Source organism: Pogona vitticeps, chromosome 1 (assembly GCF_051106095.1).
Source record: "Pogona vitticeps strain Pit_001003342236 chromosome 1, PviZW2.1, whole genome shotgun sequence".
NCBI classification, from domain to species: domain Eukaryota; kingdom Metazoa; phylum Chordata; class Lepidosauria; order Squamata; family Agamidae; genus Pogona; species Pogona vitticeps.
This window is the reverse complement of record NC_135783.1, coordinates 259,153,582-259,259,989: the sequence shown is the minus strand read 5'-3', so window position 1 is coordinate 259,259,989 and position 106,408 is coordinate 259,153,582. Positions and strand designations below refer to the sequence as shown.

The window sequence follows — 106,408 nt, the reverse complement described above, 5'->3', positions numbered from 1 at the left end:
TGACTCACCAAATCTCCACTGATTGAAAGGGCCTCCTCAAGTTGTGACCTACTATGCAAAGCAACAAGATTTCAGCCTCTGTCTTTAGTGTTGCAGTAGTTTGCCTTTCTCTTCCCCCCCTCCCCTTTTACCAATATGCTGAGATAGGCTAACACAGCTACTTCTTTGGTGATGTTAAGGACTTGCAACTGGGGTCCAAGATCGTCCACTCCCAATTATTAGATACAAATGTGAAAGCTACACAATGAAGAAAACTGACAGAAAAAAACACAAGGTGTTTGAAAGGTGGTGTTGGAGAATCTAAAGGAGTTCTAATAGCAAGCCTGAACTTCCCCTAGAAGCTAAAATGGCCAACCAGAGGCTATCTTAGAGTGTGACTACAAAGCAGGACAAGATGGTTGGACAGTGTCACCGATGCTACCAGCATGAATTTGACCAAACTCCAGGAGGCAGTGGAAGACAGGAGGGCCTGGCGTGCACTGGTCCATGGGGTCATGAAGAGTCAGATACGACTTAACGACTAAACAAAGCAGGAATAATGCAATAGATCTGCTGTGAAGTAACATCTGAGAGGTCAGCTTCACTCAGGTAAGTTTGCTTCAGCCAACCACAGAGTCAGGTGGGAGAGAAAATTGACAATTTGCCTTGTTCACAGCTTGTTAAAGTAGCCCTGCAGTTGCCAACCAGATCTGCAGGAGGCATGGCTACATCACAACTACTTTAAGCTGCCTACTAGTACTGTAATGTCCTCCTCACTCTCTGCTGATTCTTTACTCTGTTCTTCCTTTTGGTCTCCAGTTGCCCTAGTGCACTAGCACTTGCTCTAAGCCCTTTTTAAAAAGTGGTATGGAGAGGTGTGTTTGGTTCAGGGGAACTGAAACCCCCCCCTTCCTTCCTCTCTCTAGACCTTGAACTAGGAAGCTACCAGTTTGAGCTGGTAGGCAGCTTCTGGTTGCTCATTCAGCCTTGTATTGGCTCAAGCAGTCACAGTACTTAAACTGATGTGAATGCATTCAACTGGGATAGAAAAGTAGAAGTCCCAGTGGTGGAGAAGAACGGTATTTTTTTGGGGGGGGAGGTCTAGACTGATTTGTATTTACCAGTACATTAGGTAGTCAACATAACAAACAAACAAAATACAAATCAGATCATCCCAATCCCCACAGCATTAACTGCACTATTGGTCAATGTAGCTGCGCTCACACCAAAGCATATTATAATAAAACAAGACTCAGTGAAGAAGACAAAAATGCTGGGTTGAGTTGAAGGCAGTAAGAAAATACAAAATATGAGATAGAGCCACACCCTTTAGTTTGCAAGAGCTGAACAGGACAATTAACAAAAGGACTTTTTCAAGGTAATTAAATCAAAGGGTTGCCATAATTCAGAAGTGACACAACAACAGTAGTATACTTATATGTATTATATATATATATATATATTGTGGCAACACAGCTATCTCTACTTTTGTTTTGCCATAATTTGAATTATTTAACAGAATACTGTACTGGTTGTTGTGGGTTTTTCGGGCTCTTTGGCCGTGGTCTGAAGGTTGTTTTTCCTAACGGTTCGCCAGTCTCTGTGGCCGGCATCTTCAGAGGACAGCACTCCCAAGCCAACTACACCAGAGCATAGAGTGCTGTCCTCTGAAGATGCCGGCCACAGAGACTGGCGAAACGTTAGGAAAAACAACCTTCAGAACACAGCCAAAGAGCCTGAAAAACCCACAACAACCATTAGATCCTGGCCGTGAAAGCCTTCACGAATACAAGAGAGAAAGGTTTGAGCTGGTAGTGCTACACCTCCTTAAACTTATAATGCTTGTCAGGGCAGAGGATAGTGCTAGTAATTTTTTCCCTATCCTTCCATCCTATTGTCACTATTGGGAGGGAGTATAATACAGTAATACAACTCAGATATTAGGGTTTTGGGGTTTTTTTGGTTATTTGTATTTCGAGGCCTCTAATAATCTGAGAGAAGCCCAAGAGTTATTGGATGAAATGTCAAACAAGGGCTCAGGATCCCTGGGTTCAAATCACCACTTGGCCATTGAAACTCACTGGGATATACAAATGGTAAATCATTCCTTAAATATCTCAATTACCTCAAAATCCTAATTAGGATCCCTGTAAATGAGAAGCAACTTGATGGCACATGACAGAAATAATCTGAGATCTTAAACTAGCTCTCATTTAGCATGTGTGTACATCCAGCACTGGTTCCAGTGCTCTTGGGGGACAGGTTGAGAGCATGAGGTGTAGGATGTCCAAATTGCCCTGATTTTACCACACTAGCAGTGGGGCAGCCATGATGATAGATAAGTCAGCCATTAAGCAAGGGCATCTGCAGGTGGACCGTCCTCTTCACGGTAAAGAAGCCAGCTCTGCAGTGCTCATACTAAACTAAACCGAACTCTACAACTCAACTGGCATGACCAAAATACTACAGTATATTATAGTGTATAGCATCTTGTAATTATTCACCTCTGAAAAGGGTATCCAGAAATATTAAGGAACAGATCTACTTTATTACCTAATTCTTTCAATTTTTAAAACAAATTTAATGCAATACTTGGTTACATATATAATACAAAATTAAAAGGAAGATTTTATTGCAATCATTCATGGGTATAAATATATATTCATATTGGTAAATCTTTAATAGTGTTAAGGCTTGCTGTGATGTAGAACTGATGAATCAAATGTTCAGTCTAAAACATATCAGTGCAATACATGAACCAGTGCATTGTTTTTCCCATCTTGTCATAAGGGATTGGTCTTACTCTATATTTAGATTAGGCATCCTTCAGTCTTGAGAGACTATGGTAACGTGCTCTGTACGGAGGACTTGGAACAGCGTCTAGTGTGGCTGAGAAGGCCAATTGGAGAGTGACACTCCCTTCCACACTGAAGACAAATACAATCTGTCCCCTGTCCAGTTCTACATTAACAAATGATAAAACACATTATTCGTTTATACTGGATTAAAATGATTGTATTTCTTTCTGAATAAACTTTAGATCTTTCATTTATTTTAATAGTTATTTTCTCTTCACGTATTTTGAAGCATGAGGAAAGAATTCTGATATTCAAGAAAGCTCACATTGATGAAGAGGCAGTTATTCCAAGGTGGTTATCTATACATATGCCTTAATATATTCTTACTGTCTTTCCATACACAGTACTGTACCCACATACTCAATTTATAAGTACTGACCAGGATCTAGTAATCCTTCTGTGGGAGCTGATAATACTTATGTATATGTGTGTGATTTCCCTAAGGATTCAGGAAGGCTTTTCAGAGACATGACGGACTATAGCAGGAGGTGGAGACAAACAGCCTTATGCATGCACAAAACACAATGTCATTTGGGTTCTGGCTATGATTTCTTGAACAAAACAACTAATCACGAGGTATATATGTACATTTTATATATCTTCTTTGGAAATACAGGTAACCATAGCTTTCTCCTATATATTCCCATCTCCCTAATGCCTGCTTGGAACAGTTACAGAAAGTGCCCCTAGAAATACTTTCAGCTAAGTTAAGGCAACACAGACTTTATGTCTGATACCACCCCAGAATCAAGCTTCAGTTAATTTGGTGCCATAGCATGTCCAAATCCTAATGATTGGCTGGTATAAGCTTTCAAAAAGCAATAACAAATTAGTACCAGCTGAATTATGAACTGTGATTTTAGATAATGTCTTGTTCTTAGTAATTTCCATCTTTGGAAATTAGAAATGTGTCATAAACATCCATGACCAGTTCTCTGCAGCAGTTACAGGTAGCAATGGCACATCTTTTACAATGGCACAATAACCCTGGTAGACAGAAAACTTCTCACTGGAACTCATTTTGATGGAGAGAGATTTTGAAAAGCCAATAAAGTCATGTAGTGAAAGACCCTGTATTTCTCAGGAGAAGAAATAGGCATACATTTCTTGTGGTACGGAAACTCCTTTTACAGGCAAGATAATAGTACAAAATTAGAGTACAAAATATAGCAAAAATGTACAACTGAATATAGGATATGAAACTAGAATGAATTTTTGTGCTGGTATCCTATCAAAATACACTACATTTTCATACTCCATTTAAATATTTCCATCCTATGTAATTATTTTTGTTGTAAGGGTTTCCTTCACAGAGAGGTTCTTGACTTTTGCTTACCATTAAATACACTGAAATGAAGATACAGCTTCCATGTTGTGTAGTATTTTTTCAGCAGGCAGGCCAGCAGCCAAGTAATAAAATATTTGATATATTGCAAAATATATTGAAAAAGGACACTGTTTTGTGGGCAGAAGCTATGCTCCACGGTAATCAAAGTTTCAACTGCTGTTGAAGATCATGAATTGAGGCAGCACTTGACTGTAGCTTTTCTGTTACTGCACTCTCAGCGGATAGACTGATCATTTCAGTCACTCCATTGATTCCAAGTACACAAGGCATACTCAAAAATACTTCACAATTTATATTGTAATGGCCCTAAAATGGGAAAACATCATATACATAAAACATATTATTGCATATACAAAAGTATTTGATATTTTCACTCATATGGGGCATAGACTCAGTCATCTTTTCCTTTGTGTCAAAACCTGAGGTACTTGAGGAGATAGTACTATGCATACTTGAGAGAAGAACTGAGAAAAATATATTCTGTGGCAGGGGTATTATGTTACCCAGAATTCTCAGGGCTGCTGGAATGGAGAAAGGATAAGGTTTCAACTGTGTTGGTGCCACAAAGCCAGTGAAATATCTGATTTAGGCTTTAGCAGGTAATTTCAGGGGCATACTATACCACCTCAAGATACAAGGACTCAGACAATGCAAGAGGTGTATGCAAATAGTAAGGCCTCAAGAGAATGGGAGAAACTCCAGTTCTTCATCCTTATATACCATTTGGGATGGTATGTAAGTTGAAATAACTAATAAATAAATAATAATGAAATGTATTTAAACCTCAGGAGCCAGTATTTGTAATCTTAATAGCTAGTCCATTTCTCTTTTCAGTAAAATCTTACTACTTTATGGATTAAATCTGTCGCATGAAAACATAAGTCTTTCAAGGAGTGGTGTTCTACAAAATAGTTGTCCAAAGGAATGTTCTACTTCATGTATTGTTTATATATTTATCTATATGCACCTTATGAGCCCTGGATGTTTTCTTCCACCTGTATAAAAATGTTGCAAAAGAGCATGGGAAATATAAATATTATATTTTTCCCTCTCAGTGCATTACAATTTCTCACTCAGTGAAACTTGGAAACAGATTATCTCAAATATCTATTGGTGATGATATTTTACCTCTAGGTATAAGACATTCTGAAGACGGCTGTTACAGGAATAAATTTACCTTTATATTTAAGTGTAACATGGTTGTATTGACTCTTTCTTTTTTCCTTCATAGCCCCTGAAGAAGGCCATAATTAATCTATTGGGCAAAAGACATTGGGCTGTTTTAATGGGTAAAACTAAATCTTTTTACATTTTGAAAGTCGCTCTCCTTGCATACTTGATTTAACTGGATTTTTCCAGTTCCTTGTGCTTTACTGTCATACTTACCTTTACCATAGTTGATATGGAATGCACTTTTCTTTTATCATTCAGTATACTGTCAGCCAGGTCAGCTACTGACAAGCCCACAGACCAGGATCTTTGACCTTTGCCTTTTAGAACTTCTAGGGCTCTACATAAAAACAAACAACAAAAGAACAATAAACAAATAAATTTAGCATTTAAAATGTGGTCTCCCTCAAACAACATGGCCCTTGGAAACAATCAAACACACCTTGATATACCTGAACTTATCAAAAAGTGTCTTTCAAATGTTCTACCTACAAAAAGGTAAGACTACTCTGTTATTCAGAACTAAATAAAAATGCATGTTTAGACTATCTACTTACCTTGGAGCAGGCATGACTAAAATCAGGGGGGCACACTTCTGAATTGGCATGTACAACATCATACTGTAGGTATTTTACCTGTTGGCCAACAGATGATCAGCATTATCATCTGTTAAATCTTCACTCTGATATTCTCCCGCTGAATTAGAGCTGCTACAAGCTGTCACTAAATGAAATGATAACAATAAATTATGCTTCAGACATTTAAAGTTTTATTTTAATAAGAACTTCTCTTCAGAGTATGTGCTTTTACATTAAATAACTTTATAAACAGTTGTAGGATTCTATAGATAAATGTTTCTATTTTTCCAATTCTTAAAAGTATATTCTGTGTTACAAAAAAATCCAGGAATTAGCTTTCTCCTTTCTGACTTCAGTTCACAACATTTTTCTCTTAAAATAAGAGTGCATCCTGTTGAGATGAACCAGTAACATAACAGATTTACATGAGGTCATAGTAGGTGGCTTTCCTGCTTCTAGACACAATAACAATAACAAACCAAATGTATTGTAAAGACAGTGCAGACCAGAACCGCAAAATAAGCAACAGAGTAATGTGGCACAGCAGATAGAATTTCATTATTCCCTTTAGGAATTTCATTATTCTCCTCTTAGCTATTTATCAAGCAAATTACAGAAGTTATACACAGTACCAGGAAATTCTGCCACTCCAGATATTGGCGGATGATAGGTCCTGTCTCCATAGCCAGTATAACTAATGGTTAGGGACCCGGATACTTGTATCCCAACATCATCTAGAGCAGTGGAGGCAAATCTTTTTCAGCTCAAGTGCCCAAAATGAGGGGGTGGGGAAGAAACCAGTGGCTGCCGTGCCGCCGAGAAGACCAGAACCAGAACAGGAAGTGGCAGTTTCAGGGGGAATCAAGGGGACGGATAGGAAATTAAAGGGGGAATCGTGGGGACAGACAGGAAGTTAAAGGACCCAGAACAGGAAGAGAAAGGGGGAATCCCAGCTGCAGCCACTTCAAAAGGTTTGTTTCCATAAGGATGGGTGGGTGAGCCACTCACTCGTGTGCCAGAAGGGCTTCGCGTGCCAGATGTGGCACGCGTGCCATAGGTTCGCCATCACTGATCTACAGAGTCACTCACACCTGGTTTATAGTAGGTCTGCATTTTAAATACTTCTATAAAGTGAGTAAAAGGTTTAAAGTGCTTTCTCAGAAAAGGCAGTAACGACCAAATTATGTTTTCACACATAATTCTGAGCAGATCTAAAATGCTGAGTTCTGAATCACATAAACAGTTAGAATTTTACCTTTATTTTCCCCTTGTTCACCAATAATCCAATTAACTTTGCCTTTGGTTTGGGCTTTCATTATGTTTGAAACAATATATTGGAATCTTGCAGAGTCTAGGTTACAGCCAATACCAATAACTCTGCTCCTAGGAAACCCACTCATCTTCCAGGACACGTATGTCATTATTTCCACTGTACAGTCAACAAACATCAAAAAGGCACAAAACATTTTCTTATTACTTCAATGCAACATGGATGTTCACAATCTACTAAAAATATTGACTTTACATTTTAGCAAGTATAAAAAACTGAAGCCCAGCAATTATATTCATTCAATGATAAGAATAAAATCTCCAACAAATAACGTTAAGGATTTGTCAGTAGGTTATTTTCAAAATATTTCTTACACCATTTTATGTTTCAAAAGGACTATATTCACTCATTCCATAGAACAGAGATAACAAAATCACATTTTGCTTTTGCTTATTATTATTTTACTGTTTTCATTGCAGCATTAAGAATGGCTTCCTCCTACAGTGAGAGAATTGGTGCAATATTCTACTCTATTCCATTCCATTCCACTCCACTTAAGCCGCCTTTGTTCTAGTAGAAGTATCAAAGGCAACTCACAAATGGATTAGAAATGCATGCAAAAAAAAATTAGATTTTTAAAAATCTGGAAAGACTAGTAGTAAACAGTTTGAAATCCACAGCATGTGGGTGCCCCTGCATTCATCTCTGAGCTTGGATGCCCAGGTTTCAGCCATGGCCAGGAGTACCTTTGTACAGTTAAAACTAGCTGTGCCAGTTTCTTGAGAAGTCCGATCTGCCACATGCCCTAGTAGTTACATCTTGGCTGGATTACTGTAACGCACTCTATGGGGGGGGGGGTGTCTTTGAGGTCTAAAATGTCACAGCCAAATTGCTAACTGTGACTGGTTACTGGGATCACATGACCCCCCCTCCCCTTGTTACAGCAGCTCCACTGGCTGCCAATTTGTTTCCGGGCACAATTCAAAGTGATGATTTTAATCTATATATCCCTAAACAGCTTGGCTCCAAGTGATCTGAAAGACTGCATCTCCCTCTATAAGCCTGTCCAGGAATTAAGATAATCAGGGGAGGCCTTTCTCTCAGTCCCACCACCTTCACAGGTGCATCTGATGGGAACACAGGAGAGGGCCTTCCCTGTTGCTGCTCCCAGACTTTGGGATTCCCTCCCACGGGAGGCCAGATTAGCCCCATCTTTGCTGTCCTTCTGCAAACAGATGAAGAAGACTTTTCTCTTCAGGCAAGCTTTTCCTTAGTGAGTCTGAGAGGGTTTTCTTTTGGAATGGATTGTTGTGCCCTGTGGTTTTTAAATGTGTTTTTAGTATTGATTTTATTGCCCATTTTTAATATAACACTTGTTTAATTCTTTTTAAATATTTGTATACTTACTGTTTTTAGCTTTTAAATGTCTTTTAATTGTTGTAAGCCGCCTTGGCTCCTTTTTAGGAGAAAGGTGAGGTAAAAATATTTTAAATAAAGAAAGAAATAAAACATATTTAAAACTGTGTGTAAAGCAGCCACTGAAACGGTCCTCTCTTGTGTCCTCACCAAAGATGCTTTTGAAGATAGGAGGACTCAGAGGAAAGTTGCCCACAACAGATCTAAAACTCAGGTTGGCTCAGATAAGTAGATAAGAATCATCAGATAGCTGAGACCCAAACTGTATAAGGTTTTATAGGTCATGCTTTGTGTTTGCCTTAGCTAATGTCAAATAGATGAATGTCAATGGATACACCTACTAATTTCTACTGGACTTTTCACTAGAGTGTTAAAGATCATGCAACTGATGTTTCACACAAACATTTGGAATCAGGAATGAACAGGGTTTTTTTTTTAATATCCAACCCTTGTCTAAAAGAAGATGTCAAAATACTAGGGCCAGACTCCTGTTGGGAGAGGGGAAAGGTGTGCACACACCTTTGGCAGAGTGGGCGTTCTGTTACCAATTTTGCCACCAGTGTGTGACCAGTTGTGCAACATACAGTACATCTTCCCAGAATGTGCAAAGTGCTTAAATGATTACTGTTGTACACACAGTTTTCGACAGAATTCTGGCTTAGATTTTTACATATGTCAAAATACACATAACCCATGGAAGTTTCAAATAGGGGACTTCATTTATTTCATAGTTTCATCTATTTTACATCCTACCTTTCTCCAAACATTGGGACCAAAGAGAACTTACAGTTTTAAAAAATACAGGATAAATATTAAACACCATTAAATCATTTTTAGTATTGAAAAACAGAACACAGTTTCAAGCCTTTTAAAAATCACTCAGATTACAAAACAATGCAGCACCTTCTTCAAAACTCTGTTCTTAGCAATCAGTTAGCTGCCAAAGACCTGCCTAAACAATATTTTGTGTTCTATGGGAAGGACATTAGAGAGATAGCCAACCCAGCCTCCTTAGGCAGAGAATTCCACAATCTGGAAGCAGATACCGAACAAGCCCTCCTTACCAAGGAAGTCTCTAAAGGTGGTGGAACCAAGAGAAAGGTCTCTTCTGCAGATCTTTGTAAGCAGGCAGGCTTATAAAGGGGGTATATAATCTTTCAAATAGTCTGGACTCTGGAACCAAGTATACAACTTTAAAGATCATAGCACTTTATTGTTCCTAGAGTCAGAAGAGTAAACAGTGAAGCTGTTGTAATGTGAGTTACAGTCTCTCTGTAACTGCCCCCATTTAGCAGTCCAAATTTTTTGATCTAATCTTTAGAATTGCAGTCTTGTAGTCGAGGATTGTGACAAAAGGGCACACATTATCATTTCCATTAACGATCATACACCTACTTAGTAAGGGAAAATTAATTACAAAAAAACATTATCTAGGGAACAATAAATTAAAAAGATAAAAATTGCCATACCTGGTTGCGAAGCTACAAGCAGTACACTGTTTTGACTGTAATGTGCTATTGATGGAATTATACCTCTGAACAGTTCTACATTGCTTTGTACAACATCTAGGTACGACTGAGCATTGCCTAAAGAATTAATGGTAAGCACCACCAATTTTGAGTTTGCAGTGGCAGAAAAATCTAGGAAACAAAGAAAGGATGTTATGTTATTTTGGCAAATATTGAGACTTCAATGGAAGCTTTGCTTTGCTTTAATAAGTGTCACAATGTATTGAACATGAATTTTATGTCTCTACTTTTTCTTTAACAGAAAAACGATGGCTTAGTCGTACAGCAGAAATAGTGGCCAGGATACAAAGGGCTGAGGGAGACATCAAATGTTCTCCTAACAAACTTCTAGTTCTGAAATGGAAGTCATTGCTCTTCTTCTGCTGTATCCCATAGAGAATTGCTGGAATTCTCTGAAGCAAAATTGTGGGGGGGGGGGGGGGGTTCATGACTGGCTAAAGGGGTGGGGAAGAAATCTATTCCACCGTGTCTGTTCTGATGGTCAACAGATATTGTTGAGTTTTATCACACATGTAATATATGGGTCATCTCAGCCTATTTAACAAGTCTTAGATCAGCCTAGGCTTGTAGAGCATTTATGCTTGTTAGATTCAATGTTCTATTCCTCAGCATTTCTCCGTGGTACATTTTTGGGAATTCTCCATCAAGAAAAATGTTGTATGTGCATGGCTGGGACTCCTGAATTTTTGTCTCATGTCCTTCTGTACTGTAAGTTCTATGAGCAAGAAAAGAATGATTTAATTTGTCCCCTCTTGCAAAAATTCCAAGGCTACTCTGATAAGTGGTTAGTTATCTATTGCTTGTCAAACAGAATATTTATAGTTACTAACTTTCTTCTTGCTGTAATAATAATAAGAGCCTATTCATTGGAAGATGCTTGACTACTTGTCACTGCTTTTTAAAAACTCTCTGTTACTTGTATCATGTGTTAGTCAGTTGACATGTACCTGAGCAGATCATATGACCGTAATAAATTTACTATTATTATACATATGTATTGCATTTAAAAAATAAAGTCAATTACAGAAGCAACATGTGTTCACTAAAGACCACTTCATACAAGAGTCCTGCATGGTAAAACCTTTGGGAATGGTGCTGCATGTTCTAATATTATACATATGTAAACATTATGTTTCCTTTGTCTGAATGTGCTTAGCTTTACAAATGTAAAGACTTACAGATAAAAATTTATCTGTAATGATTTACAGATGTGTGCAAGATATTATCATCTACATCTTCATTCAGTACAATCTCTACACACTTCTATGCTGAAGTATTAAGCATTTTGGTACCTGCAGAGCAGTCTTTCTAAGGAAGGACACACAATTCTACCTGAAATGTACCTAGAGAAGGAGTGGGCCAAGTGCAGCCCCACAACCCACATGAGACGTGCCAGTGTCCCTTGTGTGCCTGTCCTTCATGGACACACGGACTGACTCTCTCCCTCTCCCTCCACCACCACAAAAGAATTTTCCACTAACAACAGCCAGTCCCAGAAGCCTCCAGGGAAGAAATGGGCCATTAAACTTTATTTCTTCCCCATCTCCACTTTCTAGGTCCAAAATAGCCATATATGTATGTGCTTTTTTTTTTAAGGTGGTTTTCTGCCTAGGCTTGGGGAAATGTGAAAATGGCTCATGGAGGACCAGTATCTGCCCAGCCTGATCTAAAGCAGCCATTCTCAATGGGGGTCCCGTAGCCCCTTGGGTGGCCCTGGCACATTTGAAAGGGGTCATGGACTAGAAACAGTTTTTCACAAACTACCTTATAAGGTTTAGTTCTGTAACTTCAGGAATCCTGATCTGGCCTATATTTCTTTCATATTGTGTTTATGGCTGTGACCAAAAAAAAGCTTGAGAGTGGCTGATTTAAAAGATGCTTAATTAGCAAAAACCAATGTTAGCTATGAAAAAGCACAGGATAAAACAGTTGGTGCATGATCCCTCTGGCAAATTCAGAAGTGCAGTGAACTTCACTATACATCTACTTTAAAAACATTGGCATGCAAAGGGAACAGTTCTCACCAACAATTGTGAAAAATACTAGAACAAGTCAGTTAAATCATGCAATGAAAAACAAATGCACCAGAAACTAATGTGAAAGATTACCTCTGCTGACTTCTATCTTTGGTAGGGCAAAGATCTCTAGGTCCATTGTTCCTCCTTTTGCTGCACCTTCTGAACAATCCAAGACAATCACCTTGTCAGCAACATCCTGTACAGATATTGTTTTAAAAGGGGGAAGGGAATAAAGTAGAAGCTTGCATTATGTAAGGAAGTCCACAAGATACAGTACAACCAGAGTATTCACAGGACTACCAAAAGTCAAGTAGCTTCTGTCAAAATGTTACCTCTAATCAGAAATATTGACCAGAATTCTGGTGCCAATTGATGTTTCCATAATGGAAATCCAGTATGTTCTGGGCTTATTTCAGGTTACATTCTGGGACACATAACTGAGTACATGACTGAGCATGAATCTAGGAATACAACCAGCATCTTGTCAATAAGCCACAATTTGCTACCATGTGATTTCCAAGTAGTTTTCCAAGTGTTTTTGGTAGCATATTGAAGGAAAAGGGAGACTAACTTCAGTACGAGCCTATGGCAAAACACAGCTTGTTTAACTTAGGACAGCATATGTGGAAGTAAGGATGGACTGCAAAGATGTGCTGAGAGTTTATACAAATAAGCCCTATGTATATTTACTGAGAAAAGTCTGACTACATTTAAAGACAGTTACTTCCAAGTAAATCCCCTTCCACACAGTGAAAATTACACTATGTCTCAGTAAACATATGCAGGGTTCAAGCTTGGGAAACTTTCTTTTCTAGACTCCAGCTTCCAGAAGTCTCTCAACTACCGTATTTTCCGTGTGTAAAACAACACATTTTCCTAAAATAATTAGAGAAAAAAATGAGGGTTGTTTTATACATGGAATGCAGCAGCAGGAAGCGGAGACTGAGGCAAAGAAGCAGCCGGGCTCGGCCACCTCTCATGGCTGCCCATTGGCTCCTGCCACTGCCGCCCAATCGCCCCCTCCAGCGATCCTCTCCTTGTGATCGGGTGGCGGCAGCAGCAGTCAATGGGCAGCAGTGAGAAGCGACCGAGCCTGGCTGCTTCTTTGCCTCAGTCTCTGCCTCCTCCTGCTGCTGCCTCCACCGCTGTTTGCGGGTTCAGTGATTGTGCAGCCCTTTGATCCCTGCTTTTCCCTTCCTTTTGCTAAGCCCCATGGCTTAGCAAAAGGAAGAGAAAAGCAGGGATCAAATTTACAAATTTGGTGATAGAAAAGGGGAGGGTCGTCTTATACATCGGATTGTCTTATAAACGTAAAAATACAGTAATATAGCCACTGACAGCACTGACTAGGGATTCTGTATAGGACTGCAATTTAAAATCACGCTCAAGCATTTCTAATCTTAATTTAAATCTACGTTATGGAGGTAAAAAATTATACTGTCTGCACATGTTCTTATATACCATGTTTCCCCAGAAACAAGACAGGGTCTTATATTAATTTTTGCTCCAAAAAAACAAACATATTAGGACTTATTTTCAAGGCATGCTTAATTTTTTTCATGTACAATCTACGTTTATTCAAATACAGTCATGTCATCTTCTGGTTGCTGCACAGTGGTGGAGGGCAGGTTTAACTAGGACTTATTTTGGGGGTAGGGTTTATATTATCAGCATCCTGAAAAATCATAGTAGGGCTTATTTTCTATTAATTAATAATAATTGAATTCCATCAAGTTGATTCTGACATGGTGATCATTTTTCATGGTTTTCTAGGTAGAGAATACTCTGAAGTGGTTTACCATTTCCTTCATCTGGGGTTTCCTGGGACTGTGCATCTTGCCCAAGGCTACACAGGCTGGCTCTTCTCACAAAAGGCACAGTGGGGAATCCAACTCTCAACCACTACCTCATCAGTCTGATACCAGAACCACTCAGCTATCCAGCCAGCGATGTCTTTTTTGAATCAAGACTAAACTTATCCTTTTTTGCAACCTCTATAGAAGCAACCACAGCGGTCATTTCACATGATGTACAGCAGTGGTTCTTAACCTTTTTGAAAGAAACGCCCCCTTGAGCCATTGAGGTAGTTATCATCGCCCCCCCTCCCCGTGGTGATGATATCTATCTATCTATCTATCTATCTATCTATCTATTTATTTATTTATTTATTTATTTATTTATTTATTTATTTATTTATTTATTTATTTATTTATTTATTTATTTATTTATTTATTATTTAAGACACTTAAATCCAATGACACCTGAAAACAAAATTCAATTCCAAGAAAATGAAATGCCCCCAAAAAGTAACATTTAATGATTTAGTTGCAAGCGAATTTTAAGACAGAAAAAGAAATATAAAAAAGCATAAAAACAAACCACAATGCAGGAACTAAAAATTTCAAGACAAAAACTCTGAAACTAAATTAAGATTGGAGGAAAATATATATTCATGCACATTGTAAAAAGGTTGCAGCCATCTTCACAGGTTTGGCTTGCTCCAGTGCCCTCCTACCGCCCCCCTTCTGCTCCAGTGCCCCCCTGCCGCCCCTTTTCGTTCTACCGCCCCCCTGAAAAATGAAATCGCCCCCTGGGGGGCATTATCGCCCACGTTAAGAACCACTGATGTACAGTACCTACCTTCGCTGAAATAGCCAGTGCACAAGCAAGGCCTAGATCTCCTGCTCCAATCACTGTAACTTTATTAAACCTTCCATCATCTTTCTTCCCATTTCCCTTGGACTGTATATTGTTTTCACCTAAAATCATACAATAGTTTATATAATCTGCACAAATATAAACCATAGAGTTGCATAAAAACATTGGCTAGGTCTAATGAAACAAACACATTGGCATACTGTAAGGTTAGTTACAAGATGCAAGGGTTAAGCCCTTCTGAGCCTTGAAACTCAGTCAGGCTTGCCACTGAATTTTTATTTTTCAATTCCCAGACTTTCCAGGACTTTCCCTGACCAACATTTGTCAATTTCCCTGAACACCCTTCAAATGTAACCCGCAAGTTAAAAAATGCATAGGCCGTGTTGTATTAATGCAAGTCTTAATGAAATATTCCACTCTACAATGACACAAATCTCAACTGCAAAAATATCTGTCAAAGTATTATCAGCTTATTTTTATAAGCTACATGGGAACTACAAGAAGTGAGAAAGGAGACCCTTTTTGGTTGGAAGCCTTGATAGGGGGAAGCTATATGACAAAGACACACTGCCTAATCTAGTATGGTTTGCTGGACTTCTGTCTGCTTTAAAAGTAGAAACCATTTTATGTATTCACGAAGGCTTTCATGGCCGGGATCTAATGGTTGTTGTCGATTTTTTGGGCTCTTTGGTCGTGTTCTGAAGGTTGTTCTTCCTAACGTTTTGCCAGTCTCTGTGGCCGGCATCTTCAAAGGACAGACCAGAGCACAGAGTGCTGTCCTCTGAAGATGTCAGCCACAGAGACTGGCGAAACGTTAGGAAGAACAACCTTCAGAACACAGCCAAAGAGCCTGAAAACCGACAACAACCATTAGAAACCATTTATTTGGTTCTAATAGAATTCTCATGGCATTACCACAATACATTGTTAGAACAGAGACAAAAATGTTCAGTAGGTGTGGCACCTATTAGTAGTGCATTTTTATGCAGAAAGCAATCTTTGTTTGTTGATATCTGTCAATAAATTATTAGACATACAGTAGATTTATAAGAATACAAGCAGCATCCCTAGGAAAAAATATATTAGAGAGCACATTTACAGGCCCTGTTGAGCAATTAGCTTTGCTCCCACCAAGTTCACTAATCCTACTTACATACTGGTGCTAAATGGTCCCTAAAATATTTCAAATGTAGCCATACTTCCCTTACCTGTCGCCAACTCCTTACAGCAGTAGTTCTCAACCTTTTTTGTGTTGTGACCCCATTTTAGAATAGCCAAATAACTCGTGACCCTCCCGTCATATTTGCATAAAAAGGCATTTTAATGGGGTAAAATCATCCCTTCTCAGAATCAAGAGGTTTCTTTCTTCCCCAAATAACGTATGTTTCTCATATGCACACATATATGATAACTTTAATATCTCACTCCAAAATATGAATAAATTTAACAAGGGCTACAATGCATATAAGGAGACCAATGACACCCCCACCCCAGAAAACACTTTGCCAACCCTCTTGGAGGTCATGGCCTCAAGGTTGGGAAACATTGCCTTATAGATACTCTCCCATTCATTCAACAACATGTAATACAAAATGTAAGGCGTAGTTCAGTAGTTGAGCACATGCTTTTCATACAAAAGATATGAAATACAACGTATGAATTTAAGAACATGACCAAACAGCCTGGAAAACCCACAACAACCATCGGATCCCCGCCATGAAAGCCTTTGAGAATGCAAAGCATGGACAGAGCTCCTACTCCAGTCATCTGAAGATGTCGGCCACAGAGACTGGTGAAACGTCAGGAAGAACAACCTTCAGAACACGCCCAAAGAGCCTGAAAAACCCACAACAACCATCAAAGTATGAATCCTTTGCATTTCGAGGCAGGAGACAAAAACTATCTCCTGAAAGTAGGAGAGAGGCTGTCAGTCAGAGTTCACAATATTGAGCTTGGTGGACCAACAGTCTGACTCGGAAAGTCAGCAATAAACATAAAGAAAGTAATAAACATGCATTCCTAACATATGACTAGTTACAATTATGAACAGCAGATACCGAGTTCCAAAGAAGAGGCACACCTTCAGTGATTTTTGCAATATAGGAGAGTAACTCCAACTGTCTGGCTGCATCAGTGGATGATAATGAATACAGAGGCAGCTCCTCTTCAAATTTTGCAATCATTTCCTCCGTCAGGCCTATGATCGTCGATCTCGGCTGAAATACATACAGCAAGAATGAGAGATTTTAGATAGCAAGTGTTCTAGTAGGGTAGGCAGCCCTTCCTATATCTAAACTGATTGGAAACACAAGGCTTTCCTCACACAGCTATTATGGACTGCCAAAAAATATATAGAGAAAGAGCTTATCAATTTATTTATTTTTCTAAGTGCATCAGCCAGTTCTGAGCCCTCACTCCCACCTCCTTCTACTGCAACAAAAATTTAAAAAAAATTACAAAGCAGAACTCAGAATTGGGCCTGCACAAATAAGAACAGACTTGGCTTATAGGGATAATTGTCACTAATTCATATCCCCCCCCCAAAAGGACTTTGCCTGGAGACACTATTGGGAAAAATCCATTTTCCACCTGAATGAAACTGGTTGGCAGTAGACCAAAAATCCTGCAGGCTATCACTACACACACACACACACACACACACACACACACACACACACACACACACACACACACACACACACACACACACACACACACACACACACACACACACACACACTTAACCTTTTGCTATTTAGAAAAAAAGTCTTTTCTACAACATGTTTATACATAGAGGCTGACATTTTCAATTAAAAGTTGTGTTTATACAGTTAAGATATATGATATACTGTACATTACATAAACAATTTAAAAAGTCAGCTTGTTTTAGCAAAATAGTAAATATGTAATGGGCACATATCCCTTACATGGCTCCAGTGCTGCAGATATGGCAAGTAGATCCTTCCACGGGCATCTACATGTTTTCCTATAGAAACTCCCATGTTTGCAGTAGGTTTCAAGAAGCAAATTGGAGGAGTAAAAGGATGAGAATCTAAAATCCATAGGCAAACTGGAATATTGTAAGAATTACCTGTCAAAATATAACACATAAGCTACTGTCATCAATGTTTGGCTGATTATGTAAAGTTTAAAAATTGTACATTGGCATTGTATCAGGGCTGGGAAGACTGCAGATACTGACAAAATTCAATTTGTGGCTTTCCTAACATTTTCTTTATTTCAGCAACTAAGCTGTGCAGATGAAGAGCCTTGGCAACATTGCTCTTAAATATAAGTTGCTATATTTAACTATTTAAATAATGCATAAGCAACACTTTGATAAAATTATTTCCAAGGCAGTTCACAAATAAAACACACAATTTATTGCAAAACGATAGCAATGAAAATACCACATAAAATCTGCATAATAGATCTAGGATAATGAAAAGGTCTTTGACCAGCCTGGAAGGAAAGCAAAGGATAGTATTCCACAGGTGTGGGCTTAACAACTGAGAAGTCTCTTTTTATCATTGCTGCCTGTTTTGTGTCAGGTGGCAGGAGCCTGTGGAGGAGAGCCTTTGAAGGTTACCTAAGTGATCTAAACTTAAAGTTCTCTGTATTCTCAAAGGCTTTCACAGATGGTTGTTGTAAGTTTTTCAGACTGTTTGGCCATGTTCTGAAGACTAAAAGAACCGGAAAAATCAGCAGTAACTGAACAAGCCCTGAAACAAGCTGGACAGGAAATTCTATTTCAAAACACAGAAGTACTGGACAACACCAGCAATCATTATGTTAGGCTACACAGGGATCCCATTGAAATTCACAAATACCAGCAGAGCTTCAGCAAAAAAGAAGAAAGTCTAAAACTCAACAAAGCCTGGCTCTCAGCACTGAAACATACAGCCCGCAAAAGGTCAACCAAACAACTCTAACCAGACAAAAGGACTGGTGATCACTGCACACAAAAGACTAGCTAACAACACCCATCAATCACAGTGACAGATCATCTCCCCCTCTTATCAAAACAATTCAGTGGTGCCTTGACTTATTAACACCCCTACATACAAACATTTCAACTTATGAACAGCTCTGTTCACGAAATTTTGCTTCGACTTGCAAACTGAGCTTCGACTTACAAACAAAAGAAAAACGCATGGAAAGCAGGAAATGGACTTTGGACTGCCTGGTACTGTAATTTTAAAATGTAAAAATTGGTTTAAAAGGTGCTTGGTTTAGTTTAAAGCTGCTTGGTTTTAAAGGTGTTTGTTTAAAAGGTGTTCGTTCCCTCCCTTCTTTCCTGTCCCTTTTTTAACCTAAGTCATCTTAGGTTAAAAAAATTCTCCCCCTAGTGGTAGAGGATGGATCTACCGGTTTTGCATTAGTTCCTATGGGAAAGAATGCTTCGACTTAAAAACGGCGCCTCTACGTACAAACAAAAAACAGCCGGAATGGATTAATCCGTTTTCAATGCATTCCTCTAGGAAATGCTGATTCGACTTATGAACTTTTCGACTTATAAACATCTTCTGGGATGGATTAAGTTCGTAAATCGAGGCACCGCTGTACACACAACAAAAAACACCCTGATCACCATAATCACCCAATCTCCTGAAAAGAACAAAAAGCTGATCCCATAGCTACAAATTCTCAACTATCCAACACACTACACCAGAACACAGAGGTCTAACTCCTATCCTCTGAAGATGCCAGCCACAGAGACTGGTGAAATGTTAGGAAGAAAAACCTTCAGAACATGACCAAACAGCCCAAAAAACCTACAACAGCCATCTTAAGGCTCGCTTTTGACATAATAGCAGACCCAGGCAACTGAATGTTCTTGAGAACAGAGTGAAAACAGGATTACTAAGAAACTAGAGGGTTGTATATAAGAATGCTCAGGAAACCACCAATGTTTGCAGAAGTAGTAAAAAAAAAATCTAACAGGCCATCCAGTTTCCCCAAAGGAGGCCATGAACACTGTGCCTGTTTTGTTAAAATCTTCAAGAATATCAACATGAGTTTGCATGGAAAAGGAAAACAGGAAATGTGGGTTGGTGTACAACAAAATAGTATAATGGAGGTTATCTGAATAGGAGGCTATTAGGATTAAGATTGAGGATCCACTGTAGCATTTGCTGACAGGTCCACAATAACAATGTATTATTAAGAATCAAGCTGGCTATCAATGAACAAAAACAATCCACTGAACTTACCCTGATATTTCACTGGAACTGTACCACTAAAATTCAACAGATCTTTTTGGGACCCATCCTTGAAAGCTGAAATTCAGAACATAATTTTTTTTGTGTACAGTACATGGATTTTATTTTTCCCTTTAAAATGTCTTCAAATTGGCACAGATAATACTGTTTTGTTCCCATTTCAAATTAAACCTAGAAAAATGATTTATTATGTTACACATTTATTGTTTTAACATTTTAATGAAAGCATCACAGGACTAATTCCTATTAACTATGAACAGAAACTAAATTAAATGGATATTAAGTCAATACTGGTGTAATTCCTATTGATTCAGTCACCCTTCTTTAGTTGGGACCAACAGCTACCTAAGATTACACAGCACAAGGCACTATCAATGCTGAATGCAAGTACATGGAATTAATTCATTATTTGAAATTACTCACTCTGCCTATTAGCCAAATCTATTTATGGAATCACAGGCCAGTGTCCTGTTCAAATAACAAATTGCAACTTCCAGTGTGGAAACTGAATTGGCTAGATGGCAAAGTAGCTGTCACATGGTAGTTATGTGGCTGTTGATGACTGTCACCACACGTGCGGGCTGGAAATGCACAAGAAGGTACTTGGCAGGGTTGATAAAAATCAATGATTTTTTTTTCAAAGATCAAATTGATTTAATTTACAATTCAATCAAAAATCTATTTTTTAATTTAAATCATGACTTAAATCAAATTCACTCTGTACTTGATCACAGTTTTTATTCATTAGCAAACTGTATGTACTGTTTTATATTCACAGAGAATCTCAAAGCCAAGCACAAGATAATATTGTAACAAAAGACAACATTTTAACAAAGGTAACATTATAACAAAGACAGTAGATCAATTATTAGCAATAAAACAATGGGTAAAATCCTCCTGTGCAATTTTGTCAATATTGTTTTACAACAAGGTCTTAAATAGCTCTGGTCAGATTATCTGAAAGGCTTCCTGGTTTCATACTCTTTACATTATGTGGACCAAGCTTTGCTTACAATAGTGTAGATTTTCTTCATTCCAATGTACTGTACTATGTTTCTGTTATTTCAGAAAAAAATAAAAAGTGTTTGTCCTGGCATCAACCTGATTGCATTGTCTCCTACAAAATATTATTGTGGACTAGATATTTTATTGGTCAAAATTCTTTTCCATAAGTTTGTGCCAGCAAAACTTGGTTTGGGTGCTAGAAACATTTAATTAAAAGTAATTAAAATCTTCTTATCCATCTTTTAGGTTCCAAGGCTCCCTTTTGCCTTGGGGAAGCTTTTGGGAGTCTCAGAATGTGTAGAGGGAAAAGCTTTTAATAGTAAAAAAAACTGCAGTCACTGGGACTGGGACCAGTGGGAGCAACTGGGAAACAACTTCTGATACCATGAAACATGTGTTGCTAGTTAATTTGCAGCCATGCCGAAGTTTCAGCATAAGAGTCATAGGTATACAGCAGGGATCTTTACATTGGATGCTGCTTTGGGACCATTTTCAAGGGCAACTTCATATAAAGCAAATTGTAGCAGTCTACTCTCAAGGTCATTAATACATAAATCACTGTAGCCAGTTATCACTTTCCAGAAATGATCACAGCTGTCAAACCAGCAGAGATTGATAGCAAGCACTTTTGCCACTCTTAAATCTCCAGTGACAGAGATGAATCCATGCCTACTTTTACAAGGAAATGAAACCTTATCCAGAAACACCGGTGTACCTATGACTGGACCTCAGGGTTGGAGTCCTCATCTCACAGTCTTTGATTCTCTCAAGTGATCATCCAGAGAAAGGCAAGTAATGTGAGGAGAAGGAGCAAGCATGGCCAATGTTAGCATCTGGCCTGACACGAATATGTTGGGGCCTATGGGGTGGATGCAGTTCACCAAGATATTTCTCATTTTTAAAAAGCATCTTTTAGTCAGGGGTATGTGTACACTTATGGAAATTAGTTTTATTATTTTTACTTTAAAATATGCCAATTTTCTACAACAAAAGTAACATTCTCACACAATCAGTTTGTCTACTGGCCAAATCAACAGAAAGTATTCTTACTATAGGTGCTCATGGTGAATCTGATGTTTGGGTACAACTCATGTACACTCTTCAATTCTTCAATGGTCAGATCTCGAAATTTATACTGTAGACAAAGCAAAAACAATTTTGTTATCTTGGATAACTTTATTTTGAAGTCATCCTGCTTTAAATGCCTATCATTATTCTTAAGTAACTGACTATTATACAGTGGTGCCTCGCTTTACGATTGTCCCGCATTACGACAAAACTGCATTACAACGATCTTTCGCGATCACAATTGCGATCGCAAAACGATGGTCTGAATGGGGTTTTTTCGCTTTGCGATGATTGTTTCCATGCTTCGGGAACAGATTCTTCGCAAAACGACGATTTTCCTCCAGCTGATCAGCGGTTTCAAAATGGCCACCGGGTAAATAAAATTGATCCCTGCTGTTTTCTGGGACAGATTCCTTGCTGCACAGGCACCGAAAATGGCCGCCCTATGGAGGATCTTCGCTGGATGGTGAGTTTCCAGCCCATTCGAATGCATTGAAGGGGTTTCAATTTGTTTCAGTAGGCTTTTTATTTTCACATTACAATGTTTTCGTTCTAAAGTGATTTTGCTGGAACGAATTAACATCGTAATGCGAGGCACCACTGTAGATGAAATCGTAAACATATGGGCTTGAATCCTACTGGATTCATAAGGTTTGCATAAGGTTTGTGTAACTTGCTGCAACTGATTGTGGTTGATAGATGAGCTAATGGGACACATCTCGATTCTGGAATTGGGCATGGAGTCAGGTATGCAACTGAGATACACTCCAGCAGCCCTTCAATTAACCACATCAAGTTACATAAATCTTACATGTACAATAACAGGGTTCTGCCCATGGAAGAATAAACCTCTGATTCTTTTGAGTTACTGGTCTGATTCAGTCTTGACCCACTTCAGTGCCAATTCAAATAATCCACATAATCTCAGAACATAAACTAATGTTTATCTTTCAAAAACTCCATGCATTCAAATTGACAATGCTTTAAATGTTCGTAATCTAATGTATCCTTGATTCTCCCAGTCATAATGCAGATTGCACCCAGGCAGCAGGCTCTGGCATGCTTACTTGAGAACAAACCTCACTGAAAGGGGGTAGATTATTTCTGAGGAAACAGAAAGAGGATTTGTTGTTGTTTAGTCATTTAGTTGTGTCTGACTCTTCATGATCCCATGGGCCAGAGCACGCCAGGCCCTCCTGTCTTCCACTGCCTCCCAGAGTTGGGTCAAATTCATGTTGGTAATTTCGATGACACTGTCCAACCATCTCGTCCTCTGTTGTCCCCTTCTCCTCTTGCCGTCACACTTTCCCAACATCAGGGTCTTTTCCAGGGAGTCTTCTCTTCTCATGAGATGGCCAAAGTACTGGAGCCTCAGCTTCAGGATCTGTCCTTCCAGTGAGCACTCGGGATTGATTTCCTTTACAATTGATAGGTTTCTTCTCCTTGCAGTCCAGGGGACTCTCAAGTGCCTCCTCCAGCACCACAGTTCAAAAGCATAAATTCTTCAGCGGTCAGCTTTCTTTAGGGTCCAGCTCTCGTTTCCATACATCATTACAGGAAAAACCATAGCTTTGACTATGTGGACTTTTGTTGGCAAGGTGGTGTCTCTGCTTTTTAAGATGCTGTCAAGGTTTGTCATCGCTTTCCTCCCAAGAAGTGTTGGCTTAATGAAAGATAACGGGTTTTTGAATGAGCATGCGTAGGATTAAGCTATTAGGAGTAAAATAGTTTCCCTTTACAGTATATCAGTTCTTGATACGCCCTACTTGATTGAACTGTTAGTGTTGAGCAAAAGTGAAAATAACTATACAGTACATCTCGAAGACAAACTCCAAATTGTGATGTATTAACCAAAACATCACAAAAATTTGCAAGTTCTTTTTCTTTCCCCTTCCCCCACTTTTTGCACCATGTACCTTCATGAAAAGTAGCATGCTGTCTATGTAAAGATGTAGTTTATTCTGTAGACAAAAGGTAGGTAAGTACAGTAATTCTACATTTCTGAAGTCTCGACCTAATAAAACCCCACCTTCAACTGGCACCCACAGTCAGAGTCTCCATTTTGAAGCTCAGTTATCTCCAACTCCAACAATACACAGATACACAGTATCTGAGCAGGATGATTCCCTCACCCCGTTTCCCCCCAACCCTTCCCAATCTTTATGAGCTTGAGTCTGTCTGGCTCACAGTTCCGCAAGAATCAGAAGTCTGCCTTTCCTCATTTTAACAGGACATTCGGGCGACCCGACAGAAAGGCGTTACCCAACTTTCTTTTGGGAGCGAGCTGATCATGAGATTCCTGCAATCTGTACAAAAGTGACCTGCAGATGATAACTTAGGGTCGCCTGAGCCTGCGGGCTCCAAAAGAGCTGGCGTGGCGGCACGACGCCCAGAGCGGCACTGCAATGCCGGACCCTTTTGACAACCATCATTTCGGGGTCGGAGAAGGTGAGGATCAGCTGGGCTCCGCGCAGGAGAGAGAGAGCGACGAGGCTCCCCACGCAGCGGGCGCAGCAGGAAGCCACTCGCCCAGGGATGAATAGGAATCAACCGAAGGACTCGGGACGGAATCAGGAGAAGATCGAAGCGCCAGGCTGGACGCGCAGAGACCAACGGGTCTCGCCCGCCCGCTCGCCGGCCGGCCGGCCCGCCCGCTCTTTCCTGCCCGCCCGCCCGCTCGCCGCTTGCCTTGCTCAGCCATTTCCTCAGCGTCTCCTCGGAGAACTCCATTGCCGAGCGCCTTCGGCTTTGCCGAGAACCGCAACGGCGCTTCCTGTTTTGTCTGCCTCGGCAGGTTAGGGGGGGGGGGAAAGACGGCAAGCGCTAGGGGCCAACCTTCGCTAAGTTTACTACTTTAAAAGGGCCGGGCCGGGCCCTGCCGAGAGAACGCCTCGGCCTTGCCTCTCTCTTCCTCCCTCACCTGGTGACTAACGCGAGGAGCCGATCAGAGGCGCGTCCGGCTCCTGGGCTGTCAGGTTGCTTGGCTTTAAATCCGGAGGAAGAGGCGAGGCATCCTCCACTTGCTGTATTCGACCTCGACGCTGCACCACCGATCTACTTGGTCGGCGTTGAGGGGTGACTCCGTACCCGAAGTGGAACCGAGCCGGCTGGGCAGGGTTGGCTGCCAAGGACGGATGTACTCCCACCTGGGCGGCAACACACTCCTACAAGTGTGGTGTTGCGAGTGGTGGCGGGTCTTGTCAGCACAGCTTTGCCTAAAGCGGTTCGCTTTGCTCCTGGACTAGCCCGCTACCACCGTGACCCCCCCTCGCTTGTGTGAAGGAGGGCCGTGGGGCTTGGAGCCCTACAGCTGCTGCTCTATTTCACGCCCCTCACCTTCGACCAGGAGGTATGCCGGCTCAAGTCGCGGGGACTTGGAAGCGGTGCATGCATTTTATGTTAACAACACAGCTTCAGCTTCATCGCGGCTCCTGGTTTTGTTATCTTGGGTCATAAAGGATTTTCCTAAGATTTTCCGTCCTGGACTGCAGCATTTCATTTGCTGAAATTGTTGTAGGAACTTGGAAATACCGACAGACCAGTTTTGCTCCTGTAAAAGTTTTATATAATACCATGGAGTAATTTTGGGAGCACAAACCTGTCTCTTGCAGCCATATGAACGTTTACAGTGCATTGGTACCCACAGTTTAACTTCCAAAACTCTCATTATTTAAATGAAATGTTTGTAGCTATTTATACAATATAACAGCACAAAAAGTTGTGAGGTTAGCTTCAAGGAAGCATGATCAGCAACAGGCTGGAATCCTGAGTTTTCACCTACTTATGTGAAGACAATATTAAAAGCCTGTCCATGCTTGCATATAGTTATGATATATGGCTCCCTGATAGCAGTGTTTGGCATGAAAAAAAAATCTTGTCCATTTGTGTTTCTACTTAAAACAATCCATGCTTCCCCTTTAAGAGGAGAGTGGCTGTAAGCATCCTGAGCTTTATTATTTATTTATTTACTAAGCTTTATTCTTTATTTTAAATGTTTTATCTGCTGCCTTTTCATCCACGGGAACGTACAGTATTAAAAGAAACAAAAGCTAAAATAAATGACTGCAATATTAAAAATAATTAAATATAAAACTTATACATAAAATTAGTGATGAACACAAAGTGCTGTTTGGCACAGCATCTGCACAGGCGTTCTGCAGATGCTGTATGCTTTCCTCCCCGACCGGGTGATCACCCACTCACTGGCAGCAGCACATTTCCTTGCTCTACCTCCTCTGATTGATCAGTCGCCACTCAGAGACAGAACTGTGGGCTTTCCTGCCCTGCCTCCTTGTCTGAGTGGGCTTCGCCAGAGGAGGGAAGTGTTCGACACTGTCTCTGAGTAGATAGGCAATTTGAAAGATTTTTACCCTGCCTTTCTCCTCAAGAAGGACCCAAGATGGCTCACATCATTCAAACACAATATTTCAAGTTAAAAACTATACAATATCTGGAAGTTGATGTTACATACAGCACTGATGTTACCTGTCTGTCATGGGTTTAGAGGGAAAGTTCCATCCTATGGGGAGTGGAAGGCGGGACATCAGGAGGAGGGGCTGTACTGTATATATATGTGGAGCGTGTGTGGAGAAGTTTAGGAGAAGCTGGAGGGAGAAGAGCTGAGAGAAGAAGCTTGAGTGGGAGTCTGTGTGTCAGACAGGGTACTACTGTGTGTCAGTCAGTACCAACCTGATAGGTTCAGGTGTCTGTATGGTTAGCCAGAACTGATAGGTTCAGGGTCTGTGCTTTATTTAAGAGTGTTCTGTGTGAACCAAACTGTGTGTATGTATGATTGAGACTAAGCCACGTTACTGTATCTGATTCACTTGATCATTTTATTTTCCCTGTGTGTTGTTTAAATAAACCTTATTCCTTTATTTGTTAAAAATCCATTCCTGGTCTGTGTGACTCCTTACAGGGAATGGTTGGTGGCAGCTTAGTGAAACTGTGGCATATCCCAGTAGGTCTGGGTTTGTCACATTGATTGGTGTCCAGCGTGTGGGATACGACTGGTCCAGTTGTCCAGTGGTACAGCAAAGCCTTGGCAAGTGTGCCCAGAGCAAGGGGGGTCTAGTCAGGGACAATCTGAGAGCGCGTAGGTAATCTTCTAGGCTTACCTCACGGGGAGGTACGCTAGTAGAAGAACGTGTAACCTCAGATTGGGGACTAGATTAGGGAGCTCTGAGGCAACCGGTTTTGGCGGGAAAAAGGCTGTGGCAAAGCTGTGTAAAGTAGCAGTGATTTAGCCTGCCTGCTGCAAGGCCTAGCAGAGGGGGGTAGACTCTGGCTCGCAACTGTTGCAAGTTAGTGCTGAAGAACAGCAGTAATCTATAGAAAGCTGGTTCTGAGGCAAAAGAAGAAGAAAAAAAAAAGTGGTCGCTTTATTTTGAGGCTTGACTTTTGAAAGCAGCCTGTTCTGGGGGGGGGATTATGCCCTTGACTCGAAGCCAAATGGCAGAAATGGGTGAAGTGAAAGACCCCCAGGTTGACCAAGGTTCTGAGGATGAATTTGGCTCAGTGCAGGGTGACAGCACGGGAGAACAGAACCCAGAACTCAGGAAAATGCTCATAGCCCAACAGCATGAACTGAGGATGAGGCAATTTGAAGTGGAGGAAAGGGAAAGAGAGAAACAGAGACAATTTGAATTAGAGAGAGAGAGAATGGAAAGAGCAGAAAGATTGGAGAGAGAGAAAATGGCGTTTGAGTTGAGAAAATTGGAACTGATGAATCAGAACAATAATAACAATAGGGATTCTGAGGGAGGCCAATTGTCTAAAACTGACCTGAAGAAATTCCCTGTGTACCACAAGGGAGATTGTCCTGAAGTGTTCTTTTCCCTAGTGGAAAGAGCGTTTGTGGACTTCTCAGTAAGGGAAACTGAGAAGATGACCATCATGCGATCTTTAATCAGTGGCAGCCTTGCAGAAGTCTATGCAGAGATGCCAGAGGAACTGATGAAAGATTTTGCAGAGTTTAAAAAACTGGTGTTTGCCAGACATGGGATAAATGCGGAACAGCTGAGGCAAAGATTCAGGTCAATCACCAAGAAACCAGAGCAGACTTTTACCCAAGTGGGGGCCCAATTGGTGAGGCTGCTAGAGAAATGGCTATCTCAGGAGGGGACAGAGACCTTTCAGCAGCTCAAAGACTTGATAGCACTGGAACAGTTTTATTCAGTCCTCCACGGGGAACTGAAGTTCCAGGTGAGGGAAAGGAAACCTAGATCTGTGGCCGAAGCGGCCGAGATCGCAGATTTTATTTACCAGATAAGAAAGCCCTTAGGTGAGGAGAAATCTGTAGGAAAACCTAAAGAAACCTACAGCAAGTACTCTCAGGGACCAGGGAAAAGCCAGCAAGGGGGAGGGGCCCATGGTGAAGGGAAGCCCTCAGACATGAAACCAAGACCTCAGATTTTGGAGGGAAAACCAAAACAAGATGAGAAAGACTCAAAATATAGCAGAAAATGTTATTTCTGTCAGGGAAAGGGCCATCTAATCTCAGAGTGTGAGAAATTAAAGCAGCTAAAATCCTGCCTCAGGATTCGAGTGGAACCAAGCCAAAAGCTGTGTTCTGTGTCCAGAAAGAGCAAAGCCCCTTGTCACTGAGGGAGCCTGTTGCCATGGCTACTCAATCTGGAACAGTTACATCTGCTGATCAGGCTGAGGAAAATGGTCCCCTTGTGGAGGTCAAGCGCTGCTTGCTCGTGAGAACAGATTCTCAGTTGTTTGAAACAGCAGGGGTGGACGTAGGAATACTTGACCATCAGTATCGGGGGCTGAGGGACACTTGTTCCCAGGTGACCCTGTGCCATCCAGATATTATTCCTAGGGAATATATAATCCCAAATGAGAGCATGAAGGTGGCAGGGATTGAGGGGCAGGTGATCTCACTGCCAGTAGCGGAGGTACCTGTGAACTTTCAAGGCTGGAGGGGAGTTTGGCGGCTAGCGATTTCATCGACTCTGCCAGCAGCCGTGCTCGTGGGAAATGACCTGGCTGAACATGTGAAACGGGTGCTAGTGATTACACGTTCACAAGCCACCACGGGGACAGTTCAGGGGGGTACTGATGAGCCAGAGACGGAAGCAGGGGAAGGGAGTTCAGAAGCTGTGGTGGAAACCTTAACCACAGACAGCCGATTTGGCCAAGAGCAAAAGGCAGACGCCACTCTCCAAAAGTGTTTTGAACAGGTGACTGACGCCCAGCTAACACCTGAAACCCCAGTGAGATTTCTAGAGAAAAAGGGGATTTTGTATAGAGAGACCCTGAGGAATATCTCAAAAGGGGGAGATGGGATCCGAAGTCAGCTAGTGGTACCTGAAAAGTATCGCCCCATGATCTTACAAAGGGGGCACTCTGACATGTTTGCTGCGCACTTAGGGGTGAACAAAACACAGCAGAGAATCACACAGAATTTTTACTGGCCTGAAATAGGGAAGCAGATCAAAGAATTCTGTAAACAATGTGATGTGTGTCAAAGGCAGGGGAATAGCCGCGACAGGACCAAAGCAAAGTTGTGCCCTTTGCCTGTGATTGACACTCCGTTCAAATGCATAGGGGTGGATATTGTGGGACCTTTGCCCAAGGCCACAAAGAGGGGGAACAGGTTCATTCTCACCATTGTGGACCATGCCACGAGGTACCCTGAAGCCATTCCCTTGACTAACATTGAAACTAACACAGTGGCAGATGCCTTGGTGGGGTATATGTCCAGGATGGGATTTGCCTCAGAAATAATCACAGATTTGGGCGCATCGTTCACATTGAAGCTCATGAAACGGTTATGGCAAATCTGTGGAATTAAGCACAAGGAAACCACTGCCTATCACCCTGAAAGTAATGGGTTAACTGAGAAGTTCAATGGGACTCTAATGCGCATGATTAGGGCTTACTTGGCAGAGAATCCAAACAATTGGGACCAGAAGCTGCAATCCCTTTTGTTTGCTTATCGATCAGTGCCACAAGCCAGTACCGGGTTCAGTCCGTTTGAACTTTTGTTTGGGAGAAGGGTGAAAGGGCCACTCGATTTAATCAAACAAAATTGGGAGCAGATCACCCCGGATGACCCACAAGACATTGTGACATACATAGACTCTTTGAGGAATGACCTAAAGAGAAACCTAGAGCTAGCAGCAGAGACCCTGCAAGCTCAAAAGGTCAGAAAGAAAACATGGTATAACCACAAAGCCAGAGAGAGGCACTTTGACCCAGGGGAGGAAGTGCTTTGGCCTAGGCTCTGTAAAGAGAGCAAGTGTCAGCTGGGTAGCCCAGAAATAAAATACTTGGGTCACATGGTAGGGGGAGGAGTGATAAAACCCCTAGAGGCCAAAATAGAAGCCGTTCGTGATTGGCCTAGACCCAACACCAAGAAAAAAGTCAAATCATTTCTTGGGTTGGTGGGCTACTACAGAAAGTTCATCCCGAGGTTTAGCGAGATTGCGGCTCCGCTGACCGATCTGACGAGGAAGAAGACTGATGACCGCATCCCGTGGACCAGCGACTGTGAGGAGGCGTTCCGGAGGTTGAAGGAGGCGCTCATCAACTATCCAGTGCTGCGTGCTCCAGACTTCGACCGGGAGTTCATCATCTACACCGATGCGTCTAACAGTGGGGTAGGAGCAGTTCTTTGCCAGGAGGATGAGAAGGGTGACCAGCATCCAGTGTCCTACCTGAGTAGGAAACTCCAGAAAGGTGAGAGACATTTGGCAACCGTGGAAAAGGAGTGCCTGGCCATAGTCTACGCGATCCAGAAGGCCAAGCCTTACATCTGGGGAAGACATTTTGTTCTGTGCACTGACCATTCACCACTGCAATGGTTAAAGACAATGAAAACCCACAATAGTAAACTTATGAGGTGGGCTTTAAATCTGCAAGACTATGACTTTGAAGTGAAGGTGGTCAGAGGGTCAGTGAACTGTGTTGCTGACGCCTTGTCAAGAAGACCTGAAGAATGAAGACGGCGAAAGAAACATGGACTATGTATATATTTTGATGACAAAAAGTCAAATGTGTCTGTTTATTAAACATGTTGGTTTGTATGAATAAAGGTAACTTGATGTATTGTTAATGGTAAATGTTTAAATGCCTAATAGAGTGTAAGTATAAGTAAGTATGGTATTGTATGTTATTATATGACTGTTTTTGTTTGTTTTGTGTCCAGGTTGTTTTTTGGTGAAAAGCACCTTAGCTTTCCCCCTACAAAACAACTTATAAAGAGGGGAGGTGTTACATACAGCACTGATGTTACCTGTCTGTCATGGGTTTGGAGGGAAAGTTCCATCCTATGGGGAGTGGAAGGCGGGACATCAGGAGGAGGGGCTGTACTGTATATATATGTGGAGCGTGTGTGGAGAAGTTTAGGAGAAGCTGGAGGGAGAAGAGCTGAGAGAAGAAGCTTGAGTGGGAGTCTGTGTGTCAGACAGGGTACTACTGTGTGTCAGTCAGTACCAACCTGATAGGTTCAGGTGTCTGTATGGTTAGCCAGAACTGATAGGTTCAGGGTCTGTGCTTTATTTAAGAGTGTTCTGTGTGAACCAAACTGTGTATATGTATGATTGAGACTAAGCCACGTTACTGTATCTGATTCACTTGATCATTTTATTTTCCCTGTGTGTTGTTTAAATAAACCTTATTCCTTTATTTGTTAAAAATCCATTCCTGGTCTGTGTGACTCCTTACAGGGAATGGTTGGTGGCAGCTTAGTGAAACTGTGGCATATCCCAGTAGGTCTGGGTTTGTCACAGTTGAGTCAACTGGACTTCTTTCTTATTAGGTTGAAACATTTAGCTGCTCATCCAAGTAGCTTCTTCAGTTTGAGGAGAGTTGGTAAGAGATCCCTGATACACATATCGTGCTGCGGGCTAAACCACAGAAGCCTCTGTGCTGCAGGGTCAGAAGACCAGCAGTCGTAAGATCAAATCCCCGCGACTGAGTGAGCTCCCGTCACTTGTCCCAGCTCCTGCCAACCTCGCAGTTCGAAAGCGTGTAAATGCGAATAGATAAATAGGGACCACCACGGTGGGAAGGTAACGGCGTTCCGTGTCTAGTCGCACTGTCTACAGACAAATGGAAACTGTCTACAGACAAATGTTGGCTCTATGGCTTGGAAATGAGGATGAGCACCACCCCCTAGAGTCGAACACGACTGGACTAAAAATGTCAAGGGGAACCTTTACCTTTACATTGGTTTCACTTCCCTTTAACCTGAATAAGGTCCTTAAATGGACAAAGGACTGAGGGTGAGTGAAAATCCCACCTCTGCAATTCTTTTCCACCCATTATTATGGGTCATTAACTGTGGGCTTATTAGGTTTTCAACCTAATAAGTCCAGTTGCCATTATTCAACTTTCAGATAACCTCACCTGGATGACTGAGAACCTTCACAGATAAGTATACAAGTACTAAAAAGGATCAGACAAATAACACACTAAAAGACAGTAAATAGCAGCAACACCAAAAACACATTAAAAGCAATAAGACACAACAATCCATTAAAAAAAAAAACAGCCAGCCAGTCACTCAGGGGAAGCTTGCTTAAAGAAAAAGGCATAGCCACAGATGCTTGCAATTAAAAGCCAGTCTGTATGTCATATCAGGCATGTTGAAATGCACCAGTTCAATAGTGTGTGGTCCTCAGCATTATGGGCATATCTTGCAGAGCAATTTCTAACAGATGCTGTTAGTGTTGCATGAAATGTTTCTTCTCTATTGTTAGATACTTTGGCTTTTCGTGCCATGTAAGGCAGTGGTCTCCAACCTTGGGCCTCCAGATGTTCTTGGACTTCAACTCCCAGAAATCCTGGCCAGCAGAGGTGGTGGTGAAGGCTTCTGGGAGTTGTAGTCCAAGAACATCTGGAGGCCCACAGTTGGGGACCACTGATGTAAGGGATCTGAGCTGCTCTACATTTTAACACCTTTAGCACAGAGTAAGCTATTTTAACCCACTTCCTCTCACAAAAAATACGTAGATGAAGGCTTATTTGCGGCATACTGTCTGGAATACTTAGTAGAATCCACCCCTCCACTTTGGAAAACACTGTGAAAGCACTTGGCTTCCCACAAGCAAGCCAAGACCTTTGTCCTTAATGTTCATTGTAAGGATAGTTGAGATCCAAGACATCCATAAGGCCTTATCCCTAACCAGAAACAATAAATGTATTGATTTGATTATTCTTGTACTACTCATAGAAGGCTTCTTTCTATGCAATTCTCATGTTAATTTAGAACCATTTTCTACACATAAGCCTAAATCCAATGAGCAGTGTCTGTGTGATGGGCCTTTCTTCCTGTCCTCGCCCCTCTTGATACCACCTGAAATCTATCTGTAGAGGATTTCCAAGCCCTCCACAGCAGATTTCGGGAGTGAAGGAGGGGAAAGTGCTCTTTAAAAAATATATAATGAAATGTCCCCCATTGGATTCTGTTCATAAATCCTGAACTACATCAATATCAAAAAACCAAATAAAAGTTTTTTTTAAAAAAACACTGCCTCCTGCTTTGGCTATTCTGGTATCATCCATTTGAGAGGCTTTTGGATTAGTCAGAGAAATATTCTGGTGATGTCACAATGCTTGGGACAACTCTTACTTAGACAATGATGTCACAACTAAGTTCACTGCGCAGTCAGATGCATCACAGAGTCAGTAATAAATCTGAAGTACTGATCTATGTACAGTCAGTCAATCACAAGGAGATATCCGAAGCTGTCTTTTTATCCTTAAAAACCAGCCATTTCAAGTTATATTCTGTAAGTGGCAAAACCCAGTGAGTCACAATGATTGTCATTACATGGCTGATCTTCCTTCTGGTTTCAGAGCTGATACAGAAAATTCCAAAAACTAAGGTGAGTATATTTTGAAATATAATATGGAAATGTCATACAAATGACCTTAGTTTTGGTTTGTAGTCTGATGTAAGCTCAAAGAGTTTTGAGTTCCAGATATCTGAAATGGGTTCAATCCACATCATAAGAAATCAAGACTTTTCTCATAGGTCCAGATCCATTGAGGGATATGAGTCATTTGAGCATGCCTAGAACCCGACATAACCCACATCTACCTCCAATAAGTTAAACACACACACACACACACACACAAAATCATGGTAATAAAAAAATATGGGACAATATAATATCTGGTACTGGAAGTTTGTAACTACAGCTCACATAATACCTTACCTATTGAGTAGCTATGTAGGCTGGGGTTGATGGGAATTGAAGTCCAACTTTTTTGGCTTACATGTTGTAACTTTACCTGGATGTCAGTCAATGTTTCCATAATTTCTTTATTTTATCTTGGTCAGATAATGTTAGAAGAATCCCCTAGTACATCACTTCTTTTGTCCCTTTCCCCAGGGATGCCTAATAGGGGCATTCTGGAAGAAAGGGTAGGTTGTAACTATTCCATTCATTGGCTATCTCACTGTCCTATTGCTCCTTTTAAAGAGTAAAAATTTGCCATTTCCATCTTATCTTCTTAAAATCTCTCCCCCCCAAGTCTAAAAAAAAACCCCTCTCTGGGTCATGTGCTCTGGCCTCGAGACATGGTCTCCTATTTAATGTAGGATGGGCTTTTCTAACAAATGTTTTCTAAATAAATGTAATAACCTTTTTTTAGCCCTCTGCCTGGTTTATTCCTCCAGAGAGTAGAATAATATGGTGCGTTTAGAAATTCACAGGAACATTTTGTTTATTCTGCTAAGAAATCTCCTAACAGCGTTTCCCACAGACTCAAAAGTCTAAATCCAAATTTATGACAGATAATATATTCCCTTGTTCTTTCAGCATCCATAATCTAGGTATAATTGTTTTTATATATCTTGGAGTTTATGAGATTTCTTGTTTTTCCTCTTTTGTTTGTCTATTTCCTTGCACTAATTATTTTAATAGTTCTCTTTGCCTCTACATTGCAATTGCTGAAAGGTTGCATTCAGGATTTTGACCTTATTTCTCTCATCTTTTACTTCTGATTTTCATTTCTCTTTAACTATTTTAAGTTTAGTCATTCATCCGATGTTTGTTTCCTTTTGACTAATGAAATAATCTTCTTGCATCTTCCCTGATCTCTCTGGTTTCCATCCATATATCCTCTGGTTCATGGTCAGATGATTTTAATAATGCCTTTATATGGAGTTTAAATTAATCAGAATTTTTTTTTGTTTTGCACTATGATTCTTCTAATGTTCCTCTTCAGTTTCACTCTAATTTCTGATACTAACAATTTATGGTCAGTATCACAATCTGTTCCTGGTCTTGTTTTGGCAGACAGAATACAGTTTCTCCATCTACTACTTCCGATTACATAGCCTCTTTGCTTACTATTAGATATGGGGGTATTCAAATATGAATATCCCTGCACAGCTGGAGTTAATCCACTCACATGTCTGCCACTAGCAGTGGCCCCGCTTTTCCTTCCAATCGCTCCGGAGCCCGGTTGGCTAGCTACTCCTGGCAGGAGGGAAGAGGAGTCTCCTTACAAGGCTTTAAGTACTATACTCACTACCCGGATACAGCTGTCTTATTACCTGAAGCATGTATTTTAATAAGCAAGTTGTTGGCTTCACAGAATGCTATGAATCATTCTCTTGCTTAATTTCTCTTTCACCAAACTCCCCAACAATCTTTGGTTCTGCTTTATGTTCTACTTTTATGTTCAAGTCACTATATTAATCAGCACATTCTGTTTTCATGTATGATCAGCTTCCTGTGGTACTTGCATAAAACTTTTCAATTTCTTCTCCTTCAGCATCTGTAGTTGGAGCAGAGATGTGAATGATGGTTGCAATGACTGGTTTCCCAAGAAGTCTGATTGGTATTATTTGGTCAGTCTTTGCACTATCCTAGTTACCTATATTACATCTTGCCTCAGTACAGTGGTGCCTCGCTTGACGACAATAATCCGTTCCAGCAAAATTGCTGTAGAAGTCAGTCGTCGTCAAGCGAAAGTAAAAAGCCCATTGAAATGCACTGAAAATCGTTCAATGCTTTCCAATGGGCGAAATACCTCACTGCTCCATAGGGTGGCCATTTTCTGGTGCCTGTAGAGCGAGGAATCGGTCCTTAACACAGCGGGGAGCCATTTTGCACAGCGGGCGGCCATTTTGAGAGCTGCCAATCAGCTGTTTTTAATAATCGTTTAGCGAAAAATCAGTTCCCGAAGCAGGGAACTGCTCGTTGTCAAGCGGATTTTCTCCATGTAAACATTGTTTTGCGATCGCAAAAACCTCATCGTTAAGTGGATTCGTCGTGGAGCGGGGTAATCCTTAAGCAGGGCACCACTTTATTACAACCAAACATTTTCTTCTGGATTTATCATTGACAGAGTAAAATACGTTGTAATTGTCTGACTTAAAATGTCCTAAGTCCAACCTACTTCCATATACTCACACCAAGTACTGCAGTGTTTAAACATTCAATTTCTTCCTTTCCAGATTCAAGTACCGTATACATTAGTAAAATTATTATACTTTGATATAATTGTATTTCACATGTTCCAGTTATATGTGTTGTACAGCATTAGACTTTCCTTTGCACACTATGCATAGCAGGAATCGGATGTTCCTATATCTTTAATCTATTTGCATCGTGACAGCACAATGCATACTAGACTTTTGCTCTTCCCAATATTCAGCAGCGGTTTACCATTGATTTCTTCTGCACAGTACTAAGAAGATTCAGCTTGAGTGTCATTACCATTATCTGTGAAAGACTTTCTGCCCATCTCACCTTCCATTACTCCTGCTGTCCAGTAGCTGTTCTTCAAGAGTTTCTTTGCTCCCGTCACCATTGGAATTATCCATTATTTTCTGCTGATGTTACTTTTAATCCTAAAGAGGGTGACTGCATTTTAGTCTGCTGTCGCAGCTTTGATCATTTCATCCTGGGTGACCCTGCTAGGAGTCCAGATTGGTAAAAGAATCTAGCTCCCTGATGGCACTGCTTCCAACTTCCCCAACACCTTCAAACCACCTCATCACATTTAGATGTACACCCAAGAAGGAGAAAATCAAGAGGAATGATCAAGTCACAAAATATAGCAGGAAATATGGTTCAAGACCAATTATGTTTAATTTGCACAACACATATCAGAATAGGATAACTATATTCTTCTTTGCACAGAATTACGAAGGCCTGAAATTTCAGGTTTAGGCCTGAGTACAAGCCAGTCCTATTGGTTATTGAGCAGACAACAGAAAAGACGTTTAAACAATTGTTACTTGTTACGTTTTTGTGTCTGTATGCTTTAAACATCCATCTGAATCTCAATCTCTTGAACCTAGTCCTGTGCCTCACAGTACGATTTCTTGAATAAATGTAGGTCAGACAAAACTACTTCTCTCCAAACCTATTTGTAATATCCTATATGTTTGATTTGCAGGCTGAACCAGCAAAGAAGGAAGGTGACAAACATTAATTCATCTTGTGTATTGGAAATACAGTCCAGCTCACAATTTCCATTTATATGAAGAACACAGAAGATTTTTCAGGTGTGCTATTTAGAAGAGTAGTAAATTCTAGGACTGCTTAGAAGCTTATTAATATAGTATTGAACACAGTGATGCAATGTTCACACAAGTAATGGGTTTATGGCCTCTTAAAATTAACTTTGTGGCTTACTTGGTGGCTTTGTCATACGATACCACCTTGCCTCTCTCAAGCACAGAAAAGCAGTACAAACTTTACATCTGGACAGACATTAGAATTGAACCAATGTTCATTTTTAAAAGATGAACATTCTACATTTTGAAGTTTTAACAGTGTGTTTTCTGTATATATAATTTTATAAGCCATTTTTCACCAATCACGTGCCTCCTCAATTACAGGGTAGGCTGAGGGAGATTATTTACAATCCCATAAGCAAATCCAACAAGTTCTGCCTATTGAGATTTTTTAGAAAAGGCAGCAAGAATCTTGTGTTCTGCAGGTCTGTGGAATAGTCGAATATTCTGTTTATTGTTCTTTTCCATACCATACATTTTATATATTGCCTCTGATGATTTAGGCATGTTTCCAAACATTTGGCAAAAAGAAGAGATACATTGGCAGAAATCCAGTGTAGTCACAACACCAATAGGCATATTGAATCAATTAGAATTAACTCACCAAATCCCCATTGATTCAATGGGCCTATTCTAGTTGCAAGTTAATACTGGATTTCAGCCTTTGGTTGAAATCCTATTGCTTAGCACAGTAAGTCATATCTAAGATAGGCTTGCTGAATCAGTGAGGATTTGGTGAGTCATCTCCGTAAGTTCCAGTAATTCTGTGCTCCTACTTTAGTGGCAACTTATTATACTAAGAAATACGACATATAGTGGGCTAGTCAACTAAGTACTGTAGAACTTCTTGTATTGGATTCATTTCATGACTCAGCTATTTTTATCTTACCTGTTTGAAATAAAGTACGCCAAATCATAGCATCCTGTGCACAATTCAGACATTTGGGAGAATATATTCAAGCATTTTTCCTCAGGGATAACATTAAGGAACAATGTACTTTACAAACTCTTGTAGAAGGGAGCACTATGGCACTTTAATATCCCCTTCAAATTAAAGCAAACCAATGAAAATTCAATGAAAAGTTTAATATCTGCAATTTATTATATACATAATTTGCTTCAGACTGCACTCCGTATGTGCAAAAGCATACACTTCCGTGGCACCAGAAAAAACAGTTATGCTTGACAGTTTTTACCTGATTTGTCACATTGTGTTGAACACAATGAGGTTCACAAAAACATAACATGGACTCCAAAAGCATCCTCAGACATGAATATTTGATTGTATTACTGTGACTCAACAAAATAAATAGAAATCCAACATAATCAGCACAATTTATTCACTAGTCTTTTCAAAACTGTTTTTTCTTTCCAGTGTGTTTTGGCCTCCTACTACATATACTGTATAGAAATACAATTTAGTTATGGGATAATTAATGTTACAGAACACAAAAGCCAGATAAAATTTTAATTATTTTAGATTAAAATGGGAGTTTATATAAAAATAAGGTTTTACACATTTTTAGAGTTCTGTTTTAGAAAAACAGATTGAGGTTCTTCACTAAAGCTTTTTCATGATACACACTGTTCTGGCCTCTGATAACTGCTGTAAAAATTCTAAGTACAGCATTAGTAAAATACATAGAAGACAACAGTAGAATGAAGTATTTTAATTAAATACAAAGTGCCCTTAAGTTTATTTAGTAATATCAATAAATATTAACTACTATAGTTGTGCTAAGCAAGACGTGGAAGTGATTTATTAAAAACTCAATTCACATTGTCAAGCTTCAACACATCTTTAAACAGTAGAATTAACTCTTTGTCCTTATTCCTACATTCCTGGAAAAGGCATAAATGTGTAAAAGGCACATCTTCTAGCCACTGGAGAGAACCTGCAACCAACCCATAGTTTTGCTATAGCAGTCTATGGAGTCACCAACAATATTTCACACCAAGAAGAGAATATATTCCAACTTCTCTCTGTTTTAATGTTTTCTGTACCTCAGGAGAAAAGTTGAATATTCTACTTGACTAATGACACCATCCAGCAGCTGCTTTCAAGAGGAAGAAATAAGATGAAGAGGAAAGTATTTCTCTAAACAAGAATGCAAATGTTCGATAGTGTGTCATGTGAAAAAATAATACTACTATAATACTCTGTATTTAGAATGTGACACTAGTATTCATGGTGCTGTATGAAATGTCAAATTGTTATTAAAAGAGCAAAATTATGAAGATTGATAGTACAGTTCAGTCTTTCAAGTCACCTTCCACAAGGCAAGTAACACTGAAGAGTTTCAGAATACAGTCTTGATTTAAATCTGCAAAATGTGGTTAAAACATGCATATGGATTTTTAAAAGTTGTTAGGATTCTGGGCCATACAGAGTTGTATTATAATTCTGTGATTTGCTGAAGACATTGTGCACAATCCTGTTTTGTAAAGTTACATCAGTGTAAACTGGATCTGTTACTGGAAATAATTGAAAATGAAAGCTTCCAATTCCCCTTTCAGATTCTAAAGCTCCTGAGTGGGGTGGCTTTAATAGTAAAAAAGCACAGCTGAATAGCCATCAGCAGTCCTAATTCCAGCAGTAGTTAGCTGGCAGCAATTTTGACCATTAAAGGCTGTTTTGTCCCTATCCTAAGGCCCTCAAAGGCTTCCCCTGGGCAAAAGGCAACCTTACAGCAGAACCTGAAAGCAGAGATAGAACACTTTCTGATTCCAAGGTGCCCCTTAATTATTTCTGGCGCCAGATCCAGTTTATGGCAGCTTAACTTTACATAACAAGATACAGTGGTGCCTCGCTTAACGACGTTAATTCGTTCTAGCAAAATCGCTGTAGAGCGAAAACGTCGTAAAGCCAAAAAACCCCATTGAAACGCATTAAAACCCAGTTAATGTGTTACAGTGGGCTAAAAACTCACCATTCAGCAAAGATCCTCCATACGGCGGCTATTTTCGGTGCCTGTATAGTGAGGAATCCATCCCTAAGCACAGCGGGGAACCATGTTGCGCACCCGGCGGCCATTTTGAAAACCCGATGATCAGCTGTTTTGATCGTCGTAATGCGAAGAATCGGTTCCTGAAGCAGGGAACCAATTTTCGCAAAGCAAAAAAACCCCATTTATAACATCATTTTGCGATCGCAAAAAGATAGTCATAAAGCGGATTCGTCATAATGTGGGGCAATCGTTAAGTGGGGCATGACTGTAGTGCCCATTATGTGGGCTGATGAAATATACTTGAGAATTATAAAATGTACAGCAACTTGATCATGTTTCCAACGGTCACTGTCTTGAAAGAACAAATGGTTGCAAAATTCATATGTATGCATATTAACTGACTATAACAAAATGTTGGTAAAGTACACATGGTCACAACAGACTTTTAAAGTAAAGAGTTCCTGTCAAGCAGCATGCTAATTGCAACAACTGTCTGGTTTCACAAACCACACACAGTTAAACAAAAAAGGCTACATTATTTTAAAAGGAAATATCACTCCTCTTATTTTCTTTACATTTATACTCTGATTTGAATTCATCATCACATTCTACCACTGTATTAAAAAGTCAGATTTCTTATTTCCAGATACTTATGAAGAGGTTATCTCCACCACAGTTTTTGACATCTTTAGTAGTCCCTGCCACAACACCCAATGCCTATCTAAAATGTTTTAGTCTTGATTTTTAGAAGAACAGAAAGTCCAAGGAAAGCTGGTTGATGCAATTTTGAGGAACTGTAATGCTATCTTTTTGTTGTGACTTCACATTATGGCTACATGAATAAAACACTAAAAATGGAACTGAAATTCAAGAGCACAATAAACCTATAGCATTCACAACATTCACACATTTACTTTCATTTCTTTTGTAGTACAGTGTGTCAAACTTGAAATCAGCCCATGGTTACAGAAACAGAAATAACCTTTTGACAAACTTAAGAGAGCTGTTATGTCTCCTGAAAAATCATTCAAGCAAATGTATCAAGCGATTGTTCAGAAAAACTATAAGTACACCCATATGAGATGAATACTGGAATGCAGACTAAACCAGTATATATGATGGAATGATGAAGTAACAGCTGTAATGTACAGTAGGCTTTGGAGGTGTTACGCTATATGCACTTAATCTAAAACTAGAGGGGAAAAGTGGGGAAATATATATTAAAACATATTCCTAAAATTAATTAAGTGAAAGTCATAAAATAATATAGAAAACATTAAAGTGTACATTTTTCAGGATATATTTTTATTATTTTTTGGCAATGAGGCTTCAGCTAGGAGGCAAAGTGATCAGTTTGGTCCTATTTCATACTGGAAGAATTTCTAAATGACACAAATAGCCCAACTCAATCTTCTGCATAGCAGGAGAGGAAAGTATCAGGCAGTGGGCACAATCCCAGTTCAAGGGAAACTTCAATCTAACTGGGACTACACAGGGTTTTCCCCAAGGCTCCAAAAGAAATTCAGTAGGCCAGCAAAACAGCCCCATATCTAGCGTCAGCAAGTTCATTTTGCAGATCAGGCAGGAGGGATTTATACTGGCAAATCTGCTGCTGCTGTCTCTTTCTGCATGCTAGATACTGCTGACTGTTTATTTCACAGTTGCTAGTTGTACAGGAAAGTATGTAATGTCAAAAATTTTGATTTTTCAGTATGTTGCTTTTCCAGAAACCCTTTTCAAACAGGAAATCACAGTACAGATTAACATTGTTGTCAAAATAACAGTTACATTTTAAAAAATCTGTCTTTTACTTAAACAAAAAATGTGAATGTTCATTTGGGCATGCTTCTGTTCTCTCCTTTTAAAGGAGAGAACAGAAGCATGCCCTAATTTTAAAATAATAATACAAGAATACAGACTGGCTTATTCATTTGTGGGCCCACTTGATGCAAGCCAGTTCACGGTCTATCAGTAGTTTGCTAGCATCTTTGAACTACTTTTGATAATAGTAACATTCATTTCTTTCATTTATTGCAACTAATTCTCCATTAGTGCATTATTTATTTTGTAAAGAGAAAACCTTGGCAGATATTAATAAGTGTTTTGGGACCAAGCTACAGAATCACAGCTTAGATGTAGAGTTGCTCTCCATAAACCCAAGGGCTCTTTCTGTTCATGGAGTGCACTGACAGCCAAGCAAAGGCCTCCTAACAAAAGAAGGTGCTGGGATGGGAATTTTCTCAGATTCTCCCTTCAAGTTCCAACACCACTTGCTACACTGTCAGAGCTGCCCATGATCCACAACAGTACAGAAAGTGGCAGTGGGAATTACAACTGGAAAGGGGAATTTGAGGAAAAACTCTGCTCCAGATCATTCTTTGTTCAGCTGCAGAATTCCACTAAGTATGAAGGCCAACCTCATATTTCTAGATTTCCATCTTCTGCACAGTTTGTTACTCTTTCATGTGCAAAGTAAAACTGTAGCTGAAAGCTGGGAGAAGCAGAAGAATAGGGACAAAGGAGGAGTAACAAGAAAATCAGTAGCGGCAAATCAGTTAATGAGTTCTTAGCTTCTTTGCCTGCTTCTTGCGTTTCAATTCCTCCTCTTCACGTTTCAGCTCTTCTAGATCTTCTTTTATTCCAAGTCTCAAACTAGAATAAAAATAAAAATAATCATACTAAAGTGAAAAGATAATTACAAGCTAGACATAAAAACAGCAAATAGTTAATTAGAACTAAATCCAAGCTAACAGCTTCCTAATATTTATGCCACTGCTAGACAGTCTGAATTTCACAGAAGGAGCCACTGTAGGAACAATCTTACATTTCCAACACTGAAATGAATCACTACTAGAATATTTTACATTGGAACATGCAAAATTCCACTAAGTATGAAGGCCAACCTCATATTTCTAAATTTCCATCTTCTGCACAATTTCTTGCTCTTTCATGTGCAAAGTAAAACTGTAGCTGAAAGCTGGGAGAAGCAGAAGAATGGAGACAATGATACATTTTTTAAAATAAAGGCTCCTGTGACTAACCATATTGGTCTGTTGCAAAATCACCAAAACAAAAACCTCCCACATTTTCTAATAAAGACTACATATTGTGGGTTGGAGGACGGCCTCTGAGAGGCCTTTCAAGGACTGCAGATTCCTCAACAAGCAGTGGTCTTCTATAACTTGACATTACTACCAAGGTGCCAAAGAATGGAGTTCATGTAGCCTTGGACAGTCTTTGTTGTTTAGTCATTAAGTCATGTCTGACTCTTCGTGACCCCCATGGAGCAGAGCACACCAGGCCCTCCTGTCTTCCACTGCCTCCTGGAGCTTGGTCAAATTCATGTTGGTAGAACAATGACACTGTCCAACCATCTCGTCCTCTGTTGTCCCCTTCTCCTCTTGCCCTCACGCTTTCCCAACATCAGGGTCTTTTCCAGGTAGTCTTCTCTTCTCATGAGATGGCCAAAGTATTGGAGCTTCAGCTTCAGCATCTGTCCTTCCAGTGAGCACTCAGGTTGATTTCCTTCAAAATGGATAGGTTTGTTTTCTTTGCAGTCCAGGGTACTCTCAAGAGTCTCCTCCAACAGCAGAATTCAAAAGCATCAATTCTTTGGCGGTTAACCTTCTGTATGGCCCAGCTCTCACTTCCATACATCGCTACTGGAAAAACCATAGCTTTGACTATATGGACATTTGTCAGCAAAGTGATGTCTCTGCTTTTTAAGATGCTGTCTAGGTTTGTCATCGCTTTCCTCCCAAGAAGCAGGCATCTTTTAATTTCGTGGCTGCTGTCACCATCTGCAGTGATCATGGAGCCCAAAAAAGTAAAATCTGTCACTGCCTCCATATCTTCCCCTTCTATTTGCCAGGAGGTGATGGGGCCAGTGGCCATGATCTTAGTTTTTTTGATGTTGTGCTTCAGACCATTTTTTGCGCTCTCCTCTTTCACCCTCATTAAGAGGTTCTTTAATTCCTCCTCTGTCACATTCCCGGGGGTTTCAACAGGCAAAAGTCCAATAAGCCAGTCCAGTATCATAAGTCCAAAAGATGCAAAGCAGATACCAAAATGCCAAAGCCAAAACACTAACCGTAGTCAGAAGTCAGAGTCCAAAGCCAAGGGTCCATAAAACAAGGCCCAAGAAAAGCAGGAGCGTAGATGTGAGCCAGGGTGTTGACTTGTTGCTTCCAAGCCTCTGGGTGCAGATTTTATAGCAGCAGCACTCATCTAAAAACTTCATCCTGCTAAAACTCAAGGCTGGTTGACCTGATGTTCCCCTATGGGAAGTATTCATGCGAGCTTTGGACCTTCGTGTCATGAGTCCTTGCCGAAGCTTATCCCTCACTCTGGCAACTGGGAGAGCAGAATCTGGTGGTGATTCAGCTGTCTGCAACTCTGATTGCCCAGCATTTTCCTCAGCTGTAATTAACCCCTCAAATTCCAGATCTTCTTCAGCTGAACTCATGACATCCTCACTTTCTGCCATTAGAGTGGTATCATCTGCATATCTGAGGTTGTTGATATTTCTTCCAGCAATCTTAATTATGGCTTGGGATTCATCCAGTCCTGCCTTTCATATGATGTATTCTGCATATAAGTTAAATAAGCAGGGAGACAATATACAGCCTTGTCATACTCATTTCCCAATTTTGAACCAATCAGTTGTTCCATATCCAGTTCTAACTGTTGCTTCCTGTCCCACATATAGATTTCTCAGGAGATAGATAAGGTGATCAGGCACTCCCATTTCTTTAAGTACTTGCCATAGTTTCATGTGGTCCACACAGTCAATGGCTTTTGCATAGTCAATGAGGCAGAAGTAGATGTTTTTCTGGAACTCTCTGGCTTTCTCCATAATCCAGCGCATGTTAGCAATTTGGTTTCTAGTTCCTCTGCCCCTTCGAAATCCAGCTTGCACTTCTGGGAGTTCTTGGTCCATGTACTGCTGAAGCCTACCTTGGAGGATTTTGAGCATAACCTTGCTAGCATATGAAATGAGTGCAATTGTACAGTAGTTGGAGCATTTTTTGGCACTGCCCTTCTTTGGGATTGGGATGTAGACTCATCTTTTCCAATCCTCTGGCCACTGCTGAGTTTTCCAAACTTGCTGGCATATTGAATGTAGCACCTTAACAGCATTATCTTTTAAGATTTTAAACAGTTCAACTGGAATGCCATCACCTCCACTGGCCTTGTTGTTAGCCATGCTTTTTAAGGTCCACTTGACTTCACTCTCCAGGATGTCTGGTTCAAGGTCAGCAACCACACTGTCTGGGTTGTCTGGGAAATCCAGATCTTACTAGTATAATTCCTCTGTGTATTCTTGCCACCTCTTCTTGATGTCTTCTGCTTCTGTGAGGTCTCTACCATTTTTGTCCTTTATCATGTCCATCTTTGCACAAAATGTTCCTTTAATATCTCCAATTTTCTTGACCAGATCTCTGGTTTTTCCCTTTCTATTATTTTCCTCTACTGTATATCTTTGCACTGTTCATTTAAGAAGGCCCTGACTATATAGAGCTTCTCCATCTTTGGCTGCAGAGAACATAATCAATCTGATTATGGTATTGCCCATCTGGTGATGTCCATGTGTAGAGTTGCCTCTTGTGTTGATGGAAAAGAGTGTTTGTGATGACCAGCTTGTTCTCTTAAGAAAACTCTATTAGCCTTTGCCCTGCTTTGTTTTGAACCCCAAGGCCAAACTTACCTGTTCTTTTTATCTCTTGACTCCCTACTTTAGCATTCCAGTCCCCTAGAATGAGAAGAACATCTTTCTTTGGTGTCAGTTCTAGAAGGTGTTGTAAGTATTCATAGAATTGGTCAATTTCAGTCTCCTCAGCAATGGAGGTTGGTGCATAAACTTGGATTATTGTGATGTTGAAAGGTCTGCCTTGGATACGTATTGACATCATTCTATCATTTTTGAGATTATATCCCACTACAGCTTTTCCCACTCTTTTGTTGACTATGAGGGCTACTCTATTTCTACTATGGGGTTCTTGCCCACAATAGTAGATACGATAATTGTCTGAATTGAATTTGCATATTCCCATCCATTTTAGTTCACCGACACCCAGGATGTCAATATTCTTGCCATCTCCTGTCTGGCCACATCCAGCTTCCCAAAGTTCATAGATGTTACATTCCAGGTTCCTATACAGTATTTTTCTTTGCAGCATCAGACCTCCCTTTCACTTCCAGGCGCGTCCACTGCTGAGTATCCTTTCGGCTTTGGACCAACCACTTAATTAGCTCTGGAGCTACTTTTACTTGTCCTCCGCTCTTCCTCAGTAGCATGTTGGATGCTTTCCAACCAGAGGGGCCCATCTTCCAGTGTCATATCTTTTAGCCTTTTGTTTCTGTTCATGGAGTTTCTTGGTAAAGATACTAGAGTGGCTTGCCAGTTCCTGCTCCAGGTGGATCGCGTTTAGTCAAAAGTCTCCACTATGACCTGTGCATCTTGGGTGTCTCTGTATGGCATAGCCCATCGCTTCTCTGAATTATTCAAGCCCTTACGCCATGACAAGGCAGCAAGCAGTGAAGGTCACTCTACTACTGGCCAAAAGGTTGCTGGGTCGAAGTGGGGAAGGCTCTTATTTGTAAAACAAGTGAATTTTAACCAGTCATGCTGTGGCTGAAATCCTGCTGCTTAGCATAGTTAGTCACAGTAGGGTAGGCCTACTGAATCAATAAGGGATTTGGTCAGTCAACTCCTGTGCAAGGTCCACTAATTCAAATGGGCCTGCTTTACTTGCTACTTACTAAACTCTAATTTATTTGTGTGGGTCTAAACAAAGATAATGGTTTCTTCTCTCTCTGCAGGTATTATTTATTTATTTAATTTATTTATTTTATTTATTTCCCGTCTATCTGGTCGGTTAAGACCACTCTAGGCAGCTTACAGCAAAAACACACGGAAATATATATATATATATATATAAAGTTTCTACATGGTAAAACACATTTCACAAGATGGAAGCAAATGATGGGAAGAGGAAGGGAAGAAAGCATCAGGAATTGACTGGAGGGAAGGCCTGCCAAAACATCCATGTTTTTAATTGATTTTTAATTTATTCAGCCATGCTAAAAGGATTGCTTCATGGTTACTGGTCTTGTAAATTTTCAATTCTGCATAAACTTCTGATCAAATTTTCACAACAGCAAGTTTTTGCATTTCATTCCTCTGCTACCTATTTGCAGTTCTTCTCCATATATTCATGTGGGTATTGATCTGCCAGTTGAAAACAACACATTGAATAAAGTAGATTAATTGGCAAAAGTTTATGCCATAACAAATGTGTTAATGTTAGGATACATTTTAGGCAAGATCTAATACGGTCTTTCTACTGACCCTTCTCAGGGTCACTACTTCCATTTGTGGAACTGGGATAGAACAATTTAATCCCATCCTCATCCAATATTTGGTGTGGTCTGGAAATTCTCCCCAATTTAAAAAAGCAGCCTGTCATGCAGAATGTCAACCTGCTTTTTGAAATAGGGCTCCTGCTGCAACAAGCCAGGAAGAAGCCTAACATCTAAAATCCATTTCAACCAGTTCTTTTGATTCAGGGCAGCAAAACCGAAGTAGTTCCTACACATGCCTTTCAGTTCCATCTTCATACAGCTCCATCACACAGTAAGATGAAGAAAAGCTAGGCTTGCAACAAAACATACATTGAACATATATGTTCATATACTGAGCCTCGTGGCACAGTGGTTAAACTGCTGTACTGCAGCCAAAACTCTGCTCACGGTCCAGGGTTCAATCCCAGGTAGCCAACTCAAGGTTGACTCAGCCTTCTATCCTTCCAAGGTTGGTAAAATGAGTACCCAGCATAATTGTAAACCTCTCAGAGAGTGCTTCAAGTGCTGTGGGGCAGTATATAAGCAGCACATTTTGTTTTTTGTTTTAAAAAGCAAGCTTCAATCTCCAGTCCTAAAGAGTATACATCTATGGGCATTTGTACACACAATGCACCTAAAGATACGATGTATGAAACAATATACAGTACACATTCACACAAAAGATAGTCCATTAATATTCTCAAGAGTTATTCGTACATGTTGGGTTCCTATATTTCTTCACTGAATCAACTGTAGTCTAATAAATGGACTAGGTCAACTGAAAAGCACCAGCTGCAAAGCATTCAATGTATCAATTGTTTCATGTATGCAAACTATCATGTAATGAACATGCATTCATCCATTTTTTTATATTAAGCATCAGACATAGATACCACAGAGAAAACAGTGCCAGTTAAATCAAGGAACAAACAATGTAGGTAATTTAAGGTTAGATCAAGATACACAACTTGTGGCAGAAGGATGTGCATTAGTAGCTTTTCCTGATCATCGTTCGCTATGAGGTAAAGAGACCTGACCCTGTAGCACCAGCCTGCCCGCCCTCCAACCTAAAGCCACTCATCCTGCACAAACATATATATATATATATATATATATATATATAGAGAGAGAGAGAGAGAGAGAGAGAGAGAGAGAGAGAGAGAGAGAGAGAGAGAGAGAGAGAGAGAGAGAGAGAGAGAGAGAGAGAGAGAGAGAGAGAGAGAGAGAGAGAGAGAGAGAGAGAGAGAGAGAGAGAGAGAGAGATTGATTGATTGATTGATACCCCGCCCATCTGGCCTAAAAGCTGCACTGAAGGCCATGAATCCTAATAAAGCTGCAGGTCCAGATGGAATGCTGGGGAAAGTGATAAAAACCTGCGCTGACCAACTAACGGAGGTCCTAACAAGGATTTTCAACATCTCCCTGCAAACAGTCAGTGTACCAGCATGTCTGAAAGCAGCCACCACCATCCCGATCCCAAAGAAAATGACTATAAATGGCCTAAATGACTACAGACCCATCGCACTGATGTCTGTAGTGATGAAGTGCTTCGAAAATTGGTTCTCCAAACAAGGTCATGCCTTCCATCAAATTTCGACCAACACCAATTTGCCTACAGAGGAAATAGGTCGACTGGTGATGCCATAGCCATGGCGCTACACACAGCATTGAACACCTGGGAATTATGTCAGGATGCTTTTCATAGGTTACAGCTTGGGTTTCAACACCATTTTCCTTCCCTCACTTGCGACTGGATTAGAGACTTCCTGCCAGACCACCCACAAACAGTAAGGACTGGGTCCTTTACCTCCTCCTCCATGAAGCTCAGCACAGGCTCCCCTCAGGGCTGTGCGCTTAGTCCCTATCTGTACTCGTTGTGCGTATCTTCAGATCCAACTAATACGGTAATAACGTTTGCAGACTATACCACCGTGCTGGGCTTTATCACAAGAGGGGATGAAACAGCGTACTGGAAAGAAATCCAGAAACTAACTACATGGTGCTCAGTAAACAACCTGCACCTAAACACTAGCAAGACTAAGGAGATGATGCTGGACTTCTGGAAACAGAGACAGGAACCAGGCCCACTCTATATCAAGGGGAGCAGCGTGGAGAGGGTTTCCACCTTTAAATTCCTAGGAGTGGATCTCAGCCAGGACCTCACCTGGAAAAGCAACATGTCCCAGGTGATCAGGAAGGCCCAAAAGAGAGTCCATTTCCTAAGAGTTCTATGGAAAAAAACAAGTGGCACAGTGGCTGATTACATCCTTCTACCGGTCAACAATAGAAAACATCCTCACATACTGTGTCACGGTATGATACACTGGTTTAACAACAGCAGATAAGAAGGCACTACAGAGAGCTCAAAAAATTATGGGCTGCCGCATAACTCCACTGGAGGAAATTGTCAGGTCCCGCTGTCTAAACCGAGTGAGTAAAATCGTTAGGGATGATTCTCACCCGGGACAGCACTTCTTCATACTTCTACCATCAGGCAAGAGATATAGAAGCATAGCCTGCCAGACAAAGAGGCTGAAAAATATCTTCTATCCATGGGCCATTAGACTTCTAAATGCCACATAACACCATAACTAGACTTAATACAACAGACTCACAGTGCCCTCACTGAAATTTAAAATTTAATGCTAAAGAAAGGCACTAAAATATAAACATAGATCTCTTACCAAATCCTTAAATCATACTACTCTTGCTGCATTATGAGAAGAGATTACAAAGAATTTAGGAATTACCTAAACTAAATAGGAAAGGACTACCGTATTTTACCGTGTATACAACTGCCTCAATGTATAAAACGCCCCTCTAATTTTGACCCTTGATGGAGGCGGAGCAGCAATTAATGGGCAACTGCTCGTCCACCTCCATCTCCTGCTGCTGCTGTCTCCACTGCCCGCCTGATACCTAATCCAGTGCGACTGCCGAGGCTCACCTCCAGCTCACGTCGCTGCCTTGTCCCCTGCCCTAAGGAGATCATGGGAGGAGGTGATCTGGCGGTGGCAGCAGGAAGAGGTGCCCAAGCGTGCGCAAGTGCTTGTTTGTCTACACCTCATCCTGCCTCCACCACTGGAGGGGACAAGGCGGGGACGTGAGCTGAGCCCGTTAGTCCCACTGTATATGGTGATGGGTGGGCAGGGGAGGTAGTAGCAAGAGGCACCCGAGCGCATGTGAATGCTCCTTCTCCTCCACTTCCTGCTGCCTCAGGGCCACCAGAGTTATAAGCCGTAAGCTCTGGAAGAGGCAACTGAGCAGCAGCAGTGGCAGCAAGAGGAGCCTAAGCGCATTGCATGACTGCTTCCTTCAGTGTATAAAACAACACTCAATTTTTCCTCTAATTATTTTAGGGGAAAGTGTCATTTTATACATGGAAAAATATGGTATACCAACTAACTGATCCAAATCTTCAAAAATTCCTACCTGCTTGGATATATGGCAAAGAAGATGGATGGAGGGATCCAAGTAAGATGTTAATATAAACACTATTTCACACACTATTATCTTGTGCCATGTACTTGGGAGCAAGCTTGACAGAACTCAGTGGGTTTTTTTATGCTATGTAAGTAGATAGTGGGGATCTGGTTTGGAAAAGTGGCTGGGATCCTTACCTCAACAACTCTGCTTAAACTACATGCTATGAGGGAATGGCTACACATCTAATGTAATTGATTCCCTCGCTGAAGTTAAGGTTACCCCTTTCAGATAGCACTTGCTAGAGACCATCTTTATTTCTGACCCTCAGGCTCCCATCTTCATCCTGTCTTAAAGCACAAAGTTTTGGAACTGGGAATATCCAACCTTGGAACTTTGTAGGCCAAACTGGGGACTCAGGAGAGCCAAAAAAAGGTCCATGCAGTGCACTCTCTCTTCCCCACTTCACAGAATTGCACTCATCATCTCACCAGGTTTTCAAGTCAAAATGTAATCTATGTGTGATAAATACAAAATGTGAATTCTGTGTTCTCTGTATACGTAACACCTGTTTTGGCATTCTTCAGGAATGGAACATTTAGTGTCTAATTCTAACTCAGCCAGTTCTTTGTTACTGATCTATAAAATGGAGAATAAATATCTCGCACAGGTCTTATTGACAATGGACATAATTACTGTAAGAAATGTAATGCAAATGTGACTTATATAATGAAACGCAGTAGCAGCATGTTGGAAAAAGGGTATTGTATTGATTCCATTTAGAATCACATTGCTTAAAGTGTTCCTTTTTGAGTCAAGATTAAAGAGAGTGAATGAACTGTATAATTTTAGCTCCCAATACTTACCTTTTGGCTTCCTCCTTCTGCTGCTCTTTCCAGCTGCTTTCCATGTAACGTAAGGCATAATCACTTTCATCTTTATACCTGAAAGTTTAATGCAATTTTACAAATATATGAATGCATGTATTTCAGACCAGAACTGCGCACATACTTGCATATAATAGAACTGCTTGTAATAAATACAGGTAGGTAAAGGTTCCCCTTGACATTTAGTCCAGTCGTGTCAGACTCTATGGTGCGGTGCTCATCCCTGTTTCCAAGCCCTAAAGCCAGCGTCTGTCCGTAGAGAGTTTCCGTGGTCACTGGGCTAGTGCAACTAGACACCGAACACCGTTACCTTCCCACCGAGGTGGTACCTATTTATCTACTCACATTTGCATGCTTTGAACTGCTAGGCTGGCAGGAGCTGGAACTAGCAACAGGAACTCACTCTGTCACGTGGATTCGCTCTTATGACTGCAGGTCTTCTGACCTTGCAGCATAGAGGCTTCTGCGATTTAACCCGCAGCGCCACCACATCCCTACAATAAATATAGGTAGACCAGGCTAATTCAATTCTCCAGGAATGGGGAAAGAGACTTTAGCCTAGCCACTCATATGTTTCTCAAATATTAGCAAATGAATATGGTCTGCGTGTACGCTACACAGTGGTCCCCAACCTTTTTCTCACCACGGACCAGTTGAGGGAGGATGGGGCCCGTATGCGGGGAAGGTGAGGCACTCCCCGCACATTCATGAAGGGGTGAGGGTGCTTGCGCACTCATGTGCATGCATAAAAGGTGGGGGCACAGGGGGTGCACACACTCATATTCATGCACATAGAGGCTATGTGGGGGAGTGCGTGTGGGGGTGGGAGATCGGTCTTTGTGGCCCGGTCCATCCCAGGCCACGGACTGGCACCAGGCTGCGGACCGGGTGTTGGGGACCCCTGCTCTACAATATACAGTATGTAAAGTATGTTCCCCACTCCATCAAGCATTTCCAGCATCATGTGTCAGACTTGTATTTTAGGAGACACACATAGACAATATAATTCATCCTTGGCTCCATTTAGAACTTCCACTCAAACTCTGATTTCCTATGTAACTAATCTGGAAGGTGACTATGCAAGAAAAATAATGTCGGTAAAATAAATCCTGTATTTTTCTCTCTTGGTATTAAAAATGACAACAATCTACTTTTTCCTGTAAGTTTCATATATGTGGTGCAATTTATGTGAAATGTTATAGACTTATGGAAGCAACTGGAAAATGATATAAAAGCTAATTTTTTTCACCTATTGCGATCATAGCCAAATATTTCTCTAATATGTTTAGAGATTTCTTCTTGCGGCTCTCCTTCATCATCAATGAAGTCTTCCATTTCAGAATCCTCTTCATCTTCATCTTCATATTGCCTTTTATATGTTATTGGTGGAAGAGAAGGCCTTGGAAAACCTAGGATAAAAGATTCAGAAGTACAAATTATCCATAAGCCAGATGTGACCAACATTTCATCCTGCACTTTTTTATTGTCAAAAACATTTATTTTTCATGAGACTTTACATGAAATTATGTACAATTATAGCTATGAAACATTTAAAAGAACAAATTTTACATCTAGTACTATGGCCCAGCATCATCTTCCTTTCCAGAATGGTTAAGCTTCACTTCTTCTTGCATAAAAAGCAATTACTCTACAGTGGGGGGGGGGATTTTGTTATCAGATAACAGCAATTCATCCTTGCAAGGTGCTGTAAAATTAAGATAAAATTCTACCTTGCTCCAACCTGTTCAAGTCTTTTCCCTCGCTAACTGAAGCAACTCCTATGATTCTAACCAAGGGAACTTTCCTTTTCCTTTGATATCACAGAGAAAATAATCAATTACCTGAAGTACTATTACAGATTGTAAAACACCTTAAAAGTTTTTCAAATTAAAAAATATTCTTTCATGCTCTCACGTACATTTGTATGGAGTTACTATAACCAGGTATCACATACATGCATCATCATAATAGTGGTGCCCCACTTGATGACAGTAATCCGTTAAAATCGCCATTAAGCGATATTGTCGTCAAGCGAAAGTAAAAACTCATTGGAATGCATTAAAAACTGGTTAATGCGTTCCAATGGGTGAAATACCTCCATAGGGGAAGCCATTTTCCATTGCTGTCTTCCAGAAATAGGTCCGGAAAACAGCAGGAGGCCATTTTGAAAACCTGACGATCAGCTGTTTTTGATCATTGTGAAGCGAAAAATTGGTTCCTGAAGCAGTAAAAAAAACCAGTGAATCGTCATTTTTGATCCCTATAGCAATCGCAAAAAACTAATCGTAAAGCAATTTCGTCGTCTAATGGGGTCGTCGTGAAGTGGGACACCACTGTAAATGTGTATCATCAAATCAATTCTGACTCACAGTGACCCTTATTAGTGTTTTCTAGGAAATGAGTACTCAAAAGTGGTTTAGAATTCCCACCTTCTGAGAACATTCTGGAACTGTGCAGCTTGCCCATGGTCATACAGGCTGGCTCATCTGGGATTACAGTGGGGAAGTGAACTCCCAACCTTTGGCTCTGCAGCTACCTAACTCATTTAGCAATCCAGCCACAGTACACACACACACACAATTTTACAGATGCTGAATCATTTCACTTGGAAAATCTAACGCAAAGTATTTCCTACATTACATCTTAAACATGTGAAATGCAACCAAATCTTTAATGAAATGCAATTCAAATACAGTGATGCCTCGCAAGACGATTTTAATTTGTTCTGTGAAAATCGTCGTCTTGTGAAAAAATCATCTTGCGAGGTTCCCTAAAAAAAAAAAGTGTTGCAAAGCATCGGTCTCAAAAAAAAGTCTTGCAAAGCACAATCACAGAAAAAAAGTCTTGCGAGACACCATAGTGATCACAAAAAACAATCGTCTTGCAGGTTTTTCATCCCGTGAGGCAATCGTCTAGCGAGGCACCACTGTATAACCTATGCTTTGCCTTTCTCCTTTCAGACAACTGCAAGGAAATAGATATAAATGACACAAGGGGTGCAAATCAGCCTTCTGCTAAAATGAAACATTTAAAGTACCTTGTGATGGATAGCCAGGTCTTTGCTGTGAAAATGGCCTCATTCCATTCATTGGGGCACTTCCTTGCTTTGGGCCCAGATTCTTAGATGAAATTGTTTCTGATACAACAGTGCACTTTGGTTTTGCAGTCTGAATTAAAGTGCTGCTTGAGTGACCCAGTCCAGATCCTGAGCTGTTACCTCTTCCCAGTCCACTTAGACTACCACCTGGCCGGCCAGGTCCTATACTTTGATTGTTGGTGGGACGCACTGGCCCTGAACTGCTGCCTGGCCGGCCAGATCCTACAGTTGATAAGTTGCTAGGCCGGCCTGGTCCCATGCTTGAGCCACTGTTTCGTTGTATTAATCCTGAGCTGTTTCCTGATCTACCAGGTCCCATGCCTTGTGAGCCATGTCCAGCAATCAAACTACTCCTTGCAGATGAAGTGTTGTTTATTTGCTTGGAGCTGGGGGTTTTAACACCTTCAGGCTGGACAGAAGCCATACTAGTTGGTTTTGTATGGCCACTAGCTTTTTTCAGACCAAGTTCTTTAACAGATGGTTGTCTTGGAATATTGTTCGCATTTGTCTTCAAAGCTGGAGCATGAGAGCTGACCCCAGATTTCCCACCTCCATTGGCTGTAGGTTTAATATGACTGCTGTTAGATGGGCTTTTTAAAGGCCCCTTGTGCATGGGTTTCATTTTTTCAGAATGATTGGGTTTGGAAGAAGCTGTCAAACTTGCATGCCTTTCATTTATAGCTGAACCTTTGATTTTCTTATCACTGTCACCTTGTGAGGAAAACCTTCCTTTAGAGAGAGAATTCTTCTCTGTTGAAGGCTTGGCCAATTTAGCTTTTACAAATTCTTTTTGTGGAATGTCTTTTTTGGAAGAACTTGATGCAATTACATTTTTCACCTCTTTTTCTGTTTTCTTTTCTTTTAATATTATCCCTTTTCTATTTTTCCGTTCCAAATACTCGCGCTCTCTCAGTTCTTCTGCTGTCATTGGCCTTTCCTCTGTCTTTTTCACAACTTTTATTTCAACCGGTTCATGTTGTTTTTTTTCAGCCAACTTTAGAAGATCTTGAAAATTCATTACTGGAGGTGCACCTCTAAGAGATGTCTTTGGTTTAACAGATGGTTTGGATGGCTTTTCTTCATACTCTTCTAATTCAGGCTCTGAATCTGTCTGATTACGCTCAAACTGTTCCATTTCGTCCCCTGTCACATATTCACCCCCTTCTGTGTTTCTATCTGAGCTACTTTCACGACCTTGCCTCTTTTTAGATTTCTCTTCAACAGGAATGCCATTGTAGCCACGGAAATTGTCCTTTGTCCGAGAAGCCATAGCTCTTGCTTTTCGATCATGTTTCAATTCCACACGCTTCGCCAGAAGTTCTTCTTTTCTTCTTTTTTCCTCAAGAGCTGTGAAAAAGAAAAGCCTCTGCTTAAAAATAGTTATGTTAAACTTGAGAAATCTTGGAGATTTTGAAATATATAAATTCCACAGGTTATCGGATTTATAAAGAGCATGCTCAGTTATTATATTTTGATTATACAGTGCCTACATAATCAAAATACAGATTAAATTTAAACGCTGCATTTGGGAATATCTGGCAGAATTTTAGTTAACAGACTCCCTTTAAATGCTAGGTCTTGAATTCAAAAAAAGAGCACAATTGATTTAGCATACCAAAGTTGTTTAGGTTCAGTTCAAGTAATAGCTCACTATTCCATATGGCAAGCTGCTTTGAAGCTAAGAGAACTTTCACACAACAATGCTGTAATACAGAATTGGGATTTGCTGCGCCTTCTACGCTATTTATTAAATAAATAAATAAATAAATAAATAAATAAATAAATATAAAATAAAATAAATAAATAAATAAATACATAAAATAAAACAGTGTATTTGTTTTTTTAATAGTTGTTTTTCCTTTTAAAGGTGCAAGATATCAAATGTTCTCATCTCTGCGTATGAATATTTTCTAACTACTGGTACAATAAATGGAGAATCAGTACTATATCATTTTTGGTAGATTTTTAACTGCTTTCATATGATTATAGACAAAAGTTTTGAGAGAGATAACTGTATTAGTCTGTTTCAACAAACATGCAAAGACAAGTATTGTTGCACCTCTAAAACTAACAGTGCGAGCTTTCATGGATTATAGTCCACTTCTTCAAACAAGTTGTCCCAAATAATAACAGAAAATAGACTCTGAGGAGAGAAAGAGTATATTTAAATCATACCTTTTTGTTTCTGTTCCTCTTCTTGCCGCTTGAGAAAAGCTTGCACAGCTGCTGAATGAACACCCTTAACTTTTGGATCCTTTTTGGGAGGACCTACTGCCAAACTGTATCTTTTCTGAAAAGAAAAGAACTCAGATAAACACTCAGTTTATCAGCAGTTAGCAAAACAGATGCTTGCAATTATGTTCCTGATATGCACAAAATTCTATCACATGTAAGATTGTGGTACTGTGAAACAAAAGACAGTGCAAGCATTTACAGTACTATCATGCACATGTAGAGTGCTGGAGAAGTTCCCAGCAGCTCCTTACAGTAGACCTCACAAACCTTCAATGAAGGCAAAGGGTACACAAAATCAGAAAGAAATGTAAAAAGAATAAAAATAAACAGTGAGATTAAATTTTAGGGTACAAGAAAGTAACTCATTCTTTCTACTTAAGCTTATAATGTTAAGAGGAGAAAGAAATGCATTTCCCTCATAGGAAGGAACCTAACAGATGGCTTTGGAGCAGGCCCAGAACCACTATAAGAGGCAACACCAGTCACTTGTGTTTCTCCTTTTATACTTTGTTTAGAATGTTTGAAGAAATATTGAGATATAAAGGAACTGAAAATAATAGAAAGAAGTATCAAACAACAACAAAAAACATTTTTGGGGGCTGGATTATTTTACTGGTGCAAGTTTAGCTGGTGAAAGCACACAAACCCTTTTGAAGAGAATAATGTTTTAAGTCCTAAGTCTCTTAATGATTTATTTCAAAAATAAATTTATTTGTGTTTGCACCTGCCGAAACACAAGAACCAAATCAATTACTGTCAACTGTTTCAATTTATGTTAGCTAAGAATAAATATAAAATATTTCAAAAATGGTCTTACAAGTAAGGCTTCTGTTCAAGTACTTTTTCCTAAAGTGACAATTTGATATTGTCTTTGGTCAAAATCTGGTGGACGGGGGTGTCAAAAACATACAATGCAGTAGCTACATTCACAAGTGGGGTCAAACCATTGTTTGGCAGTATGAAAATGAATAGACATAACCTCTGATCTCACACACTGCTTTTTCATTTTCCTATGTGTCAGGGAGGAGATCAGAAGCTTTTGATAATCATTTGTAAAAAATCATAGTTTCCTGTTTTTTCAGTACTTCACAAACTATAGGCTACTGCAAACCAGGGTAAAGGGAGAATAGTTTGGTCTTTACATCTGAAAAGTTTTAGTGAGACTTAGCATTTGCTTGTAAAAACTGATCATGTCAAGCACATAATACCTAATAGTATAGTTACTGGCTAGCCGCTAGATAGATGAGAAGTCAGCATGGGCTACATTTTATTCAAAAGAACCACAGCAGTGCTTTGGTTGTTATTTACTTGATGCATATTTGACAACTGTTACCAATTTAATTACAATTACTTCTCCAGCTACATGAGCAAATATTTTATGTTGTGAATCATGGTTTATGTTTACTGGCTGTAAATAGGCTGGTATTTGTACTTTTGTAAATCAGAAAGCATAGAACAAAGAACTACATCCAAAGGTACTAAACCATACAGCATGAATGAGGCAAAAATCTATCACACCCACCCTATTAAATTACGTCTTTGCTCTTTTAACACTAACTGAACAAAATAGATAAGCACCAGCATTCCATTCTCTGTTTGATAATGCATCAGTCCTACACAGATGCAGCCAAAAGTTTGCCCTCAGTGAAACAAAGCACAGGTCAGTTCTCTTGGTGTGCTTTTAAAACAAACAAACAAAAAAACCCCCTGCAAATACTGATTATCTCTTCCTAGCACCAGATGGCAGTTGTAACGGCTGAATACTACAGCAATGTGAGAGCTGCCTATGAAGACCAGACATGACCTTAAACCTAATTTTTAAAAACATAACCACATAGCTCATAATACAGTACTAGTAAAAGTCAGCCAGTGATATTAGCTATAAAGTCAGCATTTTCTCTTTCTCTAACAGAGTTAATGTCTTTTAAAATTTCATTCTCCCTCATAGCGAACTTATAATGAAGACCTTCTGTTTTGTTTTTGATTCTTTCAGAATAATAATAAAAAAATCGACCATGGCAGAACCATTTTACCTTCAAGATAATGCAGATCTAAAATGAAGTTGAAAAATTATCTCAAGAATATAGTTTTTAATGCCTCAAAGTTAATTCTTAATTTGTTACTTCAAAAAAAAGTTAAAAGCTATAAATGCTAAGTTAAAATCTTTCAAAACATATATTACTGGTACACAGTGATGATGTTTGGTTTAAGGATATACAGAACAGACACATTCATACTCAGGTCAAATCTGAGTTTTCTGTAGTAACTGAGCTATTCATGAAGTATCTGTCACACCACTGGGAAAACAGTTCATTATTTCTTACTGTGCTTTTCCCAAAGGAGACAAACCAATGAATCTATAATTTCAGTGAGACATGATGCAATACTGTTACTGTATTGCAAGTTTCTTTTATCTATTTATAAATTATGCTTTCAATCACCATCTAACAAAGGACAGTTTAAATACTAACAGTAATCAGAAAAACTTTGCTTACTCCATAACATTTGTTTGATTGGTCAGAAATCTTAAATTAACAATATGATAGCACAATATGTATAATATATCACAATTCTGTATGAGTTGATTGATAAATAAACCCTATTTAATTAGTAGAAAATATTTCAAAGTAAATGTGAAAGAACCAATAGTTTCCTTCCACTAAGGAGACTTCCTTCTGATAGTATTCTTTCATCAGAAAAACAGAACCATTTGTCCCCAAACTAAGTTGTTAAGAACCAAGTCAGTAAAGGTTAGTTTTGCTGTTATGCAGTAAGTCAGCAACATCCCAGAGTCAACAATTACTGTACAAGAAAATGCCAGTGGATGCTCATCTTTTCATTATGCATTTCTGAACATGACCCCTGACAGCAGTGAAAATGCTGCTTTTAAAATGTACATTTCTTTCTGGTGTTCTTTTCCCATTATAACACCTCTCTAAAGAAGTGTGTCCTGCACACATTGAAAATATCACTACAATAAAAAGCACATACCTCACTAAGAAATTCTGAAAAAGACAAGGAATGTCTTAACTCAGACCTGGGCAAAGTGCGGCCCGAGGGCCACATACGGCACGCGAGCCACTTCTGTCCGGCCCGCAGACAGTTTTGAACATCAAAACCATTTATAGTTTTTTGTCTAAAGTTGATCAGTTGTTTATCTTTCACATACCACAAAAAACCTCTTTAGTATTTGTGAAGATTAACAAGTTTAAAATTTAAAAATTCATAACATGACTGTTTATTTTCATGTAAAGTTGGTTCAGCCCCCAAACACAGTTCAGATTTTTCATGTGCCCCCCCCATAGAAATTAATTGCCCACCCATGTCTTAACTCTTTCTCCTTCCCTCCTCCTATGGCTTTGTATCCAGCATACTTTGAAATCCATCTTGTTTCTGGGAAGACTCAAAGGGTTCATCTTACTCTTTAATGAGAATCCTATTATAAACTGCATTCATTGTAGCAGTGAATTGCCACTAGTTAAGAAATAGATTCTTGCATCCTTAACTGTGCACCAGCAGCAATTCTCCATGGTGATTTACACTGACGTACACCAACATCCATATGTAACAGGATTCTGGTCAACACGTTCCAGATTTGTAGGATGGCCTAAAACCTCTATTCCTTCAGATTAACTATTCAAATACACAGTGAAAGGAGTTTGAAAGAGGTATACTAGAAAAGGTCAACATGCATCAGTGTGAACAATCCTCAACTGCAAAAATTGGTGCAGATCAAGAATGTTATAAAATAGACAATGCAAACTTGTTGAGCTTTGTCAAATTAGTATTTTAATTACACTGCTGTATGTTTTATTGTAAATCACCCAGAATGGTCCTCAGCGAGATGGGTGGTATAAAAATTAAACAAATAAAAAATCTGAATGGATTTGACCAGAACAGTAGGTGGGTGCACTTAAGACATAGTTTCCCAAACGAAGATGTGGAAAAGTTATACCAAGACTGGTCACAGATATTTAGATGTGGCTGTTCTGCTATTTTTGTAAGTAGTGCAATCCTGTGAACAATTGCCTGAGAATAGGTTTGTTTAAAGTAAGTAAAATAAATATGCATAGGATCTGATTGGCAGTACTTAGTAAATAATTGTATGATTTATTACATCCCCACTTGGTTTATGCAGGAATCTAAAGGTCTAAAGAAGGGTCCATTTCTTTATAGGAACCTTTTTGACAGTACCATATACTCCTGAGGTTTAATTCTTAATTACCTGGAATATGATTTTTAGTGCAGTGGCAACTATCTTATGGAATTTTCTTCCCGTGAACATAAATCATGCAATAGTACATAATTTGAAACATAATTCACACAAACCACATATATGAGTCTGGTTGTGCATATTACCAATTACTGTCTTAACTCACCTTTTAATTGATGAATTTATTAGGAATAGGATTTTAATATTTCTTGGATTACAAATCCCATAATTTTATATTCTAGAAATTCTACCTGATTTAAAGTTAATACAACACCAAAACCATCTACTTCACAAACACCAACCCCCCCTAGATGATGACTAAATTCGAGGAAAGGTTTTCTTGTACACATCTCAAGTTCTAAGTATAAAACCAGAAGAGACTAGGCTATGGAGAGCAAAAACACACCTCGGCTGCTGAAGAGTTTCTCCCACCAGGACAAGACTCTAACTGGACCATCTGGAAGTCACTTAATAGATTTTGAAGCAAAGTAGGAACACCAAAGAATAATCACATAAAATGGGGCTACATGAATGCAGGACAAATTTTCTGTGACTGCGGAGAAATTCAGTCAATGCAGCACTTATGTGCATGCAATTTATGCCCCAGCACATGTATTAAAGAAAATCTAGAATACGGCAAATAAAGAAAAAAATTGACTTAGATACCTAAATGTGACTCACCCAGGATAAAAGGCCTGAATTTGAAGGTTTTGGGCTGCTAGGCCTAACACCACCCAAGCTTCCTGTTCCAGCCCTGGTGCTAGCTGGGAACTTTCTTTCTGTATAGGAAGCCAGGCACAGTTAAGCCCAGCTGAGCCTCAAAGCTTCCAGTTTAGTCCTTTTCTCCAAGATGAGCCATATTTAGGTGTCTGTAAATCAGGTAGAACTTCCAGAAGGAGGATTATGGGATTATAAACATGACAAATAAAAAGTAGTGATAGTACATAACAACACCAAAATTACCCCCGCATAATGCTGGAAGAAACTACAGCAGCTCACTTGTGATAGCATTATCACCATCAGGTCACTAACTCCTCCTGCACATAATTAGAGAAGAGTGGCATAGGGAGCAAGAAAGAAATACCAGTGGTGCCTCGCTTAGCGATCGCTCCGTTGAGCGATGAATTTGCATAGCGAGGGGGTCCGGGCCATCGCTGGAGCATTCGCTCAGCGATGGCCCCTATGGCGTTTTTTCGCTGTGCGACGATCGCTAAGTGATTCGCTTAGCGATTTTCGCACAACAAAGCGGGGGAAAACAGCTGATCGGCAGTTCCAAAATGGCCGCCGCAACTTTTCCCGCCGCGCCCTCGCTTTGCGAGGGCCCGAAAATGGCCGCCCCTATGGAGAAGCTTCGCTCAACGGTAAGTTTAGGGCCCATTGGAACGCATTAAACCAAGTTTAATGCGTTTTAATGGGTTTTTTGTTCCGTTGAGCGATGTTTCTCATAGCGATGGTTAATCCGGAACGGATTAACCTCGCTATGCGAGGCACCACTTTGTATGGGCTTCCAGCTCTTTGTGATGATCCTGTAATGACATCTTCCCTCATGGACTAAAAAGAAGGTTGGGACACTACAGCTGTTTAAAACCCTAAGGGTGACCAGTCTGTGGTTCCCAACCTGAATGCAGCCCTTACCTTCATTTCAAAAACTGTTTTCTAGCAATTACTTCAGAATAAGACCAGTCTGTCACCCCAGCAGCCCACTAGGAACTGAGAAATAAATAAAGGACATCAGAAGGAGCCAAAGGTGGTGGCAGAAAGGGAGAAAAGGAGTGGTCCTACCCACTCTTTGTTTTGGCTCAACTCACCAATGGGATTCCTCCCCCTCCTTCACATAATCCTCAAGATAACAAATCCCTAAATAGAAAAAAGGTTGCCCACCAGGAAAGACTCCTCTACAGGCACTGAAGTTAGCCCAGGAAACTTTGCTTAAACTACTTTTTTTTGAGTGGATTAATGTTTCCTTAGAATTGCATTATGACAATCACTCTTGCAATAGTTTTTTTTTCAAGTAACTGTAACAATAACATTCTCATAACTGTTTAAATATTGGATACTAAATTTTATAGTAATATAAAAACCACAAAACCCTTCAGATTTATTTTTAGGAAAAGAATGAATTAAAGGTAGGGAGGACAACATATTAGTAAATATAGACCACCTTTAAAAGAGGTGGGATACTATCTTTTCCAAAATAATGTTTCACTACCAGTTTTTTTAACACCTGGAATTGCTTCAATAAATTAACTTTGCTCTATCAGTTTCTGAGCAATAACACCCCCAAAAGAGGAAGCACATTTTGTAGCGAAACATTACAAGCTCTTAAAAATCAGGATCAAATACCACACCAGCTAATCTTCATCACAGCAGGAGGCCATTCTCTGTCTCTCCCCTCCGACTGCCCTCCATTACACTTGAAAATCTGATCAGACTGTTTCCCAGCCCCCAGATCTTGCTGGTGACTAACAGCATCACCCTCTAGTCTAGTTCCACTGACAGAACTACTCCCTTCAGTGAAACACGGGCAACCAGGGATGACATACAATTACTTCCTTGGATCTCTCATTATCTCAGCTTCACATCTTGCTTTGGTACAACCTCTCTATACGCCTCACTGTGAGCCTTGGCACTCTGTATTTTATATTCTCAAGTTTGCATTCCAGTTGCTATCAATTTTTGTGTTAATTTACAAGGTGTATGGATAATTGTGGCTTAAGGTTCAGACTGGCCAGTTTCATTTTATGCAGACTTTTATCTCTAAAAGGTGGTGGTGGTGGAAGCAAGGGAAAGTCTGAAGAAGCCTGTGTGCCCAGTAGGTGAATAGATATATATTTTCATTGACTAATCTCATTATGCATTTGGCTGTGGAACCTGGAGTTGGGAGTTCAATTTCTCACTGTGCCTTCAAAAAGAAGAAGAGCCAGTTTGTGTGGCCTTGGATAAGCTACACAGTCCCTGAATACTCCCAGAAGGTAATGATAAGCCACTTCTGAATACTCTGTACCTAAAAAAAGCCCTGGAAAGATTAATCATAAATAAGAAGCTTTAAAAGCCCCTCCTCCTCAATAAGGAAAGCTTTTTGAAGTTAAAATCACCATCACACCGTTACATGAACGTCAAAAAGAAGTGAACCGAAATGGAATGGTATTTTAAAAGTTCTCCATCTTGTCGAACCAGCTGCTCGCTAGTTTTTAGCAAGCTGGAGGAACCCAACCGAGCAACGCCTCAGGTTCTGTAAATCGTGTGTTACGATCAATCACCCCTCAAAAACCTCGGGGTCGGGGTGGGCTCCTGCGGGACCGCAGGGAAGCCTCGGCTCCCTCTTCGTACAAGCCTATTCAGTGGGGAAGAGACGAACGGGTGGGTGGGGGAGGGCCGGCAACAGCTGGTTTGACGAGCCGCCCGCGTCAACGGCAACGTCTCTTCCCCTCCTCTCCTCGCACAACCCTTTCCTCCTCCGTCCCCCGCTCCCACTCACCGGCACGGCGCTGAGTCCCTGCTGCTCCGAGGCCACCATGAGGATCCGGTGGAAGTCCATAGCGGGCTCCCCAGCCCCTTTCCCCGTCCAGGCGGAAGACACTCGCCTCCCTTATTGCCCCGAGTACTACTTCTCCTCCTCCTCCTCAGACCCTTTCCCCTCAGCCAGCTGACGGAAAGTTCCCCCTCACGTATGCCCCTCCCCCAACCCTCACAGCATCCCCCCACTTCCGGCCCGGAAGATTCTCGCCCCACTTTTTATATCGCCTAGTATAACGTCAACAGATTATTTTTTTTTCCAAGGGAAACGTCATTTCCGCCCCTCTCGCCGGACGAGAGCAGCCGTCGACATCCATCCTTCCGGGAAAAACGTGTCACTGTACGTCACGTGACGTGAGTTGTTTGAAAACCCCAGCGGCACCGCGCACGTGGGAGGGCGTGGCTTTGCCGTCTAGTACTCCATTGGCCCCGCCCCCTTCGGTTTGCCGGCTTCCCGCCCCTTTGCTTTCTAGCAAGTCCCTTTTTTTTGCGACTTGGCTGCCGATTTTCTGTTCCACGCTTTCAAGTTTCTGTGTCGGTTGCGAGTGTTTGCGGCAGTGACGTTCCTTCGGTTTCCTCCCAGGGCCGTTTCTCTTCGGCGTTGGCTTGTGCCGTCTTTCCATCTGACAAATTGAACAGGCGTCTCTATCAAGGAACTGAAGTCGGCGGTGAGGCGGGAAATATGTTATTCAGTCCTTTAAGCCTTGATCTCCACGTGGGTCCTGCTTCATGCCTTACTTAAAAAGGGACAGCTGGGCTGTTGTACTTTAACACGGAGAGTTCATGTTTATTGCTTGTCATAACGTTTCTTGCGCCCAACAAAACCAGGAGCTCCTGCTGGTGAAATTAACGCCTCGGGGCCCCTGCTGCCCTGTCCGTCAGATTGCTTTGGGCCAACATCGGGTTCCTGCTTTGTGTGTGCGGTTTTTTTTGTTTGTTTGTTTGTTTAATCATGTCCAAATTAACATGTTTTTTTTTTTTTTTGAAAATTACAATGGAAAGATTTGTTATTTTGGAGGCAGGCGTTGCATCACGGCCTCTCCCAATTTGAAGAGGCCCTTGTCCAGCAGGCCGAGGCAAAGAGGCAGTCACCAAAGCAACAAAACCAGGGAGCCAGACAGGAGACAGATTGTATTTGTCTTCAGTGTGGAAGGGATTGTCACGCTCGAATCCGCCTCCTCAGCCACACTAGATGCTGTTCCAACTCCTCTATACAGAGCACGTTACCATAGTCTTTCAAGACTGAAGGATGCCTAACAAGAGAACAAGTAGACTTTTGTGATATTTAGTTGATTTAGTAAAATTGTCACGACAATTTGGATTTTGACATTTATTTACAAGATAAAGGGGGATATATAGCCAGCCATCTTCCTTCCTGGTTTAACCTGCAAACTTTGTTATCAGACCTGTTGCTTCCTTTCTTCTTAAAATCTCCTCATGCTCATTGTATGTTGCTTGATTATCAAATATGAAATTCTTATGCCAGTACAATTCTCATCCCAGTACCTTTTAGTTCTCACTATTCCAGAGTAATTTGGAGAACCAAACAAGCCACAATCTGTTTTTTCCTTATCAGAGCAGCTTCTTTCCACACCTATCACTTATTTTAAAGATCTTGCCTGATGGACAGGTAGCATTCTTGGAAAGCTTGAAGGCCCTTTTATACTTTCTTAAAAGTACCTTTTTTAATAAAGATATCACTTCAGTATGTATTCTGGGATTTGTTCTATGCCAAGATGGCCGTTTTGCTTTTGTTTGTTTATGTTTCACATCTTATCATCAGGCTTCTCTGTAATTTCTGTCAGAAGTGGAAATAAGTTATCACACTAATTTCCCTCCCTCATTTTACTATGAGAAGATTTATGGTTTCAGACTGTCAGTCTGGAGTCTTTTACCCCAGTGGTTCCCAGCCTTGGATCACTCAGGTGTTCTTAGAGGCAACTCCCCAAAGCCTTCACCACTAGATGTTCCAACCGGAGTTTCTGGGATCGCACTCCAAGAACTCCTGGGGTACTCAATGTTTCGATTCTAGATCTGCAGAGTGAAAAACATATTTTCTTTTCTAGTACAGAAAGTAAGCCCTAACTGTGTATCATTAATTTCTCACAATATATTTTAGTATTGGATTTGTGTCATTTCTGCTCTCCATCTTTTATCATGGAAAGAAATCTTATGCTCTCATGACTGGATTTTCTTTAATTCAGATGGAGCAGCTGGCACAGAGTCTTCTTGGATTGAGACCTGCTATTTTGCTGCTGGCCTGTCTAGGCTGTAGCCTGACTTTTATCTTGCCTGTCCAACAGTGCTCAGTCAGTCCCTCAGTCATCTCCAGGTGCCTACATAGGCTCCCACTTATCTCTACTTCATCTTAGCTGTCTGCTCTGCTTGGACAGATGCAGATGAGACTCATTTAGGGCCTACCAAAAGCAAGCAGTAGCAATAAGAGTTTGTTCAGCTGTTGGTTGGAAGAAAAGTAATTAATAGCTGTGAAGGGCCCCCAGATTTCATTGGCAATGAATGTGGCAGTGTGGGCTTCCCACAGCACCTTCACATCTATGGCTGTAACCCACCCTGCGACAAAAGCTTTTTGTTTAACATGTCGGGATTAATTTGTGCAACCAAAGCAAAAATGTTTTTATTAGTGTAACTAAATTTTCACTAAACCTAAACCAAAAGGAGTGAAATACGCCATATTCATTCTCAATAACATTCATTTCAGTGTTGAAAGCACAGTGACTAAAATTCATACAGACACAGCTATGTAGAGTCAGCAGAGTATGTATGTTTTTAGATGGTGTTGTGCAGCGGTTCCCAACTTTGGGTCTTCAGATGTTCTTGGGCTAAAAATCCAAGAAATCTTCACCACTAGCTGTGGTGGCCAGGACTTCTGGCACCTGTAGTCAAAGAACATCTGGGGATTCAAGGTTGGGATCCACTGGTGTAGTGGTTATAATGTTGGATTAGTACTGAGGAGACCCAGGCTCAAATCACTACTTCACTTGAAACTTGCTGCTTGACATTTGGGTGGCACAGTCACTGTTCCTAGTCTAAGTTAACTCACAAGGCTGCTATGAAGATAAATCAAGGAGGCAAGAAATCTTTTCTCTCCCCTTCACAACAGGGATACTAGCACACATAACATAACTCCTCTAGGTCCATTTTACAGACACGGCATGAAAATCGGATCCCCTTGAACCCCACTGAGGTTTTGGATTGTCATGAGAAGAGCTTCTTTCATGTCTAGTAGTGGAGGAAAGATGGAGTGGTTCTGCATAAAGAAAACTGGGAAAGAAGGGGCTGTATTGGATCAAGTTAAAAAAAAAACATTAAAAATCGGAGAGAGAAACCCTATGGCCTCTTAAATATAGCAGTTAGTCTTTAAGCATTTTGTTTCCTGTTCTTTTAAAAAAATGTTTTTGACAATGTAGGCACTTCTTGATCCAGTAGCAATGAAGGAAAAGAAGAAAAAATGCACCAATTGTGGGCTAAAACTGCAAGTCTATGCCCTGGTAGTGGAACAGGAATTATGGAAGGAAGTGAACTAAAAGATGCTGACAGTGAAATTGACGGTTTGATTTTTTAAAAGAGAAAATTATTGTGTGGTGTTGGCTGATAGTTTACTACCACTTCATCATATACGTGTAGAGACTGATAATTATAGGCAAATAGCTGGGTTTAGAGTTCAAAGGTGCAAAACTCCAAAGCAACACAATGGAGCCCTAGGCGTTTGTCACTTCCAAACAATAATTTTCATACGGTTGTTGTGAAGGTGATTTATCACATGTAGGCATGATGGCAGTGTCAAAAACGCTGAAGTTTTAGAACCATTTATAAACTTTGTGGTGCTTATGATCAGTGGATTCTCTATCACTGATCAGGTGTTTTAATACTTATGTTTATGTTTTTAAAATCCTTGAGGAAAAATTTATGTCAGCAAAATACTGAAGGACTTCTACCCATCTTGAATTCTCCAGTGTTACTTAACTCTTTGTTTCATTGTACATCTTATCATTATCATCATATGTCATGTTGATTCTAAATGTCTTTAGCTTCCACTCAGATGCCTCCTTCTTTGTCAACCTTTTTTTTTGCAGGATACCTTGTGGCCACCCATCCACACTAGATGAATCTCCTGGCTTGGCAAAGCTCTGTATACCCATGATGAGTGTGGAACGCCACCCACAGCTCTTGTTTGGCTGCCCATGCTATACTCATTTCCCATCTGCAGGTTTAGTCCTCTGTGTGAGGACTGGTGATGTTGATGCTGTCCCCTGATAATATGCAGTACAATGTAGTAATTAGAGATGGGCATGAACCTTGGTTCAGAAGTTCATGCTGGTTCATTGGACTGGCACCACATGTGCCGCGTGATCCCTTTCCCCATTTCCCCGGTAGGCTCCCCCACTCATCAGCTGGCATGGGCTGCTCTTCTCCTCCTCTTCAGGTGTTTGTCTAGTCCCAGCAGGACCATGTGCTCCCCTCCTCTGCCTCCTCCAGCAGCTGCCCACTCAGGTAAGGAGGTGGGGCAGAGATCAGCAATTGGGAACATTGGGCACCAGCAGTAGGAATGAGAAAGGAGGGAATCACCTTTCACTGAAGGGAAACCGCCATTGCAGACATGTCACGTGACTGTAATGTGGAACCCAACCACCACTGTCATAGAACATGCTGGGATAGAACTGCAGATATGAAAAAATGGAACATAATATCCTGTGCTAGGTTTTCTTGACACATTTTGCTGCTGATTTTATTGTAGCATGGAAATCCCCACTTGACTTTGGCCCACTGTGGATATTATGTATGTATAACAAGTGCTTTATGTGAGTAAGGGGACTGCAGTCACATATCTCATGTGGAGATGGGGGTATTCATATTCGTATACGAATATGAATATCTCTTTGCAGCTGGATTTAATGATGGGCCGGACTGTCCACTCACACGTCCAGTGGCGGCCCCACTCATCCTTCCAATCATGCCCGGAGAGCAGCTATCTTCCAGCTCAGCTGGCCACACAGCAGCTGTGTAGGGAGACTCATCCTCCCTCCCTTTGCCTGTAGTGACTAGCTGAGTGGGAAGAGAGTGGGGCTATTGGAAGGATGAGTGAGACCGCTGCCAGATGCGTGAATGGATAGTCTGGCCCCAGGGAATGGACCCTCATTAAGTCCAACTGCATGGGGATATTTGTACCCAAATACCAATAGATAAAGGTAAAGGTTCTCCTTGACATTTAGTCCAGTCATGTCTGACTCTAGGGGGTGGTGCTCATCCCCGTTTCCAAGCCATAAAGACAGTGTTTGTCCGAAGACAGTTTCCATGGTCACATGGCCAATGCAACTAGACATGGAACGCTGTTACCTTCCCACTATGGTGGTAACTTTTTACTTACATTTTTACATGCTTTTGAACTGCTAGGTTGGCAGGAGCTGGGACAAGCGACGGGAGTTTACTCCGTTGCGTGGATTTAATCTTACGACTGCTGGTCTTCCGACCTTGCAGCACAGAGGCTTCTGCGGTACAAATACCAACACCCCATCTCTAATCTCATGCCAGTTTGGCAGTTGGATGTGTAATGTAAACTGACTGATTTTCTCCAGTGTTTGTGCTTTTCACGATCATTCTCAAGGCTCTGAAGAACAATCACTTTTAGTGATATAACTGAGAGAGTCTTCAAGAACTGAAGAACTGAACACTTCTGCAAAGTCATGGTTGCTGAAACACTAGGGAACAAAGTTGCCTTGGAAGGTCCTCTTAACATTCACAGCAATAAGTTACAGTATCTGCTTTCATAAATCAATCTCTGAAGAATCTATGAAAGTCTCACTAGACTTGTTTGGATTACGCAGCAATTTCACTGAGATGTCAAATGAAAATATCGCTGCTGCAACTGCTTCAAATGTTGTCCCTTGAAAAATCCTTTCACTCCAGTTCAGAGCTTTCTAAAATCCCCAAGAGAAGAAAAAATAGTCTTCAAGCGTAGACACTGCTCTCTGAATATATTTGTGCCTGCCAGTCACTGACTTTTCAAGAAATGGTGCACATAAAGAATGAAGAGTCCAAGCATGCTCATGCTTGAAAATTTTGGTGCTGAGAAGTTCAGAATCATCTTAGTTCAAAGGTTGATCAGAACTGAAGCAAAAAGGAAGAAGGATTATATCTATAATAAGGCACTTTGCCAAGCACACTTCTATAAGTCCATTTTTCATATGGTGTATTTAAGGGAGTGGGACCCCTGTTGCTCTAAGCCCCTGATCAATTTAGCCTTTAGTAACTCTATAGGGATGGGCTGAGTGCACTCTTGAAAACAACAGACAGTGCCTTTGCTAGACTGCAACAGCTCACCCCGCCCCAGAGCATTCCTCACTTTCCTGGCCCCTGTCAAGGGTTTCTACTTTTCTGGTGTGGGTAGGGTTGCTCTGGATTGGATTGGTTCCAGAACATGTGACCACTGAAACTAATCCAAAGCAAGACTCCCTCTTTCAATTTGCTAACACGGTGAAGTGGTTTAATAAGAAAGCCAATTCAGGGTATTGGCAAATTAATCACTTCACCTGTTTGGCGTATCCATGGCAAGGGAAGTTAATATAATTTTTTTGCTTGTATGTCGGCTATTACTTATGTGCTGCATCAGTTATAAAAAATATAAAATCTTTTCTTTGACTCACCTTAAAGGACCTGTCAAAAAAGCTACCTGCTGTTGAATCCACAGCGGTGGCCTTGACTGTAGATAGGTTTTAAATGAGACCTTTAAGAGAAGGCAATGTAAGATTTTTAAAAAAATTTTAAAAAATAACTGGTGCAGAGCATCAGGGATAGTCTATATACAGTCAGGGGAAGGGGGGTTTCACTTCCTCTGCCAAGTAGGGGAAGTTGCTAATTTGCTGAAATCCTAATCTGGCTCACTTATTAACTCACTTCATTATATTGGCAAGAACCATTTCCATGGAAAGTGTAGCCTGCATAATTTTAAAAATTGTAAACTGCCCAGAGAGTGCTTTAAGCACTACAGGGAGATATATAAGCAGCACATTTTGCTTTTTTTTTTTTTTACTTTGTTTAGATCATTCTAATCAATCCTGAACATTCTCAAGAGGCTGACACTAGCTGCTAGCTTAGCCATAATCTTAGTCATTTATTTCAAAGGGTCTTCCATTATTGAAACAGTATGGTTACATCACATTGGTAGGTGAGTGTATTTACCCCTCTTGGCTTTCATGTCACTGCAATTCTGGTTGTGAATGTCTGTCTGAGAAACTGCCAAAAGCAGTTGTGAAATTGATTATGCTTTGACCTTTTTGCAGTGACACTTGTGTTAACTGCAAAGGCGTAGAAGGCTTCTGACAGAATTACTTGCTCAATATTTATAATGGCTTAATTCTCCTGGAGCACTAAAGTGTTGGAATAGATGGAGCTAATGGATCTGTATTGACAGCAACAGTTGTAAGTAAACTTTCTAAAATTATACAAGGGTATGCTGAAATCGGTGTGCCAGCATTTTGATTTGTGGCAGCCTGACCTTATTGACTGCCTTATCCTGTAACTCTCACAGAATTATTATTTTTTTAATAAACATTTTATTAGTTTTTCAATCTATCTACATTATTTTGTGCTTGTCAAACATCGTGTTACATGTTTTGCTTACAATTATTTGTTTTTTACATCTCAGTGTCTTCCCAGTTATCCCCCCAAATTCCAAACATCTTTCAAACATTCAAACCATTCATATACAAATTTTAGTATATAATATGAGTACTATCATAATATTACTCTCATATTATATAAAATTCTCAAGGTCTTCTAATAACATTCTTATTGAAAGTGGTTCCAGATCCATGACCCAGCTTTATATCTAGTTTAGTTTACTTAAAATAAAAAACCACCATATTACATCTTTACCCTGATTAGGGCTCCCTTATTTCAATTTAGTTCTCCTTTTTAATATGCAGAATATACCCTTTTACAGTTCCAGATGATAAATATAAACATGTTTTCAATATTAAGGGGCCCTTCCTTGTTTTCCCTTTTTTCATCTTTCTAGGTAATTCCCTCTCTTTTCCCTTTTCTCATTTAATATTTCTGTGTTTCTAAGCATTCTGTCATCTTTCATGTCCTCTGAAACCATTTTGTAGATCTGATTTATGTCCACTATTTATGTACTTGGTCTATCTTCAATGAGTCTTCCAGACTTTTTTGGTTAATTTTGCTGTTTTTTTTCCTTTGTCTTCCCCTGGTACTCTCCTCTGGTCCAAGACTGATGTTTCTCTTAGATTAACTTCCTCCAGCTGCTGCTTTGAGTGGCATACATCATCTGAGATACTCCCATTTCCTTCTTTGTTGTTCCCTGTTGCTTGCGGACTATAGTTCTTCTGATGTTGATTAGATAATTTTGCCTCTTGATAATGAGATCTCACTGTTTCTAATATTGTTTGAAGAGTAGACTTTATTTCATTTCAAAATTGTCCTTGTTGTGCCATTCTGTTTCAGCTGCCCAAATGGTTATAAACAGATATTCAAAGTTTCCAGAGTCATTTCAAAAAGTCCGCTTTGGCTAAATAGGCCTGAACCAAATTTGAACCCTCAAAATACCAAGGTAGGGTGCAATATTTGTATCTGTGGCCTGATGGCATTAAAGGTCCACTTTAGGGTTAATTTTCCAGCCAGGCTCAAAGAAAGTCAAAAGGAAATAACAGCAGAGTGCTCAAGGTCACCGCTCCTAGGCTCCATGCCAAAAGATTTCAGGTAGTCAAAACAGAGTCCAGATTTATCAAGTATAACTCACAGGAAAGTTTCTCAAGCTTCACAACGCCAAACTGTAATATTCTTAAAGTGTATTTTTAAAAGTTATTTCCTTTCCATCAGCTATCCCTCTCACCAGATTTTTTGCCGCTTTATAGTTTCTGAAATGAGATAGCAATTCTTTTTTCCCGTATATAGGAATTATTTCCTCCAGGGGTATAAGCAATTAATTATAAAAATCTCACCCGATGGTAAACAACAATGCCAGATGTTGATTGTTGCTTCTTAGCCGGCTGCCGACGACTTGCAAGCGAGCCGAGGCTGCATGTTTCTGCCCGTTGGCTGATTAGGGAGTTTCCTGGATCAAACAGGGGTGGCCGCCACCCCCCTCGTGATCAACAGGCTTCCCCCCCCCCCAGTTCACCACCCCTCCAGGGTGGTTCCGACACCCCATGGTGTCCCAAACAAGGTCAGAATTCAGCCCAGGGGACAGAGCTCTGTCCTCCTGCTGCTGTCTCTTCGCAACGTCCACTCTCACAGAATTATTTATCAGTCAGTTGTGACTATTCTTTTGCAGTGGGTGGTGCAGCTTGTGTACATTTATGCTGTAGGGAGATGTTTCTGTCTTACCTCCAGAATTGTACTCCTCTCAGAAAGAGCAATCTGGAGATACATATACGTATAGCCATCAATATAAAGTGTATTTTTTCTTGAATGAATCAGTTCAAACTGCAGATTGTGTGATAAAAAGGGAAATCATGGTTATGTGGAAATGGAAGCAAGCCTCTTCTGATCATCTTATAGCCATGCCTGAACAGAGTGGGTGATGGTGTGTGTATGAGCTTAGGGACAGTGCAAATTTAGCCCAGAAGTTGGTGTAATTGTGACTTGAAATCTCAGGGTTCTGTTTCCTGAGTTAGTGGTTAGTGGGTTTCTTTTAAAGAATTTTAGAGTGCAGATTTTGACTTTACAGTACAGTATTTATTGTTCTTTGAAGCTACCCTTAGCTGTGATATGTCATGAAGTTAATTTTATTCATTGCCTGACACCTTCCTTTTGTGCATTTTTTGTCACGAGTACATACTGATGCAAAGAAGATTTGCCAGCCAAGCTCATGATGACATGAAATTCTTTCTACTACTGCTTTGGCCACTGTTGACCAGCCTTTCTGAGCAGCAGGAGAGGACCCCACATGATCAGTCATAACAGTCAGCATTCTTGCAGCCTGACTGTCTTAGTAAAGAATGGTATCTTCCAGAAAGCAGTAAGCGAAGTAGATTTTGGGGAGTTTTCTTATGTACTATCCTAATATGCTTTCTTCTATGTGTCATTTTTTTCTACTTCAGCTCTTCAGGAATGGGATTCTGGAACTGGAGGAAGGTGGCTGTGTATCAACTGACGATAGAACTTCAGTCCTCAATTCTTGCCATCCAGCCTACCGCTAGACACCAAGAACATGCAATTTGATTGGTATTGTGTTTCCCCAAAAATAAAACAGGGTCTTATATTAATCTTTGCTCCAAAAATGCATTAGGGCTTATTTTGGGGGGATGTTTTATTTTATAGTCATGCCATCTTCTGGTTGCTGCACAATGCTGCACAATGACAGAGGGCAAGGTTTCACTTAACTATGGCTTATGTTTGGGGTAGGGCTTGTATTACGAGCATCCTGAAAAATCATACTAGAGCTTATTTTCAGGTTAGGTCTTATTTTCAGGGAAACAGGTATTTGCTTTTTTGTTTTGATGATTACCTGGAATTAGTATTAGTTTGATTAATACAGAAACTACAATTTTCTCTATATTTTGCTTTTCTACCCACCAGAGAACCTAAGGTAAGTCTCCCCAAATTTCCAACTGACAAACTTATTTTGTATTTTCAAAATGGAGATAATCAACCATTAGCTGGTAAGACTGATCAAAACTTCATAACTTAGCATATACCTAACCTTATTTTTACTTCCTCCACTCCCACTTTTTACAATATCTTATCTGAAGAGATTGTGGAAGCTATTCCAGAAGCGAAGCAAAGCGTGCTGCTTATATACCGCCCCATAGTGCTTCAAGCACTCTCTGGGCGGTTTACAAGTTAATTATGCAGGCTACACATTGCCCCCACCCCCCACAATATGGGTACTCATTTTTACTGACCTCGGAAGGATAGAAGGCTGAGTCAACCTTGAACCGCTACCTGGGATTCAACCCCAGGTCGTGAGCACAGTTTTGGCTGCAGTACAGTGGTTTAACCACTGTGCCACAATATGTATGCATATTTGATCCACTATAATAAAGTTCTTGTCTAGCCATGGCCTGAATCATATTGTCGATTTAAGCTTACATAAAGCAAATTGCCACTCCTTAGTGAGGTGCTGGTTGTTACCATGCCTGATTGCCAATAGTTTCAGGCCCATATATTTTAGAATTCAAACTATTATGTGCAGCATGTAAAACTCACCAGTAGTTATGAAGAAGACTCCTTTGGATTTAAGATGGCACATATCACCTCTAAATTGCTGAAAAGAGAGGACGATACTTGAAATGTAATTCTTGTAGTTTATTTTTAACTGTTTTAAATTTGAAAGTTTATCATGTAAGTCACTGGTTCTTAGCCTTGGGTTACTCAGGAGTTTTGGACTGCAACTCCCAGAAGCCTTCACCACCAGCTGTCCTGACTGGGGTTTCTGGGAGTTGCAGTTCAAAAGCATCCGAGTAACAAAGGTTAAGAACCACTGATGTAAGTCATTTTCAGTTCTAGACTTCACCAAAGTTCCTTTTCATTCTTGAATCTCATTTTTTACTTTAGGGTTGCATGATGCGTGCGTCCTCGTTCGTATATGCAATAAACAGATATTTGAAAATGAATACTAACTGGACGGCTTGTAGTTCATACTTCTCCCACCCATGTCATCTGTATAAAATAGCTTTTCATTTAACAAATTCTTCTAAGAACTATACCTTATGTTCGCTTTTTAAAAAACCAAAAGGTGAATCTAGTAACAGGTGGATCAGTAGGTGGCACTGCAGGATCAACAGTTTAGCTCTAGAACACCAAAGGCAAATTACATAGTCTCTCTCTCTCTCTCTCTCTCTCTCTCTCTCTCTCTCTCTTTTTTTTTTTTTTTTACTTCTTGATGCCATCATTATGACTGCATGGAAGAGGAACCAGTCATTGCTTAATCTTAAGAGTTCTAGACTTGATATTTTGCCAAATTTTGACCTTTGTTATTAAGCCTAGAAACTACCACACCAAATGAATGCAGTGGCTTCATCAGCTCAGGCTGAAGTGTCATCCTAACAGAAGAAAAGAAAAGAAAAGAATGGCAGAATGCCACTTCAGATTGCAGGCAGGGATTGCAGTTCTCAGTGATCTGTGGAGTTAAAGAAACATCTCTTTAAAACTTGCATATCAAAGAAATAGGCTTGCAAAACTTACTTCTCCCATGTGCTATCTTCCAACATGCAGAGAGCTTTTTATTGGGTGGGAGGACAGGGATGGAGCACTGCAAAAAGTAATCCCCCTTCCCCTCCACTCTGAAGTGCAATATGTAGTTTTGGGTTCTGCTACCACTTTAACATCTATTACCTGTAAAACAACTCTTGGTGTTCTTTACCACAGTCATCTATCAGACATTGGCCATTATTTCTTGTTCATTTAGGTATGTTTTAGGATGCAGCTCTGCATGCCAACTGCTAGGGGGAAGCTAATATTGAAGAACTGCTCTTACCATGATGGGGTACTTATAGGCCTCTAGTTGGCTACTGTGAGAAAATGCATGCTAGATAAGATGGATCTTTAGTCTAATTCCATGGAACACTATTCTTGTGCAAAATGCTTTTTGAATTGTTTGATTAACTCTGAGACTTCAGTGTATCTTACTGGACTAGGACAACTGAGCTAGACTTACCACTAAACATCATGTCAGCACATAAAGGATGACTTCCACCTTTATTTTGGGCCTGTTTGAGCCAGCAGGTACAATATAAGCAAGCATCCTTGCTTATACTGTAGGTGTTAAGAGTTGAGAGAGTCTATGTGGAATATACAGATTAGTTATAGAATTCTAATTGTGTGTTTCAATTGCCCTCTTTTCTTAGAAACACTATAGTACAGAACTTTAGGTGAGTTATTCCGGCTTGTAAATCTGTTTTAGGAGCTTCTGTGGAAATCAAGGTTCATTTTTATTGAGAAACTAAATGACTTAGCAAATGCCTTTACTTAAGCATCCTGGAAAAGCAGCAGTAGAAAAAGTTTTGCTGTTCATAGATGAATAGTTATTCTGATCAACTGAATGATCACAATGTAGATGGTAAGCTTTCAGCTCTTCATAAAGTTGGATGATAGCCAGAACAAAAGGGGAGGAGAAGAAACTGCTTGAGAGGCCCCACAATTTATAACAGTCTTGAGATAAGGTGCATAAAGAGTTAACCTTGCTACCTGGAATTTTGATAAATATGGATATGTTCTCTTTTGGTGAGACTGAACTGAATGTTTTATCTAATATCCCCACTTGGTGAACCTGTGGAAAAACTAGTAATTGCTAGTATCTAAAATTTCAGATACCAGCTCTCATCCCAATATATATGTTTTCTTAAATATGCCTTGATTGAGTCTTTAGGTATTTTCTGACTCCATGGGAATTCCAATGTACTTAGGGTTAGGGTTAATAAAAGGTTAAGCATACCTGTGTTCACTGAACCCAATGAGAATTCCAGTATCATCTCAAACATCCATTCCCCCAATATTTGGCGGGCCACAGGGAGGATGATATTAATGGGAAGGATAGCATACTGGAAAGACTGGTCCAGCATACTGTCCACCACATGGACACCATGCTACCCAGCCTGATTTTCATGAGGGAGTGCTGCAAGGGCATCTGTGTGGATTCAGCCATGGCTTCCAACATCTGTAGACATTTCATTGAGGGCCTGAGTTTTCACATGTCTGTAAATAAAACTCCTCTCCTATTTGGACACATATCTTGCCAGGTTGGCTTGCTCTAATTGCATGATGTTTTACAAATGTTGAAATGGCTTCTGAATTTCTCACAGAGATCTTGGTTCATTGTATCTGGGTGTGCTAATGCAGTTGAGAGAAATGCTTATTAAACAGTTTGCACATTTTTCTCTGTTGGGTGGCAGCTATGAAACAAATTTTGGTTTCTGTTTCCCAGTATGAAAATACTGTAAGAGCAGTGGTTCTTAACCTTTTCTTTACCACGGACCCTCTTAAATATCTTCTGCTGCCATGGACCACCAAGACTTAAATTTTAAAACCCTAAAGTGCATCAAATATTTATTTAAAGTTTCTCATGAAGAGTCTCATCAACAGATACTGTATTCTTTGCTAAAATGGGAACACTTTTCAAGATGACTGGATGATGCTTCCTTTTGCTTAGAACAGGATGCACCCTCATCAGCAGCATCAGTTCTTTTATCTCAGATTCAGCCAGCAATCTATTCTGAGGCTCAGCCACAATGTGTTATGAAATTAACTGCGATAATATCGAAAAGTCACTTTATCTGACAATAACCAGTTTTATTAGCAGAAATCAAAGAAGAAACAGAATCACAAAGTCCATCCAAACATTCACTCACACAGACACTGGCTGACTCTGACTCTCTCTTCCCGCAGTTTCTGTTTGCACAAGTTGCAAGAAATGTCACATGCTGTGTCTCACCCATTCAGCTTTTTTCATTAGCAGGTTCTCACTGTGCAGAAATATCAGTTATTTGCGATCAAACAGTTAATTTGATAACCAATGCTTTACTTTTGTTTGTTTTTAATGGAGGTGGTAGGTTAGAAAATCCAAATATTACACAAACAAGGGAAAATAAGATTTTGTTCTACATTTTCTTTCTTTCTTTCTTTCTTTCTTTCTTTCTTTCTTTCTTTCTTTCTTTCTTTCTTTCTTTCTAACTGCAAAAGTTCATAGCATTTCTTCAAGCCTTCACAGAGCTCCTGTGAGGACATCACGGCCCCCAGGGATCCATGGACCACAGGTTAAGAACCTATGTTGAAAGAGTATACCAGTAGTGATGGAAACTTTCCTTGCAGGAAGCTGTCCTGACCTTCAGTATTTGATTGGCAGTTGCGACTCAGCATGATCCATTGCTCCTGAAATAGAAGCAAAGCATGACTACTGCCTTAGGATATATATGGATAAATAGGGAATAAATCCAATTATTTCTTCTGCCTTTCATTGCCTATGCATTTAAAAAACAATAACAAAGCTCATATTTTCTTTTCTGTATTAATATCCTGGGATTTCTTCCTGAAATACCAAATGATATTTTTCAGAGCTTCAAATAATCAATATTTTAATCATTGTTTATATCCCAAGTTTTGCATCTAGTTTAAATTGCATTTAATAGTAGTACTGTAGTGTCTATTTTATATCTGCAGTCTACTAATTTCCTAACACTCTTGCTTAGTGTAGACAAGAATGAATTTTGCCTTGTTCAATGGGGATGTGATTTCTTGGTTCTGTTAGCCAGCTTCATAACCACCTGTAAGAGTACAGTTAGGAATATATATCCTTGTCTCTTTTCCACATGAGAAAACATGACACAGCAATTTTTTTTCTTTGTTTACAGGACAAGAAAATGCTTTTCACAGGTTTTGACAATATTTCTCTCATCTGTGTATTGTTTTTACACAGTTACACAAAACTGTCATACCTGCTACCTTCTTGCATGGATGTTTAAAACTCAGAAGCACTGGTTATTTGCTTCTTTTGAATGATCAGCCATCGTTTTGTGATTGCTAATTTTGCACAGAGGCATTTTGTGCAAATTGTGGAACACGGGGGGGGGGGGGGAGGGAGTTGCCCTGGTGGCAAGAGCTCTCACACGACTCAGCAATGCCTTGAGATGTTGTCTTGATGGGAATGAGAAACTGGGCAAGTCTTCTTCACATCCCAAGGTATACTGTATGTTTGGGGATACTTTCTTCTACAGAAACTATCCTAGTGGCCCCTTTCTTATTGTTTATATAAGCGTTCTCTGGCCTGTGTGAAGTCAGGAGCCAAAGTGTAGATCCCACATCCCAGTTTCCTCAAGACATCAGAGAGAGTGGTAGCTGATGGGAGCAGTGGGAAACAGACTCAGTGTCCACTGTTGAGCCATCACAAGTGTGCCAGGACCCACTGGGGCTCATTCTGCTTAGCACAACGTCCTTTCTTTCTTAGTTTTGAAAACATTTTAAAATCAAGGCATTGTTTTGAGCTATCAATAAATAGTGTAAATAAGATAATTAAGCCTTTGAAGCAGACTTGCGTTGTTACCTTATTTTGTTGTGAGTACATTATCCCTTTCCTCTAGAAACAGGAGGTCTGCCTATTTAATCCAGTTTACAACCCTCTAGAATAGGTGACACAAAGAGAATAGTGTCTGCCCCAGCATAATCTGGTGAGGAATTGCTTATATTTGCTCATCCATCTCAGGCAGCACAGTGTAATTAGCCAGTCCACTCTTGTCCTGTTTAGCTGTTATATCTTGAAACAACATGTCTGTTCCTCTTTGCAGAATATGTTTGTGTGTGGGACTGAGAGTCAGCATATTTCTGTACATATTTGTTTCATGCGTCTGCGAGATATATGTGAACGGAGAAGTGAAAATGGGAACTTGTATATTGTATCTTTTTGAGCCATTTCGTCCAGGCAAGATAACTAGAGTGTAAGCACAAAATACAACTTCTGCTAAGATATGTCATAAATTTGTCAAGTTGTTTTTGTACATAAAGTATATACTGTAATTCATCCACTGTGTTATATTATAACAAGTTAAAAGACTGGCTGTTTTCAAGAAGGTTAGACTATGGCTCTGCCTATAAAGCTCAGGAAAACAAATGCTAGCAAGATATATCTAGTGAGCATGGTAGCTGAGAATCTAGATTAACTACCATAGTTACAGGTCTGTTTGCCAAAAATTTCCTCTGCATTTTATCCTAGTTTTTTTGGACTTCTGCTGAAACTTTTTGAAATAAATGTTGGCTACTTTATTCACAATCCTAGGAAATGGACTTGGTGACAAATATAATACTAAACCTTGAACCAGACAGGGAAGTGGACGAATTATATAATTCACTTTCCTCAGGAAAACCTGATGTTTACATGATCGTAAATTAAATTTGCCTCATATATTGAAGAATTCCACTGAATTACTGGCAGCTGGTTCTTTTCAAAATCTTGCTGCATTTGGATAACTAGATTAGCGGGGACAATGTAGAATGGGGAATAACAGCCAATTTGCATGTGCTTTCCTTCATTGAATTCAACAGTACTGGTCTGATTTCTAATGGAGAAACCATTGTGCCCTTTTTAAGTTGCAAAGGGCAACGCAGAAGAAAGGCTTCAAAAAATCTCTTTACTGTTCTCAGGGCTATACCAGTCACCAAGCTAAAGATGTTACCATACCACCTGTAATCTTATTTTTCACTTTACCTTTGTCTTTTGCTGTCTTGGGAAGCAGTTCTTTGTATAAATAAGTGTGTTTTCTACTGGACTTCCTCTTACTGCTTAAAAACAAGCTATGAATGGTTTAAGACTTAAAACCTGGCCCTCATAAAGAACAGATGAGATAGTAAACATATAACCATGCTGTATCATTTCAGAGTCCAGAAGGCAGTTGGAAGTTCACACGATGAAATGTTTTTCCAAAACATACCCCAGACCAAACCAAATAAAAATATGTACAAAATAGTGGCACGTCAGACAGAGACTTTCTAGGTTAGCTTTGCATCTCTCATATATCAGTTTTTTTATTGGTAGGCATTGCAGAAATCTTAGAGGACTCACCAATTAGGAAGCTTAGACAATTAGGAAACTAGACAATTACCCCTTTATTACTAGATGCAATGAAGTCCAACATGACCTGCTGACTACATGGCATCAAGACACATAGTCAGTAGGTGACATTAGATTTCATTGCACAGTAGTGGTTTTCTGGAGGAACATCCAGTCATCTCCCCCCCCCCCCCCCACACTTGTTCCTTTATGACAGTTACTGTACCAAGGCTGGGTGAAATGCCTCTAGCTGAACAGCAGCTTCAGTAAACTACAGAGTTATACAGTATTCCCAAGCAAACTGCAGAGGGGTATATTTTGAGGCCGTTAAGATAAAGTGCTCCTTCTGTGCTGGTCTGTTTTATACAATTGCTGCTTCCCCATTTCAAAATGGGAGTAATAGTTTTCTTTCAAGTAGACGGAAATATTATCCTGTTTGACATACAGGTACAGTGCAGGGCTATAGTATGCAGTACCAGAATACTGCCTGTTCAGTTCAGGATCTTTAAGAGGGATGCTGCCTAAGTTTTTCTCTGTCTGGTTTGTGTCTTTGAAGTGTGACATTTTTAAAAGACAGCCCTGCACAGGACTCTCTCACTGATGAACATATGCTAATGTCAAAAAGTCTGATTTGGGAGCCCAGCAACTCTTTGTGAGCGGATAATTCCTGTGAAAATGAACTGAAGTGGCAAAACCAATAAACACAGAGAAACCTGGAGTTTTTAAAATTGAAATTACAATCATGCTATTGCTGTAGCAAATGATATACTGGAAAGTGACAGGAATGTCCTGTTGCTCTTTACATCTAGATGTTAGTATAATGCTTAGATAGCTTCCATGAGTCTGTCATGTGCTGCTGAACTGGCCAGCTGACCTTGCATCTTTTGAGCATTGGCTGCATCAGCAGAGAAAATTCTCAGTCTCTGACAGTTTCCAGTGACCAAGCAGTGCCTGTAAAATGAGGGTTTTGAAGGGAAATGGTTACATCTTTATAAACAGAAATGTACAAAGCCTCATGTAAGACGCACTGTACTAAAATTTTGAATTGCTTGACCTTCTGTGACCCATCACATCTGCTTCTGCAGATGCTGATCCATTGCCCTGCACAACTTTGCAGCTGAGTTCACTTCATTGTCATTCTGGTGTGTGTTGGTGTATAGCTGATGTAACATTCTGCTGATTAGTGATTTTGCAGCTACAACCTATGATAACCTTTCCTCTTTTTCTACTTAAGTAGACAGCCATATTTGTAACTAAAAGTAAACTTCTGCAAAGGCTGGGGTGATGTAATTATACAGTGATTCTAGCAACTGTATAGTCAAGGCTGATGATCAGTTTCCTCATGTTGTCTCCATAAAAATGAATGGTGGAGTCTGTGGTTTCCCCCCTCCCCCCACTTTTTGGGAAACCTTCCATTAGCTCCCTTCTTTATTCATGTCAGTAGCATCACAGTATAATTAACAAATGGATTAGTTGTAGAAGGGGTAGCCATGTTAGTCTGTGCAAGCATTATAGTGAAAACAAAATAAATATAAAAAGTAAAAAGACAAGAGCATAGTGGCACCTTAAAGACTACAGTACATTATATTTTTTTAAATGTGAGCTTTCATGAACAAGTCCACTACATATCAATGACACTATCATCACAATGTTTCACACCCACTGACTTTCTTACCAACCAACCAACCAACCATTATCTCTGTATTTTCATATCTATACCTTGATCCCATGTATTAATATTTGCTATGTTATGTCTGATGAAGTGAACATGTCCACAAAAGCTCACATTAAAAATATATATAAAAGTTAGTCTTTAAGATGCCAACACAGTTTTCTCTTTTTTATTTTTTGTTTTCACATATAATAAATGTATTAGATAATTTTGCCCAATAATTGGCAACATCAAGAGAATTGATGTGGCAGCTAACCTCACATGTTACGTCTTGAGGGGCACAGAGGACAGTGACATAGGTGTTCTTCTCTGGAGTAGCAAAGGACTGTGTGAGTGCAAAAGTCCCATATTCTTTAATTCACTTTGGTTCTGCCAACTCCATTCTGTAGCTTATTAAGTGACTTCTAAGTAACCCAGTTCTGATGGTTGTTGTTCTCTGTGTGGCTGCGACCAAACTTTCCTGTAGCTTATCCATTTTAAGGGGTGGGTTGTTTCTTTCTACATTATAATCCTGGCACTGTCTACTGTTCCTTCAAGATTCATAGATGTTCTGAAAATTTCTTGTCTTGATTTTAATCTGGGAGAGGCAGAATGTAGTTGAAGAGCAGATGCACATTTGATGATACTGTAGATGCTTTGAATCTTTCACTAATTGCTTCTGCTTCTCTCTGTATGTCACTAGTTTCAGTGATTCCTAGGTAATTGATTTCATCAACAGGAGTTGGCTTCAGGCATCCTGTAACACATCTACATCTTTCATTTAGTGCTATATCTACCTGTTTTTCATGCATCAAACTATACCACACTGGGTTGGAGTATTTATGTGTGTAGTAGCATAGGGCCAAGGCTGTAGTTCTTAGTGTGTGCCCCAAGTGGTTCCTGATAGGTTTTGAAGAAAAGTGCTCCCTGCTGAGACCTTTTGCTTTCTATTTTCAGTATTTCTTATAAGTCAACACACAGTCCAAAGTAGCACATAGATACATGAGGGGGAAACAGTGATCTAGTTGGACATCCTTCCAGGTAACCTGAAGTATGAAAATTACTTGCTTGTTTCCTAGATTAAAAAACAACAACATTTGGATCTCAGTAGGGTTGGATTTAAGCTGATTTCTGTCATAATATGCACCAAGTTCTATGGCAGCCATTCTCAAAGGAAGCCATATGGCCCCAGGGGAGCCCTGGCACATTTGACGGGGGCCAGAGACTGAAAAAAATTATTCACACACCGCCCTATTAGGTTCCTTAAGTGACTTATACAATCCTGATTCACCATAAATTCAAGGACTTTGGGATCCAGATAGTTTTTTCATCCATCCTAATGCTGCTCGGAAGAGTAATACAAAGAAAAAGGAAGATCCTCTGGGTGAATGACTGGCTATGAACGTGGTGTCGATGAGAGGGATTTGGTTTTTGGGACCACGGACTAAGCTTCCTGGAAGAAGGACTGCTAGCAAGTGATGGCTTGCATCTAACAAGGACTGGGAAGAATGTGTTTGGCCGCAGCATGAAGAACTTCATCAGAAGGGCTTTCAACTGAATTGAAAGGGGGAGGGAGACACAAGCACAGGGTTAAGGGTAGGTGAAGCCTTACACACAATAAGAGGAATGGACCAAACGCATAAAAATGGAACAATAATAACATTAACAATTATAATTACAATAATAATCATAACAATCATCATCATCATATTCATAAAAATGTACAAACACACAACCTCCTGTGTCTGTATACAAATGCCAGGAGTATGGGAAACAAACAAGAAAACCTGGAAATTTCAGTTCATGAGGGTAAGTATGACTTGATAGGAATAACTGAAACTTGGTGGGGTGACTCCCATGACTGGAATACAGCGATTGAGGGATATCAACTGAACAAAAAGAACAGAGAGAATAAAAAGGGAGATGGAGTTGCAGTATATGTCAAAAGTACACACTCCTGAACAGAAATACAGGAGGAGGAGATTGGCTGTTCCATCGAGATCATTTGGATCAATCTAGGTGGGGCAAAAAACAAAAGGAATTTGGTAGTTGGACTCTACTACCGACCGCCCAATCAAAAAGAGGAAGTGGACGAAATCTTTGAAAAACAAATTGCAGGGTTTTCAGAGAGACACGATGTAGTAGTGATGGGAGATTTCAATTATCCAGATATATGTTGGGAGGCAAATTCTGCCAAGTATTGCCCTTCCAAGAAATTCCTGGCTTGTGTGGCTGATAATTTTCTTCTACAAAAAGTGGAGAAAGAAACTAGAGGATTTGCTATCCTTGACTTGATTCTGACCAACAGAGGCGACTTGGTGAGGGACGTGGCAGTAACGGAAACTCTAGGTGAGAGTGACCATGTCCTTCTAGAAATCTTGATTTCAAAGGAAACAAAAGCAGAGTGTTCCACTTCTGCTGGATTTTTAAAAAGCCAATTTTATTAATCACAGAACAAGGATAAGTAAGGTCCCATGGCAGGAGATCCTAAGAAGGAAAGGAGTCCAAGAAGGGTGGGAGCTTATAAAAAAAGAAATTCTAAAGGCATAACAGCAAAAAAAAAAAAAAAAAAAAAAAAAAAAAAAGGCCAGTGTGGCTTCACAAAAAGCTCAGGGAGAACTGAAAAACCAAAAAAGACATGTACAGGAACTGGAAAGAAGGCCAGACCACCAAGGAGGAGTACAGACAGGTAGCAAGGAAATGCAGTGATGGCATTAGGAGGGCAAAAGCTGAGAATGAGCTGAAGTTAGTTAGAGACACTAAAAGCAATAAAAAGCATTCTTCAGGTATGTGCGTAGCAAAAGACATAGTGTACAGCTCCGCAATGGAGATGGAAAAATGATAACATGATAAAGAAAAGACAGGTGCTCAGTTCCTATTTTAGTTCCATCTTTTCCCATAAGACAGACTATGAACTTCCAAACAAATTGGAAGTGCAAGTTGAAGGGACAGGATTGTAGCTGGAGATTGATAAACAAATAGTCAAGGAATACCTTACCACCTTGAACGAGTTCAGATCTCCAGGACCAGATGAACTGCATCTGAGAGTACTGAAAGAACAGCCTGAAAAACTCTCAGAACCACTACCAGTATTTTCTTGAAATGGGTGAGGTGCCAGAGGATTGGAGGAGAGCTAATGTTGTCCCTATCTTCAAAAAGGGCAAAAAAGAGGAACCTGGAAACTACAGGCCAGTCAGCCTGACATCAATCCCAGGCAAAATTCTGGAACAGATCGTAAAGAGGTAATTGTGCAAGCACCTAGAAAACAATGCAGTAATAACTAGAAGCCAACATGGATTTGTCAAGAACAAATCCTGCCAAACTAATTTGATCTCATTTTTTGATCAGGTCACCTCCCTGATAGACAGAGGGAATGCTGTAGATGTATATCCTGATTTCAGCAAAGATTTTCACAAAGTGCCCCATGATATCCTGATTAGCAAGCTAACTAGGTGTGGACTGGATAGATCAAGTGTCAGGTGGATACACAGTTGGCTACAGAATTGTACTCGGAGGGTGATGATTAATGAGTCCTTCTCTAGGGGGGAGGTAATAAATGGGGTACCCCAAGGCTCAGTCCTGGGCCCGGTGCTCTTCAATATTTTTATTAATGACTTGGATGAGGGAGTTATTGGGAATGCTTGTCAAATCTGCAGATGATACCAAATTGGGTGGAATAGCTAATACCCTAGAAGACAGAAACAAAATTGAAAATGACCTTGACAGGATGAAGCACTGCGCCAAAAGCAACAAAATGAAATTCAACAGAGATAAGTGCAAAGTACTGCACCTTGGAAAAAGAAACCAATTGCACAGTTACAAGATGGGGGATACCTGGCTCAGCAAAATTATGAGTAAGAAGGATCTTGGAATTGTCTTAGGTCTCAAGCTACATATGAGCCAACAGTGTGATGTGGCTATAAAAAAGGCAAATGCCATTTTAGGCTGCATTAATAGAAGTATAGTTTCCAAATCCCATGAGGTGCTAGTCCCCCTCTATTCAGCACTGGTTAGGCCTCATCTTGAGTATTGTGTCCAGTTCTGGACACCACACTTCAAGAAGGATGCTAACAAACTGGAACCAGTTCAGAGCAGGGCGACAAGGATGATCAGGGAGCTGGAAACCAAGCCTTATGAGGAAAGGCTGAAAGAATTGGGCATGTTTAGCCTTGAGAAAAGAAGACTGAGGGGGGAGTATGATAACACTTTTCAAATATTTGAAAGACTGTCATACAGAGGAGGGGCAAGATCGGTTCTCAGTCATCCCAGAGTGCAGGACACGCAAAAAATGGGCTCAAGTTAAAGGAAGCCAGATTTTGGTTGAATATTAGGAAAACTTTCTGACTGTTAGAGTGGTACAACAGTGGAACCAATTACCTTAGGAGTTGGTGAGTGCTCCAGCACTGGAGGCATTCAAGAAAAACTTAGATAATCATCTGGCAGATATGCTTTGATTGTATTCCTGCATTTAGCAGGGGTTTGAACTTGATGGCCTTGTAGGCCCCTGCCAACTTCATTTTTCTATGATTCTATATCTCTTTCATATTATGTTTATGGCCACGGCCAAAAAAGGTTGAAAATGGGTGTACTAACATACGTCTTAGAAGATGAATCTTATATTGTGGCTTTTTAAAATCTGTAAGTTTAAATTGTTCATTAAAGACAGTTTTTTTTCTCTCCAGCAGCAATGGCTATCTGTTCCTACATTTTAGAAAGCAGGGATATTCCAAAGACAAAAAGCATTCAATTTAAAGCAAACAGTTATGGCTGAAGCTGTATATCCAAAGAGAAGAAAAATCCAGATCACATTTATCCCTGGGAAGAGATGGGAGCTATAGCTTAGGAGGAAAACACATGATCTGTACACAGATGGAGCCAGATGTATTTCCTAATGTTTCTATGTTAAGAGACCCCGGGCAGTTCCTTCAAGATTAGGAAGGCCTTGGAGAGTTCCTGCTAGTTAGATGTGACTGATGATGTTAGCTTGGTATGTGGTAGTTTCTTATGGCAGCAGGGGTGCTCCCAGGTTTGGTGCCTCCTTTTAATTTGGCATTTCGGTACAGTGTTGTATTTTATTCATTCATTCATTCATTCATTCATTCATTCATTCATTCATTCATTCATTCATTCATTCATTCATTCATTCATTTTAAATAATGTACAATGCCCAACCAAATGCAGGGTGTGTGTATGTGTGTACAAGCCAGCATGCACCCCTGAAAATCACGGCAGGGGCACTTTGTTTACCCAGGGAAGAATAGACAAAAATTTTCAGTTTGCCTACAAACAGGGTATGTCTGGTAAGACAAGTGGGCTTCTGTTGAAGCCCCTCTAGCATCAACAGTTATGCCTATAAGAGCATTAGGTAAAAAAATGTTATTATTTCTACTTCCTTTTCATACCGTGTTTCCCCCAAAATAAGACAGGGTCTTATATTAATTTTTACTTCAAAAAATGCATTACGGCTTATTTTCAGGGGATGTTTTATTTTTTTCAGGTACAACAATCTACATTTATTCAAATGCAGTCATGTCATCTTCTTCTGGTTGCTGCACAATGGTGGAGGGCGGGGTTTCACTTAACAGGGGCTTATTTGGGGGTAGGACTTATATTACGAGCATCCTGAAAAATCATACTAGGGCTTATTTTCAGGGCTGCCCCGAGAGCAGCTGGGGGAGGCGGCTGGGGATGAGCGGCATATATTTAAATGGAAGCATCCCTGTTGTCGCCTGGCACAAAGAGAAGGAAAGAGGGTCCGGGGAAATTGGAGGCCGATAGTTATCCCATGGTAATAAAGAAGGGGATGACTGAGGCCAGAGCACAGCCCGCTGGCTGTTCAATGATCATGTGATAATCAAGAGGCAATTTGAATCCACACTACAGCAGGACCCCTCTTTTGGCCGGGCAATGGTCAGGAGAATGGAATGGACTTTAATAAAGCATGGCCCATGTTTAACCCATACACCTGGTCTCGTGTGGTTATTCTGGTGTAGGATGGCAAAGGTCTTTGTCTGCTTGCAGAAGGATGGTAAAGAAGGGGTTAGCCAGGTTTTCTGTGGGAGGCAGTTCCAGAGTATGGGAGTGGCATCCGATAAGACTGTCGCCTATGTCCCCATCAAAAGCACCCGGGAAGGTGGTGGGACTGAGAGAAAAACTTCTCCTGATGATCTTAATATGCTGGTAAGCTCATAAGGGGGAGATGTGGTCCTTGAGATGGCTTGGACTCTACTCTGAGATAAGTCCTTCTTGCTTAGTTGGTCTTAACTTCCAAGTAAATATGCACAAGGTTCCTGCCTCAGGCTGTAATTCTGTATCACTTACCTCAAAACACATCCCACAGAATTTAAGGTGGAAAATTGCTAAGTCACCATATATACAGTATAGCATTTCACCACAAAATCTGCAGAAAAAGATCTCTTTAGTGCTCTTTGAAATGGAAAAAGTAAAAATAGAAAGTAGACATACTTAACCAAAAGAGGCTTCTGAACAACTACTGGAGAAATTCTAGAACTTAAGAAATTTTCAGTAGACTGCCATCTATACAATGACATTAGTATACCAAACATATCCTCACAAGACATGTTTACAGACCCCAGCTATTCTTCATTCTGCTAAATCTCTGAAAATGTTCATTCATTGCTTACAATGAAGCATTTGTCTCCTGCCATTGAACTAGTCACAGGAAGTTTATGGGAGGCATTTAACTAAAGGAAAGACAATCTGAATTGGGGAAGAGGAAAAACAATACATCAAAGAAACCCACACATATATACAAAGAGCCCCTAGATTTATAGACATCAGAGAACAAAGCTTACAAAGGAGGTTTCTGTACTATGTGGAGTTACATCACTTCCTCTTTTGAAAAGCAATCTGTGGACCTGGGCTGAATTTGCTTGGAGCTGGCCAAAAGAAATGAAAGAACTTTACATTATTCTGGTGCATTCAGAAGTAATTGCACGGCAGTGGATCAGAAGCTGACACATGCAAATAAGAGAATGTTCAGCTCCTTGGGTTGGGTACTTGCCCTGACAGCTAATATTTTGAGAGATCCAATCCTTTAGTGTCGGCAATTCATTTTATTATGTACTCTTGAGAATTCTGAGCTCTACACATTAGTACTTTTATCACTGTTTTATTTATTTATTTACCTATATATTTAGATCTCAATATACTTGGAATCTTCCTACATTTTGTACAAGCAAAATAAAGAGCTGCTTGCCTCCAAGGACCTCACAGTTTTAGGTCAAACTAGGGTGGGAGGCAAAATATAGAGAATAAAGATAGGCACAAACCTGGAAAATGGTGGATCATGATGGTTGATGGTTAGCCATGAACCACCATGAACCAACTGGAAAACTGAACTGGTTCACAGTTCATTTTTGGGTTCATGCCCTGTGAGGGGGGGGCTACTTGCACCTGTTGCGCTGCTACCACTGCTGCATTGCCACAACAGCAGTGATGATGGTGGTGTCGCTGCCCTTCGAGGAGCCTGGGTTCTGCCTCTCTGTTTGCACCTGGCACCCTGCTGACTGCCCTGATCTGCTCGGAGGTGGGGGGGCATGTGCAGAAGTGACCAGCTTCCTTTCCAGGAGCCCAGGTGGTGCCTGTGTGCATGCACCCAACCCCTAGCTGATCACCCACATCAGCTTGGTAGTGAACTCATGCACAGAGGCAGCAGGCCCAGCTCCTGGAAGGGTTACAGGGGGGACGGTAGCAGTGGCCACAGCAGGACGAGGTAGGGAGGTGACTGGCACAGTGGCAAAGGGAGGAGAGCATCTGTTTTGCCAAAGCAAAACAAAATGCCAAGGGGGAAAAAAAGTTTAGCTCTTTGTTTTTCTTTGGCAAAACAGGATCCCTGTACTGGGTTGTGAGTGAACCATGAACCAGCCCAATTCATCAGCTTTTCTGGTCTGTAGTTCAGTTTGTTCCCATCTCTAATTTAGACATTTATCTACTTGATCATCCAGAAAAACGGGTTTATAGGAAACGAAGCTTATAATCCCATACCCGCTTAGCCCAGACCAATATATGTATTTCTGAGTAAATATGCACATTATTGTGGTGCACTTTCACAGAAGAGTCCTTAGAAGAATTAAGCAGGAACAGGCCATTTATTGTGTCACATTTAAAGCTCTCCTCCAATATCACATTTCAGTTTTTTCCCCCGTCAGCTTTCTTCACTGCCCATCTTTCACATCTATACATAAGTAATCAGGAATGCCAAAGGGTAGATGTTCTTCACTGTGGTGTCCAGTGACACATCCTTGCACTTGAGGATCTGTTCTAATGCATTCACCCTCCCAAGTCTCCCTTTGATTTCTATGCCAAATAATAATTAACAAGGCAAAAAGAAAGTGCAGACAAGGTGAAGTAGAAGCTATTCAGCTTGTGCCCTTTTAGAAGGCATAGTGATAATTAATGTGAAAAAAACTGCTTAACATTGCATGGAAACCATTAAATTAGGTTATAGGTTTGAGTTGCTGTTCCCTTCCCTATGCTAAGCAACAATTTAAGAAGCTGAGTTTTAACAAATTAATATTTCTAAGCCTTGCTTCAGAGATAAAGAAGTAAAATGAACTATTTAGTGTGTAAGGAAGAATATTTTAAGAATGATGACAGTACTGATGAGCTTGAACACAACAAGGGTAGAACCCAAGACCTGGTGACTTCATGGAATACAGAAGTAATATTTGTTGGAAATAGTAATTCCACGTAAAAAGGGAACAGGATCAAGATGGCAAGTGTGGGAATGAGGAGGACATCAGGGTAGCCGTCTCCTTAAGAAGTACAGTGGGAAAAGAGGAAAGGATTCATCAGAGTAGTAGAGGAGGCCTGAGAGGAGATAGGATCAAGTATGTGAGAGACTACATTATAAGGCATTAATTACAGAAAGAGGCAGGACGTACTTGGGCAGAAAGGAATGTGTGACAAGATAGGATCGCACTGAATGCTGATAAGAGATTCGGAGGATTATCAGAACGTTCCTGTCATTTTCATCGGCATCATTCTATAGTTAGTGGATAAGCAGCAATAAAATTGGATTAGCTGCCCAGAGTAGTCAATTGACTAGATGGGCAGGGTATAAATGCAATAAACAAACAAACAAACAGCAGTTAAGTGGGTTAACTGCCACTAAGGCAGGACTGAACATTTTCCTAAATGTTCCTTATGGTGGGACTCCTCCTCAATAGAACACCAAGAGGTAATCTAATTACCAGTCCCATTTCCTGAACAATATGGAAGCTGGTTGTTGTGGGTTTTTCGGGCTTTTGGCCATGTTCTGAAGGTTGTTCTTCCTGATGTTTCACCAGTCTCTGTGGCCGGCATCTTCAGAGGACTGGAGTAGGAACTCAGTCCATGCTCTGTTGCTGTTTGTTGAATAGTTGAGTACTGTATTTATAGCTGTGGGAGCAGCTTTTGTCCTTTTCAGGAGATAGGGTGATCAGAGTGTTTTTGTTGTGGATGTATTGTTGTGATAAGTGGGAGAGATTATCTGTCACTATGGTTGATGGATGTCTTTAGCAGGGTTGTTGTTTTTTTGTTTTTTGTTTTTTTGGTGGAATGATCCCTGGTACTTGTGGCTGGGTAGAGTTCGCTGACCTTCTGCAGGCTGTTTTTTACAGTGATGGAAATCAGGCCTTGTTCAGTTTCAGACTTTCCTCTTTTTTGTTGAAACTATGCTGATGTTTATGGATTTCAATGGTTTCCCTGTGCAGTCTAACACAATGATTGCTGGTGTTGTCCAGTACTTCAGTATTTCGAAATAGAATTTCATGTCCTGCTTTAGGGCATGTTCAACTACTGCCAATTTTTCCGGTTGTTTTAGTCTGCAGTGTCTCTCATGTTCTTTGATTCTGGTGTGGATGCTGCATTTTGTGATTCCAATATATACCTGTCCACAACTGCAAGGTATCTGGTATATTCCTGCGGTGGTGAGGGGGTCCCCTTTGTCCTTTGCTGACCATAACATTTGTTGTATTTTTGTGGTGGGTCTGAATACTGTTTGTAGGTTGTGTTTTCTCAAAAGTTTTCTCATGCAGACCGTGACCCCTTTGATGTATGGCAGAAATACTTTATTTGTGAGTGGCTGTTTTAACTCTTCAGTTTGGTGTTGTTTTCTATCTTGCTTATGAAATGTCCTGAGTCTTTGATGTAGGATGAGGTTTGTCCAATGTGGGTCTGTAGGAGGGTGGCTAGATGTTTTACTATTTCATATGTCGGGGAGCTGATGGCACTTACAATGGGCCTGAGTGGGATTGAGTCTTTGTGGATTTTGGGGAGTCCATATAAGTCTTAGTGGGAGAGCTTCTGTCTTGCAGGTTCGTTGAAGGATGTTGGGGTGCAGGGAGGAACTTTTGATCAGCATGTCTGTCTTGTGATTTTGTTGGTTGGGTCCCGTTTCAGTTTTCTGTAGGTGGTGGGGTCTAGAAGTTCCCTGATTTTGTCCTTGTATTCTTCTGTTCCCATGAATATGGAAGCTATTTAGCGTTCTCCTCCACAACTCCACAGAAAGCAGGAAGTGCCAGTTGGAAGCAGAGCTAATAATAAAGAACTTCTTAAGTCACAGGAAGGAGGAAGTGATTGTTTGAAACAAATATCTAGTAATGTAGACATGACCCATGGGATCCATATTAAGAAAATTCAATAAATTGTCGGGGAAAAAATCCAAGAGTTTAAGGAAGAGCTCAAAACAGAATTGGAGACATCAGTTGAAACAAAAATGGAGCAGATTACACAGAAGGTGACTCAAATAAAGGCAGAACTACATAAATCAATGCTGTAGTAGAATTTAAGGACAAGTTGAAAATACTGGGTGCAAAAGTGGAGTAAGTTGATTAAATGGCCCATGTTTTACAGCCACAGTGGGAACTAGATTACGTATTAAGGATGTGGATCAGATTTGAAAAGTTGAAGCATGAGCTGAATCAAGCCAGTTCTGTTGCTTTGCAGGGTGAAAGAGGCTCCTCTCCGAAGTGACCAGAATTGAAGTTGGACTCTGGATTCAGCCTTTTTAGCCCTTTGTACTTTGGAAAGGAAGGCAGAGTCTCTCCAGAAATAGTGCCTTCCTAGGCTTTGCTTCTGTGACAACTTTGAGGACTGGGGACAAAGAGGTTAATTGAACTGAATGCATTTTAGAGACACTATAATCTATAGCAACCATTCTCAATGGGGACTCCTAGAACACTTGTAGGGGGCCATAGACTGGAAACAATCCTTCACACACCACCTTATAAGGTTCATTATGAGACCATTATGAGTTCCGGATTAACCCTCGCTGTGTGAAACATCGCTCAACGGAAAGTAAAAAGCCATTGGAACGCATTAAACAGCGTTTAATGCGTTCCAATTCGGCCGAATACTCACCGTTGTGCGATGTTCCTGGATGGCCGGCAGCCATTTTCGCGCCCTCCCCTCGCTGAATGAGGGCGCGAAAATGCTGCGTGCAGCCATTTTGGGGCACGCGGCGGCCATTTTGGACCCGCCTAACAGCTGATGGGCGGGTCGCAAAGCGAAGGTCGGTAAACGAACCGCTTACCGACCTTTGCTCTGTGATTTCCCCCCCTATCTAGGTGCCGTTTCGCGATCGCATTTGCGATCGCAAAAGCAGCATTGTTGCGCGGATTCGTCGCTCTACGGAGCGACCGTTGCGCGAGGCACCACTACTATCCTAATTCTGCCTATATTTTTTTTTCCTATTATGTTTATGGCTGTGGCCAAAAAAAAAAAAAAAAGTTGAGAATGGCTGGTCTACCTCATGTTTTACTGTGGCTTCTTCGATTATTGTACCTTCTTGTCTGAAATTTGGCAGATATAATCCCTTCCTAACAGGCTGAACATTTCATCCAACTCTGATGAACATCATCTATAATAGTTTTCTGATATCCAGTGATAGTAAGAGGCACAATCCTTTGGATTTCTGTACAGTAGATTGATTTTGAGCTAATACTCCATACTGCTTCAAAATAGGTCTAAGGAGAACCAGATTTCCTCAGAAGAACAGAATCTTGTGGTCAATGCACAGCTGTACGAAATCCAATTTCCTTATCAGGAAACACAAAAAACACAAAAAGTTCTGTTTCCCAGGCAAGTGGGATTTGGCCAAGAGCTCAACTTGCTAAGCAAACGTAGTGAAGCCATCATTACTGCCTATTACCTCTGAATGTTTCGCATCAGAATCTTGAAATCAAGGGTTCTACTTCTACTGTGTTTTTGCTTCCATATTTTTAAAAAGAAAAACACTGCCTTAGTATTTACACAGTGATATTTGTGCAGATGTCTCTAACGGGAGGAGGACTATTTGAAGAGGAAAGCTTCTGGTATATGTAGAGATTTTCCACACAGTTGGATAAGATATTCAGAAAAATCAGATTTTTGAATGGTTGGTAAGGAGAAGCTTCACTCATAGCACAGTTATCTTCTCTTTAAATGGTGATTCTTCATGTGAAAACAGTGACAGGCAAAGAGCATGGCTAAAACTCTCTCCAAGTTCATTCTTTCAACTTAACTCTTTCCTGAATGACTGAAGAGAGCTACTGACCCACACTAAACTTAGAATAGATTCCTTTGCATCTTTCCAGCAGATTGAAATTTGGAGATGTCACAAATGGGGCATTAACCATTGCTGTTTACTCAATATTTACTATTTCAGTGGCACATCCCATTTTTTTGGTCCAAAATATATCAATGAACAGTTCAATAAGTCCATGCATTGTCTTGGGAAATGCACATTTCTGGCACATTCCTTGCAATCAAAACCAATGACAGTGTTCAAGATGTATTCACTTTGTCATTCCAAGGTAATCACTATGGCTCTTCTGGAACAACATCAGATGGTTGTTCAGAGCTTTGTGCTACAACTGGGATAAAACTCTTTGGCCGTTATCCTATTTAGTTGTTACTATGGGAGGTTCCACATACATAGTAACACAGAAATTGTGCTGCTTGTGGAAGCATTGTTTTGGCATAACTGGTGATCTCTATGAAGAAGACCCACCCTATGTTTCTTCAGCAGTAGTGCTTGTGCAAGCAGTGCAGTCCTGCATTAGTAGGACAGTAAGATGTTCCACTCAATTGAACAGCATTAGGATGCTGGTCTGTCTTTACTGCCTCAGCACTGGTCAGTCCTAACAGAGCTGGCTGGATAGCTCAGTAGTAGATCATGTGGAGCTGCTGTTATTCCATGCCTTGCAAAATGACTATACTATTTCAGCAACATGAGGCCCGCACGGGACAATACAATTTTTAGTAAGTAAATGTTTGAAGCAGACAACGTGCTTGGTTTTGGCCAGTGCAGACTAAAATGCAATCTGTGCTCTCATTTGCTTTGGTAGCAAAAATGTCTTGACTTGCTGTGATTGAACCAGCAACACATCTTGGTTTTTTTTTCCTGACTGCAAAACCCCAGAAATGAGCTACTTTCCAAGTATTGACACAACTTAGGTGCCTGACCCAGCCAAGTCTGCTAAATGGATGTGTAATATGATTGGAGCCTGACTTGGTTTAAAGCTCTGAAATAGAGCCACAGTTCTCTGTTACTATGGAAACTAATCTGTGAGAGGCATGAATAAAAAATAAAATTTTAAATTGAGACCCAGAACAGTGGTTTTCTCTTCCTTTCTTGATAATGTTCCCATGGAGATAGCTGCAAGCCTTATGGATGAGAAAAGTCTAGGAAGGGTTCACAGCTGAACAATGGGCAGTATTCTTTGAGGACAGTGAAGAAAAATGTGTCACAAAAGGCACTGAATGAGTTGGGAAAGTACTAATATGGAGATACTATGATGGCGAATGCCCCAGTTCATAAAGATGCACATTGTTTCTGCATCACTTAACCTGGCTAGCAGGAAATGCCGGTCCTAGTAGAGTTATGGTAGGTGACTGGAGAGAATTAAGTTCAAAGGCATGTCAGTAGTTTGGATTTTGCCACCACCAGTGAATGCAAAAGGACAAGACCACATAGCCAGGGTGAGTTACATTTTAATTCAAAGAAAGGGAATAAGAGTAGCAACAATAATAAAAAAAATCTTTAAATACTAAATGAGCTATTACTAGAGGTCTGCATTTGTGTACATGTGCTCTGACGAGATCTTGAAAGACTGGTTTAAATCCAGCCAAAGCTAAAGAATCAAGAGAGTCTTTTCTTCTTCAGTAGAAAGTATTCCTATTGAAAACGTTTGGATTTCTTTCTGTCAGCAGCTCAATGACACCTGTATTCCTGCACAGCTGGAAGGATTTCCAGAGACTCTTGTATGGAGTGTAGACTCTGGCAAGAAGCATGAAATTCATCCTTCTGTCACCACTCTTTTTCAACATACTCTTCTTTCCCATCCAAACTCGGGGCTTGCTAGCTAGGCCCCATTTTTCATATTCGGCAGCCCAATGACTGTGGTGGGGTTAAGCTATACTCTAGGACTTAAACAGACTGGAAAAACTGTTGAATTATCAAATATAACACAAGATATTATGATGCCTGAGGCAAACTGATTGATTTTGTATCATTTGTAGGCCACATTTTCCCTGGTGAAAGGACCCAAGGTGTTAAAACAAGTAAAATTAAAAACACAGTAAATTACAGATTAAAAAGCAATTGATTGATTAGCAAGCAATTAAATTACAACAATATTAGAAATCCATTAAGTAATAAAAAACATTTGAAACTTTAAAAACTAACTTTGGAAAACTAAAAACCAGAGCCTCAGTTGTGGTTATTAGCCTGCCTGAAGAGGTGAGGTAAAGAACAAGATGTACCTATCCCAAGCTTACATCTCATTACTGGCAATAAAATACTGCCTTTCACCACACCTAAAGTCAGCAGGTTAATTAAGGAGGTGAGGACAGGTTGTGTGCCACACAGAGCTCTGTTCTAAAAGATGAGTACCAGCTAGGGAACCACACACACACACACACACACACACACACAGAGAGAGAGAGAGAGAGAGAGAGAGAGAGAGATACCCTGCTACCCGAGTTAGTCAATAAACTGCCTAATGATAAGACTGACCTTGAGGATGGTAGAAAAGGAACCTGGCAGATTCTGTTTTCTTTTCTCCCACAAGGATCATGCAAGTGAATCACATTTACTGTTACAGTGTGAGTATCAAGCTGCTAAGCAATAATTCAGATCTAGTATTATATTGGGATTGAATGCTACTCAATTGAGTGCCAGCATGCCGGGGGGGGGGATTTGGTCCAAGGAAATCTGTGTTTTTACTTCTAATTCTGTAATAACTACCACTACACCATGACAAGAGTAATACAGTTATTAAACATTTCAGAGTCTCCATTAAATGCTATCTCACTATGGGAAAATACTTGTGTGAAAATATAAATATAATTCTATGGAGAGAACTTGTCATGCTGACTACAATGGAAGGAGTCCCATCCAGTCTGAGTATAAATGCTGATTAAAAATCTGTTTGCATAATTCTGTGTACACTTACAAAATTTAAATAAGTTCATGCCAAGATCCATTGTTTTGAGTGTTTACAAATATTTTCACAAAGCTGTTGGCACGACTGAGAGATTTCTCCCTAAAGCAGATAACAGTCTTTTCAGACCAGGAATTTTCCTTAGCATTGCAGTGGAGAGGAAAGAATTAAATTCTCCCTCCTTGCTTGATCTAATCCTGACCAGGTGTTGATATGTGGATTTTTAAAGCCTGCATTTAACATCATATCTAGTTTGATGAATATCTCAATATTGCCTGTGAGGATTTTTTTTTCATTTTAGGAATAATACACCAATGCATGTATAACCTAAAATATATTTTTATCAAGAAGATGCTGTCTAGCCCTGTGTCAGAACTCTGTTTGCCAAAAACAAACAAAGCAAGGGGACAACACTGCATGGTATTAAACAGTAGAAATAGATGTTCAGTCTCCCTTATACTCTCAAGTTGAAAAGATTATAAAAAGTAGTCACTTACGATTCCGTGGAGCAGATAAAACAAAAGATGACAGCCAACCAAGTTATCTTGCAAATATCAGCTCAAATTTAAGATTTAAACAAATTTAAAAGCAACAAAAATACAAACCATCCCATTTAAAAACTTCTGTTAGCCAGTCACTAAGGAAATGTGACTTTATAGTGCATAATACATATACAAACAATATCAGTGATTTGAGTTCCAAGCCAGAAATCTAGGACCATTCAGATTACTTTGAATCTACATTTTAAATAGCCCTGGTCACTTTGGTGAATGGTTAGGCATGTTGAGAATTGTCATGCTGCATCTTGACACCCACAGATTCCTCTCATCCAATACTTTGCAGATCATAATTACAACATAATAATCTAATGCAAGTGTCCAATTTTTTTTTTTAATCAAGGAAATATTAAAAGAGAATCAGGGCTTCTAGAACATGCCTTCTGAAAAAAAATGGAACAATCAAATGCTGTGATCACACGTTGGCTCAACATGTATCATTGGGGGAAAAGCAAATGTTAAAATCCTTGTAAGAAATTTTCACGGAAGTTGATATTTAATCCAACTATCTGCTGAACTGTGAAAAACTAGACTAGACAGGGAAGGCAAAGGAAGATATTTATATGTTAAGTGGGTAAACTGGGCTCAGTGCCTTCTCCAATCATCCTCTTTCCCAATTGACAATTATAATTCTCATAAATTATAATCTTAATGATACAGGATGGTACAATACAGAACGTGAAACACTATATAATATACGATGTTACTACTTGAGTCACCTGTTAAGAAGAAGAGGTTATGATTTCTTAGAACATGCATACTGCGTAGATAGACAAGTGAGGCACTTGTCCTGTCATGTCAGTCGAAAAGTAGGAGCCTTTTCATGATATGGAATGAGTCTCAGATAAAGAAACGAAGAAGAAAACAAAGATGGGAAGAGGACAATGAAAATAGGATACCTATGCTAGAGCTGAGCTATAAAACTCACTGTACAGACGCTCATAGAGTTACATACTGAAAGTCCCATTTATTTATTTATTTATTTATTTATTTATTTATTTATTTGATTGATTGATTGATTGATTGATTGATTGATTGATTGATTGATTGATTGATTGATTGATTGATTGATTGATTGATTGATTGATTGATCTACTGCCCCATTACTGCATGCACTACTCTGGACAGTTTACAAGTTAAAACTTATAAATCTTGAAGACCTCAGATGGCCATACATATAATATGGCAATTAAAAAGAAACATTGTTTAAAAAAAAGGAAAAGAAAAAAAAAGAAAATACAAATAAAATATTAATATTAAAATTGACAGCGTTTGGAAGACTCCATTGTCAAAGGCAGCCTTGAATAGTTCTGATTTTAACAGTTTCCTGAACATAAGGAGAGAAGGAACCTGAGGTAATTCTGCTGGTAACCTGTTTCAGAGAATGGGGCCACGCCAATAAAACTCCATTCCTTGTCTTCGCCTTTCTGGCCCCCCTCAGTGTGGCCACATTTAGCATCATGGATTGAGAAGAGCAAGTAAAATGAGTAGCTGATATCTGAGGAGAGACATTCTGACAAGTAGTGAGGTCCTAAACCATTAAACTACCAAGCAATACTTACTTTTTGTTACTTTTGAGAAAAACCTGTGAACATCCCAAGCTGTTGGTCTCTGGTAAGGTGACATAGTTATGTCCTTTATTATTAGAAAACGGCTCTGGTGGCCTGTGACTGGAGCAGGGAGTGTGCTTCATTCCGCAGCAGAAGAATAAACCTCCACATGGGCCATAATGCATCAGGAGGGAAAGGAATTAATTATAAGTAGCTAATTATTTATTTATCACCTGGCAGGATGTCTCAGAGAGTTAGGTATCTGGCTGCAGAGCCTGAGTTTAGGGGTTCAGTTCCCTTCTGTGCCTCCAGAAGAAAGGGCCAGTGTATGAGGTCTTGAGCAAAGCTGCTCAGAATGCCTCCGAAAGAAGCAGATGGTAAACTACTTCCGAGTACCCTCTATCTACTCTGGAAAGGGTCACCATTAGTCAGAACTGATTTGACAACACACAATCGTTATTATTTATGACCAGTTCCTTCCAAGTTGTGCCTAAGATGATTGCTGCAAAGGTCAGGAAGTAGTTTCAACACTTCTCTGGACATTTAATCAAAGTACAGTATTATGTTTGGATGGTAGGCAAAGACTGTATCTTGTTAATCTTCTAGCTCAATAGTTCCCAACCTTTGGTAGCCCCGCTGTTCTTGGACTGCAATTCCTAGAAACCCCAGCCAGCACAGCTAGTGGTGAAAGCTTCTGGGAATTGCAGTTCAAGAACACCTGGGTTACCCAAGGCTGGGACCCTCTGTTCTAGCTCATTCAGCTATAATATTTAACTTTCATAGCTGGCTATTATAGCACTCACCTTGTAAATGTTTTCCTCCTCCTGCTAGCTTCCTCTTAAACCATGACACAGACACTAGGTCATGGATGTAATTATATGCTATACCGGAGTTAAAGCAGGCAGTTTCTTCTGATGCAATGTGGTGTCATCAGCATAAAACTATGCTGTGGGATGAGAACTTACTATATTTATTATATGTTCATTATTGATGCCATTTAATTATAATTAAATTACAATTAATAATTTATGTATCTGTATTACATACATTGTTTATTAAGTATTTCCAGTACTTCCATATTTAGTTGACAGTCGCCTCAGGTTGCCAAAGTGATATTCATAGTACAGTAAAACGAAGTGATATCCAGAGTAAAACCAAATTACAGTAAAATCAATCTTCAGAATATTGAAATATCTGCATAAAGTCAACAGGAAATGAATTTTCAGATTGTTTAAACTACAAATCTCATAATTCCCCATTCTGGGTGTTCCACCTGATGGACCCACACCTATGAACACCTAAGTGTGGCTCGTCTGGAGAAAGGCCTAGGTGGGAAGGCTTTGAGCCTAAGCATAGGCTTAGCTTCTTGTTCAGAAAGGAAGCTTCCAGCTAACAATGGGGCAGTTTATGCATAGGAAGCAGAGGCAAAGCTAGGTCTGTGCTAAGCCCTAAACCTTTCCCAGCTAGGCTTTTTCTCCAGGTAAGCCACGTTCAGGTGACTAAGGTGTGGTTCTATCAGGTGGAACACACAGAATGTAGAACTATGGGATTCATCGTTCAAAGAAATCTGAAAATCTCATGCTGATAAACCATCAGATTTGCTGCTAGCCTCTGAGAGTGACTTCATACTGGACAAACTTTCCTGAGAAGGAATAGTGGCTGTTGCCCATTAAGTTTGAGAGGGCCTGGGGGCAAAAAGTAAACAATAGGTGGAGTCCATTAGAATATTTATTCCTACATGGCTTTAAGTACACTTAAAACTACATCATATCACTATCCTTTTTCCTGAACTGAAGAAAACTTGCTCTAGAATTCTTGTACTGCAGAGTTATAAATATCCCCAAAATCAACTAGTCCAACACTCACTTAGCTGAGGCAGCAAAACTCACCACAGGAGGCCCCTTCTGGATGCAACCACACAGAACTCCAAGCCCTTCTACCGCTGTTCCTGATAGTCTACTAATAATGGTGATCTCCAAATGTGTATGGATTGCAGTCCCATAATTCTGCACTCTGGACTATGATGGCTGTGGATTATGGGAGCTGTAGGTGCAAAATTTCTGATCAACAGTTGTTCACCCCAAGGTTTTGTGGACTTCTTACAAGAGAATGTATGAAAACTTTTGTTGTTGTTTAATTGTTAAGTTGTGTCCGACTCTTCGTGACCTCATGGACCAGAGCACGCCAGGCCCTCCTCTCTTCCACTGCATCCCGGAGTTCTGTCAAATTCATGTTGTTAGCTTCGGTGACAACTGTCCAACCATCTCGTCCTCTGTCGTCACCTTCTCCTCTTGCCTTCACATTTTCCAGACATCAGGGTCTTTTCCAGGGAGTTTTCTCTTCTCATGAGATGGACAAACTATTGGACCCTCAGCTTCAGGATCTGTCCTTCCAGTGAGCACTCAGTTGATTTCCTTCAGAATGGACAGGTTTGTTCTCTTTGCAGTCCAAGGGACTCTCAAGAGTCTCCTCCAGCACCATAATTCAAAAGCACCAATTCTTTGGTGGTCAGCCTTCTTTATGGTCTAGCTTTCAGTTGTTTTTTTTTGTTATGAGTATTTTGTTGTGATAAGAGGGGGGAGATATGATCTGTCATTGTGATTGATGGGTATTGTTGGCTGGTCTTGTGTACAGTGATCACCAGTCCTTGTGGCTGGGTAGAGTTCATTGACCTTTTGCAGGCTGTATTTTTCAGTGCTAGGACAAAATACAACAAATGTTACAGTCAGCAAAGGACAAAAGAAATTGCCTCACCACTGCAGGAGTATACTGGGTACCTTGCAGTTGTGGTCAGGTACAGTGGTGCCTTGATTTACGACCATAATCCATTCCAGAAGATGGACGTAACTCGAAATGGTTGCAAGCACTATTTCCTTAGGAATGCATTGAAATGCAATTAATTCGTTCCAGCTGAAGGAAAAAAATCACAAAAATTACTGCAAGATTAATTGGAAACACGATTAATCCCTTCTGGCCGAAGGGGGGGGGGAGAAAAGCAATCAAGCGTGCAAGACCCATTGGAAATGCACAGAAAACAAAGAGAGCCAAAAAAAACCCCGACCCATCAGAAATGGGGAAAAAACCCAACAAACAACCCCCCAAGACCCATCACAGCACAGAAACATAACTCCCCCAGCCCAAAACCATGTTGCAAAAACACCCAGAACAATTTTTAAAAAGCAGAAAACAGCACCTTACCTTACCAGGCAGCCCAAAGCCTCCCTGCAAACACACAGACATGCTCACTTAGAAGCAGAAGCGAGGCAGTCCCAAGCCCCCTGCAACACACACTCTCTAACTGATGGGGCAAAAGAACTACAGTGGTGCCTCGACTTATGAACTTTCCTAACCTACAGTTAGAAATTTTTTATTTCCCGCCTTTTTCCCATGCCTTTTTCTGTTCATAAGTGGAAGCTCCGGTTGGAGTAATTTTGTGGCCAGAGCTGGTTGTAACTTGAAATGGTCATAACTAGGGATGTTTGTAAGTCGAGGCACCACTGTATATATTGGGACCACAAAATGTAGCATCCAAACCAGAATCAAAGAACATGAAACAGACTAAAACAACTGTAAAATCTGGCTGTAGCTGAACATGCCCTGAAACAAGCTGGTCATGAAATCCCATTTTTAAACACAGAAGTACTGGACTACACCAGCAATCATTATGTTAGACTACACAAGGAAGCCATTGAAATGCACAAACACCAGCAGAGCTTCAACAAAAAAGGAGAAAGTCTAAAAATCAACAAAGCCTAGCCCCCAGCACTGAAAAATACAGCCTGCAAAAAGGTTGATGAACTCTGCCCAGACACAAGGACCGGTGATCCACTGCACACAAAAGACCAGCCAACGACAGTCATCAATCACAGTGACAGTCTCCCCCCCTTATCACAACAAAACACCCATAAAAAAAAAACCTGATCACAGGAAACACTCAATCTCCTGAAAAGAACAAAAACCCCTTATCCCACAGCTACAAATAGTACTCAACAATCCCACACACTATTACCAGAACACAGATGGAATTCTAGCTCTTGTCCTCTGAAGATGCCAGCCACAGAGACTGGTGAAACGTTAGGAAGAAAAACGTCCAGAACTCGGCCAAACAGCCTGAAAAACCCACAACAATCATTACAAATGGCTATATTCATCTGCAACATAAAACCCTGTTAAAATCAAATTTACTGGACTATACAAGACCATAGCCAAAGAAATGATGGACTGCCTCTTTCTGCAAATGTCTGTAATGAATACAAGCTACTCTAATTATCCCTAGTTATCTTCAGCTAGTAAATCCAACAATGTATTATTTTTACCGAGCTCATCATGAACTAATGCTCCCAACTAATTTAAGTGAAATCTTTGTATGAATTCCTCCTCAGAAAGTGCACCTGAGGCTATAGCTATGCTACATGCATAGCCACGTGAC

The 106,408-nt window shown here is 40.3% G+C and overlaps 2 protein-coding genes and 2 long non-coding RNA genes across 11 annotated transcripts; 2 read left to right on the top strand and 2 right to left on the bottom strand.

Annotated features, from left to right (window-relative positions):
* Positions 1 to 2,507: 2,507 nt before the first annotated feature.
* Positions 2,508 to 25,291, bottom strand: UEVLD (UEV and lactate/malate dehyrogenase domains). 4 transcript variants are annotated; one of them, XM_072985692.2, is made up of 12 exons: positions 25,040 to 25,291; positions 22,102 to 22,186; positions 20,038 to 20,103; positions 17,752 to 17,915; positions 16,905 to 17,040; positions 14,807 to 14,925; positions 12,257 to 12,362; positions 10,089 to 10,259; positions 7,189 to 7,362; positions 5,991 to 6,078; positions 5,572 to 5,695; positions 2,508 to 4,491 (listed from the first exon to the last, which is right to left on the bottom strand). In XM_072985692.2, exons 2-12 carry the CDS (start codon positions 22,112 to 22,114, stop codon positions 4,327 to 4,329), a joined length of 1,326 nt encoding a protein of 441 aa, XP_072841793.2. In that variant the 5' UTR covers positions 22,115 to 22,186; positions 25,040 to 25,291; the 3' UTR covers positions 2,508 to 4,326. The 4 variants fall into 4 exon arrangements, with proteins under 4 accessions (XP_072841793.2, XP_072841792.2, XP_072841794.2 ...); XM_072985691.2 differs by lacking the exon at positions 25,040 to 25,291 and adding an exon at positions 24,808 to 24,994; XM_072985693.2 differs by lacking the exon at positions 25,040 to 25,291 and adding an exon at positions 23,187 to 23,961.
* A 47-nt stretch (positions 25,292 to 25,338) lies between these two features.
* LOC110088547 (uncharacterized) lies at positions 25,339 to 39,855 on the top strand. Of its 4 annotated transcripts, none has more exons than XR_013540868.1 (3): positions 25,339 to 25,468; positions 37,495 to 37,603; positions 39,625 to 39,855. It is a non-coding gene; the product is annotated as an uncharacterized LOC110088547 (long non-coding RNA). The 4 variants fall into 4 exon arrangements; XR_013540870.1 differs by lacking the exon at positions 25,339 to 25,468 and adding an exon at positions 33,001 to 33,962; XR_013540869.1 differs by lacking the exon at positions 25,339 to 25,468 and adding an exon at positions 34,077 to 35,938.
* SPTY2D1 (SPT2 chromatin protein domain containing 1) lies at positions 38,681 to 65,569 on the bottom strand. 2 transcript variants are annotated; one of them, XM_020810909.3, is made up of 7 exons: positions 65,241 to 65,569; positions 57,490 to 57,604; positions 55,255 to 56,661; positions 53,467 to 53,626; positions 52,197 to 52,274; positions 50,072 to 50,135; positions 41,848 to 43,215 (listed from the first exon to the last, which is right to left on the bottom strand). In XM_020810909.3, exons 1-7 carry the CDS (start codon positions 65,298 to 65,300, stop codon positions 43,171 to 43,173), a joined length of 1,929 nt encoding a protein of 642 aa, XP_020666568.3. In that variant the 5' UTR covers positions 65,301 to 65,569; the 3' UTR covers positions 41,848 to 43,170. The 2 variants fall into 2 exon arrangements, with proteins under 2 accessions (XP_020666569.3, XP_020666568.3); XM_020810910.3 differs by lacking the exon at positions 50,072 to 50,135 and having other exon boundaries at positions 38,681 to 43,215.
* A 268-nt stretch (positions 65,570 to 65,837) lies between these two features.
* Positions 65,838 to 75,522, top strand: LOC144586127 (uncharacterized). Its single transcript, XR_013540872.1, has 2 exons — positions 65,838 to 65,946; positions 75,358 to 75,522. It is a non-coding gene; the product is annotated as an uncharacterized LOC144586127 (long non-coding RNA).
* The last annotated feature ends 30,886 nt before the right edge of the window (positions 75,523 to 106,408 follow it).

Bases quoted from the DNA above. Each gene is read 5' to 3' on its own strand.
- UEVLD (XM_072985691.2), bottom strand. From the start codon at position 24,849: ATGGAGTTCTCCGAGGAGACGCTGAGGAAATGGCTGAGCAAG. The intron at 20,104-22,101 runs GTAAGAATACTT...TCTGAATTTCAG, and splicing joins ATTCACCATGAGCACCTATA to CTTTCAAGGATGGGTCCCAA. The intron at 14,926-16,904 runs GTGTGCCTCTTC...GTATGATTTTAG, and splicing joins TATTGCAAAAATCACTGAAG to GTGAAAACAATATACAGTCC.
- SPTY2D1 (XM_020810909.3), bottom strand. From the start codon at position 65,300: ATGGACTTCCACCGGATCCTCATGGTGGCCTCGGAGCAGCAGGGACTC. The intron at 57,605-65,240 runs GTGAGTGGGAGC...TTTTCTTTTCAG, and splicing joins AGGGACTCAGCGCCGTGCCG to AAAAGATACAGTTTGGCAGT. The intron at 56,662-57,489 runs GTATGATTTAAA...TCTTTTTCACAG, and splicing joins AGAGGAACAGAAACAAAAAG to CTCTTGAGGAAAAAAGAAGA.